Below are 144,179 nucleotides of genomic sequence, written 5' to 3'. Positions count from 1 at the left end.
GGTGGAGGGAGTTAGGTGTATGTAAATATCTTGCGCCCGCTGTGAACTTCAAAGATATATTACATGTAATTTGGATTTGGAATGTGGTTTCTACATGTTGGTTAATCAACCAGTTCTTAAATATTTAAATATGTAAAAGTTCACTTGCTTTACCCTTTATGTGATAAAAGTGTAATCCGACACTTTCCCTGTACTATGTACTACATTGCTTTCGGACACATGTTTCCAGGGAATTTCCCGTAATATAAAGTATAGGGTTACTAACTTTTTTCCCTTGGTATCACAACTAGTACAGCCTACCATGTACCCTGGCATAACGTACAACATAACATGTTTTTTTTTTCCCGCCCGCGTCTGTAAATAAAGCTACCGCATCTCTGGCTCATCCATCATTATTGAATAAATGAAGTGTAATGGAATTTATTCAATGGAACGACAGTGTAGTGAAGACATTTAGTTTACCACAGGGTTTACCACTATTTCACATAGTTTGCGTCGCAGCTCTTGGTGGCGCTCCGGTCTCGTACTTTCTCGCGTATTATAAAACACAATCGCGAGATGTTTGTTTTATCCGCCATGTTTTATGCGACGTTGTAGATTATGAGAAAACGTAACTGTTGAAAAAAGGAAAAAGACGGTGTTTTTGCGTCGACTGTTGATCGACGTGTAACACCACTTGTCAAACAGGACACCGGGAATCCATTGATCGATAAAATATGACCGACGAAAAGACTGACGGCAAAGGTTTGTATCTTTAAAAACGTCATTGTCTCGAGGTTATAGAGCCTTCACTGAAAAAATATCCCGCGTGCCAGTGATTTCGCTAAAAAAAGAGAATACGATTTGCAAAATGTTACACTGTGTGTGTCGTAGTTTTATACATTTTTCACTCCTCTGAATTTAGATTACCAGAAATGTGTTTCTTATATTCTCACGCGGATTTTACAATGGTGCGCTCTTCCCGGCTTTGTTTTCGATGCTTGAGTCGATATGGGGTCATGGAGATACATTGACTGGATAAGGTCATAAGATACCCGTGGGGTATTCACAATGTGTGAAGTATTACCCGTTGATTTTGTTAATTAATCTTCGAAAGGCTAATGTAATTAAAAATGTCGTTCACATGGCAATACTACATTGCGCACGCTTTATTTTACTACACCAATGTTTGTTTTTGTCTGATAAAAAATTGACCCAAATGACGAATCATATCGATAATCATTATTTACACAGGGGCTCCTGATGGTGTTGTTAGTGTATTGGATGACATTTTAGTCATAGACAACGAGTTTGAAGATGAAATCAACGATAATGTTGCAGCTGAAAGCAAATCAAGTAGGTGTACAATGTATTACCATGTATAATTTTAATTTTCTCCAATGATCATGCAGTACTTGATGTTGCAAAGGGAAGTTTTTCTGGATTCATATAGCTACATACTATACTAGTTGAACAAATATTCATTTTTTCTCATAAATTTAGAATATTAGTTCTCTAAGAAGTGTTCTGTCAGAGAAATAAATCAAAGTTTGAGTCAAGTATATACAAGGATTGAAGACATTCAGTGATGGTCAATATTGGTCTATATTGATTTTAGAAAATTATTAACAAATAGACAAATGTTTGAAAAAAAAGGAAAATTGTAATCTCTTTTGTATTGTATTTTTTCCTTGCCTGTATAAAAAAAGTACAAGCTGTGCTGAAACATTTGACTGTAAACTTGTTTGCAATTTTTAGGTAAGAAAGCAGTAACAAAGAAGGTGACTAGATCTACCACGTCTAAGAGTACAAGTGTTAATAAAAACACCAAAACTAAGAAAACTGCGAAGGCAAGTAGTGAAAAATCATCAACCAGTAAGTCAACGACAAACAAGACTGCCACTGCGAGTAAAACTGTTTCAAGCTCGGGAAAAAATGATAAAAACAAAGGTGCTAAAAGGCCTATTGCTTCAAGGGCCAGAACTGAGAAGAAAAAAGAACCTGAAAAATCTAGACCGATTGAAAAAAAGAAATTAGAATCTGAAAAGTTTGAGCATGAGAAGAATTTGGTAAAAGTAAGTACAGACAAAAAAGAAGTGAAGAAACCGAGTGCTAGTAGTGCAAGTTCTAATCAATCTACTGAACAGAAGGATAAAAAGACTGTTACCAAAAGTAAACATGTCAACGAGGACGACAAATCTAAGCCTGAGACTTCTAAAAAGTCTCGGAAAGTGGTCTCGACGAAGAAAACTGGAAAAGTTGATGAGAAAGTGAAAGAAAACCAGGTAAAACAATTAATTAAACCCTTTTCACTGAAAGAAACTAAACCAACAGTTTTCCTTATTTATTTTTTCAACAGTTCTTAGTTAAAGCACTACAGTTGTCGCATCGTTTAATGTTCGAACTATAGCAATGTATATAACGTAAAATACATTGTTTGTTTACACAAAATTCAAATACACACAAAAAGACGAGCGCTTTAAGTACATAAAGCTTTTTAGCAGAGGAAATGGCTGCATTCAGAATGTAGTGTTTACTGGTCACTGTGCATTGAATTGATTATGATTTCTTTTGCTATAAATTGTCAGATAAAATTTAATTATTGCATGGTATTATGATAAACCAGATGTTGAATTACGTGTTTTTTTTAGGAGATGATGGAAGTTGATTCCATTGTTGCTGAGCAAAACCAGGAAACAAAAGGTAAGGTTTCACTTGTGTAAATATTTTTCAGTGGGAAAGCTAAGTAAGGTTTCTAAGTCCATGTGTTTGAGTGATTGGAGTAGTATTACTGGTACATGGTACAGAGATTATATTTAAACAATTTGATTTTGATATTAAATGAATTATGATCATACATTTCCATTATTTATCACTAAAGATACAGAACTCAACACCAGTAAAGAGGATGTTGGTCATGACGATAAATTGAATTTGACAATAGAAGATGAAACTATCGGCAATGAAGAGTGTGCATTAAATCCTGATTTGGAAGAGTTTGATACCCGTAGTGAAGCTGGATCAAGCAGTAGCGGACAGTCAAAATCTAGTTATAGGTCACTATCACGTTCTCGGTCAAACTTAGGATCCAAGTCACGGTCACGCACCAGGTCTTTCAGCAGTAGCAGTTCATCCAGTAAGCTTGTTGTTCATTGTTGCTTTTGGAGTTCCCGCTAGAATGTTGAAATGTACAAGTTACAATGCAGAATCCGTGTCACGTAACTACTAGTATGTGGTTATCATGAGAATCTCGCAAGCTGTAAACAAATATAGTTGGTCATTGTCTCTGCCAATGCATAGCAAAAGTCTGTGAGACTGTACTGTTCATATTTATACAATAATGAATCTTCTAATGCTCCTTATTGGATGAGAAGAGTCTATGGCAAGATAATGTGTCAGGCAAAGCCGAACACATTGCATCTAGACCAATTATTGTTATAAATCACTACCATCAGAATCAGGCAAATTAAGTTAAATTTTGGAGGTTTTTTGTTGAAATTAATTCACTTGCAAATAGAGGTTTACTTTATCATTTGCTAACGTAAATCTGTCATAAAAACCTCTATCCTTCAAATCTAAGAAAGAACCTGACACGAATGTACATTTAAACTAATGATATGGCTGCATTTGTCATGAACCTCATTGTTTTTCACTCTTCTCTACGAAGTCTTATACTACACATTTATCATTAGGTGTTCAGCAGTTGTGTTGTAACTTCTAATGAAACTCTGGAAAATAAGAATACTGAGTTGATGTAGTGATGTTCTGCTCTTCTGTTTCTTGTGTGTGCGAGTGTGTAATCTTGTACACAAGTCTAGCTATTTTGTCTATAATGGGATTATTAAATTACTTTCACTCTCCTTTCCAGATAGTGGCAGTGAACACAGAAGACGCAGAGAAAGAAGAAGAGGCAGCCACAAGAAAAGAAAGCGAGGCATTTCTCCAATTGTTTATGATAGAAGCTCTAAGGCTGAATCTGGTTCTGAAGGTACTCACCAGAAATCTACAGTGTCTTCCTCTGTTTCTCAGAAAGGTATTCAGTGTGACCGAAAGATGGATGCAATGCCCTTGCTGCATGTTACCTATTGTACAGCTGTCAAGTACCAATGCATGGTGTTCTTGCGGTGCAGTCCCTGATGATAAATAGTTTCCCACCTATTAGTCTTTCCACATGCAGCTAGCCCTGGATCCCACAGCATTGTTTGAGTGGGTGTTATTTACGTTCAGTCACTGGCTGTCAACTCAAGCACTGTTATGGATTCTGATATAGTAAAATGAGATGGATGCACACTTTTATCAAGCAGATGGGCAGAACATGAACAAGTAACCTTGATTTATCTCTAAAAAGCCCAATTGCACTTAGAATTTGATGCAATTCGCTTAAATTGTTGGGTATCGACAATCAAAGTTAGTTTGTTGCTGGTGTGTGCATGCAAATTCTTTGATTTCTGTCTTCTGTCATTTTGCTATATCAGGATCCATGGCAGTGTTTGAGTGAATGTAAATAATGCCCACTCTGTGTATCCAGGGATAACATACGGCATGCATACCCCCCTCCCTCTATGCATGTGGACCAACCACCGATACTCTGCCTATGTGTGTATTTGACTTCCAATAAATTTGTTATTTCCAGATCAAAGTTCAAAGCAGAAGTACTTATTGAGAGATGCCAGGTATTTTCTTGTCAAGAGTAACAATCATGAGAATGTTGCACTGGCCAAGGCCAAGGTCAGTGTATATTCCATATTTAATGAGTTTGTTTATGTTGATTTTTTTTTAAGTTAATTGTTTGTACAGTGTTTGATTATTTAGATATTGTTAGTAATTTTCTGTATAAACTTTAGAATAGAATTACTGTAAAACATGTCTTTTTAGCGAGCATGTTAATTTAGCTAATCTGTAATTTAGCTAATTCAAGATGTTGCTAATTTAAAATATAGTATATTTTCGGAATGAGATTGTTTACATTTTAGCTAAATTAAGATTTTGTTAATTCATGTATTGAGTCAAATTCACTAAAATGGCATGTAGCTATTTCTATGTGTTTTACAGTAGTTCATATTAGTGTAGTTTAACTTATTACCTTTTACATCATGTAAATTCATGATTCTCAATTACTGGTATTGTAGTTTAGTTGGCTACCATGAGTTGTAAATGACAAAGCATTGATTGTATTATTTTACAGGGTGTCTGGTCCACGCCACCTAACAATGAACAGAGACTTAATAAAGCCTTTAAAGAGTCTTGTAATGTGTTACTCATATTCTCAGTCAAGGAAAGTGGGAAATTCCAAGGTATGTGCAAAATAGTTATTTATCTGTGACTTCATTGAAGTCTGTGGTGAAAACTGTGGTTTCATTGAAGTCCTTGCTAAATGTGTTCTTTTTTTATTCCAGGGTATGCACGTTTGAGTAGTGAATCAAGACGAGATGGTCCAACTGTTAACTGGGTTTTACCAGTAGGCTTGAGTAAAGCAGCTTTAGGAGGCGTGTTCAAGATAGATTGGATTACTAGGTTAGTTTGGAACAAAAGTCTGTTTGGATGATGGTACAACAGTTAGTGTGTTCACCTCACACCTGGGATGTTATGGATTAGTTTCCCAGAATCAATAAATCTGAGTACAGTTTGCCCTGCTTTCCAAACATACAGTATTAGATTTCGGAGAAAAATTTGCACACATACAAGGAAAAGTCAGGAGAGACAACTGTGACTTCAATGTCGGAAACTCTCACCTGGCACTAAAAAAAATTTTTTTTTTAAGTCCGTTTGATCTATTTGAGCTGTTTGTGATTTACCTTAATTGATTCGTTTGTACTACGGCAAGGATACCTAATCTAACCGAAAATATAGTATTGTGATTATTTTCAGTACGCTGGCCTATTAATTGTTTTCTTTCATCATTCCAGGCAAGATCTGCCTTTCTCCAAGACTGCTCAACTGTACAACTTTTGGAATGACAACAAACAAGTGAAGATTGGAAGAGACGGCCAGGTGAGTCCTTGTAATTCATCTTTTAAGTGTGGTCACATTTTCTCTGATTATTCTGGAAAAGATTTTCATACAATCTAATGATAATGAACAAGTAATACATAGCAATGTCAAAGATGACACTAAATACTAACAATGTGACCTGTTATAAGCACACTTCTCTATGTGTTATTGAATCCCTTTTTTCAGAGTTGTTGAGATGTTAATAGAATTAAATGTTGTGGTCATGACAATTTTGCTTTCTCGTATAGATTTAGTATTAAATCCTCATTTTCCACTACAGGAAATTGAACCAAGATGTGGAGCTGAATTGTGCAAAATGTTTCCTGTGGATGTTAACATAGACCTGTCCCCTATTGTGAGCAAAGCAAGAAGACGTTATCACCGAGAAAACCATGATACTTCTTCCAGGTTAGAGAACTGTCGGTGGCTGTTAGGACTAAGTAGAGACTATGTGATGTATTTAGCGTGTACATGATCTCTGCAAGTCTCGATGTAAGAAGACCATCAGGACAGGATAGCATCACATTTGTTGGACTTGGTCTTGAAAACCTGTCCCGCTGTGAAAAAAAAGGACTTCCAACATCGATACGGAGGTTTGGGTAGGGCTTAGTGAGGAGGGGCAACTTAATTTTTTTTTCTCCCTTAAAAAACAGGTTTTGATATTCGTTCATCATTTAATCATGCCATTTGTGTACAGATATAATATGGGTAAAAGTTTGATGTTTTCCTGTTAGGGATGGAGTTGATTTTCAATTCCGCGTGCAGCATTCTCCCCTTGTGAAGATAACTACAACTGTGGACGGAGAAAAAGGATTGTTGTATCCTGCCATGATTAAACTACAATATACGCCATGTGGAGCCTGAAGTTAACATCAGAGCTTCGTTTAGCTGGGATTTCCTGTCGCAGGGTTCGCGTTGTGTTACTGACATACACGTCATGCGTTTCCATCATGGAAACCAATGGAAGTGCTTCAACATTTTGTTTGTCCACGGCAATGATATGTGATATACTGGTGACTGAGTACCAGTGTAGGTGATAGCTGTCTGACTGCTGTTAAATTTGCCAACATGATTGCAGCTGTGTCTCCTGGAAGCAGTATTCTGCAAAAAACACTAAAAACTAGCAAAGGGTGTAAAAATGTGAAGGACTAGCTTTTTTTTTTTGCCTCGCAAAACGTGAACACTGAAAACCATGCCAGTTTGGGGAAAAAATACAAGAACTGTTCTTGCGTTATTCCAATATAGTGATGTTTTACACCTTTGCTAGGACAGTTAGTTGTGCATGCAAGTATTATGTCAAAACCTAAGCCTGAACAGCATATGGTTTTACTATACAAAGGGGAACTAGTAGACGATGACCTACTCTGAGCTAGGACTTTAATCCCCTCTGGTGAAATGAATGATTGTTCCCTTTCTTAATCAATTACCAAGCACTGAACAATGTTAAAAAAAATCACACGGCCAAGGAAACAAACGCCAATTGGGACTGATACTAAACTGTGTCATCAATGTAATGAACAACCCATCAACCCCCTCATGGACAAATGCCCCTCTCAGAGACGAATAGAGACTTTGCTCCTCATCAGACTTTGTATAGGTTGCTGTTGGATAGTGGTATGTGTCTTCACTTTGAGTTGTCTCTGTGCCGTGATTTAGACCAGGCCCACATCTGGTCAGTATCTCAAAGTCAAGGGCATTTTTCTTTTTTTCAACATACAGTTTCTCTTTTTAAGTCAAGAACAATTTCTCTATTAGAGAAACAAATTTTAAGAACGGATACTGGGATTGTCATGAGTGATACACACTAAAATAGTCCCCATCAAAGCAAGTTGCAGAAAACACTGAGAATGCTAGCCACAAGTTGACTTTTGTGAAATTATTTGGCAAATAGAACATGATACACATAAAATATATACACAAAATACAGTCACTAAATCAGTGCCCTCTCCCCAAATCAATATAATAATGGTTAATAAACTATTAACTATAAAATAAATTAGTTTAGTTTAATTTGATATTTTTGATCAATAAGGTTCCTAGGATCAACGACACTGCCAAAATTACCAAAAAATTGACCAAACACAATGTACAAACAATGATATTGCAATAATCAGGAGTCCTTTCAGTTGTGAAAATGTATCGAAATTACCCTCCTATAGCTCTAGCATGTGTAGTTAAATTTCCATAATCCTTGAGAGCCATTTCAGCCAATTTGATTAGAAGTTGCTGACTGGAGGCCATTTTGTTTTTCAAAATTGGTGTTCCAGAGCCATATCTTAGACATGCCATCACAGATCATGTGTACATTTTTCACCTACATAATACACACATGTTTTCAATATTTAATAACCTATAGATTTTGGTGGCCATTATAACTATGCACACCAAATTAAGTGCTTTTAATCATTCCAGAATGAAATCTGGGGCATTCATGGATATACGTAGTGTAAATTCACCAAAGACCAGCATTTACACTCTTCAAAATATCTATCTTGCTACCTCGGATATATTTTGTTCAAACTTGGTACTTAGACAGAGTGCCTTAACCAAGGTTAAATACTTACATGTACTCCTGTATAATCTTGCTATGAAAACTTCCCATTAATAAGGCTTCATACTGTACATTTTCCCTGTGGTTTTAATTATGCACATTTTGAAATTGATATGCAATGAATAATTAAGCATTTGAAGTAAAACCAGTCGCCTATTTTAGAGCTGAACTGAAGAGCCTACATTGTTCACCCACATTAAAATAACACTACCTATGTATGCTCTGCCACCAATGTATAGTGGTCTCAGTGATTCTGAATGTTTCAAATCAGATTCATTTCCTCCACACACACACTCTTGCATTGGCACATTGAATCTGAGATTTTAAGTAGGAGAACCTTTAATGGAAAACTAGATAGCATGCAAACAAAATAAAAATATATAACAATTAAAATGTTGATTTGTGCCACTTAAGGTCCCATTATTAGCAGTGATTAAAAGCAGTTGCATCGTTGATGATTACTTCAATCGATAATTTTGTATGCATATGAACGTTTTGCAGAAATTTAGCATTAATACATTAAATTGTTAGTAGTGTTGTATAGGGGCAATATTTGAATAGTCTGAACTTGTTTTGTCATTACATTGTTAACATTCTCCTGCTCTCCTAAACAAAATCTATTTTTTGTTGAACGTTGTCCTACATTAACTGGTACCTCACTAATATAGCCATGAACGATAAAAACAAAATATTGATAAACATCAAAAGACAATAGTAATCCCAGTATCCGTTCTTTGTAGTATATAAAAAGAATGATTATTTCACCAAAAATGTATGAAATTTGTATCATTACTTTTAGATGATGCACAAATTAGTATGCTTTCCTGGTTAAACAAATTACCATATTTGCTCAATTAGAAGTGCATCTAATTATTGAAACACAACACCCCACTGATTGGTCATAACATAGTCTGGTTACAGCAGCACATGCAGTTCTAATAGTGTAAATAGAATTTGTCTGATGTACTGTATATATGGGTAAGTGTGCTATAGAATGGTTTTGACTTAATGTTTTCTAACTTTCAGCATGGCATCAAGGATTGCAGTAGATAGTATCAGACGATCTAGACATGATGATTATGATGAACCACGAGCCAAACGTCGAAGAGATGAATACGGCAGAGAAGGTTAAAAAGCTTAGAAATACTGTTTGTGGTTTGCTAAGGTCGGGGCAATAGTTTGATGGAGGGGGACTCGTAATTGCCCATAACTGATATAGTGATATTTAGAGGCTCCAAGCATCAGTCGTCATGCAGCGAGTGTTCAAATTTTAATGAATTTAACATGTGTTGCATTTGGCCCATAACAAACACTACACTATGTGACACTTGTGTTGCAATAAAGCAATTATGAAGGGATATTCCATGTTTGTTGGGGGTGGAATTGGGAGGGGTTGTATGGTGAAGGTGACTACATGCAGATGTAAATGTTTTTTTTTTTTGAGCAGCAGTACAATGTTTTCCAATAATTTTAATTATACTGCTTGTTAAAAAGTAATGGTAAATCATAGAAGGTAAATTAACTAAAAGTAACGCATGGAATTGTTAAAAAAAAATAGTCAATTAGAAATAATAATTAAATGAAATGACAATTACATCTAACTTGAGCATGAAATTTTAGAAACTTGTACTATTCTTGTGAAGTGTATCAGTATGGGAAATCTTTTTTACAATTAAAACGCTTTCAACCTGCTGCAGTATGACAACCCCAAATACAATGTATTTACCTTATGACTGATACAATTGTAGCACTTTCTTTCGACCTGTCTTGGAGTGTTGGTTTTGATAACACAGTGGCCAATTTTATTAAAAATTTGGTTCCCTCGTAGCTATTTCTATAGAATTAATTTGTGTACAGTTGTGAAAGTATTTGGTATACACCTGGAGAAAAGGTGTTTAAACAATCAGACAATGCACAACAATTATTTCATTCAGCATGTCCACTTTTACTAACATAACTGATGCAACTCTATTTAAAAGACATGCGGTTGAACATTTTGTTGTAATGAGAAGATTGTGTAATAGAGAATAATACTTTGTAGCAGTTTGACCCACTGAAATCAGTTCCTTCTGATACAAGACTATAGGGACTAGTCAAAAACAAGCTGCTACAGTTGTATCTGTCATAACATACGGTAAATGCATTGTTACTGCCGGCTTTCATTTATTGCTAGTTGACCGGTTTTAATTTTATCAGGGTCAAATTGGTTTGTCGAAAACGTATAAAACATAGTTAGAATTTAAATCTTATTATCAATTAAATTTAGTGTATTGAAACTTGTGAAAATGCTAGTAGTAGACTGGTTTCAGTTGGGTGTTTTATGTTAAAATAATACTGTGAAATACTTTATTTTAGCTAGAATTAATTTTCGCTGAAAAAACTTTTTGGGTGTTCTCTATGGAATTTATTTTGATTTTGATTTGATTGATTTTGAGTTGTATGTAAAATAGAGATAACAGGTATATTCGCTGGATTTTATTTTCACTGATTAATTCCTTCAGCGAAAATTAATTCCAAGTGAAAAAGTATTTTACAGTAGGTATTTTATGAAATTTAGCAAGTTGATTGTCAAATAAGTCATCAATGCCAAATCATCCCGACTGGAGCTTCTTGAGGACATAAAGCGTTAAATGGGGTGAAACTTGGTTCTGAGAACTTTTTTTTGTGTGCTATCACCATGGTAGTGACAAACAAGCTTCGTTTTATTCACATAATGTAGTTTATGTATTTAGTAGCTGTGATTACTCTTTCAATGTTAGTGGTTTTTGCAAGTGTCTGAAGTGTATTAACTATCATTGATATCTCTTCACAGGGTACAGGCATGCAGTCGGTGACAGGTAAGTCTTTGCCTCCTGATAATTGGTTAAGTGCACTATGAGTTGTAAACCCTGTTAAAACTGATAATACCATTGTAATAAGTCTTCTACTTTCTGTATAGCTTCTGTACTTAGTAATGTGGTAGCATGTCTTTGATTGGCCTGTTAAAGTGGAATTGTGGTCATCATAAATGTCCGTAAATGCAAACTTTGTTCGGTACTAGTCATCTTCACTTATTATGGGTAACTGTTGACACTAGTGATCCACTCGCTCCTAAAAACCAATATTCAATGAACATGTCAACAGTTTCTCTAGCATGCCAAATCACTAAAATTAAAGTCACTCATGGCAGGTTACTGATGTGGTTTGATTCAAAATGGCTGGCTGCTATGTTGGTGGTACATTTTTGTGTCCTTAACCATTTCTCAGATATGCCTTGACCAATTTTGTTGAAAGTAAATACAAAGATGGTAACTTTAACATGTTAATGTGTTTTTTGTTTAATTTGAACTGATCGCAATATATTGTGAAAGGTTAGTTTGAAGTACAAGGGCGTTGTATAACAACACCTGTCTATGTATCACCTCGTTCAATAATTAAAACCTTGGTTAATGCTTATGAAGTGTTCAAATCCTTCCATGCATTGCTGGTAAAAGAGTGGCTTTAGTTTTATTGACGTGGCACCAATTATATTTGATTTTTGACATTTGCTGCATTTCTTCTACAGACCACCTTCCCCACCCCAGGTACAGGTGGCGAGACATTGTCAGTATTAATCAATCAGACACTGGTTCATTAATGCTGTTTTTGTTGTGATTCAACTTCACTATAAGTAACTTTTCCAGCACCTTTAAAAATTCATCGTTCATTTCTTATAAGCTTTGTGCCGTTCTTGTAAATTTTCAATGTAAAGATCCTTTCTCTTTTGCAGGAGAGTGTATTCTGTTGGACGGAGAGAGATCATGATGAATGGGGTAAGATATCCTTCTGCAAGTGTTGGTCAGTTTCAATACGTGAGTTAGAGTTTTATGATGCACTTAGGTTTTCCTAACTTCTAATTCCTAGTTAGTTCCATGCTTGCTGCAGATGAGAGGAACCGCATGACCTCTCCATCCTGTTAAGAGACAGATACTGAAAACACAGTACTATGTAAATAGATTTCATCAGAATGGTCCCAATTACATTTCTGTTGGCTGTCTTTCATTATCAATTTACTGTACGAGCGACAGGAGTGGAGATCAGAATTTATGTGTAATGAAATATACAGTACACCATGAGAATTTTATTTGTTTTCTTTCCCCTCAATCATTGGTTGTTCATGTCTAGCTTTTGGAAATCGAAAATGTCACTTACTGCAGTACATAATATCAACCCAAAAAAGGGGTAGCCCAGTATGTGGCATTGTTCTCTACTCAATTAAATTATATGTTGTGTGAATATATTTGTATACCGCACCCAACCACTGATGTATTGTACTTTCTATGTTTGTTCCATGGCCCCACTCTAGTCTTATTCGGATTATATGAGAGATTTTCATGGCAGTCGGCATGCTCCACCAATGCCTCCAATGCCACCATATCAAGATATGGTAAGTAATATTTCTAAATAGAAATTTTTAAAGAAATTCTGCTATATATATTGAAAATACCCTCTTGGTTGGTAAGTCTCAGGACTGGTCAGTGAATGTGAAGCCATTAATCAGTTGCAATTGAATATGTCATGCCATTTCCACCATCAATGACTGTTTATTTTGGCAATTTATTTTTTTCAATATCCAGCTTAATTTGTGAAAGTTCGTCTGTCATGTCTTGACTGCCACACTATATCAGTGTATCAGTGTATAAGAGGACACAAATTCTTGGTACCAGTCATTGTCTTTAATGAGTTGTCTCTGGGTATGTGATTCTGTTTCAACAAACAGGTCTAGTCTCTATTCTTAGCCAGATAATAATAATTTATTTCATTCGTTTCTTGAGCATGCTTTCATCCGTCCACCATCTTTAATCACAGCAAGCTGTTCTGGAGCATGATTAGTTTTATTTTTAAATACAGAGGTCTGTGGTATTGAAAATCTATAGAAATAGACAAAATTATATCAATCGTTATGTGCATTATATTTCTGATTGTTGTACTTGTATTTTACTAGCGTTCATATGCTATGGACCCTCCACCTCCTCCTCACTACTTGGCACCAGGTCTACCTCCACCACCTACTATGACACATCGTCACCCTGAAAGTTATGCGACTCAACCGTCTGTGCCGATGCCAAGAAGCAGAGATAGAGATCGTGATAGAGACAGAGATCGGGACCGGGATCGTGATAGAGGCAGAGATAGGGATCGGGACAGAGATAGAGATAGGAGAATGGTAGGTTAATATGTCGTTCTTGTCAAGATGAGAGGATTTCTAAAAAAAAAGCCTTGGTTTGGTATGAGGTTTAAATTTGTTTAATTATTAATTGCAGCGTGAGTGAGTTAGTGAGTGAGTGGCTTCTATTATCTGTACAAATGTTCTCAACACATTCAAGGACTTGTTAGACCATGAATAGTTACAAAATCTGTATTTGTTCATGATTCTTCAAAATTGAAATTTTTTTCAAGCAACATTGTGTTATTGTGTGTTGATGTGAAAGTAATGTTTCCTTCTTTTCTCAACAGAGTTACGATTCCAGATCACATGCTGTTGCCTGCGATGACTTTGTTCGGCGTACACAAAGTGGAGAAAGTCGCCGTAGTAATAGCAGCAGTAGCAATAGTCGGTATAGCAGAAGATGAGGGTGTTTCAACATCCAATAACATTATTAAAATATTTTTAAACTGTTTAAAAACAAAATTACAGTTTATTAGTTAGAATATACACATTTAGAAATCATGCAAATTAGAGGGGAAAAAATGCTTGAAAAGTGTATCATATCAGTTTTCCACATTTGTCATTTGGTGTGTAAAATCAACAGATTACATAGGTTGGTTCATACATGGAGAGGGGAGGGGAGGGGGTGCGTATGTGCTCATCCTTGAGTTGGAGTGCACTTTATTTTGTAAAATAATTGAATCAGAAAAATGTATTTTTGTCAAGGTTTGTGATTTTTATTTGCATTTTTTTTTCACCAATTTCATAAAAAAAAAGAAAAATCCCTCCATATTTCGTGACTGAAACCCCTCAATATTACAAGTACATTGTATACCCGCTTAGGTTCATAGTACTGGTATTTATATATTAAATATGTCCATTTTATCAGTAACCAAATTTTTAAGTAAGTCTTTGTTGGTGGTGTTTTATGGTTTGTATTCTTCAATTTATATCAAGGGCATAGTACTCTACTAGCAGGAATAAGGCCATATTAGCTTGATATGCTGTTGTGGTGATCAGCCTTATGCAAAAATTTTAAGATTTATTAATTTCAAGCAACACTTTTCTGCCTGCCTTTTTGATTGATATCCACAGTAGTGGAGTTTAATGCATGCTACCTGGACTACTATATTGAAAACAAGACAGCTAACTGCTACAGGTTTTTTTTTTATTTAACTGCTTGCAGAATATGGTTGTGCAAAAAAAAACTTATTTTACATAAGCAGTACCACTATGCATTAATAATTACAGTATTTAGTTTGAAAAAGCCAAGATGTTTACTTGTACAGTACGATATTGACAATCCACCATGCTTGTAAGATATTAATAAGCTATAAATAAGTTCTGTCTGGTTTTCAAATTTAATACATTCCGTCAATTCATAAAGATCTGCATACTTTTTACTACTGCCTAAACAAAAGATTATGTGTATAGATTTTGATAAATTGGGAGGGGGGGGGGGGTTATGGTTATTAATCCTGTTTCATATACATTGTATTGATGTTTCCACTCAATATAATGGATTTGGTCAATACAACTGATATAGTATTTTGTGGATTTTATTTGTCTTTTTTTCAAAGTATAGTATTCAGTGGTGAAATAAAGAATGCTTATTGTGAAATTAAATGGATTGACTGTTTCTATTCTGTTTAAAACTAATATACTACTAATGGCTCATCACTCATTGTTCTTATACTCCACTCACTTTCATTCAGCATTTACTAGAAAAGTATTCTTTGTTATCAACAATGCTCATTTGCTGGGAAAGTACTGTTTTTGTTCTCCACAATGGCCACCTCAGTAAAAAAAAAAAACACTATCTACTGGTATATGCAACACACCACAATGAAGAATAGAGAAAGTAGTGGCTCCATCTAATATGACAGTTGATACAGAATTGGCTTGTGAGACTAATTTCCACTGATCCTTTCACTTATGGTAGCTAAGCTAATGACACGGATACGCTTATTGAACAACACATCAATATGGATGTAAAACTATAGGCAGCTCTCCATGAGCAGCACTGTTCCAAATGTACATTTGTAGGCTCTCCAGCAGTTGGTAACTAATAGGGGATTTTCTAGCTTAGTATACAAGCCATTTTAGTCTCTACTAAATCTGAGCGAACACATACTACCACAATCACATTTCACAGAAGCAAATCAGTGGTATTGGTAACTAGAATTATAAATATTTATTTATAAACTCAACAAATTAATTGGAAACTTAAACAAAAAGTGATACCATTATTCAAGGCTCAAAATATTAGAAATACATTTGGGTGATTTTTGATTCAAGGTGTGTCCCAGCTGAAATTTCTCTGTAGAGGGCGCTCTCATCAGTCAGGTGATCAACAGCCAATTGGTTTTTATTGGATATAGTTTCTTGATCTACTTGTATTTGATATTTTTGTGATTTAAAGCTTTATATAGGTTACCATAGCATCATTCCTCAGCTGTCTGCACCTGTACGGTAAAAGAATAACAATTTATTGTAAAGATAAATATTAAGGGTGGAGATGCCATCATAGATTCTATTTTACATAATATGACAACATAGCATAGCTCCCATCTATTGACTGATTTCATGACAAGGACACTTTTCAAAAACTAGGACGTGTAATGAACAAGAATGTGGCAGGGATTCAACACATTTTCAGTGTCGTACTGTCCATGGTGTTTTTTGCAATGAAAAACAAATCTTGGCAACACATTTTCCTGCTGACTTTATGAATACAAATTTATTTATAATCGCAATTTTTACTAATTGTTGGACATGAAATCACCATTTTGAGGAAATATGGAGCAACACATACATGTATGTACATGTATTACCGCTATAACAGCTACAATTTAATGTTTCAGAAGCTTTGTTTTATAAATTATTTTATTTTTTAATATGTAAATTTGAAGAAAAGTTGAATTAAACTTTGATTGACACCACAACAGCATCACCCTGAAAATGTGTGAAATCTTCCCGCCTCACTGGCCCTGTTAGCTGGATGTCATGTCTATAAAAGGGTGCCAAGTAATTTTTAATTTACCAAGTAATTTTTCTCTCTCCATATGCTTTTTCTGAATTTTCTGAATTTCTTCACATTGCAAAGGATCCTGCAAATTATGTAAAATAAACAATTACATATATAACCTATTTTATTTTTGTACATCTAAGTGAAATATATTCATAAAGCTGGGTCCAAGCATGGAACTATAAACCCCAGGAAGAACAACCACTTCGTTTCCTTTGAACTATGATAGTTGCCGCGATGTCGAATGTTTATTTTGACTGTTTATTTTGTCGCATTAAAAAATAAGCCGATTTACGCAAATGAACGTTTATCTCCGACTATCGGTCATTTTCGGAGTCAATCGGACGACTCCGGGAGATCACGTGACCGAGTTGTTCCGGTTATAGCATAAAAAAACAATGGCGCCAAGACAAAAACACTGATAAATGATCGACATTCAACGGGAAAAAAAACACATTGCCACTTCTGGCGATCGAAGGGAAACACGGAATTAGTCGGGATATCTCAACAACAAACAGCTCACCAAACCCCATGTTTCGCAAACTTTTGCAACCTTATTTTTTCGAGGGTTGAAAAAAACAAGAAGTAATCTAAAAACGACATTAAAAATTATGAAAACTCGCTAAAACTCCGACCCGTTGCATGATTTCCGGTACACTGAATGTCACCCTGCAGACCGACTTGTTTGCGCATGCGTAGTGAACGAAATATTTTACTGCGCAGATATGAAAATTTTTTTTCAAGTTTTCCGTTTCCAGCAAAGCGGTTGAAACGGGCGTATCGGCGGCAACTAACATGGAGTATGACTAATGTCGTGGAAACAAAAGCGAAAGCACTGTAAGATAAACTAAGACAAAGGTTTTTTTAATCCTCTTAGTTTCGTTGTTCTTCCTGGGGTTTATAGTTCCATGGTCCAAGTCAGTATAACGAATAACAGAACAGTTTATTGCACATTGTCTAATCTTGTTCCAAGCAAAAAACAAACACTATCATCAACCGTTGATTTATACTATATAGAGATCCTAATTTAAAATGTCTATTGGAAATTGTCTTTCCTGTGCTTTCAGTTACTGTTACTTGTTACTATATTTCTGACATCACCTGGAAATTTCACTTTATACACTTTGAAGAGACACTTTAATTTGTGATATAAAAAAATATATATATTTTGGGAATCAATTATCTTTCATTAAATGCTCAAGAAATAGATATACTGTAGAATACTTTATTTTCACTTGGAATTAATTTACGCTATTTTTGCTGAAGGAATGTTTCAGTGAAAATAAAATCCAGCGAATATACCTTTTTTCCTATATTTTACATTCAACTTGTGAAAAACCAGTGAAAATTAATTCCAGCTAAAATAAAGTATTTTACAGTATATGACTGTTTTTTAACATGATTAAAATACTCTAACTATAGCTCCCAATTTGCATAACATTGTAAGAAATAACAATTGAGCCAGTGGAATTATTTATTTTTTTGAAAATTTAACCAGCAAAATAATTTAATGCATAAATAAAATGCATATGTTGTATACAAAACATGGGACTCATACGATGCAATGTATGATCACCACCATTTAATACTGTGTCTGGCATGTAATGTGGTATAAACATTTACCAAATCTGCTCATACATGTAAGCACATTACAAGTGAGAATAATTTATAATTTAGTATGTGTTTTATATAAAGGCAATAAAATCTAAATTTATTTCGAAACTACTTGTGGAAATTCTTGATGTTTGTTTGTATGCCACATGCAACTTACCGATCCAGTTAACTTCTTTAGTTTAGCTTGTAACAAGAGAAACCGAGCCCGAAGACTTTCAAAACTGTAAAGAGAAATGAAATGAAAGTGGTGTTTTTTTAAAAGTGCTTTATTTAAATGATAAGAATCATGCTCAAAATAGCCATGTGTTCTAGGAAGTATGGCCTATTTTGAACTCCAAAATTCAAGTTGATTGAAGCATTACTGATTGAGCACATTGTAGACTAGCAAACAAAAAGACAGGTGTTCAATGTGCTTGCACTTGTGTGCAAAAGTTGCTTAGCAACAAGAAACAACCTGTACATGCTGATTTCCATTTTGATTAGAGTCATTTAACCAGAAAAATTGATTGTTATTCATGCTATATTAGACAACATGGCATTTAAATTCAAACATATGAACAGTCATGCTTCATTTCCCTGATCTAATACTGTAAAATACTTTATTTTAGCTGGAATGAATTATTGCTGTAATGACGTTTTGGGTCTTTTGTATGGAATCTAATTTTCACTGATTTTTGACGAGTTGAATGTAAAATATAGGAAAAAGGTATATTTGCTGGATTTTATTTTCACTGACTAATTCCTTCAGCGAAAATTAATTCCAAGTGAAAATAAAGTATTTTAGAGTAGTAGTAAAGGAGAAAACACAGTGTTTAGGTATTTACACAACATAGCCATAGAACTGAAAATTGCCAAGGGTAAAATAAACTGATATGGAAAAGATTTCGTTTAAACTGATTTTCAGCATTCAGATTTCATTTAGAATGTCTGACAGTTTGCACATTTTTTCTGCTCAGGTAATTTGACCAACTGGCTACTGTATTTTAGTTCTTAGAATAACCTAATACGGTCAAACCTGTGATCACCTCTATATGAAAACCACCTGCCTGTAGTGACCACTTTTATGCAATTTCAGGGCATAACCTGTGTATAAAGACCAACCGTCTTATGTGACTACAAAATGTCACCAATATTTTTTCAGAATTCAAAACCAAAATACTAATTTTTAATTTCCTTAAGTCAGATTTATTTGAATTTTGATCAGCTCAAATAAGTATGTTTTTTGTTGTAACAGTGCCACCTCATCATTGCCAGGAAAAATATTATGTAAGATTTACGAGTTTGTGATAAAAAAAATAATAATCTAACATTTATACCAAGATGAATATATAGATATTATAGGTGCATATGCTGCATCTATTAGATTGTTTTATTTTGCCTTAAAAGGTTCGTGCCAGATTGAAGAGTATTTATCATGTTAATGATACTTTCATCATTATTTATTTTTTTCTAAGAGGCTGCTGAAGATTTCGCAATTCATGTAAATGCAGATAAAGCCCATAGTTGAAACAAAGCTTGAACTGAAATTTATATGGTAGTTGGTAGAGGCACACCAATTTATATGGCGGTTGGTAGAGGCACACCAATTTATATGGTGGTTGGTAGAGGCACACCAATTTATATGGTGGTTGGTAGAGGCACACCAATTTATATGGTGGTTGGTAGAGGCACATCAATTTATATGGTGGTTGGTAGAGGCACACCAATTTATATGGTGGTTGGTAGAGGCACACCAATTTATATGGTGGTTGGTAGAGGCACACCAATTTATATGGCGGTTGGTAGAGGCACATCAATTTATATGGCGGTTGGTAGAGGCACACCAATTTATATGGTGGTTGGTAGAGGCACACCAATTTATATGGTGGTTGGTAGAGGCACACCAATTTATAAGGTGGTTGGTAGAGGCACATCAATTTATATGGTGGTTGGTAGAGGCACACCAATTTATATGGTGGTTGGTAGAGGCACACCAATTTATATGGTGGTTGGTAGAGGCACACCAATTTATATGGTGGTTGGTAGAGGCACACCAATTTATATGGTGGTTGGTAGAGGCACACCAATTTATATGGCGGTTGGTAGAGGCACACCAATTTATATGGTGGTTGGTAGAGGCACACCAATTTATATGGCAGTTGGTAGAGGCACACCAATTTATATGGTGGTTGGTAGAGCCACACCAATTTATATGGTGGTTGGTAGAGGCACACCAATTTATATGGTGGTTGGTAGAGGCACATCAATTTATATGGTGGTTGGTAGAGGCACACCAATTTATATGGTGGTTGGTAGAGGCACACCAATTTATAAGGTGGTTGGTAGAGGCACACCAATTTATATGGCGGTTGGTAGAGGCACACCAATTTATATGGCGGTTGATAGAGGCACACCAATTTATATGGTGGTTGGTAGAGGCACACCTATTTATATGGTGGTTGGTAGAGGCACATCAATTTATATGGGGGTTGGTAGAGGCACACCTATTTATATGGTGGTTGGTAGAGGCACACCAATTTATATGGGGGTTGGTAGAGGCACACCAATTTATATGGTGGTTGGTAGAGGCACATCAATTTATACGGTGGTTGGTAGAGGCACACCAATTTATATGGGGGTTGGTAGAGGCACATCAATTTATACGGTGGTTGGTAGAGGCACACCAATTTATATGGGGGTTGGTAGAGGCACACCAATTTATATGGTGGTTGGTAGAGGCACACCAATTTATACGGTGGTTGGTAGAGGCACACCAATTTATATGGTGGTTGGTAGAGGCACACCAATTTATATGGTGGCTGGTAGAGGAACACCAATTTAAATGGGGGTGGGTAGAGGCACACCAATTTATATGGTGGTTGGTAGAGGCACACCAATTTATACGGTGGTTGGTAGAGGCACACCAATTTATATGGTGGTTGGTAGAGGCACACCAATTTAAATGGGGGTGGGTAGAGGCACACCAATTTATATGGTGGTTGGTAGAGGCACACCAATTTATATGGTGGTTGGTAGAGGCACACCAATTTATATGGTGGTTGGTAGAGGCACACCAATTTATACGGTGGTTGGTAGAGGCACACCAATTTATATGGTGGTTGGTAGAGGCACACCAATTTATATGGTGGTTGGTAGAGGCACACCAATTTATATGGTGGTTGGTAGAGGCACACCTCTCACAATTGGGTTTAATAAGTCATGCACTGGGCCGATTTATTGTGGCTGCATCATAAGCAACAATTGCCCATGGTGTGTATAAGAATTGACTAATTATTTTAGTACTGTATTTACTCATGGCAATGCTGGATATTTTTTGTTCCTACTTACAGCGAGAAATTTCAAAATTGCAGTGGACATAGTAAATTTAATGTGTACGTTAAAAACATGGCGTTAGATGAAGATAATTTATGTTAATGTCTCAATCGATATGTCAAGGGTTACTATCAATATGATTGATTATGATTTTCGCAACCAAGGCAATTACATCGCCACTAGTGCGACCACGTTTCACCATTCTTGTCGGTCTGCAGCAAGGGGCAGATGTCACCAGAAACTCCAGCTGGCCTCGCATCCCTCTCAACTGCCTCTTTCCATCTTGTCGGGTGCCTTCCTCTCTTTCGCCAGACACCTACGTCCTCTGGATTCCAATCCATCAGGGCCCTAGGTAGTCTCTCTGGCCTCATACGACATACATGTCCGAACCATCAGAGTCGCCTTTGCCGCAATAGTAGGGAGACTGGTTGCTGTTGAGTTCTCTCCCTGATGGCTGAATTTTGTACTCGATGGAACCATCGCACTCCCAGGATCCTAAGTTCTGAGGCACTGATTGTCGAAGGCATCCAGCTTGTGTTCTTCCGTGAGGGTGGTAGCCCACATCTCTGCTCCGTACAGTAGTGTGGTGATTATCACAGCATTGTATATGCGAAGTTTAGCCTTCAGGCTGGTTTTACTTCTCCACACTTTACTCAGCTGTGCAAAGGCTGCTGATGCTCTACCCTTCCTCACCTGGATCTCTGTGTCCAGTTTATTGGTCAGTGTGACATAAGAACCCAGGTACTTAAAACTGTCCACAGCCTCAACAGGAGTATCAATATGACAAGATTCAAATAAACTTCCATAAGGAATTCCCCTTTATCTATTATTTATTCAAATATTTTATTATTCTTGTTCACATCGGATGTTGACTTGGGTCATCAATAACACATTATGTAGGATATATCATAAATTAAAGAGTATTGTTGAACGTTCTTGTAATTAAAAGCAAATATGTATATTATGCAAGTATCAATTGCTACAACAAATCCCACAATGCAATGCGGCCCATGAAATCAACATGCTTATTTCATGATATAGCTTAATTGTTTACTGGATCATTTATGTCATTAAAGAGAAAATATGGTATTACTGCATTAAAAGTAGATTAAACTAATCTGCTGAGGGTTTACCTGGCTTGTCTTAGAGCTTTCACCCACAATTCACAATGCTGATCAGATGCACCCACAAAATAATGTTTACCGTCTTGATATGCTGTGAATACGATAAATAATGCTGTAATGATGGATAAATGTTTGGCAGACTTTTCCACTGATGCTTTCAAGTAATCAAGATTTGTATTAAACATTAGTATTTAAATGAAAGCTGAGGGTTTGTAAATAAACTAAGGGACAGCTTTGTGTCAATCACTGTACATAATTACGGTACAAGAAAAAAAAGTTCAAACTAATATATTGTACACAAATTAACAGTTTTCCAATAAATGTAATTCATTGTCACTGCAAGTATACATACCAACTGAGAATACAAATGGTTTATCAGCTCTCGGCTCATGCTGTACTCTACAACGCTCCATTAGCAATGCACCAATTGGCTGTAAGTGATTCCACAAGAAAGTAATTAAAGATTCAGAGTGGAGAATTGTTGATATTTTTAGCATGTTTAAATAATTCTGTTTTAATATTCTAAGCTGAAATCAGCAGAGAATGTTTGTTTTATGAATATACTTATAAAAATTCATAAATTTTTTCTAGAAATTCGTCTCACTGGAATAAAAACTGAATTGGTAATCACTATATTCAGCAGAGCACCCCCTGCATCAATCAGATAGAATAGCCTAAACGTTACTGCACAAGCTCAGAAAATGTGGAATTGAGTTTATTTACTAGTTACATCGAATTAGGAGATTTCAACCAATCAGATTGTTGCTGTGAATAGTTTAATTTGTAGTTAATTCTGTACTTTGATTGCATAAACCATAACCAGGTTACGAAATATAACCACAAAAACCCGTTTTGTAATCGAAGAATTTTGAAGGTCATTAGGTGACATCCATGTCTAGGAGGTGTTGCTGTCTAATTTCAAAACAGATTTGCCAATATAAATATAGCATTTATATCATAATGTAGTGATAGAGTAAGAAATCTCACATGAGTAGATATGCACTGTTCACTAAAACACCAAAGCAGCTCACTGTGAATCACTGTGCTCTTGGGTAATTTTACATTCAATGTGTGCAACCCCTGTATCCATGGTGATGTCAGAGTGAACATTACATTTGGTTGTTGGTTGCTGACAAAATTAGATAGACACAATACCGAATATATTGCAACAGCAATGTCCAAACTTTGATTTTAACCAAGATTTTAACACAAGATTTTAACCGAATTGCATCAAAATTAGAAGCATACCGTAATTCACATAATTTTACTTTAGTAGGATCTAACAAAAGTAAATTGGATCCAGATTGCAAAAACTGCAAATGTGCACAATATGTCATAGAGGATGACTAACCAATTATTGAGACTATTATTTTTTACTCTGAATCAATGTTTCAATAAATTGTCCAAAACATATCGTTTTATTTCTAAGAACAACATTCTTACCTCAAGTCTGTTGCATTTACCAAGTTCATTTGTTTTGAAATAAAACAAAAAGTTTCCTCGAAGTCGACACCATCTTTCGCGGTAACCTAAATAAAAAGACGTAGAAGGTGATGTGAACTTCATGAAAATGTGATATTTCTATTCGCCCTACCCAAATTATTGTAATTTTTCTAGTTATCTTTCAATTTAAACTAAAAACGAACAGTTATGCCTACTGTACCTTCCCTAAGTTTGCTACCTGGCTGTTTGTGTAGCAGTCGGCCTTCGATTTCTGGGGGCTGGTAAGCTAAACGAATAAGTTCTTTTTCGTTGTATCGCATTTTGTACTAAAACGAAGATAAACTAAAACAGTTCTACCAATATAAAAAGAGTATGCGCTAGAGCATGTACAACAGGCGAAAACATGAAAGATGAAGAACTGAAGGAGTAAATGAAAATATACTTTCACTTCTTGCGCTGGGGAAATTTGATGAAACAGATGATCACGCCGTTAACGCAAACTTGTGACAGCTTCATCTTTCCAAAGGATAGCATGTATTTCCGGGTTGTCACCCTTTTGCGAAACTTGTCTATGTCGTAAAACCATATATTTCGTAAAACCATATATTTAGGGAGCACTCAAATTTTATATTCCGTGTGCTAAATCTTACAATCCGTAAACTACACCCACAATTTCATTGCGGTATTTAAAGTTGGCAAAAAGCATTAGTAACGCGTTTCATATATGGAAAATATACGTGGATTAATATTTCGATAGGCTGCAGTATAATTATACAATACATGTACTGTTGTACATGTATAATTATGTAATTACGATTGGCTATCAGAAGTTATGTTGTTGATAAATTGTTGGCGACCCCCAGTAAATTATTAAATGAATATATCCTTAATTTTTCAAACGTGATGATCCGCGATTATTTGTATAAAACATACAAATACAAAACAAAGAAAACATTAAGAGGCAATCAACATACAAGTGTGTAAAAACTATCTGTTCTAAACTAGATGTAAATAATACAAATTAAAATGTGCGTTTCAAAGCTGAGGAAAGAGTACTCAAACAGACAAATTTACAAAATGGCGGACTACGACGAAGAGTCTGTCTCGGAGCTGGAAAGTTATGATTCTGACGATGAGGTGAGCGTTTTTGCCGTAAATAGTGATCAAACGTGTTATTGCAAAGCTTTTTTGTTGTTTGACCAAATGTCTTGTATTTGTTTTATCTTATCAGTTACAAAGTGCTTTCAATAAAGGCGAACTAAAACCAGGTTTAAATTACCAAACACGTGCTCCGAAACAGTACACCAATAACACGGTAAGTAAACTATGGGTAACGAATTTACTTATCGTTCAAGTTCCAGCATTCTCTAAAACCGCCGATTTTTACTGTACAAGTACGATCGGATCCCTCAATCAACCAATGAATGACGATCTATTCGTGTGATATTCCATTCTAAAAGTTACCTAGCGAAGCATGTTTCTCAGTGCCCTAAACATTGTCTCCTTGAAAATCAAGCATGCACTCTCAAGCATGTCATCTTGAATCATTTCTTGTAATCCCCTCAAAATAGCTTGGTAATCTTTTCAGCTTTGCCATGACATTCTGTTCCAAGCTCAGATGGTTGCTCATGTGCCTTATGGTCTAAGTTTTCTCCTTGCCAAACTGTTGCATAACAGTAAATAAGACCACTTTGTTTTAAACAACTGGATTTTTGAATAACTGGTTCACTTATTTCTGATCTTAAAACACTGTATTTCTGTAAAATCACTGTTAATAAAAAAAGAAAAGGTACACAAACACGGACCACAATTTTTATTTTTCCCAGTAAAATGTTGTGTGTGTCGTAAGAGAAAACACGTTTATTGAGCTGAGTTGATTTATTTTTCATAGGTTGCAATTGATGAGAAATTAAACAGCATACAGAGCAATTTGGACTGGATAGAGAGAGTGGATATCACATTGGAATCCAAAAATACCAATAATGAAACAGATGCAGTCACTGACGATGACAACGATGATTTGATGCACAATGATTTTAAAAGAGAACTCAAATTGTAAGTAAGATGATATAGGATTCAAAGTGCCACACAATATTATGCTGCCCATGTGTTACTACTCTGTTTTTCATATAGGTGTATAAATGTTTCTAATCTGCTTACCACAGAAAGTGAAAATTAAAAAAAATACCTACTTGTCCTGACTCCAGTTGTCCACATAAAAAAAGTTGTCCAATAAACTTGCGTTTTTTAAACCGGTAAAAACACCAGTCAACTTTTGTCACGTTTCACAAAATACACCTGAATAAATTTGTTTGCGGTAACAATCAATCAGTCAAATTCATGTCACGTTGCTTTTCATACAACTGCTCAAAACATAGAAATTGCAGAGATTTTCTGTGAAAACGTCAAGTATTACAATTGTTAAAATGGTGATTTGTGTATTTATTTTCATGGTTGTCTCAAATAGACAACCAGTTTTCAGATTTGCTTGTCCTATGAGAAAAGTAGCTGTCCAAAACAATTGGACAGCAGACAAATTTTAACCTGGTATACGCATTACCAGGCTATTTGTTTTTAACCACATTATCTTGAATACGTATTACTGGTTATCAGTGACTGTTTATTTGACATACTGGAATAAATAAATAACTTGCTTGTACTGTCATTAAGAAGACTTGATAGTTTGTTATTTGTTGTCTCCAATACATCTTTCAAAACTTTTGACATATTATAATATTTTATGTAATTTTAAGATGTCTGCATGGCATTTAGGCTTCTAATACATGAACTTGAGCTGTATGTATGATTGTAATTAGAATGTTTTGTTTTTCATAGTTACCAACAAGCACAGTCAGCGGTTTTAGTAGCACTACCTCGGATACGAAAACTAGGTATTCTTACGAAACGACCAGATGATTATTTTGCTGAGATGGCTAAATCTGATGAACACATGAGAAAAGTAAGTGACTAGTGTTGAACATAGTGCCAGGCTACTTATCCCTGGTATATTTCCAGAGTTATTTGTCGTCTGTGAACTTCTAAGTAACTGACTGACAGCCATAAAATTATCAACAGCATGCATTGGCAGTGGCCTTCACTGTCACATGATCTGAAAACTACATAAATAATAATAACTTTATTACACTACTAAAAACCTTCAGAGGGTTTTTGTATGGTAAGGAACATAAATACAAAGAAATAAAAAACATACAATACATAAGAGATAAAAATAAAATGTTAGTAAAATAAAAGAAAAAATAAATTAATTACTTTCTGTGGTTTTAAAAATTGTGCTCTTTAAGTATAATACAATCTTGTATTCACAAGATGCATCGCAATCAGCCACAATGTACCAACTGCTATACGCTAACGCACTGAAAAATGTACATGCTATATGTGTAATGATATGAAACTAATTTGTTTCGCAGGTCAGACAAAAACTTTTGGGTAAACAGTTAGCAATGGAGAGATCAGAGAAAGCCAAGAAACTTCGAGAACTTAGGAAGTACGGCAAACAGGTAACGTGATTCTGTGATAGTCCTGATGCTCGTCACCTGTTATTATGCACAATGAAATGTGTCTCACTTTTTTCCTACATGAGGTTATATGCAGTGTGTAGGAGGGCCCGCTGTGGTGAGCAGCATATCGCCGGGCACGAGCCCGCATAGAGCCGCTGCAAGTGTAGGTCTTGGTTTTAGTAGCAGAAATTCAAGTGAGAACCTTAAAGACCGAAGAGGATTCCATATGAACATCAAATCAAATGTATATGGTTGTGATGACTACCACTCTTCAACATTACAAAATATTTTTCATTTATTTCTCTCATTTAGGTTCAAAGAGAGGTTCTTCAAAAAAGACAGAAAGAAAAAAAAGAACTTCTTGATTCAGTGAAGAAATTTCGAAAAGGTAACAAGCCATGTGTCCAATGATCAATTAGATATGTAAATAAAATTTGTAAACTCAGTAATTATTGAGTGAATTTTTTGTTCAGCTATTTCCACTGTTAAGTCAAATCCAACTTAATTAAATTCATTTGAACATGTACACTTAAACTTTCTGTTTCATTGAAAATTAATGACTAGGTCTCTGTGAATATAATCCAATTTAATACGAGAGAAAATCGTTGCTTTTGCAGTAAATTTCTACTGTTCTGCCAAATATACATAACTTTGTTTTCTTGCCATTGACAGGTCAAAAAGACAAATTAGAATTTGCTAACAGAAATATTGAAGCACCAAGTAATTTTAAAGGCAAACCAAAGAAAATATCACAGCCACAAGGCAAGCCTAAGTAAGTATTAAAGACATTGAATTGAAATAGTATGTACAAGGTTCTGGTCTCTGGCACCCCTAGCTGCTGTTAGGAGAGCAAATACCACCTAGACTACTAGTTTTACAGCAACCTGTGGTATTATTTTTCTGAATTTCACTCAACCTAAGGCATGATGCTAGTAATATAAAATTACCCAATCAAATTTATGTAAATGTTGCACACTAGAAGATGTTATAAAGGTTCTCGGGGGGGGGGGGGGGCAATGCTTTGGTAATTGGCCAGTTGGAAAGCTACACATGAACAAGAAATGTTGTTGAACCAATCAAATTTCTGCTTAGTAGCTGACAAAAATTTATAATTGTAGTAGCATTGCATGGAGCGCTGTTTAAAAAATGCATCACTCTGACAATTCACTCATTCTGTGTAATGTGACCATTTGTTTTTCTCATAGATGGACAAACTGAAATCTTTTCTCAACAGTACCTTTTCTAGATTGCCTCAGCATCATGGAATTTTAGATTATACCATAGAATTTTTTTTTTTGTAGACCAAATCCCAAAAGAGTATACAAAGATCAGAAGTTTGGTCTTGGTGGTTCAAAGAAGAGATCAAAGTCTAATACAGCTGATAGTGCAGCTAATGTGTCAGATTTCAAATCATCCAAACATAGCTATGGTACAGGACCTAAGGTAAAGGTTTCAATGCTGTCTTGTATTTACATTATAAGGTTGATTTGAGGGTTTGACTGCAGTGCTTTTCATGACTTCGTAAGCTGTCTCAGTTAAATTATTCTCCTCAAATTTGTGCTTGAAAGTGTTCCTTTCAGTTATTGTATACATATATGTACATTGTCAAAAAAGTCATGTATTATTGTCTGTCTAAACCAGGAATCCATTTAATGCTTGTTGTATGACATGTTCATTGCAAAGCTGACGTCAAGATGATACTCTGAGCAAAGCAGGTTTACATAATATAGGTTTTGATTGATTGTTGTATTAAACATGAACAATTTAGAGTACCGGTAAGTGTCCAAATCACATTAAATAAATCGATTATTTAATTGTTTGTTTTTTTTACTCTGTAGTTTAACAGAAGAAACACAAATAAAAAGAAAAATAGGAGACATGGTAAAATTAGACGAGAGAAAACAAGAGTCAAAGCAAGAAGATAAAATAATCATAGGGCTATGCCAGCATTTCCAAGTAAAGTCTGGGAGATAAATTCTGAAGGAACTTGTCCAAAAAGCACATTACTCGTAATACTGGTACATGTATTAAATTATGCATATGTATCTGCAGAAATACATTGGCAAGTACTATGTGTAGATATGTGACATTGTCAATGGACAAGCTTGACAACTCCTACGAAAACAACTATATTCACAGAACAATGACGAAGTTGCAAATGCTTGTAAAAATTCAATATTATTTATTTTTGTTTCCACCTGATGAGACTTTTAAATAAAAATACGTATTGATGACTACATGTAGTATTACTAGTGGGTGTGTACATTGTTAATACAAATATAAATGTACACCAGCATATGGTAGATTGTGTCTTATTGTGTAACAGTGGCTGATCTAAATCTACTCAATAAATTAGCAGTTTATTGATTTTAATCTCAGTTGATTATGATTATAAATAATCATGGGATACTGTAAAATACTTTCGCTGAAGGAATGATTCAGTGACAATAAAGTCTAGCTAAAATAAAGTATTTTACAGTAATATATTTCCCAATTCAGTTTTACATCATATATTTGAAGCGTATAGCAGGTATGTTTACTATTGTCTAAGGGTTGGCCTCGGTCACAGAAGTTCAAATGTAACAACTTACTTTTTTTGATGAATTAAATTTGATAAATTAAAAAAAATGTGCTTGGAATTGTCTAACAGATAACGTCTAAATGCAGAAACATGCCTCGAGCTGGGGGGGGGGGGGGGGGGGGTTAAATGGTAACAAAAACTTGATTAGGTAAGAGAATCTTTGTGAAACATGGTAAATGTAAACACGCATATACAAAGCTAAATTTGATACAGTGAAAAAAGCCTATCTGATCCGACTGTTGGGGTTGCGTATTCAATCGACACAATCTTGTAAGTACCTTTGAACATTCAAGGACTTATTTTGCAATATACTACTGTAGAATACTTTATTTTCGCTGAAGGGATGATTCCGTGAAAATAAAATCCAGCGAATTTATTTTTTTTCCTATATTTCACATTAAACTCATCAAAAATCAGTGAAAATAAATTCTAAGCAAAACGCCCAAAAAGCCTTGTCAGCGAAAATTAATTCCAGCGAAAATAAAGTATTCCACAGTATATAATAATGACCAATCTCTAGCTTTGGACAAGCTTGGATGTTTAAAATGGCCATGTATCATTTGAAAATGCATCCATATTTAAATTTTGTGCATCTGTTTGTTCATGTGTAACAATTCGAGATCATTATCGCCATTATCATGGAAGGGTATATACAATCACCTAAATCCTATTCTAGATTTTACTATTAATCCAGCCATGCATTATAAATAAAGAACTTCCAGAGGGGAGAACATTTATGTTTCAAGAGGCAGATTAATTTTTCCCAAAAAAGACCCGTCCACCATAGGTTTAAAACTAATAACATGAAAAAGAAATGGCAGTTTCAAAATGAACGAAACTATGGATGGACTAAAATAACATCAGAAAATTATTACATTTATAACTGTATTTCAATAATCAATTTTACAAGATATTAGATAAACATCGTTCGCCAAAGTGCCATTTTTTCTCTATTGGACTACAACATTCGAGCATTCTTTTTATTGCAGGTTTTCCTGTTGCTCTTTCATTCTCCATGCAGCATCCATGTATTTTGTTATTTCTGAGTTCTGACGAGGGAAATGCAATCGTCTGTCTTCACGGTCTTGTGGAATCTGAGGAATGGAATAGCAAAATTAGTTATTGATATTCATGAGAGTAATTTTGAAGTTACCGCCGTCAAAACTTAAAAAGAGCGTATATCAGCAAAATGAATAGATTGTCTTTGATACAAAAAACTTGACAATCGTAACAATTTAGACATAAATAACTGTTTACAAATTACCATTTACTTGAATCTATCCAAACCTTGGTACATTTAAAAAGGTGCTTACTTGGTTTTGTAATATTTATTACTAGAATACACACAGGTCTGATTACTGTGTGAAAGTTCAGAACATTACATGATGGTAAAAAATACTGTCCTTTCATCAAATGTAATATACTAAACGAGTTGTCTATGATTCCCATATATGTTGAGGACATTATCAGAAAGAACACGTAAACCATGATGCTCAAGTCACAATTCGTGTATTGAGATCTATTCAGCTATCTGGGTTAAATGCTGTATTGTTGACAAAAATCACAGCCAAAAATAAAACGAATTCCTTTCAATGGTTAGATTGATGTGATTCTGAATGCGTGTTGCTGTGGAGGTATAACATCGGTCATTTCCCCCATGGCAACTATTCAACCATATTGTCACTCCATTAAATGTTGTTTTTGTACAGTGGTTTTTACAACTTGTTTGGAATGACAATTGCATGGCAGTGTTAAATACAGCAAACTCTAGGGTTAATAAGATCAAATGGTGGTAATAAAGCCGTGTCACAGTTTGTTGTGAAGACTTGCATGTTAATAATATCAATGTTGTGTATCAGCAATGTACAGTAGGATATGACAGTGATAAGTTGTAAAAATACTGGCTGTACTTTACCAATCTAATGATAGATGCAGGATTGCCCTTAGAGACCCATGTCTATAGACTATAAAAGTATTTTGGTAATGCCTTTATTGAGTAAACTACTCTGGTTAAATCTTTTTCTTCAACCTCAAATTTTGTTTGAAGGCTTTAATTATTGGCATGAGAAGTAATATAGTAAGGTCTAATAGAGATGCGGTATTCATAAGTTGCCTCATTTGGAAGTTTTTTTGCCAACACTAAAATATCATTGAGCAGTTGTGTTAATTTGGTTGTGATTAAGTTTAAGCATCTTAGGGTGTAACTGATTGCACACAAGATTCCCTGGTCAACATAGCAGTGCTTCTCCTTTTGAATTTACAGATACTTGTGTCACCACTGAGTTTAAGCAAACATCATGTACTTCCTAGGTTAGTTGTGTTTAGCACGCATCTGAAGCAAAATTTGAACACCAATGCATGACAGGATTTATTGTACCGGTAGTGAAGACAACTTTGTTAATAAACAGCCAAATACTGTAAACACATTAATTATTTGTTTGGTGTTTAATTTCGCTATTTTCCTCGATACTGTTAGGTGAAATTCACTAAATACGTGTTTACTTGTAGAATAGTTTTCCTGCTAACCTAAATCTAAGTGAATATTCTCAAAATAGTGAAATTAAATATACTCAGTTACAGTACCCTGTTACATCATGTTCATTTTTTGGCCGGATTATAACCCAAACTTGGGAGGGCTTTCAACTGAGTCTTTCCAACAATACAAATCTCTGCACAGTTATGACATATGGACAACACCTCCAATAAACAAAGGTAAAGGTGGATTGTGAACAAAGACAGTTCACTTGGCAGTAGCCTAGATTCACAGACTATCCACTCGTGTATGAAAAAGCTGCTATGATTTTGCACATTAAACCATGTAAACTTACTGAAACTATAATAGGATGACCACACTTTTGTTGCAGTTATTTGTTATCAGTTATATGATAAATAGTTATGGAGTTAAAACAGGGGAGTCATCACCTTCACACATGGCCATAGCGCATAGTTTGCGTATGGTAGAAACCATACATGCAGAAGCCTAATACTGGTATCTATTCCACTTTCCAGGGAAAGCCAATGATTGCAGTAATGGTCAGTTATTGAAAATGTGATAATAAACAATCTTCATCGTGACATTGAAATTATTTATACTTACCAATGGTTTTGACATCCATCCAATCTCTTGAGCTTCTGTTTGTGGAAAAGTGTATTTTTTGACTGGTTCTTGATGTGCTCTGTGTATAATTTTAAGGAAATTGTCTGCAAGAGAGAAGATTTAACAAAACATATAAAACATTTCCTGCATCTCTTTGGAATATTTATATGACTTGAAACATAACAGATGCAGGGTTCTCCCCACGCTGGACGGCGTCGTCCGGCACTCAGAATTGTAATTACTCTCTGAAATGACTTCCCAATGTGAATATAAAGTGTGAAAGAAATTTGGCAATAGAGCATGCCTAACCTATTTTCAGTTCATATACATGTATTTTATTCATTGTTCAGTGATCTTTTGAACCAATTTTGATCTGACATGTTCGCATTGATCTGATTCATTTTGTTCTGAACAACATAAACTGCCAATGACTGCAGATCAAAACAATGATTTACAATTGATGCTGTAAATGTCATCCATGGTACAGTGATTCATCTAGAATTCTTGGGAAAGTGTATTAGTTTTATATGGGGTTATTTAACCCTAATTTGACAGCAATTATCACATGATACAAAGTTTATACTGTAAAACCATTTAATTTCACTGTTTTGAGTTTATACACTGTGTTCTAATTTCATGAATTTGTCAGGGAGTTTTATTGTTATTTTACATGTTCGCGTAGATTGTATTTACTGTATTTCACTTATCCGCGAAAATAGCGAAATTAAAACCCACTGAATAATTAATACATCAATAATATGCGACCATAAACTACAGACGTCCCTGGCTTCGGAACATCAATATAATAGAATCAAAACAAACTTTATTTTTTCACTGACAGTTGAACCATATGATTGAACCATGGAGCTCCATGATTGAACTGACATCAATGAGAAAATACCAAACCATTATTATTATAGATTTAATTGTTGGAATATGTTTTGTTTAGTGTAGTACTGTACTATAGGTGGTGGTGATTGTTTTTTTTCTAGTATGTTAACGGGGGTATATTAGAGGTGTAAATACGTACCATCTTCCTCGCCGTCAGCGGAATCATGCGTTGAATTTGGTTTTCCGGTCAATGTGTACACTGGAAAATAAGATAAACAAATTATCGATGAAAAGGTGTTATTTGTTGACCTAAAACGTAACGAAGCCATTTCAGTGATTTCGGTCAAAGTAAAAATATGCCCCGGAAATATCCACTCTTCCTTCGAATTGTGACGTTCAAATATAAGTATTTATGTGTTATTTAAGTCAATAAATGGATAATGAACTGAAATAAAACAAATATCGAACATTCTGATCGACTCTGACAGTGCCACCTACTTTTTCTGAATGGATTGACGCTGTACGTTGTGTATAGTTTTTGATGCCTCTGTTCCTTTTTGATAGTCTCTTCTAGAATGGCACTTTGGTGAACGATGTTTATAGGATCCTTGGCTGCTGTTGCCCCTTTCGACATTGTGGACGGATTTTTTCGCGGGAGAAACAGAGAACAGAAACGATATGTAAGCAAAGGATGCCTTGGCTGCTGACCTATTTATTTACTGCGAGTGACGTCACCCATAGTAACAGTTGCCTGGAAAGTGCGACCTCGTTTGACCAATCACAGACGACCATAGAGGGCGGCGTGGATTAACCGCGTTCTTTCCCATGATGCAGTTTTAATTAGACGCCATGTTGCTGAGTTTGGAACACTGCAGAGAGAACGACGAGAACTCATAATTTCGGCAATTTCTTCTCATAATACCACTCGACGAAGCAAAAATAACAGCAGTGCTGGATACAGAAGATTAGAGTATATATCAAGGATACAGTTGCACCGGTGAGTATTGATTAAACGAGTTTATTATTCTCCTCATTCAATAAGCTGCGTTTTTATTTTGATATTTGGATTTTGTGACTAGATTCTAGTTCTGTTTTTCAATCGGCGATATATCAAACCATTGGGTTAAAACTCATCGTCAAAGTATTCGTTAATTGTTGGTTGTGGGCGAAAAGAAAACATAACATATAATCTAATAATTAATTTATAATTAATAACCGATAAAATTTATGCATTACTACTTTTGTTTTGAAGACACAAATGAATTTGTCATGCTAATACATTTAATACTATTCCTGTTTGTAGGTTCTGGTAACAGTACATAGCGATATCCAGTAACTAGAGTTCTTAGCAACACGATGTCAACGGTCTTGCCACAACATACAACAATAATAAACCAATATTATTGGTAGACATCCAATCTATACATTATATTACCAAGTTCTGCGCTGAAGTTCCACGGATCTGCAGCATAATTTAGTGCAATATATATTACTAATTTTACAAAGACATTTACTACAGAGATGGATCTCGAGTATGAAAATCGTTTATTGAGACAACAAAATGGTAGAACTTCAGTTGGTTCACCAATAATATCGGTAAGTATCCATGAGTGAAAAATAACAGGAAGTAAAAACAATAGAGTTAGAGTTGTTAAACAATAGACAAAAGTCATTTCGTTTTCCATTCAATACACACCAGCTGTGGGTTTAAACAGACAAAGCATTTGGACGAGATCCAGATTTTGTAGTTCTTTGTTGTTAGACACCAGTATTGGTAACATTCATTTTATTGTCATATTAAAAATGATAGAACTAACATTTGAAAACTCATTCAATTTATAATTTCAATTTTGTTATCATCATTTATAGTTTTCTCTTTTTTTCCCCAAACAAATTCCTAGTGTGAATTTAACAACACAACTACTGGACTTGTGCCAATAACTACCCACAATATTTCAACATGTGTTTTATGGAAAGTGTTCATAACTTTTACTTAAATAAATATTTGCAGTTTATCATTTATCTGTTAGTGTTGATCATCCAGTCTCTGGGTGTGCATGTAATATGCAGTTAACAGTCATTGAATTGGAACAACCTGTTTTTCCTTTACAATATAGCCTGAAAACATTTTGGTTAAATTGTAGAAACAAATTCAGTTTCATAGAATTTTTACTTAAATAAATATTTGCAGTTTATCGTTTATCTGTTAGTGTTTATCATCCAGTCCCTAGGTGTGCATGTAATATGCAGTTAACAGTCATTGAATTGGAACAACCTGTTTTTCCTTTACAATATAACCTGAAAACATTTTGGTTAAATTGTAGAAACAAATTCAGTTTCATAGAATTTTTACTTAAATAAATATTTGCAGTTTATCATTTATCTGTTAGTGTTTATCATCCAGTCCCTGGGTGTGCATGTAATATGCAGTTAACAGTCATTGAATTGGAACAACCTGTTTTTCCTTTACAATATAACCTGAAAACATTTTGGTTAAATTGTAGAAACAAATTCAGTTTCATAGAATTTTTTAGTTCAGTATGCATTGCAAATCCTAGTGTATGACAAGATGAAATACTCAGACTACATGTCTAGCAGGAAGATTCCCAGCCGATCATTACACTATATTGTCCCCCTAGTTTTCACACTAAATTCAACACAATTAAAACATTAACACAAAACTTGATTGAAAATTGACACAATAGACCAGCTAAAGCATTTCCCTCTGTTTTATAGTTGTACTATCTGATATTTAATTTTTATTCACTTGATTCATCTACTGAGAGTTCCAATTAGACACTAAGTTCTGTTTAATTTTCCATTTAATTTTGTGGATTTCAATTGTCAAGAAAATTAAATTCTAAGTAAATAATGCACTATGCACATTTCATCAACATAAATAATTACCGGTAACTGATTAAATTATCTACACGCATTTACAACTGAAATTGCTTCTCACAAATGCACTGTTCATGACTAAACTGTCTCTTCTTTTTTTTGCAGCCACTAAAGTCTCCAAATTCACTTATTTCTCCAACCAGAGAAAAATACAGTGACAGGTATGAATTATCTTTAGTTCTGAAAATGCATTTCAGGCCACAATATTTGTAGTTGCTTATTTCTAATGTTACTGTAATAAAAAAAAACTATTGTGGTGGTACTGTCACATCCTGTATATGCTAATGCACTTATTTTTGTCAACAGGTTCATACCAAGCAGAGCTGGTAAAAATTGGCATGTAGGGTTTAATTTAATACAAGAGCCTACAAAGGAGTCCCCCACAACAACTAGGAAAGCTAGAGAAGCACATTCAGAATCTGCTAAAGGTATCAATAATCGCTGTGTCATAGTCGTATTAATGCCTGAAAATATTTCTTGTCATATCTTTGTATGCTAGATATTAAAAAACCTTCTAATCACTAAAGTCTATTGATGTCTTATTACCTTTCTAGATGGGCTAGCATATAACTGTCTTTTAAAAAATGAACTTTTGGGTGCCAACATTGAGAAGATACGAGATCCACAAACGGAAGACAGAAGACTGTCACTTAGTAGTCCTGAAAGTAGGAATCTCTTCAAGTTTAAAAGTCAAGCAAAAAGACCGTGTTCTGAGGCTGATGAAGATTCATCACCATATTCGTTATCACCTGTTGGGCATAAAAGGTAAGCTGGGTGAAAGTTTTATATAGTTGTGTCCAGATCGTGCTTCTTTTTTAGTAATTTGTCAGGAATTTTTTTTAACATTTTGCTGTTAAAACGATCAGTTTGGCCAAGAAATCGTATTTAAAATACTAAGACTCACAACATCAATAAAAATTTGTTTTTGTCATTTCAAGATCGACTCCACTAAAACTTTGATTTAATTTATATATTTTTGTTTTTATTTTTGCAGTCAACGTCTTTTGAGGTCTCCGCGTAAACAGACAAGAAAGATTTCCAAGATACCTTTTAAAGTCTTAGATGCACCAGAATTACAAGATGATTTTTATTTAAATTTGGTTGATTGGTCATCCACCAATATACTCAGTGTTGGGTTGGGTACTTGTGTTTATCTATGGAGTGCATGTACAAGTCAGGTAAGCAATCTCAATGTTATCTCAGATGTCCTTTGATCTTGAAATGCCTATGAAAACAGTCAGCAACTTGGCTGGCAATGTTGCCGTTTTGGTGTAGGAAACAATATGGTGGTCACAGTAAATCACTTTCTTCATATATTCATTTTATTACAGGTAACAAGGTTATGTGATTTGTCTTGTGATGGCGACTCTGTGACTTCAGTGTCCTGGAATGAAAGGGTGAGTCTTTTAATCACATACTGCTTTATATTAGCTTTAATTAGGAAATTGTTTGCTTGTATTTTGTGTCTGTTGCATGGAAAACTTGGGGAGAAGATGATTACTAAATTCCTGCTTTAATAAACATTATGTACATGTAATAGAGGTTGTTCTGCTAGTTTTGAAGAAACAATAACAATGAATACAATAGATGATATACTGTTTAACTGGGGTGAATGCTAATTACATAGTAGTAATTATGTACTGTTAAAAATATGTATATTATTGTTTTCCGTCTATTTAACAACCCTCTGTTTTCTTAGGGTAACTTTGTTGCTGTTGGAACTCATAAAGGTCTTGTTCAAGTATGGGATGCCAGTGCACAGAAGAGAATATCTACACTGGAAGGCCATTCTGCAAGAGTTGGTATGTACAATATTGCATTTGCTGCTTTACCAATAATACCGTACTCGACCGCGTTAGCGCCCATGCTCGGTCAAGCGCCCACCCCCCACTTTTGCACAATTTTTATACTCTGGGTCACATTCGGCAAAGCGCCCACCCCTTCAAAATGCCAATAATTTATCGTTTTTATATGATACAACGTGGATATTGACAGCCGTGAATATGTTGTGAATGCGTAGACCACGGTAACCATGCGTAAACTACACTTCGACAATGACCTGTTAATAAAAGTAAAATGCGGTAAATATTTCATGCCGTATTCAGTTTACCGATAAAAATTGATATTTACCATTTAAAAAACGAAAACATGTCGTTTATTGGCCGAAATCAACTCCAACAGATCGTACTTCACATCGACAATTCACTTCCACATTGCGTTACCTGAGGGTCTTCGGGAATTTCCGAAGAATTGCGTCAGTACCACACAGCATTTTGATTGGATAATAACAGACTTGACCCGTTAGGTCAAAGGACGTTGATGCAGGACAAATGCAAATACATCATGGCGGAAAGAATTTGCGTACGATCGGACACATTCGCCAGTGGCGATAATGAAGATTTTGACTTTGAATGTGTTCCAACAGACTCAAATATTTTTAATCTCATAAATTCGGGTGGTACGTAATTAATATTGTAATAAAATGTGCATATTTGATCACTTCTGTTTCTTCATTGTAGGAGTCAATGACGACTCACCTAATTTCGTAATTTTATTTTCCCTCAAACTTTTAAAGACGTAATATCCCCCTAAATCTGTTACATAGTGAATTAACATTGTCAGTTCCACTCTTTTCCAAGGGGGGTGCTCGAGTAAGCGCCCACCCCTAAAAAATCTTTATTTTATGAGTTGAGGACACTGGGCGCTAACATGGTCGAGTACGATAATGTATTAATAATGCAGCTTTGTAAATGAGTGCAATGATGAATATTGTTTGATTTAGTGATTGGTATCTCGTCACGCTGGTCGGTGGTGGTCGGCCAGACCGGCACTCCCCTTGGGCTGGCGAGATCCCTGGTATCACCAAAACTTCCAGTGCTGGCTAACTTCAGTTCTCCGTAATGTCAGAATTTGTAATCATCATTTCTCATGGTAATCACAATCACAATAGGAATGTGCAAAATGTCACCCCAAACATCTTTATTTCATCTATTTAAGAATGTTTCTAGTGTTTTTAGTAAACTAAGAAGCAACCCAACCAGCAGTATTGCACACAAATAAAACAGCAATGTGAGCTTGTATTGCAATACTGCTGGTTGTTTTTTTGTTTGCAGTAAAGCCAACTTCAATGTTGAAAATTGCTACCACAGTTCATAGTCTAATATCTGGATTGTTTATACCAAATTACGCTTAGCTTATTATTTAAAAAAATCACCAACTGCACACTACAATTGTACCCTGTTAATGAAAGCATTGTTTGTCTCTTTGTATAGGTGCGTTGGCGTGGAACGCTGATATTCTATCATCTGGTAGTAGAGATAGATTGATTTTACAGAGAGATGTTAGAACACCATGTATTGTGCCTGAAAGGAAACTACAAGGACATAAACAAGAAGTCTGTGGTTTGAAATGGTCACCTGATCACCAGCACTTGGCGTCTGGTGGAAATGATAATAAAGTGAGTGTATAATGTTGTATATGTACCTGTAAACCATGCACTACATAATCAAGTTCGTACAAGTGACTTGATCATAATACTGCGAGACAATTATATTTAGTGCTATCATTTCTCAGAATTTGACGGTAGGAAATTCCATGATAATAGTCACTGTCACTCACTTCCTTGACAACCCAAATAACTGTCAATGCTACAAAATGTCAGTTTACCTTGAGGTAATTACTATGTTAATCAAGTAAACATTTACTGTGTGATTAAATCAAACCACCACTTGTGTACAGCACTAAAGTGCCTAGCTATACAAAGTGCCCCTTATCTTGCATCCTCAAAAAAAGATACTTAATAACCAAGCTTATTGCACTTGGAGACAGTGAAACCTATTCACACTGAACTTGCACAGTGTAGTCTTTATAATTTATGCATAAAATTGTTTTCATTCACTTACAACATATATTGATTCTATTACAGTTATTCGTATGGAACACATCAAGTTTATCTCCAGTGCAGCAATACACAGAGCACCTAGCTGCTGTAAAGGCAATCGCCTGGTCTCCACATCAACATGGTTTGTTGGCGTCTGGCGGTGGTACAGCTGATAGATGTATTAGGTTCTGGAATACATTAACGTGTCAGCCACTACAGTGTGTTGATACTGGATCACAAGTCTGTAATCTAGCCTGGTCGAAACATGCAAATGAGCTGGTGAGTAACATGTATTGCTGATTTTTCTATCATATTGTGCCTATATGTTTAGCACTGTGAAGTGGAGACCAATAAATCATACGAATTAATTTTGTGTGTAGTTTCTTAGGGCTCCAATAAGGAAACGGTGGAAATACTGTCATTTGTTAGCATGCTATAACGAACCATTCTTGTGCAGCTCAGCTAATGTTTCATTTCAAAATTATCTTTGAAACTTGCTGTTATTAATATTTACTGGGCAACGCATTGTATTTAATGTTGTATTTCCTTCATAGAAATCAGCTGTCCTTTGCACATTATTGTGAGTGACAATTTGTTGCTAATTCTGCTTTGCGTCATTTGTCGACAGGTCAGTACACATGGTTACAGTCAGAATCAGATTTTAGTTTGGAAGTATCCATCACTTGTACAAGTTGCTAAACTTACTGGCCATTCATACAGGGTTCTTTATTTGGTAAGTATGTTCTTCAGCTCCTGGCATACTTGGCCAATATTTGCTTATGCACATTCTAACCTTTTACCCACATGTGTCTATTTAGTACCAGAAAGCTCATTTTGTAAATAAATGAAGCTTATTTTTCACATTTGGTAGTAATTATCACTGTAGAATATTATGGCCTTGTAGGGGTTAATTTGGTTTAAGATAAATATTATTATCAAATACTAGTATATTATTCATACTTCTGCTCGAACAGATGGGTAAACGTATGTATGCATAATAATTAAATTGTATACTGTAAAATACTTTATTTTAATTTTAGTGATTAAGACATTTTGAGTGTGAAGTTTATTTTCGTTGATTTTTGATGAGTTGAATGTAGAATATAGAAAGAAAGGTGTATTCACTGGATTTTATTTTCATTGAATCATTCCTTCAGTAAAAATAAAGATAATTTCCCCCCCAAAATTTAGAAATTTTACAGTAGTTGATTGCACTGTGTTCATGCTGGTATTTATTATTGGTTCATGTAGGCAATGTCTCCAGATGGGGAAGCTATCGTAACCGGTGCTGGTGATGAAACTTTACGATTTTGGAATGTATTCAGTAAAACAAGATCTACCAAGGTGAGTGGTTTTGTTTTGTTTCTGTAGGTGTATTCAAACATTCTGGTCATTAATTTGTGTTGTGCGAAATGAAAACCCAATGAAAACCCTATTGCCTTGCTCGTTATTGTTCAAAACCAAAGCACTAAGGGACGATGTCAAAAGATCGATGTCGGATAAAAAACTTAATTCTTTTAGTTTTGTCCCAAAACCCCCCACCCCCCACTGAAACTTAATTGATAAATATTGATCATGGCGTCAGACTACATTCACCATTAAATACAAATTGATAATCGGACAGTAGTATGGCATAGCAGTTGGTTGTAAAAATGAAGCAAAATATACGCATGCGCAAACTACTTTCTGGGTTCTGCGGATGCTCTAGGTCCGCCCTGAAATTGACCTCATTTGACGCACATATTTACACTCGGGCCAAACCATTTTCTCGTCTTGGGTGTTTCTTTTTCACTTTCTGTTATTTTTGTCTATGATTGGATAGAAAAAAACGAACTATAAATACTAATAAGTTTTTTTTGACTTCATTAAAAAATAAAATCGTTTTTGTGGGATGGAAACTTTTTGAGGCCAAACCCACCCCCAAACTAAAGCAAATAAGTTTTTTATCCGACATCGATCTTTTGACGTCGTCCCTAATTGTAGGCAGTATCTTTTCTAACATTTTATTCTTGTTCTTTTTTTCAGGAATCCAAATCTGTGCTGAATCTCTTCAATCATATACGATAATGCAACCTGACTGTATATTCAAGAATCATCACTGAAATTCATATATATCATATGTGTATATATATTTTACTGAGCTGTACAATGTTGTCATGATTTTGGTTTTTAGTTTCACGATTACATTCAGAATTTGATGTCGTGATCTAAACATATAACTCAAGATGTACTGATTTTTTTTTTTTATTTCTAAAATAACCAACTCTTGCGAGTTATTATTTTTATGTTTCTTGTGATTGCTACCTGGTCACTGCCGTATTTGCTATACAACTTTTCCGTCAGTGTTTAAAGCAGCAAAAGACAATACAACGATAGTGTCGTTTTTAATTTTTTTTTATATATTCAGTGTAACACAGTGCAAGTTGCTGAGTGATAGTACAGCTAGATGTAAAAAGTTTCAAAGTATTTAAAAGTATAATAAATATTAAAACTACAATACAACATCATGTGCAAATTTGTTATTTTTAAAGGGAAGGGTTTGGGGCCATGAATTATTAGTGGAACCCAATAGCCTGTAATGTTCATTACTCTATGCAGTGTTCAACTTACTATATACATCACTTTCTTGAAAGATGACCAGTGGTCATCCTTAGGATTCCTACTGACTGTAAAGTTGATTAAAATGTGCAGTGCGTGTGAATATGGTGAATGTTTTGAGATGAAGTATCTTTTTCTTGACACGACATGGAATACCACATACCGGTAGATTTTCTGACAGTTATTGTAACCTTATTAGTATATTAACGGCGACTATTGAGGCATTTCACAGACTTACCGGTAGTACCTCGTTGGGCTTTGAAAGTGGTCATTAATTTATGGAAAAGGTTCCAATAACACATTTGACTACTGGTACTTTTGGTGCGATTTGTGTTGTCTGTGCACATGTTGCTTAACTAGTTTTTTTTAAAGGACAATGACCCTGCCAAAATGATCAGTGCACTTGTGCGGTATGTCAATTTGGATGAACCTCTGTGTACTGTAAGTGGTAGAGTTTGTATATGAATATTGATGTAGAACATTATTCTGAGTACACTTCCTACGGAATGCATCAAAGTTAAATTGCATGTTACAAAGTACGACATGGTAGGGGTGTGTACAAATCGTTTTTCTGAGCATGCTGGGCTGGTGTATATATCTGGTGGCGACAGTGGTGGGCTTTGAATACAAATGCAATGTTCAGCACCATCAATGAGGTTTGTCAAACCTGGTTGACGGTACTGAACATCACATACATAAAATGATGATGCATTGGTTGTGGAATACACAATATGCTAATGACCTTTATCGAGGTTATGACGTAGACATGTCTCATGAATATTATTTGAAAGTGCAATTATTAATAGAAAGCATTTACATTATTATGAAATGCTGGAATTGTGTATATTCGGTCTTGACTCTCTGTCTATTGTGGTAATTTGAAGACTACATGTTTTCTATCATACTAAACTGGTCACCAAATGGCCTTTACACACAGATCTGAATGAGTGTAGACAAGCCTCAATAGGTGAGAAGGTTTTGATAGTATACAGCGCCACCAGTGGCTGGGTAATTGGGCAGCCAATCGGCGAACTCGCTAATGAATCAGCTAACTGCTTGGGTTTTTACTGAATCTCACTGGTGCCGAATTTTGGCCAGGCCAATCCTGGATACATATGTATTACAGTAGGAAACATACAATTTTTTATGTAGTCTGGCACATTTCAAAGGTGATTTGCTGAATTATGCGCGACATGATAATGTAAAAATAGTTTACATTTACCAAATTAGCTAAAAAAAGTCTGCTCACCCCATTTTTTTCAAAAAAATACTATCCTATAAAACAATGGGATATTGTTAAAATCGCACCTGTCCCTTGTCAGTCTCCACAGTCCGCTGGCGTACACATGATAATAAAATAAATGCAAATAATTCACAAGTTGAGGTTTTTAGGTTCTACAAGTGAGGGAAGGGCAGAAAACAAACTTTCAATTAAGCCAATCGCCTATAAAATTCGATCGCATTGGAAGTGGAAAATTTCTTGCATACGACCACCTTAAGGTAGCAGGATAGTTTTTTTGCATGAAAAATGTAAACACCTATAATCGGAATAAATTTTACAAGAAACCATACAATCTATATATGTTTAGAAAGCTCTTGACTTGTATTTTCCTACTATTAATATTTTGTGAACATTTTATTTGTTTTAGCGTCACGTGATTCTGAAAATCAGCGGGGCTGATAATTTAACTAACGTGAATAAAATTTTAATTGTCATCTCTACAGTCATTCATGCGATCAAAAACTTTACACTGTTTTGAAGCAAAGGTCATGAAGTTTAAATCCGTATTTCTATTTTTTGCATTAAGTTTTTTTTTTCTTTCCGAAAATCACAAATTTCAAGCACGTTTGTTGGTGTTAAAGTTAGAGTATACCGGTGGTTTGCACGAGGTTTATGAAAAAACGCAATAGAATTTTGCAAATATGCAAATACGGATATGAAGCCAACATATCCAAGAGTAAGAAAAGTTAAACGGCGACATCGTAGCGCTATTCACTGAAACGCCATTTAAAATTAGGTCAACGGTAATTGGCAAAAACCGAACACCGAGAAATCGGCACTTTTATGATTTCAAACTTCAATCAACGTTAACTCCCGTTTTAGCAGCAAAATTTACATGGGCTAATTGTAAATGAAATGCTTTGAAAGTTGTTTTCGAGAAAAATCATGAACCGACATTTATATCTGTGAAAAACTTTGTTTTTTTGGCCGTTTTCTTTCACGCTATGGAGTTTTGTGACGGTCTGTGCTGATAACGAACGGTGACGTCATTCATTAAAGCTTGGATTATGCAAAGTGGGCGGTTCTGTTTGCGAGTAACAAACAATACAGACACTGCACTTGGCAGTTGAAGTGTTTGCAAATACTGTGTATTTATTTTTGGGCCGTTGTGTTTGTAAACTTATTAGTTCAAGCATGCCACGAGTTTCGGAGTCTCCTGGAGGCAGCTCGTACATACTGGCGATAGGGTGGACCCGTTACTGGTTGAGGTAACCCCCGAGGTAACCCCTAATAGCTTGACAGTTTCACCAGAGCGCGCCGTCCCTTTCCAATCGCTCGCATTCCAATGGCAGCTTTTCTATTTATTTCGAAAACTGCTCCCTTTTTTCGGGATGACGGGAAGCTAGGCTGGCTCAGTTTTGATCGAATACAATCAATCTCCTTGCGTGCAAAGAAATTCAAACTGACTGCCTAGACCGTGACGCCTGCGCTCCACTATTGAGATAATGCCTACTTTGCAAAATTGACAAATCTCTTTTTCTAGGGCGCCATTCAACAGTGACATGTCAACGAGTCGAATCTCGCCGTTTTCAAACGATCGGCCGTGACATTCACTCTCACTTTCTTCTTCTACGTCGGAAGGTAACAATATTTTCCTGCGAGATACAGACATCTCTCGAACGTTTTGAACCGGAGTATCACCCACTATATCGAAGTCTGATTCATCGGACTCTCAGTGTCACGGTAACACTTTCTTCGCCCACTTCATGGCTGACACTGGTTTCGACGGGGAAATCCGTTCTGTACGAACCCAGCATCGTCTCTTTCAACATCTTTTTTGACAAGAGTGATCATTCTTTTGACGTTTTTCTTCTTTCTTCCTCGCTTTCTTTTTCTTGAAAATTTTCGCGTGCTTACTATCTCGTCCATAATTAGTGAATGACAACTAAACTAAAGAATTACTGATAACCCTCTCCTTCTTTGCATATTTTGCACAATAATGAAGGAAGCTGCCCTGTTTTTTAATTGGTGTGAATAGAATAATTGTAAAATGTGACCCAGTGATATATGCCGGCATGTAGCATTTCCTGTGCTTTAAAATCAAATCCCGCAAAACAGAGTTTTACCGTCACTTGACAGTAACCTCGGGTCTTATACTTGTAGATGAATCTCTTCAACATTTAATTGTAACCGGACTCATTGTTATCATCTATAAAAACTACCTAGATTTTAGATGATACTTTTATTTTTTACCGAAGTCGTACGAAAAAGTCAACCCTTGCCTTGCGTGAAACACTGTCCCACTATCCGATGTCAAGACGTCGGCTCGGGGGGGGGGGGGGGGGGCACGCTACTATTTCGTTGCCGTGCATTTTGTTCGCATGAGCACATTAAATAAAAAAACCAAGTATTTATCAGACAGATTTATTACATGTAACATAATTTACGAATTTAGAAAAACCTAAACATGCAAATATGCCTACTTGGTGAAAACTTCTCTGAAAAATGGATTATATAAACCAGGTCCAAGCATATTCTTATCATTGATCAACCTTTACATGTAGTTTGTGGCCTGTTACCAGAATGTTCATGCAATGCATAGCCACCACAGATGACCGTATTTTATTGTTTGCAACCATATTTTGTAAAAGGAAGCCCCCTCCTCCAATGTGACTGCATTACTTCTGGACTAGGAAAGTATCCCCGTGGTTAGACACCTTTCAATGACAAAGCCAAGAAAAAATATTACAGAAATTTATTGCAAGTTTTTATTCTGTTAACATATAATTACATTGAAGTGGTACATTCATGTACTTTTTTGTTTATTCAAAATTTGTTGTTCAAAAGCGATTGTTTTGTCTTTGCTGTACTTCCTGTCTAGAAAGGCAGCAGTGCACACATCTTATCAGCTGTGTGTAAACTACAAACAGATATCTTATCAGTTGTTTGTAAATAGCAAATAAAGAAAGTGGCTCAACTTAAAACTATTTACCCTCAGTTCAGTTATGTTTGTAAACCATAATGAGATGCACTAGTTTGGTGTACACTGGATAAACAAAAACTTGGCCATTTGTTTGCACACAAGAAAAAAATCAGTTTACTTGTACAAGATATATTTTTTTCAATAAAATAAAAACAACAATGTATGTAGCATGCCTTAGGGAGCTATTCGTGTGATTTTCAAAAAAAATGTGAAAAGTGCCCAAAAAACTATTCTGCTACCTTAATTAAGGTAGCGAGACTATTATTTGTGTTGAAAATTACGATTTTCACATTTATTTATTAATTGATGAAATGCACTAAAAACTTTCATGTGATAAAGTCAACATAACATAGAATGTCATGTAAGTTGGTTAAAATGTAGATTTTCTGAAGGGAAGCAAGGCAGCCTCAGTAGTGTTTTCCAAAATCAACAACACATGTTTAATCTGTGTGCCTATAAGTTTCAAAGATAAACTCAAGACAAAGCAATGTTAGGATGTGTTATCAGTAGCTATCTGACACACAATGAGTGTTTCCAAACATTTGAGTGGTTTGTCTCCGCCCCTGTTTGTTTCACAGATTAGTCATTTGCATATGAATGTTTCAGACACAAGGTCACACAGCCACTGAAAAAACATCATTGATTTTGGTGTTTTCATATGCCGAATTTGTCCAATTATAGCTATCCCATTCCTTTATTTTTTTGGTTTCCAATAGCCTTACACATTTGGATGTCCCTACACATGTTAAAAAAGACCTTGATGGGAAAACAAATTGATTGTGCCGATAAACAAACTTGAAAATCTTTGCTGTTACTTCATGGACGTTTTCTAGGAGTTTATGTTTTTCAAAATACAAGGTCTTTAACAAAAAATAACGTATACTTATTGTCGTCGGATTAACACCAAATTTTCACAGCTTTGAGGTGACAGTGAGAGTAACTTGAATGTGTCCAGACAAACTATTTCATCGATTATTTACTAACGAGTTGTGGTTTGAGTTGGGGGCGATGCGACTAAAACAGTAATTGAAATTCAGCACACTGTTTTTTTAAAACGCGTTGCTTGCATAAAACTGACCAGACACATTCAATTTACCAGACAATTGAACAACTAGAAAAAGTGAAAAAAATACTTCTTATCGCCAGCATAAATGCGTAATTATTTTTTTTACAGAAAAAGTAATTTTTCACCTTTGATTAAGTAACGGGTCATAGAATGCAGATACAGGCATGGCAAACACACCTTTTTAAAGCTTGAAGTTTGGCGATTCTAAAAATATATACTTTCCTGGGTCTATTTGTAGTCATGTGGTCACAATTAGAAGATGAAAACAAGTATGCAAATAATAGTCCCGCTACCATATAACACTTTCCCCGTTGCTCTGATTTTTTTTAGATTTTGCTTACAAGTAAATCAATCTCTTGCCGCCGTTGTGTGCTTCGCAAATCAGAGCTGGCTTATTTTAAAGGGCGGTGGATGGCGTCATACACAACGCCTGTAAAATACATTGTTTGTTTACATCAAAAACGAACACCGCCCGGGCCATTAAATTGGTATGATTACGCGAAAACATCGGTGTTTATAGTGCACCTGGCTCGATTGAGATCCATGTGTTTTATTTTTTTTAAATTCATTGAATTCATAGCCACTATGATTTAATGCATTAAATTATGTCCGCGAATGAACAGGATTTGTGTGCACAGCACGATCGCTGACCATATTTTACGCATATAAACTATGCGATGTTTACTTTTTTTTTAAATTATGCGTTTGAATGACATACATGGAGGGTATTATTGTTCAGTTACCTTTTAGTAAGAAGTATATGAACAAGTGTTACTACATGCAAGAAGCACAAAGCGTAATATACACGTGGACATGATATTTACATATGATATAACAATGACACTTTTATTTAAATAAATGTAGTTTTCAAGATATGAAATTTGAATACGTGAGTTATTAAATCATGTAATACACACGGAGTGCATGTTTCCTGTTATATAACGAATAATACGTCAGAGTCAGATTTTTGTCACATTTCCTTGAAATTGAAAAGTGCAGAAATCGTGACGAGGACTGACTATGAATAAATGATATACTAGTAATAAACACCCACATGAATGATACTTGTATGTCACGCCCTCTGACGATGAGATGGTCTCTGTGACGTCAAACGACCAACTGTTGTAAGGTTGTATAGTTTGGTGTAGAATATAGTAAATCTCGCAAAAAACTATTTCACTTTCACGGACTACATACCACAACAATATCGACACTGAACCCATTTACGTCAAAATATTCGTCGCTAGAGGGCGCTGTTTGTATAAATTATGTAACCATCAAAAATACAAAACAGCAGCATTTTGACCGTACAGTAAGCATATGATCATGTGAGAAGAAAAACTGATTTGCTTTGAAAGAACTCGCTTACAAAAAATTAAACAACAATTATATGAAGGGCTTGAGATTATTCCCGACCATGCGTAGCACGGACGGGAGCTATAATTTCCATGGCAACCGACAGCACAACGTCCAATATGATTATTAAATTAAATCAGATTTTAATATCTGATAATCAATACTTTATTGCATCCGTATAAAATATATGATAAATAATGAACTTTTCACAGTTTTCGTTTCTCGGGGTATTCCAAAAACTGTATTTGTTCAACTTCGCATGGTTTAAGATAACACATAATGCTGTTATGCCGAGTAACCGGATAGAATCATCGCTATAGAGGTCTGGATTACGAACACACATGACATATGTACAACAGTTTTGGTAGCACTCGATGTCTCAGTCTCTGCAAAAAAAATGTAGACATGTATACATATTATAACAGTTCCAAAAGATAAAATTGAATATTCATAAATCAAATTAATAAATTCTAATACATTCGCTAGTATACACAATGGTAATCATTGGGCTTCATTATCTTTCAACTTGCATGAATCTAGTTCCGTGAATTAAACAAGAGGATTTTGTCCAGAGATATGGCAGGATCAACCTGTCAATGAAGAAACGAACGTTTTGTGTGACGTATTTCTCCCAACATACTCTGCTGAACTTACTGACTGTGCACTTTTTTACTATATTGTCCGAGAGTCACGTTTGTTGCAGGTGGATACTTTACTCACCTTTACAAGTAGGTGGTGACGGAACAAATGTTCCGTTCTGACACTGTACCATCTCACCACCTTCAAATACCGCGAGATCTGTACATCTAAATCTGATATATTCACCATGAGTGTACTCATCCTTGCTCGGCACCCATTCTAGACGAGGAGTTTCATCGTTTTTCGCACAGTTACCTAGGAAACAAAAGTCATGAAAGTTAGATTCATCAAGGTTCAGACAAAACTGGGAAGTTTGTTTGCACTGGACTCGGCAACTGCGATTTTTGCCCCACAGACAAAAATAACCAATGGCATTGTAGCAACCAGTGGTGGCGCCGTTAACTTGACAGTATAATGTTTGCATAAAGTCCTACCATAGCAAACTGGCACTTCTTTATCCCATGTCCCATCTTCTTGACACTGTAAGGCAGCTGAAGACGACGCCGTATAACCCTCAATGCAAGCATATCTTATAGTCTGTCCTGATGTTGACGGAAGGGTGCCCTCAACTAGCTGTCCGTTATCGGGAGTGCCCGGAGCCTGACATGACTCTGTGAAAGAACCAACTTGTACTGTTAGTTTGATCCTATTGTGCAGTGCTCGAGCTAGTTTCGTTATTTCGAAGTAACTAAGTGGTCACTTACGTAGGCAGCTTGGGACACCTGTAGTAAAATTGAGGGTCGGTGACCACTTCACGGAGAAATCAGAATTATTCAGCATACATGTAAACGTCGGAGTACCATGAAGAAGGAAACCATCATCACAAGATATCGTGATCTGCGTCAACGGCGCGTAGCATTGCTCGGGATCCTGGCATGTCACACTGCCATTCGTCAATTCACCAGGGTTTGGACAGTTTTCTGTAAAAAAAAAAAAAAAGAAGGTAATAATGGATGTTGTGTATTAGACGAGTAAAGCAGACCTTATGAAATATATAATTTTACAGAAAAGTCACTACCATGACGAGAATAGCTTTCTGATACACTATCGTAAATATTAATTCAGACGCAATTACTAATGGTCTTTTTAGGAAATAAACAACAAACTTATTTAATTGCCTGCTATATTTTTATAAAATTCAGAACTAAAAGAAAATGCCTATCATCTCACTAACTCGCGTCGAGTAACCAAGATAGATTTTTAATATTATTATATTGCTAGAATATAAATACAAATGGTCGGGACTTACCAGAACAATGCAGGGCATACGGGTCTTCTGACCACATTCCGTCTTCACATTGCAATGTAGGGCCGCCAAATAAGCTGTAACCATCGCTACCATCACATGACATTGTTAACGTGTCACCAGAATAGAATGGAGATGCGTCGGCCGTTTGAACTCCTCTCTGCAGACTGGCTGAATTCGGCGTGAAGCATGCTGGGAATATATGTATTACATTACTAATGCCAATAACAAACTGTTATACTATTTGAACTATCAATATTATTATTTTACTTCATATTAATTGTAACTACTAATGGCACTCACCACATGTCACTGAGGAACATCCAATCAATTTACTATCATCGCCATCAAATCCATTCAGCGTAAACTCCGTGTTCGGGCCTTGTTGTAATTCAACGCAAGCGTACGTCGCTACAGCGCAGGACGATGCTGTCACAGCATAATCAATATTGAATTTGATAGCGCCACCTGCGGCAAGATCCTGGTCTTTATCTGCCTGCGTCAACATCACCGTCGATTCATTATATTGTTTTGCCCCTGAACTTGAGTCACTGAGGAAGACGTTAAGACTCCAGAGGTCAGTCCCACTGACGCCGGCTCCTATGCTGCTACTAGTAGCATCAACGAGTAAAGACAGAACACTCTCCTCTCCCGGCACTACAGGCTGGCCATTACTGATCGTGGTAATCACTTGGGTAATTATAACACCTGAAAGTGTAATAATGATAAGATTAGGTGCTAAGTAACTATCAACTATAGACATGTTTGGATCGTCTGGCAATAAATCTCGTTATGTTTTTTGTGATATGGGCACAAACTCTCAAGTATGCCGGTGAGGGCACAATGACTCACCGGGTTGATGGAGTAGAAACATGTTATACATCTTTCTAAAATATAACCTAAAACTGCTTACTGTATAATGTGAACAGCGAAGTAAAACCAAATGCTAGATTTACATATTTTGTAGATAATATTTTATCGACTTTCTGTAAACTGGTAATTAAAGTTATTTTTTTTTACTTTTTATCGAGCTTTGATACAATTTTTCAATTATCAATCAATACTTACTTCCACATAGTGGTACCGAATTGTCCCAAGTTCCGTTGTAACACGTGAGAGTTGAACTGCCTGCCATTGTTATCCCGCTATCACACTCGTACTCAACAGATCCAGCATGAACGTAACTTGCACCGTCCACTTCAATGCCATTTATTGGAGGTTCGGGTTTTTGACAATTTACTGATTATGGAAATAAATATTGGGTGTTAATATTTCTATAAACTCCAATCTGATTAAAATAAGATCCTTGTGGGGATATGTTAATATAGTTTTTTTTTTGGGGGGGGGGTCGCGAAATTCCCACTATGTACGGCGGAATTAAAAAAAAATCACAAAATCAAAATCAAAGTAAAAAAATAAAATAAAAAGGCATTAATAACAAAAGTAATAAAAAATAAATCTCAAGCCCGTACACTACATCAGATTTTAATCAGATTGTATAGACTCGTATATAGCAATTACTCATTTATGAGATAACGGGAATTCACTGTTGAATTCACGACCAGGGTCAATGGTCCCACTGAGGAAAATCACTGTATCAGGAAAATGACATTCCGATCATTTGAACGAAACAAACTCGCCATCCACCTATTCTATATTCAGCACAGGAAGGCCGATCATGGTACGACACGGGAATTTAGTATTTAATTTGAGTTGGATTTATATACTAGTATTATGATAAAACATCCTATTATGTGATGAGAGTTCTATTTTGTGAAGTTTACTGCAAATTCGAATTTGAATTCGCATTACTCCAACTAGATTTTATGCTTTGCTATGTTTATTTAAATGATTCAAATGATTTGAATACGTCAATGTCATCGGTGAGTGTTTAGCCTGACGAGTCGCGTGAGTTGCGCCCTCCGCGGTGCTCCAAGGTCTGATGCCGTTCGGTCGGCGAGGGCCTACTCACGGCTACAGTTCTCGCTCGTTACTTACGGAAACACAATTCTGGTGGGAGGCGTGTCTGTATATTTGCGCCGACATACCAGTCTCCGTTGTCACACGTAAACGTATCTACACCGTACGTAGTGGCATTGACATCACATATGAACGTGACTTGGTCACCTTGTTCGTAGTATGTACCATCTAATGTTGGCTCCGAACCACGTGACCCCAGCGTTGGATTTCCAGGATCAGGACAAAGTCCTGAAAAATGATGGTTTTAAAAAAATTAGATATGAGCGAATCAGATAAACACTGCTAAAATAAATTAACTAACGCATTCGTATTTTGCACACTTTAGTCGTTCGTTCTTTAGAATTTAACAACTGCCTAAATTAAGATCAGAGTGACGGCCGAGAACATCCGGTTTAGTGCACTTCGTCACAAGAGTGCATCTTATAAGAACGATGTTGAAACACGTGTCAATGAAGTATCTCACCGAGTCCAAACCTTTCAGACACTGAATATGAAGACAGTGTTGTACAATTATATCAAAATCCAAACAATAACAATGTTACTTACGTGCGCACGCAGAATCACCAAGTGTTGGCGCTAGACTTGATGTACCCAGTATCGTGAAACAGCTATACCCCATTATTGTTGGCGTAAAACCAGTATTACATTGTACATATACCACACTGCCAATGACCAGCACACCACCAGGTGACGTCACTGCTGCAGAGTCGCCACACAACCCGTCTGATGTTGTAGTATAGCAGTCAACGTTAGCGGGATGAGCTGGTAGAACACAGTCTCCTGAAAAACCAAATAATGTGCGTAGTGTAGTGCAGTCACGACATTGCTGATAAACTCCGTAGAGACAGTCCTCGCAGGATCTTCTTGGCACTGAACAACGTGTGTATTTCATCAGTGAACAACGGGAATACTCTACCAGTCTACCATTATAAACATTACCTGAATGACTGTTTTTTAGGTGACTTTAGCCTAGCATAATTGTCTATGTATTTACAGGCATGCATACATTTAGTGTATACTCATTATCACGTGATATACTGATGAAACCAATTACCATTTCAGCTAAACTAGTTGTGAAATATAGGTTGTCACGAATGGACTACTGCTGTACACAACTTGAATTTAGATAATACATGTAAGAATATAAATATCAGTGTATTGTATGACAACATAATAAGGAAAAAACAAATATTAGTTGACAAACGAATTATACTTAAATATCAATTAATATATTTTCCACATTTTGATACCTGAACAGCGCAAACCATATTTGTACTATTTTCATACCAGGCTGTACAGTCTGGTTGCTTGTCAGAAATTATTTAAAACAGCGCCGCAAGTCCATGACCAATGAACTCCATCTTATAATATAATATAATGAACATGTCAGCCGACAAGATGGAATTATCACAAACCATCGACATTCCGAAGTACTGTCATCATTACAAATAATATTAGCACTCGGCAGTTTCACTTGAATTATCACAAACCATCGACATTCCGAAGTACTATCATCATTGCAAATAATATAAGCACTCGGCAGTTTCACTTGGTCTGTGCATATCCCTACGATTTAACCTCTTTATGAACTGTACATCTAATCTCTGTTATTTATTTGTCAAATTGAAGTCTTGCGTTGCGTGATTTAAATATCAAGCACAATACAGGAAAATAGCAATTGGGTTAGATTTGATGAAGTGTTACGAATCAGTGAAATCTTTACACATAACAAATTTGGACTCTGTATAGTGGGTCTACATGGGTGACTGTAAGTTTTGTTATCCAATTGACTCGAGTAGTAAATCATAGATGGGGACTGTAGTCAACGTAGGTAAATTATACACACACATGTTTTATGAGATATTTCATATCATTCGCAAAGTCGCGAGGTCTCAAGATGATCAAATCGATCAAGATGAGACACTATGACAGATGCATATATTTAGGTTAATCTCACGTTTACATAAAATTCAAAGTAATACAATATTTCCAAGAAAAATAGATATATACATTTCTCAATCAAATTTGCCGAATTTTCAAGTTCGTATTGTCGTTCTAAAGCCATAGAAGCCTGATTAAGCACAGAAGACCACCTGTTGTCATAAGGATTGAATTCCAATTAATTTATTTAATTAATGTAATTGTCATGAATTTGTTTTCGCGTATCTGTTGACCGACTTAATTAGTTGATTACGATCGAATTGCTGTGTTATGTCTGTCATCGTTCAGGCCTATTTGAAGTTTTGGACGGAACTTGGCTCAGTGATTTGGAACTAATTACCAGATAACCGACGCTATTCTATCGATTCTGACAGTTGGTATCCATAGTTATTAATGTAGTGAACGATTAATCAAAAGATATGACGTATTCAGTACTTAGTGTGATTGGCTGTATGATTGAAGGTTACGCCCTAGAGTCTTTTTACTGTTTTGTAATTGGTTAGAGTTTTGAAAATGAATAAAGAGAGTTTGAGTCGGTCTTGGCAAGTACTCTACAATAGACGAGTCTAGAGCAGTCCTGGAGAGACTTGGGGCGAGTGTTGACACAGTCTAGAGCAGTCCTGGAGAGACTTGGAGCGAGCCTTGACGCAGTCTTGGGCGAGTCTTGGGCCAGACTTGCGATAGTCTTGGGGATTTTTCCCCAGGGCTTTGTGTCTTATAGAGTGCTCGATTGACCGACTAAGACGAGAGCTGAAACGTATTTCGTTGTGTGTGTCTTATTTGACTGTAAAGTATAAGTGACTTTCCCGATCCCGTACCTCAAGGGGACGAGATATAGAGACGAGAAGAGATTCCCCCCTGACAAGTGTGGAGACCCCGAGAGAGAGAATTTACCCGTGATATAATGATGAGTACTTGCATCATTGTAACCCAGCGACGGTCGTTAATACAGCATCGTATTCTGATTCGAATATATGAATGTTGTTTTCTCTGTTCATTTATCTATGACGTCAGTGATAAGCAGGTAACAATGTTAAAAATTGCAAATAACTTACGATCACATCCAAATGTCCAAAGCGCCCTGCTCTGTAACGTTCGTTCTAAATTAAACTAACAGTGTTTGATACACGCAGTGTTATACATTCCCCACAAATAACGTGGTAGACACCAGGCCTGCCAGCTATGGCAGTTAGTGGCCCTGATAAAAAGCAAGCGACAAACATTTTTTTATAATAACAAATACAATGGAATAACAAGCAAAACAGATTTTAAATTAATAGATTACTGACTGACGTTCGTCATATATTCCAATGCTCACAAAAAGAGGTGGACGTTACAAATCGTTGTGGCCCGGCAGAAAACTAGACCGGACGACCGGTAATTTAAAACACTGGTTACACGCGTTGTATATTACGCATGGGACCCACGTCATTATAAAATATAGGTATATAGGATAACATTGTCAATCGTGTAAAAGACGCGCATATCATTAAGTCTATAAAATGAACACCGTTTATGATTTTATTTCTAACGTGGGTGACATATGTAATTAATTGTTCTATTTTCAGAGCATTAAGAAATGGGAAATTGAAATCAAACTTTGAATAAAATCAATGCAGTGTGTATGTCGTTTATAAACGTGTCATTGACTCGTAAATCATTGAATAATACATAAAAGTCAATACAGTGTGAAAGTTTGAAAAATCATTACCAATTACATTGTACATTCATTCAATATATACTAGAAGGAATGAATGTAGTTACAAACGACACAATCTCGTATGCTTGAATTCATTTACTGATGATTATATTGATAACAGCTTTGTTATAAACTTTTTTTCTCTCAAATTATATAGACTTAACATATACGTAAAATAAAGTCGTGACCGTCATATTTCATTGTAAATTCCACCAATGAAGTGTTAGCGTAAGCACACTCATAATAATAACCTTATATCTATGTTATGCGAATATATAACCACTATAATGACAAACTATTTACATTATGTATAATGTAAAATTCTAGTCTCAAGAGGTGTAACATGTCTATGCTACAAATTGTAGGTGTAAAAATGGACGTAGTACTAACACTAACACTAGTACGTCCATCATGGAGTAACTTGTCGTACTGGACGACCATTGACAATGACTACGCTAATAAAATTCCAAGCACCGACAATGGACTTTATTTACTGAATGCAACTTGACATACTAGTACTGTGTTGATCGACCACCTTGGGGACAACAATGCTGGTTATGGGCACTCATTGTCTTACTGTACTTACGTAAACGACATACTTTCTACTGGATTAATGCAGTAAATATTCTTACCAAACCACGGTGCATGGTGGGGACGTGTCGATCTAATCAGTAAACAACTATGCCCACATACGTTAGTTCACAGCGCTGAACTGGACACTGTACTCCCCATAAGGTTAACACTATAGGCAATACAAACAGTGAACTCACCTAAGACGCTGGATATGAGTAAAAACTGCAGGACTACACATATTATGGAAAATCCTCCAGTCGACATTTCTGTGACTGAAAAAAGGCTGCTCGTCGACGATGATAGCTCACACGGAACAGTAGCCTTAGAATGTGTGTAACTAATGTCAATTAATTCACACAGTTTGACTCAACTGTACTCAAATCTGGCCTTTGTTGCTGATATCGACGAAGGTTTCGTACTCGCACCAATAATCCTTTTATGTTAAACGTTACGGTTCGCTTATCACCTTCTTTCTTATACGCCTGCTATTCATATGCAAATCAGTACTAAAACACTGAGTCGGGAGTCATTCCAACAACAGGAGAAACTTTGTTGCACCTTTTGTCGATTTTCGTCGGTGTTGAACTGAATATGTCATTTAAATTGCCATTATACGTAAATATGTGCAAACTGTTCACTCAAACAGGTCGCTGTCTTGTATTTTTCACTTGAGGTGGTTTAAGCGAGCAAGTTACCGATACTTGTCTGCATAATAATGCGTCTTTTGAAACACGAATCCTACCCGTGAAATATGACCTGTCAAGTCTGCAAGGAAGCAATACTTCGCATATATCTCCAGGGACGTGTTGTGCATGGGTGTGGTGGGTGTAACGTTTAGTTCCAATGTGTGACGTCATATGGCAACATATATACCAGCTAGATAACAATTTTAGACTAAACCTGAGGTATTTGACCTCTACTTTGAATCTGTTCGATTAATTACGTCCATTGCTTGTACCATGGCAACTCAATTGAGTGACAGCGCAATATTTTCGTCCGATTAACTTGTTCGTCGTTTTTTTTTACATTGTCCTAACTCCTAGCTTTTCTGTGATGATGTAAGAATTTCCAGACGGGTGTCTAATTTCGTGCGATTTGGAACCATGTTAAACAACACTGAAATAATGTAAAACTCGTAGATTCTGCCAATCTATGAAATTGACATGATTGGACATACAATAGTGTGCCATTTTGATCCTGTGAAGGCGTGCTTCTCAAAATGTCACGTAATTAAATTGACACATAAGTAAATTGTGTTATTATCGCATTCAGTTTACTACAACGCATTATATTACGTATTTGTTCACAAGACAGCAGATAACAATAGTTAGATTTTGTAAAATATTTCTGTTAACTGTCGTGCTAGTTAAATCATTTACATAGAATACTGTTTGCCTCATTACTCTACGTACCCTATAATAGTGACCAGTTTCTATAAAGAATAAACATAAACAAATTAGTATATTATCTAAATTATTAGTATGTACTATCAATTTATGCGCATTTGTGAAATTTGTTATCCAGTGAACGAATCCAGTATAATTGGCATGTTTACCTATACCTCAGACTAGTAATACAACAGACTCGCAACGCCTATTGTTTAAGGTGCTAATCGGCTTAATTGTATATGCTATGCGTGCCACGCTCTGTAGCATTGGCATAGACACCGTCGAAGTTTACCGAACACTGGATATTCTGCACACTTCGCGCTTCTTCGGAAATTGCGTATTTCTTCGTAAAACGGATCCGGATATTTTTTAAAAAACGGGAGATGCGTTCTGGACATTTTAACCTTTGCAGCTGTGTAAGAATTGTAAGAATCGACCAAGAATCAGGGGAGTTACAAGTAACTGAATGTCTTAGTGTTTACCTCAAATAGTTTTTGAATATATAATGAGCAACTTTGAAACGATATTTCTCGCTGTTGCGGATTTTGCGGAAGGTTTCCAATATTTTTTCGGAGAGAGCATATCGCTGCGTTTTGAACGATCATACTTCTTTGTGTGTTACCCGTTTTGTTTTCGTGTTCCGGAATGCCGAAACATCAGATAGCTAGTGTTATGTACATACTAATTCTCTCAGCGTATCAGTGTGATCCGGTAACGGTAAAAACTGGAGGTGTGTTATTTTTGTCGCGTTCGACTTCATAGTACGCGATTTACGCGTTGTTCAGTGACTGTTTCAATTTTCTATTGTATGTCAGTATTGTTGCTATTTCGAGTTTCACTGATTTTGTTTGACTTCCGTCATAGTTCTGTATAAAAATAGCCCAGTATATTTCTTCTTATTCTTAATTTCAGGAAATGAAAAACACAAGATCGATCAGGGGTTGCAAAGTTCTACAGAGAAATTGTCATTATCTTCGTCAAAATGTTCTCCTAAAATAGCTTTCCACTCGTAATTATCGTCCTCAGATTCGCCAAATTTTTCCGTAAATGCCATTTTCGAAGTTCACTGTCAACTACTGTTGTCTATGCCACTTCCTGTCTTTATGTCTCGCGATAGTTGATTGTAATATGAATAGATCTCGCGTTATTTTGTGAAATATAATGAAAATGTTGTTGCTCAGCAACGTTTACTCGGTACGATAAGAACTGATAACCTAAACAAACGTGGTACGCATTACTTCAAAAGAAAACGCCGCGTTGCGAGTCTGTTGTATTACTAGTCTGAGCCTATACCAACATACAGTATTGACCATCATTATTAAAACGGGGGATTCATCACCTGCGCATGCGTCAGATGGCCATAGCGTGTCATTGTTTACAAACAAGCGTCTACCCATGAGCCTTTGCGTTTTTAGCATGTGTTGTTATCGTTGCTTGGGACTCAATTCACGCGCGTGCGCAGGTGACGACCCTCCTGCTTTGAAACAACTTCAATCCATAACATTCTAAACTCTAGCTACTAGTATATACGCTTATCGTATTCCAGAATCAAATCGCCTTGTTCTCGTCTAACATCACTACTACTGCATACTTCTGATTATATATTTTACTTTATTTGCTAAACATAACATCAGCCTAGAAAACGACATGCAACTGATATGGAAAGTGACAACCCATGTGTGTTCACATTTTTAAATTTATAACTCTCTCATATATTTACTTATTCATCTAGTACCAGTACTGTAAAACATGCATTTTTAGCTAGCATGATGTAATCTGCAATTTATGTAATTAAGGTGTAGCTAATATTCTCACAATTAGATTGTTGTCACTTTAGCTAAATTAATATTCTGTTAATTGAGTAAAATCTGCTTAAATGGAATATAGTTGTTTATAATATATTTTACCGTATACAACACGTTCAGATTAATATGGCAGAGTGTTGGATTATTACCCAGAGTACAGTTCGACTAATCTCCAGACAGTCACAGGCCATTGATTCTGAACTCAGACAACTAATATTACCGGTAGTTGAGTTCTAAACTATGATAGCGTATACACACTACTCTAACAGTATATCAATCTGGTTAAAATAAGATCCTGGTTGGCTTAATTTTTTAAATTTTATTTTAATATATATTTTTTGTATTATTATTATTAATTTTTATTATAATTATTATTAAATTTATTTATTATTCATTTTAATATTTGCCTCTACAATTAATTCGCCGCACCGGTGGCTTTCATAAACAAACCAATTTTTGCAGTAAAATAATTGTAACGTCAAAAAATTATTAAAATAAATAAAAATTATATATAAAAAAATTAAGCCAAACAGAATCTTATTTTAGGATCTTAGTGTATGTAGTGCAATGTATAACCCCAATTCTCCGTAGTATACTTGTACCGTAACCATGTAATTATTTTCAATTCAAGTGTCCGTGGCTGGATTTGGATCAACACATTTCTGACTTGTTCAAACAATATTAGAGATGATTTTACATTTTTTTTTGTATACGAGTTATATCAATGACTGTAAATGTCATTCATACCAGCAAGCATCAAAGATCATTAGTAAAACCTGAATTCCACATATGCTAAGTCTTCGTACAAATAGCAACATATAAAGTGTATTTTATTCAAATAATAATTTTATGATCCCAGTGCGTGCAAATCGTTGTAGGTGTTTTCTGAATGAAACTGCAAAATGAATATTTAATGCGACAACAAAAACAAACAAAAAAACAAAACAAACGAACACAAATGTAAATATCATGATGTTTTTAGGTCATTATAACATCAGAAGTCAAAATACATATTTTCAGAGGTGCAATAAATAAATGTATTCATTAATATTGTTATCATGGATTCAATTAATCTAGTGGATTACTCCAATGACTCTCACCAAATTATTATTTAATAGAAGGCTCTTTTATGTGCTTTTTAATTCGATTATACATAAATAATTATTTATTATGTATTTAGCGAAATAAAAAAAAATATTTCAAGAGTACTATAATTGTCTATGACGGTATAACGAATGTGCACTCACTGTAAAATTGGTGAAATACAAAGCTATGAAAACGTTACATGGCTATGAATGCTTTACATTTTAAAAAGTTATACATATATGTATAGTACACGTATCCGTATTGATGCATTATTCATGAACAAAATGATAGTTCATTAAAAACGTGCTTATAAAAACTAATACATTCGAACCAATTGCGACCATGGGAGGAGCACCACTGATTGGCTGAGCTTCTGCAAAAATAAAATAAACATACGGTATGTAATTTAATGGTCTACAATGCAAGTAAATAAAATAATAGCGATACGTGAAAGAAATACTTACCGCATTTATTAACACACACGCGTTGTGAACTGACCACCGGGGTATGTGCGTGTTTACTGATTGTGTTAGTTACTGAGTCGAACCCTCCACCATTTACAACATAGAAGAAATAAGCACAATCGTCTCCCGTACCGTCCAATGCAACATCCTGTAACACAAAAATGTTAAGCCAAAAGTTGGTAAATTACTGTAAAACCTCAGTAATTTATCTAACCCATATTTTTGCTAAATAATGTTATAGTCAATTAGCATACAATAAGTTACCGAAATTAGATTGCTCGCACATTTTTTTTTATCTTACTTTTATTTTACGTAAATAAATGAATGCACGACGTCACATGTGCATGGCATTGTTTAGTTTTGAATATATTGGCCAAAGCTAACATACATATTTTTAAAATACCTGTTCGTCACCAGTATTTCGTTTCCTCTTGAACGCGACGGTTGTCATCCCATCCACCACAATGCCAGTTTTCAATGTGACGTGTTCGCTATCATCCACAACAGCGCCACCACTGTATGAGTCGATCCAACCATCGTATATATAAACTGATGTTGTATTTCCGCTGCCGTCATCGCCAACCCAGCCAATCACAACGTCACTCTTAGGCTAGGTAAAAACAACATCAGATGCGAAATCGGATCAATGTATGTTTTTTAATACATTATCGTAATTTTACAATAAAGACAAACAGCCCAGGTTATCTGTACTTTCCGAGGTCCAATAGACCTAAACTGTTGAAGAAGTCCGGTCTCGGAGCGCTTCATCGGAATGATTTGAACTAATTAAGCAAAAGCATTACCATGTGTTTGTCCAACGAGAATCCAATTCCGGTCCATTTATTATTACCACCATTGCTTGTTATTATCTCAAACGTTACGTCATCACTGACGTCATCGTATGACCAAGTCACACTGTATTCACATGCATCTCCTGCACAATCGGTTGGTGTTTTCCATTCACCTTGGCAGAGACCCGACAATAAGTCATCAGGATCAACTGTAAATTACACAAATCATAATTTGTCAAAACATGGTAACAAAAGTAATGTCAGTTCATCAGTTGTATTAAATGCTGCTACAAGAAAATTGACATCAATATATATCAACTTTTATCAAGGCGAACGAAATATCGTAGAAGTCACACTACATGGAAGATATTTAAAAAAAATGCTCATTTGCAACACACACAGTTTGTACACATTTAATAATATTGTAATCCTCGGGGGCGGAGCTACGTCACAAGACGTTCGACGTTGCTAAGACGCGCATCACTGTACATGCATTTCTATGGGCTCTGTGCGTGCTGCTGTGGAACGCCGGTCGAGCCGGTGAAAATTCGAGAAAACAACACAAACTCAACTTTGATGTAATCCTGAACAACCAAATTTATATATGTTACACACGTAAGGCTAATCTTGTTACACTGTTCAGGGAAGTGTCATGAATTTGTTTTCGCGTATCTGTTGACCGACTTACTTAGCTGATTATTAGCTGAATTGCTGTGTTATGTCTGTCATCGTTTAGGCCTATTTGAAGTTTTGGACGGAACTTGGCTCAGTGATTTGGAACTAATTACGAGATAATCGTCGCCATTCTGACAGTTTATATTCATAGTTATTAATGTAGTGAACGATTAATCAAAAGATATGACGTACTTAGTGTACTCAGTGAGTATTCAGTACTTAGTGTGATTGGCTTTATGATTGAAGGTTACGCCCTAGAGTCTTTTTACTGCTTTGTAATTGGTTAGAGTTGTGAAAATGAATAAAGAGAGTTTGAGTTGGTCCTGAGGAGCACAGCACGATAGACGCAGTCGAGAGTCCAGTCCAGACTCGCCTTGAGGCAGTCCAGTCTTGGGCGAGTCTTGGTTCAGCCTTGTGAGAGTCTTGGGGACTTTTCCCCAGGGCGCTGTGTCTTATAGAGTGCTCCAAAAGATCGACTAAGACGAGAGTTGAAACGTATTTCGTTGTGTGTGCCTTATTTGACTGTAAAGTTAAAGTGACTTTCCAGATCCCGTACCTCAAGGGGACGAGATAGAGAGACGAGACGAGTTTTCCCCCTGACACGTGTGGAGAACCCTGTGGAGAAGAATTTCCCCCTGATAGAAGTCTCAACCATCCCAAAGTACCGTTTTCTGCGAGTTTTTGACCTTTGTTTTCACCGCGAGGGTTGTCAAGCGGTGAAAATGCCCGGATGACCGCCCCGAGGATAGATAATACGAAGGGCTTATACCAATTTCAGCTAAGACGGTGATGTTATTCTTGCGACCGACTGGCAATTTGCATATATGTTCGTTTGCACCATAATTACGTGGACATGAAAATTCCAAAGTTTACGAAGCTTCGATATCATGTAGTACGTAATTTTTTTCCTTACCATAGAAATTCATCACAACAGCGCCTCTCTGCGACGTATCATGGCCATGCCATCGTAGTTCATCTATTTTGTAGAATTCCTTATTGGGTTCGTGATTGGCTGGTGGAGGATGATAACTTCCGACTTCCTGGCCACGCGACCAAATAACTGCCATGTCCTCGTTCACAATGCTGTGGTCATAGACTTCATTTGCTATGGTACAATATAAACAAGTTTATGTGTAACAGAATAATTCAGCCGTTGAAATTAAAGCGGGGGAGTCGTCACCTGCGCATGCGTCAGATGGCCATAGCGTGTCATTGTTTACAAAGAAGCGTCTACCCATGAGCCTTTGCATCTTTAGCGCTTGGGACTCAATTATCGCGCGTGCGCAGGTGACGACCCTCCCGCTTTAAGATATTAACCACTGTCAGTGAAAGACAAAGTTTGAACAGAATACATGTATACTAGTATTCGCTTTTGACATTTTCTAGGAATTTGTGACATACAGACACGAATGTAGCATATAGGTTCAACAAAATATACCTTGGAGAGGCTTTCTAAATTTAACAGTTGTGATGTAATTTTCTTGTTTGGCTATCGCGGCCGTGAGTTCATAGGTGCCGCCGAACCATTGGTCGGTATTTGGCGTAGCAAGGTCACGTGAATAGAAATCACCAATCCGATGATGGGTTCCTTCCACCGCCATGCCGATTACCATGTCTGCGCACTCCATTCCTTTCAATGGTCGTTCTTCTTCGCGTCTCTGTTTGTAAAAAATATAAACTCATGAACGAAGGAAAACTGTAACAATCCAATGAATTAATATTTAGGTACTTTCTTCAAAATTTGAACCAATCCTGCAATATAACTAAAGACCAGATCGTAAAGTCTCAGATCGTTTTAATGTCGGCATACATCGCCTATGGAAATTGCGTTCTGACAGATCATGGTTTGGTAACCAATTAGAGTACGCCGGACGAGACAGATGCAATAAATCAATAACAGTTGTCATAGTTTCCATAAGATGAATTAAGCTTCAGACGAACACTCTACCCACTTTTCGCTTTCCCTCGGCGTCTCTGTCTTCGTACCCATCGTAACCCAAGGGAATATTCATACATTCGTGTGTCAGATCTGCAAGTAAATGCTATAGGAATAAGTTAAATTGGTATATTCAGCAGACTATCGCCGGAGTTGGTCAGTTTTAAGCACAGAGGGCTTTGGTTCGCTGTTGGGCGCAGAGGGCTTGGTTCGGTGTTAGGCACATAGGGCTTGGTTTCGAGTTGGTACGGGTTCAGTCCCCCCGGAATCCTGTCTGCTTAACTACCATGAAATACACAGTTTTAAGCATTTTACTGTCCCAGCTTCAGTTTTGTACCGAACATGTTGATCATTGTAGTTATCCACGTTGCATGAACTTTTCACGAAATATAGAAAACGTTTTGCACTTCTACACTTAAAATGTATATATCACTATGATACCCATATGCGTCTTTGTATAATATTTCTGGGGGACAAAATACGAGCATGTACATTTAACTTGTGAAAAAAATTCAAACAGACGACCAAATCGACCCCTTAAGTTCTGATGCGAGCCTGAGCGCCTTCAGTAACATGGCAGCCGTGAAACCAGGGACGCGAAATTCTCCTATTCCCCATGGGTATCTTCTCTGAATACACAATACATTTGTATTAGGGATATAAATTCAAGACACCCAAACACATATAAATATTTACTTAATAAATTCAGTAGGACCTGAAATTGACATCGATTTTCAACTTGGAAGATTTGGCACCCACTAGTACCAAGGGCGGTGGCTCCAACCAAACGCTGCACACATAAATTGGAAGGTAAACCACCAGAGTATACCATATTAGCATACGGAGCAGTTTATAATATTTGTCAGGATTTGTACCTGTTGGTTTCCATCCCAATGCAATCCAACTTTGTCCTTGTACCTTTAGAGCCACTTCAATTTCAGAAGAATCCTGCAATGTCGGACAGAGTTGATTGGTTACATTATATGTGATATGCATTTCCAGTAACTCACATGGTAGTGTGGCGATGTGTAAGTGATTGTGTAGGTGCCTATTCATTGTTTCTTTTAACTGTTCAAGTTAAAACGTTAAACAAATATCACCAAATAATAACTACAAAGCCTATATACAAATAACAATTTCCATACAAATGTGTTTGTTTTTTGAAAGTTTAAAAATAAATGAATATTCTTTACCTCAATTATTTTCCAGTATAAGTCGGCAAGTTCACTCAGTTGAAGGTGGTAGTATTCACTGTCATCGATTTCCGCAGAAAAACCAGCGGGATTTTCTAAAGTTAAAGATTAAATATTTGTTAAAATCATTTTCTCTCAGCATTCCCCAATCACGAACATACAATTTGACTGTAGGAGCTTCCGATCAATGGAAATGTATTGCTTTCTCACCTTGTGTACACTTGTCGCCATGGTATCCTGGCTCACAGAAACACTGTTTCCTAAAGATAGGCGATGATTGCACATTCCAACACCTGCCGTTGTTGCAATCGTCATCGCTATCACATTCATCTATAATAATAACAAAACAGCAACGTTATCAGTAATATCGTATCTCGACATCGAACATGTTTAAAAATATACAACGTTACAGTTTATTCTCTGAATTTTACCGTCCCCTTTATCACGAATCGCCGACAATACATTTCAAATAAAAAAATGCCAAGCAGAGCCCTTCATGATTAATTTATATTGACATCAAACCGTATGCAGGATGTCGTACCCTGGTATTGGCAATCATCCCCATAATACAATCCATCACATGTACACGTGTCTTCTGAGCATGCGCCATGACCCGAGCAATCACACTGAGCATTGTCTGCAAAACGAAAAAAGACAAAACAATAATATAATAATATTCTTCCACCATCTTAGTTTTACACAAGACAACTATGATTTGAGCATGATTTGAGATGGAATGACCAAATTGATCCTAATCAATGGTATCAGCATATTAATATAATTAATATAAATAATTAATACGAAGTTAAATAATGAAATGTATCAAAATGGTATATGGAGGTCAATCCATATTAAAAGTTATAACCCAGTGTTTTTAACCGTTTATTCTTTATATGACTAGCAGATATTAGAATTTTTGGAGCTTCGTGCTGTATTTATTTTTCATAGGCAAATCCCTTTTTTATTGTTAGGTCGTCCACGATAAATACCGGCTACCTTCAAGGCAATACACGCGTATGTCACCATTATATTGTATTTCCGTGTCATAACAGCTTGACTAATATATGAGATGATCTATCCCTTGGCCCCATGGTCAAATTTAATTTATCACGTAATAAACCTCCCGCGTCATTCAGGCAAGCTAAAACACAACTATTCGAAAAAATGTGTCTACAGAACCATTCCTGGATGTTTAACATATACTTCTTGCGATTCATCTGAGCTTGCATTTTTCTTATCTGCACACACAACTCGTAGTCGTTAAGTCGGCAGAGTGGAAATTTCGACCAGTTACGATCTGTGGCATTTCCGATTACAAACTGTCAAGAACGACAGAGTTACGCACGCAGAACGATGTATTTTGCATGTCCATACCTTGGATTGATATGTCAGCACACGTCCAGAAGTTTTTACCAATGCCATTTTTGTACTCTAAAGCTTGTCTAATTATACGTATGGTGCATTTGTCACAAGTAACGTCATCTGGGAGAGTGACCTCATAGTATTCCCGACTGTGCCATTACAGTGAACCGAGGAAAAAAAAACAAAAGAAATCCTAGGTTAAAAACAAAGAATCTTCATGTACTGCACACAGTTGGCGCTATATTATAATATACCCACGACCAAATAGGTTTCCGTACAAACGTCGAATGCGGACAAAGTTCCATCAATAATGAATACGGACTAGTCTTAACAATGTTGAGTGGTATTAATGTTAAGCTCTTTATCCAGACGTCGGATACAAAGCATAAATTGAAAAGTTTGTCTCTTGGCAAATTGCCAAAATTGCCAAGTCCATGGAACAACGTAAGCACAGTAGAACTGTAGTGATATGGTGTCGAGATTTGATTTCCGTCACTCTATCGTGACCACGACAAAAGTGTTGCATGTCACATAAATGACCTGATTGAATAATATACCCGTATGGGTTCACTGATAAATTAAATAACATAGTTAAACTCTGGTGACCTTGCACTTTGTTATGTAATATTATTTCCTTTATCATAGTTTGTTTCAATGTGAATATGCATTGTCATAATTAATTTTGAATACAGACAGGTTTTCGAACTGAAACAGGGATAATACTTGTATGTGATATATATATATATGACTATGAACTGACTAAGGGCTCAGTTGAACACTGTTAGTAAGTATTCTGAAAATACACAGAAAAAAAAAACGCTGCAAAGATTTCTAATGTCTTTGGTTTAACGATGTAGATTCTCAACAGTACTGTTTATTTCTCTCTCAACTGGACACCAACTTCATGGTACATACTTCAAAGCTGAAGTTGATTTGCATACAAAGCAGAACTTGCAACATGATAGTTATCCCTAGTGGGCGCTTTTTACTTTTCAAATAATACAGTCATCACACAATTTATATAATGAAGCAGATCCTATTTGTCTCAATAAATCATTAATTTTTGACAGAGATACTTGTACAAAATACTTGTTTTACAATTCCGTTCACGTCTAAATGCAGCACTTTTTTCTGAGGTGAAGCATTTGTTTTTATACTAAAATATTTGAATTACTTTGAATAATATTAATACAGAAGTACAACTGATGTTCAATTATTACTGATTTGATTTAACCAAAACACATTTAAAACAAACAAAAGAAGCATACTGAATTATGGGTAAAACTATTGCTTAACAACAACATAATTCTCATGCACAGTTCGTCACTGATTTCACATTGTTGTAGTCACTGTAGAATGAATAAAATAAAATAGAACGAGCTAGCTAGCTAGCTGAAAAGTGAATCATAAAATTATCAAACAAATTGATGGTAGTTTAATAAATATGAATTCAGAATGTTCTATTTCAAGAAGAAGTAAAAGTGTACAATTTTCCCCTCAAAGTGTGGATGCAAGGTTTTGCCTGTTATGTATTTTTGCATTATTTTTCTTTTGATATATTTGTACTAAACAGACATAATTTTTATTTGGCTTCAGATCTTGACGCAATGATCCCGGGACCCGCCGTAGGCGGCAGGATTTCCATTCGAGGTCAATTTTGGATCACCAGGTCATTCCTAAACGCGTAATTAGGACTGAGTCGAGAATCAATTTTGGGTGCCAGAAATCATCCAAAGACGTTTATTTGGGTATAATTTGCGCTGTCAAGACAAAGTTCAGGCTAATAAAATAAGATTGACGACGTTTTCCCATGAGAAAAAAGTGAATTATTTGTTGAAAAAGGCGGAGAAAAATTGATACGCAGAAATCGTGACGTTGACTCTACGCATACAATGCAGCGTCATGGAAATTGTCTACAGTACACGTACGCGCATCTTTCGATGACGTGATTATTTTGCCAGCCAGCCCAGGACGCCGTACAGACATTGTACTAAGGTAAGAGCCTTTGCCCTTTTCCACAAATTTTAATATATTCTTAACAATTGCTTTACCTCTAAAACTCTGCACACCATGCTATGATCATTCAGTGTTTTGTACTAAACGACTCATCGCTTAGCAAAGCCAATTTTCAGGATTTATTGGCACATGATGTCATGAATCAGAGAAACTAATGACCAAAAATAAATATTGCATCGTATATAAATGATGACAGCGATTTACTAGGCCTATGGCCTGTGAACTCATATGATGTGTGTGCACGGTGCGACTAGTAACAATTACCACGGCCACAGTTGTCGCGATGCATCTCAATAAAATAGCATCTAAAACCAATTAAGGCCGATATGTGTAAATACTTGTACATTAATAGTCTAGTCTATGCAACCAGCAATAATGACATGCAAGAATGACATTGGCAAAATGATGACCTCGGATGTAGCCATGTCTAGGGGCATGGATATGATTTATAGTCTTTGCCCATTAATGTAATGTTATAATGTATATGAAGTATGTGATCATGATTAATCTTCATGATCATTTGTGACCACACCATTGATTATTCGGCATAGGCTACCACACACTATAATATTGAGCAGAAAGTCATGCAAGAAATTGCATTTGATTCACCACATTGGCATGGCTGGCTGTATTCATTCTTACTTTTTCATGATCATTGTTTGGCTCACTACAAGTTTCTTGTGATTTAGGCGGATTTTTGTCACATGCAAGAAACAGCAAGAGCTGCAATGTGTACATCAGGGGGCTTTTATCATGCTTGTGATGTTGCTACTGTAGGTAAATGGCCACAGCAGGAATGTACATAACTGTCATTTATTAGGCAGAAACTGATAGGGGCCAATTCCTTGTGCTCACTACATACACATGTACATCAGTGAAGGTTTTTCTGTTGCCAGCTGCCATTTTTGAAATGGTGCCACCGATCAACAGTTCATGCCACTCACCTCAACCTTAAACAATGACATGTGTTGTCATTTGTTATTAATTCTATTTTTATGGAAATGAGTTACCTTTTTCTAAAATAAACAAAATTTGATAGTAATATCATCATGTAAAAAAAAGAAATTTTTTAAAATGATTGTATTTGATATAGAATGAACATGTTGGGGGAAAAAATAAATCTAAAATAATAAAATCCCTGCCTAACTACCCAATAGTTTTTACTCTAATACTGGAAACACCAAATTTGTTTTTCATTGGCCTCATAATGGTTTGAGATCTTTTTAACATGATCCACATAAATAATGAGGGATGAACTGGGATTCTGTACAAACAGGTCCATGCATTTACATTCTATGTTTCTTGTTTGATGTTGACTCATTTACAGCCTTGTCATTGGTGATACAAGAAGTTTACTCCTTATAGCATGTGTGTGGGCTATCTTATGCAAACCAACAATGCTGTTTTTGCACATGGTCAATTCACTCCGGTTATATGTCAGATGACACATTACCATTGCCATGCGATAAATTCATTACTTTTACCGGTTCTATCAGTCTGATGGAATTGATATCATCATTGATAACTCTATGAAGTACAATTACATTCCATATAGTCTCTTTGCACCTACTTTATTTCTTATTCATTCTGAATGGACAGTTGGATGAACATACAATAGCCTAAAAGTTAGGGGGTATATTTGTACAACACCCTGTAACTTTGCATGATATGGGTCTATAATACTGTCTTGTAAACAGTTAACTACTGGTTTTGTACAGTTTATTGTTGCTGCACATATACTTATTGAAAACAACAAGATATAGTATTTTCGGCAATATGACTACTACCAAATTGGTCGGTGGTGATACCTATCATTTGGGTCTTCCGTCGACACTTATCTGCTTTTGCACCATGAGTCGTTCCATGCACATCATACCAGATTTAATCATGACACTCCGTTTACAACACTAATTTACCTCATTATAATGTGCATAACCTGTGTTTTCATTGAGAGGATGCTTGAATGCACGGTAGTGCTTTCAGCATCCTCTCACTAGTTATTTACAATGTGCCTCAAGATTTAATTTATGGAAAGTCCAATCATTTCCAAAGCATCTCAACAATGTTCTTCCTATTGAACATTCCTCTACTCAACACCTTACTCAAATCATTCATTACAATTATATAATCCTTACCACTTGTTTTTTTTATTTTCTTCCAGGCAAGATAATTCAACCATCACCTGTATCTCCTATTGGTTCAACTTTTTACTTTATTCTTACTCGAATTTTTTTGTAAACTTGTTGTATATTGATGGTTAAGATAAAAAATAAAAACTTTATTTTTTCCTTGTTCATTACAGACGTTTATTCTATTCACACTATTTTTACATGGTTGTCTTCCAACTAGTCATGCTGAGTGATGTCTAATAGCAGCTGGCCAAATTACAATCGAGTGGTGGGTGGGTCACAGTCAAGTACAAATAAGCCATTCACTGCCAAAGAACACATATAATCATTCTTTCCGATCAAGTACTTTAACCCTCTTGATTCAAATGACATAACCAAAAGACTTAAGACATCACCTACTTCCTATAACACACAACACCATATTCACATAATTGTTCATACTTGTATACATTGTCACAGCAAAAACAATTACATAAATTTACCAACAGCTCCAGCAAATCATCTGCCCATATTAACTATAGCCTCTTTTGTAATCCCTCTAATACTTATATTTTGTGTTTCAATTACATAATGTTAGTCCAAAAATGTCAGCTTCTATTATTTGAACACAATCCCATTATCAAGGTCACGTTTGTATTGCGCTGGTCCCGCTAACTCTGGATCACAGTTTTGGCAACCGAAGGGTTATTCATAGGAGTGCTTATATCGATTATCTAACATCCTGTTTTCTGTTAAGACAGTTTATGTATTGTATTGATATGTTTGCAAATGTGTATTAGACTGTGCAACACGAGTTGACATTGAAACTCAGTCCTAGTATTCCCATGGGATTTGGGAGATACATTACCAAAGATATTGATTACAAGATAAATGATTTACTTCATTGAACACATACAACAATGCATATTCTCTGTGGGACCAGTGACCTTTTAATGTGTATCACCAGAAATCAGTGAAGTAGATGGAGAGTCTAGACTACTACTTTCTCAATTGTTACATGGTATTTTCACACAGGACATCTGACGTTCTTACTAATGTGAGCAAGTTTGATAAAAGTTGGAATAGAATTAATAATGTTAATCTATACACATTAACAATTATTAACAACAACAACAACAACCACGACGACAGACATTTTCCCCTAAACTTTTTCACCACCAGTTCCCTCTTTTCATCCCTAATTCACAAAATAGTCCTGATTATAGTCTGCACTTCACGTCAGAAGATTGGGACAAAAATAGCCACATAGTAAAAATAGTAAAAATTGACTCAAAAAATTAGGGTTGGCTCCAAAATTAGGGCTCATTTCCAGAAATATTTAAAAATATAAGAAGAAAGTGCAACAAAATTGTGATTGTGAAATGGTTAATATACCTTTTACTTTCATCTTTGATTATACTAGCCTGACATGTAGGCGTGAGTGGCGCCCTCGCAGGCCGAACGGCATCAGCCCTTGTGTTGGGTTTGAAGTACCGCGGAGAGCGCAATTTACGCGACTTTGTCAGGCTATGATGATACGGGCAGGGTAAAAAATACAATAGTAGGATTTTAATGATTATAAATTGTCGTAAATGTAATCATAAAAATACATCTATAATTATTGGACGTTGCACTCTGATATCATTCCTAAAGAGAATTATGTACCAAACAGTTTTAGGAATGATCTCAGGGGGCTATCTTAATCACACTTACGTAGAATCTTCACTCAGTATAAAGGCATCAACAGGTGACAACGCGTGGATGGTATCTCCGTCAAGAAGTTCAATCTTGTACCCACCCTGTAACATGAGGAAATATGTTTATTTATTTATTTTGCTTTTAGTATTTATGGATTTTTTATGGAGTTTGAAGGTTGATCAATGCAGTTTCCTCACAGTTTTATGATCCTGATTCCGGAGTCAATACACCGGACTCTATGAGATGGGTGAACTGTCCATCTTAGTTTCTTAGTTGAGATGGGTCACTGTCCATTATGAAAAATGTTGATATAATAAACAATGTGCCGGAACTATATTAAAAATGGTAAATGTACAATATATGAATAAATTCTACATAGTTTCAATACTCCCGTCCCTAATCTAACGGAGAACCAGCAGATGTACTAGTAAAACACCTTACCTCGTGTGCATAGGCCACGGATAGGAACCATGTAACGTTAATTACTTGGCCTTTTTCAAATGTAGTCACTGGGCTTTCTGCATCTGTAACAAGATTTTATAAATGAAATGCCCATTATCACGTATGCAAATGCTAATTAACATTAATCGTTTTACCGGGGGGGGGGTATACACAGTGGCTGAAATGCGGAATAGAAATTGTGACCTTTTGTAATTTAGTACGGTGACTGGTATCCCGGAAGTATGAGTACTAACAACTATCGGTATCTGACCCATGTCAGACGAAACAATTATAATATCTTGTATATTGGAACTACCACTACATCTCTTTGATGTCAGAGCTAGGTTTTGTAGGAAGTCACGGTTCCGGCCCACCAAGGTGTTTTGTAAACAATGCGAAAACGCCAGCGAATGATGTATGTTACAAACCCACTCACCTGACCGCATTCCGCAGGGCGGCAAGGTGGAAACATCGTCCAGAAAATCGAATTCATAATGTCTTGCAGGTGGATATGTAAGCTTGACGTGGCTTTCGACAAAAGTGTCAATCAGTACAGCGAAGTACAACACCAACGCGACAAGATTCATTTCGAATTCCTTACGCCAAACAAGTTGCGTCAGGGTCGTATAGAACAGTGCAGAACTTTCCCCTGGACAACCTTCATGGACACAATGCCCATTCTTTAAATCGGTCACGTGAACATGTCAGTGAGCAATACGAGAATACAAATAGCTGTGTATTTTCACTAATTGTCGAATGTTATGTACGACGCCCCCGTTGTCTAAACGTATACATATTTAAGATATTCTTAACACGCGAATGATAGATAGAATTTTTTTTATGATCTATGCACAGACTCTGGGCTCGTGTAACGCTGCAGTGAAACGGATCAAACAAAACCATATACCAATGTTATATTACAATTATTCATTTATCTCTTATTGTGAGATTTGTATTTATTTCATTCATTTACAGTATTTTTAGTATTTCCTTTTATTTTCATTTTTTTTATTATTATTACATGTTTTTGACTTTATTGTATTTTATGTCAAGATCTCAAATGGGATACGATAGCAATAAAGAATTACTTACTTACTTACCTTTTAAAGGAATCACATTTCACATCAAACGTTACTATGGCACCCCTGTATGTGACGCGATACAGTACGTCACAGCACAGTAAGTCATCTTATGATTTAGAATTCTTATGTCTGTACAGTTCACGCCCCCAAAACACAACTCATGCCAAACACGGCCACCGTGTCTACATTTTCTATGACCTTAGTATGCTTTGATAACAATGTTTGTATTTTAAATGAATGAAAAGCGAGGTGTCACGCTGTCAGCACATCCAGACCAGAGTCAGAGACAAAGCATCCATGTAAACAGAAATATCAACAGTGCTGCTGAATTTCTGTTTTCTGTGAGAAGTTATTTAAAGCAATATAAATCAGTCACAGACTTATCAAATGACATCCGAGAATATCAGGAATGCAGAACGTTGTGTGTATAGCGCCACCAGTGTTTAATCCTAAAACTATTTCGGATAATATGCAAAGTCAACAGTTGATGTTGTAATGTAGAAACAAAAGATAAAGAACCTCCTACCGAAAAACAAATATTGTATTGTGGAGGCATATTAAAAATACATTGATAAATATTGATTTTCCCACAATCTAAGTGCGATCTTCTAATGGAAATCACAAGTATGAGGTTTGACCTGGGAGCGACTTGAATTAATTACAGCCGGTCATACCTTTGATACGTTCCAATCATCTAAAAAAAATACCTAATTAAGGTAGAAGCCTAGTCATATTTTTTGACAAAATTGGTCATAAACCGCATGACAATGTTCATTAGTTTATTATGTACAATCATGAAGCTAATGTCTCATGGTACAATGAAATAGCATTATTTTGTGTGTTACAGTAATGCTTTTTGAGAAACGTGTCCTAATATTTCTTGAAAATTACTATTTTTACAACAATTCCATAAAATACAATGTTTAAACCCAAAACTAATTAGTTCATCACATTGTCTTACATGTCACAGTATTTATGTACTAAGATTCATTCAAATAAGATATCGAGATATTGATGGAAAAGCTGAAAACTGACTATTATGCAAATCAGATCATTATTATGTAGATTTTAATGTAAAATTGATAAGGTCTGCAGATTCCATGTACTAAGTTTCATTGAAATGTGATTTGAACACAAGTTATTGGTGGAAATGCAGAAAAAGGATGAATTATACAAATTAGGTAATTAATATGAACAGATTTTAACTCTGAACTGATCAGAGATGTGTACATGGAGCTTCTATGTACTAAGATTCATTGAAATAAGATTGGTACTTATCAATGGAAAAACCTGAAATTGACTAATTGTGCCAATTACGAGTAATTAATATCTATAGATTTTTATCCAAATCTAATCAGGTCTGCACATTGTTTCAAAGCACCTACTAAGTTTCATTGAAATGTGACCAGCAGTTCGAGATAATGGTGGAACAGAGATACGATATGGTAACCACAAAACAAAATGGTTTTCCAGTCTACAGCATTTCACAGGTCATTTATGTTAAAACTAGTCTGCATGGTCAAAAATGATGAAGTGAAATTGGCATTCAGGTATTCCCTTAGATAAACATTGGTTCGGCACATGCACTATCGTATTCACCTATATCTATAAGCTTTCACAGATTTTTAAAACTCTTCCTTCCTTTGTTGGGTAATTTTAGTTCATCAATTCACTGTGCAGTAACCTGCATGGTATTTGCAATCTGCAAATTTTGCGATTTGTCAGAAAGAACAAAGACATTTGCATTTTGGTGAAGTGGATACATGGACAAAAGTAAGGGCAGTTGCTACAAGTTTGCCTTCAAAAACTACAATTCTGATACAATGATGGTCACAAGTATAAGTGAGCAACAGTCTTGCATTGACAATTGCTTGGATGTTATTGAATTTAAAACCTACTTTGTAACTAATACCAAATCACAGCCTAGATAATAAACCAAAGGTGGATACAGAGCACAAAATCTAAAGGTTCTTTCAGTGTCTGCATTCATGGAAGATACAGCTACTTTTTAGCTTGTGTACATTCCTGAATAATTACATCTTCTATGTATATCAACATGGGCGTTCTGTGATGCTATTGCTCAGAACAACTTCACATGACCTTTGACCTATGATGTTATACAATTAATACACGATTTCATCTCCCTAACCCATCGTTTTTATTTCATAATAAACAAAATGAATTATACAATCTTTTAAGCTAAATATCCCATGGTTCTGTTTTACTATTTTTTTTATAAATAACAAGAGGTTGTAATTGGCTATGGTACTGCATTATGTACTGCACTCTATCTACAAGGCAAATATTACATACAATCAAACAAAACTGATTGATCTCTGATACCCGGTAATAGCTTCATGAATGTCCACCCAAACCAGTGACAGTCTTTGTAAACTACATCTACATGTATAACATTACTAAATTAAATGTGGTACCAAGCCATGAAGAGTGAGAGTTTGGTTACAGTCAGAGAAAACAAATCATTTTGCTGAAACATCTAGGTGGAATACAATAAAGTAGATACAAGTAAATAATCCAAAATAAATTTTCTTTTCAACAGAGGAATTTATACATAGGAACCAAGAGATCCCACACATGTAAATGAAACATTTATAAGGACTTTTATCTTCTTTCTTAATTACATATTTTGTTATTAATCATTATATTTTTTATTTAATGAACTAGGTTTTATATACAAATAATTTTAGTTGAAATAGCAAGCGGTTATTACATTTCATTGGCAGGTTGTAGAAATGAACCCATTATAATTTGCATTGAAGTATGTATTCTTGGGTATAGACTTAGATTCTTGTTACCACTATGCTGAGTATACTTGTTACCATGACAACTACCATTGCAGGGAAAATACTTGTAGCACCACCAACACCAATTACCGCTGAAATACAACATGCACAATGTCAGGACATATATCAAGTTTTTTAATAAGCAACAGTCAGTCCATGTTTAATTGCCATGAGAATAAATTGGACATCTTGGGAGCAATGGATTATGGGAAAATATATAGCCTGCACCTTGAGTGTATGGTAAATGAAGCTGTTATGTTCTTGTTGCCTTACATTTTAAATATTTGCAACAAATTAGCCGTGTCACTTATGAAAGATACATATTAGCTAAATTACAAAGGATAAGAAGGTAAATTAGCTGTAACTATTCTTAGAAAGGATACAAATTATATTATATTAGCTGTATCACTTAAAAGAGAAAAATACAGGTTAGTTAAATTAGGAAGGACATAGATTAGCTAAATGTAGCAATCTTTCTTTAGGAAGGATAATTGTTAGCTGAACTAGATGCATCATTTATTGTATAAGCTAAATTAGCTGTATCTCATCTAAGGAAAGACACGATTAAAATAGCTTAAATGACATTTTATAGTATGTCTGTTAGAAATAAACTAGTTTCACTTACAGCATGCTTTGATACATATTCTCTGACCGGATACAACAGGTGTTGTGCTATGAATTCCAATAGCTATGTTGTTATGATTGGTCACGCTACCGCCGCTTACAGGAAAGAACATATAACGACAAACATCATCACTGAAAGAAACATCCTATAAAGACAAATGCAAAAATTAAAAATTTTTGAGATATTGACGAGAATGCAGAACACAAGTTTTTCTATGTTTGTAACTATGGAAACTATCTTGGACAATTTAATAACACTTGAAATGCCACCAAATGTGGACTAAACCATTGTGCGGTGAAAGTGATCTTTTCATTTGTATTTTCTTACCGCTGCATTGTCATGCGTGTTTCGTTTTCTTGTGAATTTCATGGTGGTGATGCCATTGACATCAGACATAGCTTTATTCATCAAATTTTCTTTCGAATCTATCTGTGGTTGGTTATGTCCAGTTGCCCAACGATCTGTAATCTCAAACTGACCGTCGTCCATTATCCAACCAACAACCATATCACTTTTAGCCTACAGATACAGTGACAGGTGTACACATAAACAAGTTTATACAATAGATGTATAAGTAAACAAAGTAATCTGACAGAACAGTAGTAAAGTAAGCAATTTGGAACCCACTGACAAACCGTATTATCAACCTCATCTATCTATTGTGATGTAGTTTGTAAATACACCCACCATTAACTTATCATCAGAGAATCCGATGCCAAGCCAATTCACGTCTCCATTACTGTCACGACCATTCTTGGACTGAATTTCAAACACAATAGTATCATCCTCAATTTGATAAAGCCATGTGGCTCTATAATCACATTCTCCACCTTGACAACCTGTTGGGGTTGCCCACTCTCCTCTGCAGGGGCCACTAACTGATGTTGCATCTGGGTCATCTGTATTCATGAAAAGAAATTTTGTTGATATTGTAAATTCATAGTTAGCCTGATACTGCATTTTCTCTAGCAGCAATGTTAACTGATTTTATTCAAGTCCATCTTAGGTTATGTAGTTTATTTCCAATGCTTCTATATGTAACTCAAAATTTCCACAATGCTAGGATTATTTTATAATGTTCTATGATTTGCATTTTACTGCATCATTTACATATTATGTCATAATTTGCCATAAATGTACCATTTACACATCACTGCGTAATTTGCATAATATACCATTTACATATTGCTACACATTTGCATAATGCTACACATTTGCATAATTGTGCATCATTTGCATATAACACATTTACACATTGCTGCATAATTTGACATGCTTTCTATAGTTTAATGGGTATTGATATATTTTTGGTAGATAAAATAAAACTGACCATAGAAATTCATTGTAGTGACTCCTCTCTGATCTGCTCTTGTACCGTGGTATTTCAGTTCATCCACCCGGTAAAACATGTAATCCTCTGCCATACAGCTTTCTATACCAGATGCAGGGGCATGCCAGTAATCACCAGGAGTCTGACCACGTGCCCATATCACACTCATTAAACTGTTACTTATTGAATGATCCGACATCTCAGATGCTGAAAAATATACAACAACTCTTATTTTGCAGCAAAGAAAATGTATATTTAATGTAGAAATCAATAGTTGCGTATGCTCTCTATTTGTAGCTTATGTAACTAACAGATGTGTCTGTGTTCATAAAAAGGTACATTTTAAAGGATCTAGTATGCCATTGTTGGTTTAGATGCGATTCTATTGAAGATACACTTTCACATTACATTACAAAAAAAAAAAAAAATAAGCAGCCTGTTGGCTGAGATAGCTCCACTGTTAGCAAAGCACATTTTAATTAAATAATTGAAGATATCATCATGAAATGAACAAATTTAAAAGAAGTCTATCTGAGGTACCTATATGTATAACATCAAAGTAATCAGATTTGCGGTCAAAAATATCACTTTTCACCAAAAATATTCATCAAAATTAGAGAATTAAAGATATCATCACGAAATGAACAAATCTGAGAGAGGTCTGCCCAAGGTACAAATACACCAAGTAACAAAGCAATAACAATTTTAGTTGTCAAGAATAATCACTCATATGTTAAGCTCTGATCGACAAAGTCAACAGTGGAGCTAAAAAAAAAATTGAACACTAGGTGGCACTCTTCACAAATTTTAAACACAAGCTCACTGTGTATTGAACAGTGATTTAAAAAAAGCAATGTGAACAATGTGGATGAAAACAGATTTATAATATTGTTATACTCCATATTTCAGACCAGAAATATGATTCAACATAAACTAAAAATGATGAGTTTTCAGAACACACAAAGTGAATGCATTATTGACTGTTATTGTATGTACCAAAAACAACCAATGCATATTAGAGAATTTTTCTGTTTCAGTGAACAAATACTGATATGTGTGCTACAAAAATAGAGTCCACATATTTAAACAACAGTTTAAAGTGGGAGGGTCGTCACTCGCGGGAATTGTGTCCCAAGCGATGATAACAACACACACTAAAAACGCAAAGGATCATGGGTAGACAATTGTTTATAAACAATGACATGCTATGACCACCTGACTTATGAGCAGGTGACGAATAATTATGTTCATGGACTACAATTGATAATGAAGCAAGCAAAGCTCTATTATAAAAAAAAAATCATCCAGAAATTGCAGTGCTTCATAAAAATGGGTTCATTAATGTTGAATAGAATTTGAGAAATGGTTGTGGGACAGAAATTTATGAATAGAAACCAAAATATTAATATCTATAAATTTCTCACCTAAAAGTTTCTTTCTAAATACAATAGTTGTTTTTCCATCAACTTCTTTGCCATCCGCTGCCAATATACCATCAGTACCCATGTTATAAAACTCATCATATCGAGGTGTTGACCTATCTCTGGTGTAGAAGTCACTGATATGACTCAGTGAACCCATTTTAACAGAACCAATCACAAGGTCAGTACAGTCCATGGGATGCAAGTCTGAAAATCAAAAAAAGTAAATAACCAAAAAAAAAAATTAAATTAAAGTGTACTATAGAATTTACAATAGAAATAATTATACAAGCATACTGATTATCAACATTTGCATATTGAAATCTGGGCGCCATTTTTGCTTTTTCAACTAAAGCAGTGGTTTAAAGTAGCCAAGGCGAGTAAATAAATAATTTAAAAAAAAAATCATATTGTAAAACATTTAATCAAACAAACAAATGAATAAAATGTTCTCAACCACTCACTTGCAGCCGGACCTGGTTCTGGTTCACCAGATGGTTCTGGTTCCCCCTCTGGCTCACTAGATGGTTCTGGTTCTCCCTCTGGCTCACTAGATGGTTCTGGTTCTCCCTCTGGTTCACCTGAAGGTTCTGGTTCTCCCTCTGGTTCACCTGAAGGTTCTGGTTCTCCCTCTGGTTCACCTGAAGGTTCTGGTTCCCCCTCTGGTTCAGGAGCTACAGCAGTTTCACAGGTATACATGACATCTCTTCGAAATCGATCCAAGAGTTGTACTTGTATATCTGGTTTATCTTGGATATCTGGCAAGTTGAAACTTCTACGAGTCTGAACCAAACAGTTATAATTATATATATATATAAATATATATATATATATATTTGTTACTATCAAGTGACAGATACAACACATGTAAGATACAATAGAATACATCAAATTCACATTTTGCAGTTCATTTTTGTAAGGCTTCAAATAGATAAGCTATGGTACTGAGTGCGGTCACTTACCCTACGTATGCTGCCAGAAGAAACACGCCCACTTCTGTAATCTACAGGGAAGTCTTTGCAGGCACTTGTCAATCCTATAACGAAAAGAACACTATTATGAGATTGTGTTTCTTAAATTGGTACAAAAGTTTAGATTTTCGAGCATATATTATCTCAAGTATTGAATCACAAAATATACAAATATGAGAGAAGAATAGCATACTGTAAAAGGATTAATTATTCACAGACTTTCAATTTTGCTTATTTCGCTGACTGGAAAATGTGCTAAATTAAAACCCAGTGAATATGTAAAATTTAGCATAGAACACATTATCTAAATGATAAAACGGTGAATTTAAATTAAAACCCATTGAATATGCCTGAAATTGTAAATCAGCAAAATTTAAACCAGTGAATATTAGTCATTTCACAGTGGAGCACAAGTTGAGATTGGATTTTCAAGAAAACTAACAGTCTTAAGGCATGTATGAATCACTGTGTCATCATGCCATAAGTTTTGTCTATTTCATATTACCTAAACCTTCAATGTTAACTCACAAATACAGCCGAAACAAAAACAACTTGAATTACCTGTAGGTTTCCATCCAAGTCCAATCCATGTTGTGGAATCCACTTCTAAAGCAATTTCAACCTCATTTCTATTCTGGAAAATATAATATAAATATTTCAAAAAAACTGCCAGATACATCTGTCTTCTTTCTAGATGATTTCTAGTCCTTTCAACTTAAAAGATGCACCCTTGCCTTTTTCCTAGACATGCAGTTATATGTGGGCTTTTGCTAACAATAAAAATACTTCAAGCATTTAACTATTTAATAATAATATTTATTTATTCAACACTAAAACAAACTACAGTGAGTTGTGTTTTGGTTGAATAAAATAAAATAAAGTTACCGATAATCAACTATTAAAAACAGAATGCTTAATAAAGCTAAATAATATTACAAACAAACATGTAAAGAATCACAATAAACTTGTTCAGTAAAGTACAATACACTAAATACTATTGCTAATGAGTTGAAAATCACATTAAAATCATAACTATGGTGGAAAGAATATTTTTAATTTTGGTGGAGCTGCTCATATCTCATTTGCATACATTTTTGTATGTATTGTGCAGTTCTGATTCCTGCACCATATTTTATCATTTTTCTAGTTCATTCACTTTGCTAAAATTTTGCATAATTTCCTTACAGTAGCTGAATAATTCAATTCAATTTTGTGTGTAAGTAAAAACTTACCTGCAGAATCTTCCAATATAGATCAAATCCAGAAACTAACTCTCGGTGATAATAATCACGTTTCTTGAAATTAACGCTGAAGTCACTTGGATTCTCTGAGACAAAACAAAACAAAATCAACATATGATGTGAATATATCCACAAAAAATAAAATATTTTATTGCTATTAAAATGCCACACACCTATCACATGTTCAAAATAATAAAACACACTATATCCAGAAAATGATTTGTACTTCTAAAATTACACAATTTCTCATATGTGATGCGTTTTTTCACAATTATACCATTCTTGGTCATGTGACCATTGCTCTTGCTGTATATTTACTCCAGTAATTCTGCCCTTTGGCTTGACTGTCTCTATTGTTCAAATAGTCAGCTAACCTTTGATAGCAGACAGCATTTACTGGGAAAGTATTTTTTCTTGATTTTCAAACAGTACACATTTACTAGTTTCTTTGTTTTAAATAATACCCATTCACTAGGAGAGGACTGTTTTCCAAAACTTGGTTGTTCTCACACGGCTCAAGTGAAGAGAATAACACTATTTGATAATTATCTATTTTTCAAGCAACACCCTGGATTCAAACTTATAATTCCCAGATTGCCAAGCTGTGTTAATGCATGGTCACTCAATGGATTGAGCTAAGCACTTTGGTTATGGTTCAAAGTAGCATGTAGTTTAATATGGATGCACGCTTCGTGCTTGTGTCATAAACAGAAAGAATGAGATATTATCTTAGCCAGTTTTTAAATCAGTACGTCCCTTTCATTTGTAACTGCTAGAGTTTCATACTCACGTTTACTGCAGTCATTTCCAAACCATCCTTGCTCACAATAACATACTTTCAGTGGGGAAGTTGTTGCCATGGTATCCAGACATTGGCCATGATTGGAGCAGTCTGCACTTGATACGCATTCATCTGAAAATAAGTGTAATATCATGGTATCACCAATTTATTTTTAATATGGTGAATTTCCAAAAGTACTTAAAATAGAAAAGTAGATGGTATTATTGTACCATAAAAATTTAACGATCTAATAATTAATAGTTCTCTAAAATTGTCTCAGATTTTACTTTTGAGCCTAATATAATAATTCAACACTAATTTAGGCTTTAATTAATGAAAAATGTAATTTAAAAAATCTTTTCAAAACTAATTATTTAAAAGTCTTTAAGGTAAAACATTTACAGATAAAATTTTAATAAGTTCAAATGTTTCAGTAGAATATAATTTAAAAGAATTATCACTGAAAACATAAATAATAATACTGTTCTTACCAGAGTATTGACAATAATCACCATAGTAACCAGCATCACACATACAGGTTCCATCCGTACAATTTCCTGATTCAAAACACTCTGTATTTGTATCTGGTTCGTTACCACACTCTGCATTATCTGTAAAGAACAAAACACAGTTACACACATATGTCTCAGTTTGATGAATGAATAATAATTTACACTTATTGATAAGTGAGTAAAAATAAATGTCTAGTAACGCAGAAAATCTGTACAAAGTACTGTAGAATACTTTATTTCGCTATTTTCGCTGAAGGGATGCTTCAGTGAAAATAAAATCCAGCGAATATATATTTTTTCCTATGTCTCACATTCAACTCATCAAAAATCAGTGAAAATAAATTCCATACAAAACACCCAAAAAGCTTTTTCAGCGAAAATTAATTTCAGCTAAAATAAAGTATTTCACAGTAATCATTATATGCCAGAGTGAGTTAGAAATATCATGTGTATAATATACAATGCAAATCAACTGATCTGTTTGAAAAGACTGTTTGCAACTGTTATTTTATTTATACATAGCTAGAATCCATAAGTACCGGTACATTGTATCAATTTTACAGCATCTTGCCAACTGACTTGGACATTTATTATGCAATGAACACAAACTGTCTTGTTTCTTACTAGTTTCAGTTCAATGAGCACATTATTGATATTGAAGGCTATCAAGAACACATTTTCTTCATCATTTTGAAAATTTATCTACCCTACTACCATACACAGCAGGATGCAAACCAATTTAATCGGCCACTGAGTCTACATGTCTACATACGTTGTTTTTAGTATCTTTTCAAGTTGGTTGTATTTGATCTGTACAGTGTGTTTTTCAAGAGTTCATCAGATTGACTTGTCGGGTTGATCGACTGAACGTACACAATGAATTCAATGTCATAAACATTTGGTTTAACTGGTGATATTTGATATGAAACTATACAACTATCAGTGCTCAAGAAGTGTATGATGGGCCAGGAGATGCAGAGCTGTGTAGAATGGATATTATTTGAGCATTGAGTGCTCTATCAGGTTGCGTACAAGTGGTAATAAAATAAATGCAAATATTTCACCAGTACTTATTATATGGGGAGTCCACTCCGAAAAAAAGACAATTGAGAGACACGTTTTCAAATTCCTATAAATCAGAGAAAAATCACAAACTTTCACAACATTCACTTTGGTAACATTAAAAAGAGGAATAAGGAAAGAGGAGAGACTAAATAACTTTAAAACAATTATGCAATTGTAGTATTTCATTGGCCAACTCTTTAAAAAATTCAATACACAAAATTAAATAAGAACAAGGTTTATATTTTTGTAATGGGTATTTCTCATTATGTATTGTTTATTTTTGTCGATGCAATGTATTTTATGTTTTGTCTTTACCATAAAGCACCCTCAGATGGTACCTTCAAATAATACATGTAGAGTTCTAAAGTTATTATTAAGCCAGGCGCTAACACAAATGTGACAACATTCAGCATTATTATTACATACACACACAGTCTGTCTGCAGCTGTTTATCAAAAAGCAAAGCCGTTATAAAGTTACTCTGAATGCACAGCTGAATGCATGGCTGGATGGCCAGACCTGGTTATTATGTCTAGTAGTACTGGTAGTTACATTGCATGACACAATGTTTTGAAACATTGACACAGTTGAAATGTTTAGATGGAATGTTTTAATAACTACTGTTGGAAGTAGTTTCAAACAGTTCAAATGATTTAGATTGTATATTACCACAGTTGTCTCACAATGTTTAAATAATTTGAATTAAAAAAACACCCATATGTTACCCTAAGTATGCTAGTAATTTTGGGGAAATTTTTACAACAAATTAATTAAGGCTTTAGTCACTGTAAAATACTTTATTTTTGCTTGGAATTAATTTTTGCTATTTTTGCTGAAGAAATGATTCAGTGAAAATAAAATCCAGCTAATATACGTTTTTTCGTATATTTTACATTCATCAAAAATCAGGGAAAAAAAATTCCATACAAAACACCCAAAAAGTCTTTTCAGCGAAAATTAATTCCAGCTAAAATAAAGTATTTTACAGTAATAGTTCACTCACACATAAACATAAATACTTACCAGTTATTATGACATCAGCACAACTCCAGAATATATATCCCTCATCTCTACTTGTAGTCCACTCCCCTGCCTGTCTTAATAATCGTATTGTACAGTTATTACATCCGAACTCTGGCAATGTGACTTCCACTTGCTGTGAACTGTAAACAGAGTATATAAACTGAAAACATTTACATGGCGATAACAAATTGTACATATCAGGGGGGAAACAAATAGACAGTGTGTTTGTACACCATGGAAACGCAGATAGGTACTGTATAAAATAATTTTACTTAGCTGAAAAGAAAATTTTGCCTGTTTATTTATTAAAGTTTATTTTCACTGATGCATTATGTAAAATATTAGAAAAAGGGTATTTTCACTGGATTTTACTTTCATTGATTCATCAAATCAGTGAGAATTCCAAATGAAAATCAGGAACTTTAACAGTATACCTTTTTGTTATACTACTGTCGAATACTTTATTTTCACTTGCAATTAATTTTCGCTACTTTGCTGAAGGAATGAATAAGTGAAATAAAATCCAGCAAGTATACCTTTATTCCTATCTTTTACATTTAACTCGCCAAAAATCAGTGAAAATAAATTCCATACAAAACACCTAAAAAGTCTTTTCAGCGAAAATTTATTCCAGTGAAAATATAATATTTTACCAGTAATCACATTGTTGTCTTCATTAATGTAAAGTTTGTTTAAATTATTAGATTATGAGAAAAACAAGAAAGCCACTGTGCATGCTATGCTGTTGATTTGCACTGCACATAAATGAGAACATTTTTATATTAAATGTTGTGACTTGGGTTACAATTGTTCAAATTAATTAGAAGAAAAAACATTTCTTGTATAAATGTGATATAATGTTTAATATCACTTATGATTGTATAATTCAATTTACTTAAACTAGTCAACTGTCTCAGTAATACCATGCTTGATTTTGCAAAATATTGAACATAATTAAAGCGCGGTGGTCGTCATGTAAATAAACAATGTATTTTACACACGTTGTATACGTCGCTATGAGTCCCATATCAAACAGGACGCGTCGCGACGACTGCTACCCTTTAAGAAATATTTTAGTCCCTATCAAAAAAAATATTTGGAATTGAATTGAATTGAAAGAAAAAAAATACACCAGAATCAAAAGTTTTAATCGAATTCAACAAAATTATTATTTAACATTGAATATTAAATAAATAAAGTTATTAAATATGTAAATTGTAAGTATACTCCATCAGCTGTGAATAGTAAACACATTCCATAATATGTATTATTTACATAGCAGTCTCACATTGCTATGACTACTGACTAAACACAGTATATTTTCTTTATTTGTTTTTTTCCTGGTGTAATCAAAAAGAATTGAGGAATGATCAATAGGGATGCATACTGGGCAATAAAAAAAATCTTCAATCTTAAAAAAAATGTATATATAAAAATTTGTCTGAACAAGATTAAAACTAAGTGACATATGAATAAATAAATAATTTGTTTACCATCTCACATTTCTAATAGTAAGTCCCTAACTTATGAAACATTGGTATACTAAACTTTATTTATTTATTTATTTATTTATTTATTTATTTATTTATTTATTTATTTATTTATTTATTTATTTATTTATTTATTGGTGCACTTACGTGGTATCATCTTGATTAAGAAAACCATTAGTGAGATTGTAAATAACATCACCATTGTAATCTAGCATATCTATTTTCACACCACCCTGTAAAAACAATTGTTTATTGTGATATTATTTCATATTAGAGCTGGAATAACATTTGTTATATAGTTATTATAATCTTTGCAGACTGGCTCTGTACTGTGTAGTGCTAATGTAGGAGTAGAAAAATACTACAGTCAAACCTGTGTATAGCGACCACCTAAGGGACAGTCAAACCTGTGTATAGTGACCACCCAAGCTACAATCAAACCTGTGTATAGTGACCACCCAAGGTACACCCAAACCTGTGTAAAGTGACCACCCAAGGTACAGTCAAACCTGTGTATAGTGACCACCCAAGGTACAGTCAAACCTGTGTATAGCGACCACCTAAGGGACAGTCAAACCTGTGTATAGCGACCACCTAAGGGAATTCATTGAAATGGTCTTTACAGACAGGTTCTAAAAATAATGGAATAGTACTGTTGTAACAAACATTCATTTGAATTGATCAAAATCAAATTACCTGTAAAAGTTTGACTTGAGGAAATTAAAATAGAGCGGTGAATATTATTCAAGAGGCAGAAATGTTGCTGAAAGGGTGGTCACTATAGGCAGGTGGTCTTTATACACAGGTTGCTCATACGTTATGCCTTGGGACTGCATAAAAGTGGTCACTATAGGCAGGTGGTCTTTATACACAGGTTGCTCGTACGTTATGCTTTAGGACAACCTAAAAGTGGTCACTATAGGCAGGTGGTCTTTATACACAGGTTGCTCGTACGTTATGCTTTAGGACAACCTAAAAGTGGTCACTATAGGCAGGTGGTCTTTATACACAGGTTGCTCATGCGTTATGTCTTGGGACTGCCTAAAATTGGTCACTATAGGCAGGTGGTCTTTATACACAGGTTGCTCATACGTTATGTCTTGGGACTGCCTAAAAGTGGTCACTATAGGCAGGTGGTCTTTATACACAGGTTGCTCATACGTTATGACTTGGGACTGCCTAAAAGTGGTCACTATAGGCAGGTGGTCTTTATACACAGGTTGCTCATACGTTATGTCTTGGGACTGCCTAAAAGTGGTCACTATAGGCAGGTGGTCTTTATACACAGGTTGCTCATACGTTATGCCTTGGGACTGCCTAAAAGTGGTCACTATAGGCAGGTGGTCTTCATACACAGGTTGCTCATATGTTATGCCTTGGGACTGCCTAAAAGTGGTCTCTATAGGCAGGTGGTCTTTATACACAAGTTGCTCACACTTATGCCTTGGGACTGCCTAAAAGTGGTCTCAATAGTCAGGTGGTCTTCATACACAGGTTGCTCATACGTTATGCCTTGGGACTATAGGCAGGTGGTCTTTATACACAGGTTGCTCATACGTTATGCCTTGGGACTATAGGCAGGTGGTCTTCATACACAGGTTGCTCATACGTTATGTCTTGGGACTGCCTAAAAGTGGTCTCCATAGGCAAGTGGTCTTTATACACAGGTTGCTCGTACGTTATGCCTTGGGACTGCCTAAAAGTGGTCTCTATAGTCAGGTGGTCTTCATACACAGATTGCTCATACGTTATGCCTTGGGACTATAGGCAGGTGGTCTTTATACACAGGTTGCTCATACGTTATGCCTTGGGACTATAGGCAGGTGGTCTTCATACACAGGTTGCTCATACGTTATGTCTTGGGACTGCCTAAAAGTGGTCACTATAGGCAGGTGGTCTTTATACACAGGTTGCTCATACGTTATGCCTTGGGACTGCCTAAAAGTGGTCACTATAGGCAGGTGGTCTTTATACACAGGTTGCTCATATGTTATGCCTTGGGACTATAGGCAGGTGGTCTTTATACACAGGTTGCTCATACGTTATGCCTTGGGACTGCCTAAAAGTGGTCACTATAGGCAGTTGGTCTTTATACACAGGTTGCTCGTACGTTATGCTTTAGGACAACCTAAAAGTGGTCACTATAGGCAGGTGGTCTTTATACACAGGTTGCTCATACGTTATGCCTTGGGGCTGCCTAAAATGGTCACTATAGGCAGGTGGTCTTTATACACAGGTTGCTCATACGTTATGTCTTGGGACTGCCTAAAAGTGGTCACTATAGGCAGGTGGTCTTTATACACAGGTTGCTCATACGTTATGCCTTGGGACTGCCTAAAAGTGGCCTCTATAGGCAGGTGGTCTTTATACACAGGTTGCTCATATGTTATGTCTTGAGACTGCCTAAAAGTGGTCACTATAGGCAGGTGGTCTTCATACACAGGTTGCTCATATGTTATGCCTTGGGACTGCCTAAAAGTGGTCTCTATAGGCAGGTGGTCTTTATACACAGGTTGCTCACACTTATGCCTTGGGAGTGCCTAAAAGTGGTCTCTATAGTCAGGTGGTCTTCATACACAGGTTGCTCATACGTTATGCCTTGGGACTATAGGCAGGTGGTCTTTATACACAGGTTGCTCATACGTTATGCCTTGGGACTATAGGCAGGTGGTCTTCATACACAGGTTGCTCATACGTTATGCCTTGGGACTGCTTAAAAGTGGTCTCTATAGGAAGGTTGTCTTTATACACAGATTGCTCACACTTATGCCTTGGGACTGCCTAAAAGTGGTCTCTATAGTCAAGTGGTCTTCATACACAGGTTGCTCATACGTTATGCCTTGGGACTATAGGCAGGTGGTCTTTATACACAGGTTGCTCATACGTTATGCCTTGGGACTATAGGCAGGTGGTCTTCATACACAGGTTGCTCGTACGTTATGTCTTGGGACTGCCTAAAAGTGGTCTCCATAGGCAGGTGGTCTTTATACACAGGTTGCTCGTACGTTATGCCTTGGGACTGCCTAAAAGTGGTCTCTATAGTCAGGTGGTCTTCATACACAGATTGCTCATACGTTATGCCTTGGGACTATAGGCAGGTGGTCTTTATACACAGGTTGCTCATACGTTATGCCTTGGGACTATAGGCAGGTGGTCTTCATACACAGGTTGCTCATACGTTATGTCTTGGGACTGCCTAAAAGTGGTCACTATAGGCAGGTGGTCTTTATACACAGGTTGCTCATACGTTATGCCTTGGGACTGCCTAAAAGTGGTCACTATAGGCAGGTGGTCTTTATACACAGGTTGCTCATATGTTATGCCTTGGGACTATAGGCAGGTGGTCTTTATACACAGGTTGCTCATACGTTATGCCTTGGGACTGCCTAAAAGTGGTCACTATAGGCAGTTGGTCTTTATACACAGGTTGCTCGTACGTTATGCTTTAGGACAACCTAAAAGTGGTCACTATAGGCAGGTGGTCTTTATACACAGGTTGCTCATACGTTATGCCTTGGGGCTGCCTAAAATGGTCACTATAGGCAGGTGGTCTTTATACACAGGTTGCTCATACGTTATGTCTTGGGACTGCCTAAAAGTGGTCACTATAGGCAGGTGGTCTTTATACACAGGTTGCTCATACGTTATGCCTTGGGACTGCCTAAAAGTGGCCTCTATAGGCAGGTGGTCTTTATACACAGGTTGCTCATATGTTATGTTTTGGGACTGCCTAAAAGTGGTCACTATAGGCAGGTGGTCTTTATACACAGGTTGCTCATACGTTATGCCTTGGGACTGCCTAAAAGTGGTCACTATAGGCAGGTGGTCTTTATACACAGGTTGCTCATACGTTATGCCTTGGGACTGCCTAAAAGTGGTCACTATAGGCAGGTGGTCTTTATACACAGGTTGCTCATATGTTATGCCTTGGGATAAGAGGCAGGTGGTCTTTATACACAGATTGCTCACACTTATGCCTTGGGACTGCCTAAAAGTGGTCTCTATAGTCAGGTGGTCTTCATACACAGGTTGCTCATACGTTATGCCTTGGGACTATAGGCAGGTGGTCTTTATACACAGGTTGCTCATACGTTATGCCTTGGGACTATAGGCAGGTGGTCTTCATACACAGGTTGCTCGTACGTTATGTCTTGGGACTGCCTAAAAGTGGTCTCCATAGGCAGGTGGTCTTTATACACAGGTTGCTCGTACGTTATGCCTTGGGACTGCCTAAAAGTGGTCTCTATAGTCAGGTGGTCTTCATACACAGATTGCTCATACGTTATGCCTTGGGACTATAGGCAGGTGGTCTTTATACACAGGTTGCTCATACGTTATGCCTTGGGACTGTAGGCAGGTGGTCTTCATACACAGGTTGCTCATACGTTATGTCTTGGGACTGCCTAAAAGTGGTCACTATAGGCAGGTGGTCTTTATACACAGGTTGCTCATACGTTATGCCTTGGGACTGCCTAAAAGTGGTCACTATAGGCAGGTGGTTTTTATACACAGGTTGCTCATATGTTATGCCTTGGGACTATAGGCAGGTGGTCTTTATACACAGGTTGCTCATACATTATGCCTTGGGACTGCCTAAAAGTGGTCACTATAGGCAGTTGGTCTTTATACACAGGTTGCTCGTACGTTATGCTTTAGGACAACCTAAAAGTGGTCACTATAGGCAGGTGGTCTTTATACACAGGTTGCTCATACGTTATGCCTTGGGGCTGCCTAAAATGGTCACTATAGGCAGGTGGTCTTCATACACAGATTGCTCATACGTTATGCCTTGGGACTATAGGCAGGTGGTCTTTATACACAGGTTGCTCATACGTTATGCCTTGGGACTATAGGCAGGTGGTCTTCATACACAGGTTGCTCATACGTTATGTCTTGGGACTGCCTAAAAGTGGTCACTATAGGCAGGTGGTCTTTATACACAGGTTGCTCATACGTTATGCCTTGGGACTGCCTAAAAGTGGTCACTATAGGCAGGTGGTCTTTATACACAGGTTGCTCATATGTTATGCCTTGGGACTATAGGCAGGTGGTCTTTATACACAGGTTGCTCATACGTTATGCCTTGGGACTGCCTAAAAGTGGTCACTATAGGCAGTTGGTCTTTATACACAGGTTGCTCGTACGTTATGCTTTAGGACAACCTAAAAGTGGTCACTATAGGCAGGTGGTCTTTATACACAGGTTGCTCATACGTTATGCCTTGGGGCTGCCTAAAATGGTCACTATAGGCAGGTGGTCTTTATACACAGGTTGCTCATACGTTATGTCTTGGGACTGCCTAAAAGTGGTCACTATAGGCAGGTGGTCTTTATACACAGGTTGCTCATACGTTATGCCTTGGGACTGCCTAAAAGTGGCCTCTATAGGCAGGTGGTCTTTATACACAGGTTGCTCATATGTTATGTTTTGGGACTGCCTAAAAGTGGTCACTATAGGCAGGTGGTCTTTATACACAGGTTGCTCATACGTTATGCCTTGGGACTGCCTAAAAGTGGTCACTATAGGCAGGTGGTCTTTATACACAGGTTGCTCATACGTTATGCCTTGGGACTGCCTAAAAGTGGTCACTATAGGCAGGTGGTCTTTATACACAGGTTGCTCATATGTTATGCCTTGGGATAAGAGGCAGGTGGTCTTTATACACAGATTGCTCACACTTATGCCTTGGGACTGCCTAAAAGTGGTCTCTATAGTCAGGTGGTCTTCATACACAGGTTGCTCATACGTTATGCCTTGGGACTATAGGCAGGTGGTCTTTATACACAGGTTGCTCATACGTTATGCCTTGGGACTATAGGCAGGTGGTCTTCATACACAGGTTGCTCGTACGTTATGTCTTGGGACTGCCTAAAAGTGGTCTCCATAGGCAGGTGGTCTTTATACACAGGTTGCTCGTACGTTATGCCTTGGGACTGCCTAAAAGTGGTCTCTATAGTCAGGTGGTCTTCATACACAGATTGCTCATACGTTATGCCTTGGGACTATAGGCAGGTGGTCTTTATACACAGGTTGCTCATACGTTATGCCTTGGGACTATAGGCAGGTGGTCTTCATACACAGGTTGCTCATACGTTATGTCTTGGGACTGCCTAAAAGTGGTCACTATAGGCAGGTGGTCTTTATACACAGGTTGCTCATACGTTATGCCTTGGGACTGCCTAAAAGTGGTCACTATAGGCAGGTGGTTTTTATACACAGGTTGCTCATATGTTATGCCTTGGGACTATAGGCAGGTGGTCTTTATACACAGGTTGCTCATACATTATGCCTTGGGACTGCCTAAAAGTGGTCACTATAGGCAGTTGGTCTTTATACACAGGTTGCTCGTACGTTATGCTTTAGGACAACCTAAAAGTGGTCACTATAGGCAGGTGGTCTTTATACACAGGTTGCTCATACGTTATGCCTTGGGGCTGCCTAAAATGGTCACTATAGGCAGGTGGTCTGTATACACAGGTTGCTCATACGTTATGTCTTGGGACTGCCTAAAAGTGGTCACTATAGGCAGGTGGTCTTTATACACAGGTTGCTCATACGTTATGCATTGGGACTGCCTAAAAGTGGCCTCTATAGGCAGGTGGTCTTTATACACAGGTTGCTCATATGTTATGTTTTGGGACTGCCTAAAAGTGGTCACTATAGGCAGGTGGTCTTTATACACAGGTTGCTTATACGTTATGCCTTGGGACTGCCTAAAAGTGGTCACTATAGGCAGGTGGTCTTTATACACAGGTTGCTCATACGTTATGTCTTGGGACTGCCTAAAAGTGGTCACTATATGCAGGTGGTCTTTATACACAGGTTGCTCATACGTTATGTCTTGGGACTGCCTAAAAGTGGTCACTATAGGCAGGTGGTCTTTATACACAGGTTGCTCATACGTTATGCCTTGGGACTGCCTAAAAGTGGTCACTATAGGCAGGTGGTCTTTATACACAGGTTGCTCATACGTTATGCCTTGGGACTGCCTAAAAGTGGTCACTATAGGCAGGTGGTCTTTATACACAGGTTGCTCATATGTTATGCCTTGGGACAAGAGGCAGGTGGTCTTTATACACAGGTTGCTCATACGTTATGCCTTGGGACTGCCTAAAAGTGGTCACTATAGGCAGTTGGTCTTTATACACAGGTTGCTCGTACGTTATGCTTTAGGACAACCTAAAAGTGGTCACTATAGGCAGGTGGTCTTTATACACAGGTTGCTCGTACGTTATGCTTTAGGACAACCTAAAAGTGGTCACTATAGGCAGGTGGTCTTTATACACAGGTTGCTCATACGTTATGTCTTGGGACTGCCTAAAAGTGGTCACTATAGGCAGGTGGTCTTTATACACAGGTTGCTAATACGTTATGTCTTGGGACTGCCTAAAATTGGTCACTATAGGCAGGTGGTCTTTATACACAGGTTGCTCATACGTTATGTCTTGGGACTGCCTAAAAGTGGTCACTATAGGCAGGTGGTCTTTATACACAGGTTGCTCATACGTTATGTCTTGGGACTGCCTAAAAGTGGTCACTATAGGCAGGTGGTCTTTATACACAGGTTGCTCATACGTTATGTCTTGGGACTGCCTAAAAGTGGTCACTATAGGCAGGTGGTCTTTATACACAGGTTGCTCATACGTTATGCCTTGGGACTGCCTAAAAGTGGTCACTATAGGCAGGTGGTCTTCATACACAGGTTGCTCATATGTTATGCCTTGGGACTGCCTAAAAGTGGTCTCTATAGGCAGGTGGTCTTTATACACAGGTTGCTCACACTTATGCCTTGGGACTGCCTAAAAGTGGTCTCTATAGTCAGGTGGTCTTCATACACAGGTTGCTCATACGTTATGCCTTGGGACTATAGGCAGGTGGTCTTTATACACAGGTTGCTCATACGTTATGCCTTGGGACTATAGGCAGGTGGTCTTCATACACAGGTTGCTCATACGTTATGCCTTGGGACTGCCTAAAAGTGGTCTCTATAGGAAGGTTGTCTATATACACAGGTTGCTCACACTTATGCCTTGGGACTGCCTAAAAGTGGTCTCTATAGTCAGGTGGTCTTCATACACAGGTTGCTCATACGTTATGCCTTGGGACTATAGGCAGGTGGTCTTTATACACAGGTTGCTCATACGTTATGCCTTGGGACTATAGGCAGGTGGTCTTCATACACAGGTTGCTCGTACGTTATGTCTTGGGACTGCCTAAGAGTGGTCTCCATAGGCAGGTGGTCTTTATACACAGGTTGCTCGTACGTTATGCCTTGGGACTGCCTAAAAGTGGTCTCCATAGTCAGGTGGTCTTCATACACAGATTGCTCATATGTTATGCCTTGGGACTATAGGCAGGTGGTCTTTATACACAGGTTGCTCATACGTTATGCCTTGGGACTATAGGCAGGTGGTCTTCATACACAGGTTGCTCATACGTTATGTCTTGGGACTGCCTAAAAGTGGTCACTATAGGCAGGTGGTCTTTATACACAGGTTGCTCATACGTTATGTCTTGGGACTGCCTAAAAGTGGTCTCTATAGGCAGGTGGTCTTTATACACAGGTTGCTCACACTTATGCCTTGGGACTGCCTAAAAGTGGTCTCTATAGTCAGGTGGTCTTCATACATAGGTTGCTCATATGTTATGCCTTGGGACTATAGGCAGGTGGTCTTTATACACAGGTTGCTCATACGTTATGCCTTGGGACTATAGGCAGGTGGTCTTCATACACAGGTTGCTCATACGTTATGCCTTGGGACTGCCTAAAAGTGATCACTATAGCCAGGTGGTCTTTATACACAGGTTGCTCATACGTTATGTCTTGGGACTGCCTAAAAGTGGTCACTATAGGCAGGTGGTCTTTATACACAGGTTGCTCACACTTATGCCTTGGGACTGCCTAAAAGTGGTCTCTATAGTCAGGTGGTCTTCATACACAGGTTGCTCATCCGTTATGCCTTGAGTCTATAGGCAGGTGGTCTTTATACAAAGGTTGCTCATACGTTATGCTTTGGGACTATAGGCAGGTGGTCTTCATACACAGGTTGGTCATGCGTTATGCCTTGGGACTGCCTAAAAGTGGTCACTATAGCCAGGTGGTCTTTATACACAGGTTGCTCGTACGTTATGTCTTGGGACTGCCTAAAAGTGGTCTCTATAGGCAGGTGGTATTTATACACAGGTTGCTCATACGTTATGCCTTGGGACTATAGGCAGGTGGTCTTCATACACAGGTTGCTCATACGTTATGCCTTGGGACTGCCTAAAAGTGGTCCCTATAGCCAGGTGGTCTTTATACACAGGTTGATCATACATTATGCCTTGGGACTGCCTAAAAGTGTTCACTATAGGCAGGTGGTCTTTATACACAGGTTGCTCATACGTTATGCCTTGGGACTGCCTAAAAGTGGTCACTATAGGCAGGTGGTCTTTATACACAGGTTGCTCATACGTTATGCCTTGGCACTGCCTAAAAGTGGTCACTATAGGCAGGTGGTCTTTATACACAGGTTGCTCATACGTTATGTCTTGGGACTGCCTAAAAGTGGTCACTATAGGCAGGTGGTCTTTATACACAGGTTGCTCATACGTTATGTCTTGGGACTGCCTAAAAGGGGTCACTATAAGCAGGTGGTCTTTATACACAGGTTGCTGACACTTATGCTATGGCACTGCCTAAAAGTGGGTTACAGGGGTTTGACTGTACTTGAAGAACCAATTAAATGAGGAAGGAATTTCTCAACCCGGAAGTTGTAGCATACAATACAAACACACTTAAATAGCAGGTGTTAAATCACAACCTTTCAAACTGAAAAGGAGCAATGGCAATATGTCTAACTTAACTCAAGGGCAGGTCATCTGAAATAATGTTGTGGTTTTTGTGGACGACTCTCGGGGTAGGATATAATATTACACAAGTAACAACCATCAAAGCAATTTGTTTTCCCTTTAAAATCAGATTCATTAAAAACTCAAGAGTTTTTTAACAAATTACAAATACCCGGTATCTTAAAATGACTGCCCCCCTAACTCCTTCACTGAAAGGATATGAATTGCCAACCCGGAAAAAGCTAATTTAATATCCGCCTCCAGTGTGACAAATACCAGGTACTGACCAGCACTGCTTGACACGCCTTTAAATTCCAATGCATGAAAAGAAACAATCTCAATTAACTTTTCAGTTTTGTGGAGTCATCGTGATACCGGGGTACTATCATTTCAAGGTGTCACGTGTGCTTGGACTATTTATAGTATTGTCTATTGTACTCTGATAAACTTTCAACACACCTCCCATATATTATGTCTTTGTCATTTCCATTTAGAGTAGCCTGACATACATGAACAACACTTCAAAAAAGGTCAAGTAAAAACGAAAAAAAAAATTCTAGCCCATTTGTTTTTTTTGAAATTGCCAAAGTTTTTATTTTAACTTTAAACTAATTTTTTTTTCATTTTATTTCTAAAATTTTAATAAAAAATACACACATTTTTAAATGAAACATTAATTGAAACACTGGACGTAATATATGAACTCTTTAAGGTTTTCACCACTATCTGAGCCCCCAGATTTTTCTGAGCAGAAAATACTTTACAATACAGTAATTTACTGATGTATATAGCCTGAAGACACTCAATGGAGAGCACGACACGTTCCATTAATAGCAGTGTGCGTATACCACAACGTATTATTGTTTGTTCGTTGCTGAGCGTGTGAAAACAGCACAAATGCATACTAAGCTATGCTATGCTTAACCAGGGGAAAGGTTTAACAAACTGTTCTCAGTTTTTAGGCCTGTTTTCAGGATTATTTTCTGGATTGATCATTAGTACTATATATATTTTTTCTCAACAGTTATATGTTATTCTCTTCTATCCCGAGTTTAGGCTGGTCTGCGCTTATTTACAAAATGGTGTAATTCTATTAAGCGTTGATTTGTCCTGTACTCGCATGTAGTCACGGATAGCTGGTTAACTCAACACGGAAGCATTTTTAATTTTTGGATGAATGCCAATCTTAAAGTAAAAGTGAACCAAATTAACCAGGAAATAATAAAATGTATTAAGTACCCCGTAAATAGTTTACCAAATTGTATTTCAAGTAGATATCGTAAAAGTAACAAGCAAATATCTTGGTTGTTGGACATTTTAAAATTAATTTCAAAATAATTTCATAAAGCAAACAAAAACACAATAAATGGCACCCGTACAATTATTTGGATATGCAGCATATTTATTTAGAGGTCTTTCACCTAAGCCTTGTTGCTAAGATATCTGCTATTGTGGCATTCAAGTGTGTAATTCCCATAAAAACTAAGGTGTGGAACATCTAGTGATGGAAGGCTTGTAACATGGAATATTGCTATAGGCACAGTAATCACAACAAACATTGAACGAAATCAAGTATTATATATAACTATTTCCAAAATTGTATAACTGTATAGACTATGTATACGATAAATAAATAAATAAATATTGATAATGTCATGTGTATTTAATTTCAATAAAAGAAAATCAACATTGTAATGTCTACAAGTAACTTATTACGAGTACTCACCCTGTGTGCATATGCCAAATGCCATGTTACGTTGATAGATTGGCCGCTACGAAGACTTGTCACAGGACCACCATCTGTAGTTACAAATAACACATTATTAATCTGTGTGCATAATTTCAAACTGAATGTGGTAGGTAGTACGGTTGCCAAACAAGGTTTATTTAGTGGCCGTTGTTGCAATTATCTTTATTCGAAACGTTTCACTCAGCTCGGAGCTTCGCTAGTGTACCCGGGCCTACTACCCGCACGGCAAAATTGAGTTTTTAAGTATATTCCCCATCAATTTCGCTACGAGTTGTCACAAGTTATACTGAATGCACAGGTGATAATCAGTATAAAAAAGTTGCAATCTCTGCGTATATTACCTGATCGCATCACGCCGCATGGTCCCTGTGTCCGGATGTTGTCAAGAAAATCGAAGTCAGGCTGCCTGGCTACAGGAAAAGTTATTCGGACATGAGCCCTTGAAAGAGCAACGACAACAGCGAGAAATAGTAGCGAAATTTCATTCGTGCGTCTCATTTTTAACAGACTGGTGAACTTAAAAACAAATCAAAGTTGGCCCAGGAGACACACCCAGTTAACGTATTGATGCAAACAACTTTTTAAGCTGTAAGCGTCTGTGCAGAGAATTTCAAACTCCAGACCAAGAACAATATAATGTATGCAAATCAGTGGAAGATTTCATTATTGGCGAAGAGGGACTTTCACTGAAACGACCGCGTGGGATAATAGCGTGATGAGTGCAAAAGCCTAATTAGCCAATATCTCTAAGGATTAAAATTAATTAATATATTCATCAAGTGATAAACAGACTCAGTCATTGCTGAAAACTTTTCATGGTCAGATCAAATAGATACTTGTACATAATTATGCTCGTCTTTATAACAAATAAAACGGCAAGGGGAATTTTCGTAAGCTGTAATCAATTGTTTTTATTTTCGTAATAATGTAATTTAAATAAATAAAAAAACGTACAAATTCGTAGACACGGTGTAAAATGTAATCAGCTACTTTATTAGTCCGTAAATTTGTACAAAGATCTTAATTTTTGTAAGCGTTTAAAGCATTTTCTACATTAAATGTCGCAATTCGCACGCAATTTCCAATTTTGAATCTTAAACACAAATTATCAAATATATTTTGAAAAATGTAAAATGTAATTGGGAATTTGTTTCATCTGTAAATGGAACTTTATTTTATTTCCAGTAAAAACGTAACATATCTTTCTTATTTCCTGTAACCTGTACCAGCTATCTCCTCTTGCCCTCCAAAAAACAAATACAGAAAATCATAGTCTTATGAGTCCAAGTAAATACATTTTCAAATGCTTCACTTTAAGAAGTTAAACTAATAGCCTTAAAACAAACTTACCATCTGCCTAAATTCTCACCGTCATCTCTTCAATTATCCTTTTAAGGCTCAAATTTAATTGCATTTTATCAAGATTCCATATGTGGATGTGTTTTTCAATAAAGTATTTTATTATTAATATAGCACTTCCACTCACTTCATTCATTCCTGACATCCTTCATAATGTATGTCACGTGATTAGTCGATCCACGATCTACAGTGTTTGTCAGTGGCGGCGGCACGGGGGGGGGGGGCGTCGCCCCTCCAAAATCAAGCCGAAACCTTTTTGTGTCAGCAAATTTTGCTCTGAAAATCCAGGAAATGGCGTTTCAGAGGGTTTAGATTTCCAAATTTTTAAGACGGAGGGAGCATGCCGCCGGAACCCCTGGTATAATGGTCAAGTCATCGGCGCAAGGATGGTGAGCAGATGCCAAATTTCGTGCGGTGTCTGTATGTTACTGCAAAAAACAGTTAGCTATAAACAAGAGTTACACATGTAATTCACGAGACCCCTTCTTAGATATTTTGCGAATTGACAATTTTTGTTGACCCAGGGAAGATTTTCTATAAACAGAAAGTAAGTCAGCTGCATTTAAGGATTATTAACGCCAATTAAGACTTAATTAGCATTAATTAGCTTAATTAGTAAGTTATAACCAATTTGCGTCAAAGGTAATACAAAGTTTCATATCCATCTTCTCGTGGGTATGTGATGATTAACAACGAGATAATGCGAAGCTTGTATAAGGTTACGATCTAAGTAGCATCTCGGTTATTGTACTCAAGACAAGGAAGTACAAGAGAACTGGTGAACCATAACTGCCTCAGCATAAAGACTGTTGTGTAATAGAAAGGAATGTAAAAGAAAATGTTGTAGTGTTACTTCTGTGTAATTTACAGAGGCGGTGGCACGAAATTTTACATGAAGGGGGGGGGGCGAAATCTGCTCACCAATCCCGCGCCGAAGACGGCATGCTCCCCCTTAAAAAATTGAAATCTAGACCCTCTGAAATGCCATTTTCTGCATTTTGAGGGACAAATTTTGCTGACATAAAGGGTTTCAGCTTGATTTAGGAGGCCCCCCAACATTTTTTCGAGCCCCTCCCCCCTCTGCCGCCGCCACTGATTTACAATATATCTGCATTAAGTTAGAAGTCTATTTATATGTAAAATCGTGAAGCTATTGCTCCATGGCATCATTGTTGCGTGTGTTAGTAGCGTACTTTTGAGGCACAGTGACGATCATCAACATAAATACAAAGAAACCTCGCGTGATACATATAATCGTGGTTCTTCGCTCTTATATTTATCATGTAACATTTTTATCGAGGTATTTTTGAAAATTTAATCGCTAACGCATAATTTGTGAACAAATGCAACGCATAACAACGTTATTCGTATCAGCGGTTTGTAGTCATTAACCCCGTTTAAATCCTTCGGTTCGGTCATTCGTTTTAGTGATTACACGCTCTCGGGAGCTGAGGAGTGACATGCATGACAATGAAAACATAACACGTAGAACAATACTATTACAACCGACTCAAGTCAATTTACTCAGTGAGTAAGGCTTGCACGGATTTAATATCCCTAAGCGAGATCGACAATGAAAAAGAGAGAAATTACACAAACAAATTGTAACTCAAATCACAGTCCCTCTGTTAGGGGGACTGTGCTCAAATATGCGTTTTATTTGATTGGTTGGTATTGCTGTTTCATATCACGGGAATATTACATTTTAATTTCTCTTTTTCTTCACTACACATAGTAAACTGACGGAAACACCTTCATATTAAGGTTTTGAATGAAATCAACTCTGTGACCTTTGACACCATTAACACATTTGCTCAACCATGACGTAAAATGAAACAGAAACGATGTCCTCTATGAAAGCAGCTTTAATAGATTGTCCAGCGTTCATTATATCTACACGTCACTGAAGCTATTATTCTACCATTGTATCGCGTTGTAGGATATACAACATCTATGTCACAGGTTGTTCTTTACTGACTATGTTAGCTTTGAATGCAGCGCAATGTATTTCAGATGACCTCGCACTTATGCTTGGAGTCAACTAAAACAAAAGGAAAACAAAACTTCACCGTTTTCGAAAAGGTAAAATAAAACCAAAAAAATAATTACTCAACCGTCCATAGAGGGCGCGACACACACTCTACGCTGCTGTAAATCTGATAAAAGTTTGTTGAATTACTACAACGAAGGTGCATCTCCAAATATGATTACTTCCTTAGTAAATAATTCTCAAAACTGTCCGCTATCAAAAGTAAGCATCGCACATATAACAGCAGACACCATACAACAGCGGCATAACAGTGTATATCGACTTCACTATGATCACCTGTAAAGTCAATTTTATGCTGCCGATAATCGCCTGTTCACCTCAACACAAATGCCAAGAATCTTCTATCTGTATTTTGCGAGATCCTCTAAACGAGAATTCCATCTCGCTGTTACCTCCAAAAATATCATTATAAGTTTCAAGGTAAAGTTAGATTACAGTCAAACGCTTCGACCAAAAAAATACCGACACTACAAGGCTGTACTCGAAATAATACCACTATACGCCATCTACCCAGATTAAAACTGCGATAATTACGAGTCTGTATATTACGGTCAATACGTGTTGAGTATAAGCGTGAAACAGCCTATTAGTATATGTATGCTTCAAATAAAAAAATACAAGACGTAATTCTCGGTAAAAACTGCTTTTAGTACATTCAAACGTTTCAAAATTGGTTGTATTAATGTGGAATTTGCAAATTTGCTTTACGGCAACAATATAAGTAGCCAATTACTTTAAATCTTCATAACAATGCGAAGAAAGAAACTAGGCTCTGAATTACTGTAGATACACGACATCAACATTGCTATTCTTACATACATACTCTATGAAAAGACAGAGTATAGTAATGTAGAGGATAAGGGTGCACCAATCGCAATAAATTAAAGTCGGTAGTAATTTGGGAACAGTCACAATAGTTAATGACACAGATTACTATACCCAGCACTTTTCTTAAAAGGTTTATTGCACAACACATCATCCCGGCAGCGACGATAGCATATTAACGGTATCACATTGAATACACGACTCATTGGGTGCGTCTCTCTATTGAATGGTACAATGTGTATATAAACATAGTATATTACAGTATTGGAACAATCCTGCAGCAGTACAACATTACCAATGTGACAGCACTACAGTACACATGTATCAACGGATAGTTCACAAGTAAGTTCAATTTCACACTATTCAATGGGTAGATCTTATTATTGTGTACAAATCATTCGTACTTACGACATTGCAATGTGATTTACAGACTATCAAAGGATGACGAAGAGACACACTCGAAAGCTGTTTACGCTCATCGCTGTGATTGTAATGGTTCTTGGTATAGGATGGATTTACAGCATAAATAAAAATGGTCGTATATTCCCTGGAAAACTCAATGGATTGGCACGCAATCGGCGATATGATGACGAGGCAAAAGGCATAGTATATTAACCATGTTTTTTCACACATGTATTGTTAAATTTATTACACACAAGACGTGCAACGATTGCTGAATAATCAGTATCGGCAATTTTCATAACATCTATAACACTTGGGGAGAGGGAGGTGTATCCGAATGAACTCATATCGGTTACCCTGATTCTATCTCTCAGTTAGAATAATACTAACACATGTGTCATTCTTTGAGATGTCACGTTGCTTGTATGACATTACAGATGACTTGAATCAGTGCGAAGATTGCGTACGCCAGTGGACGGGGCATAGTGATGATACTTACATATGTACGCTATTTGAGGGAAGTGGAACAAGTACCTGTCACAGTGGTCAGTAATCAATGCTTAGAATATGCATGTGTACGCGTGACGTGTGTGATATGCGTGTGTGTGTGTGTGTGGGGTGTGTGTGAATCGAAACCACTAACCAACCTACTTCCGTGGTTTCATTCATATCAGCGGTAAATTGGACAGTGTTTTCCCTGAAATTTGTCTTTTTTGAGATGTATTTAGGCCAATGAATGTTAAACGGGTTGTTTGTGATATAGTTGCAAGTGACCATTACCCTAACATAATATCGTTTTCAACAAGCAAATGTACAAAAGTTCACTTACAGGAATTTGATGGATTAATTATGAATATTTGGAAATTATATTAGCGATCTGGTGCCGAGTAGATGTCGAGAACATGCTCAGATTACACAATATTACCTTCACATACGTTGCCGTATGCCACGATATTCCATCTAAAGTGATGGCATATAGAGTGTAACTACCGAATATACTTATTTCACAATTATATATATTAAGCATGAAAACATTACGGATGGAATACACATCCGTATTGAAATTCAATCTATGAGCAATCGCGGCCATCGCATAATGATCGAGAATAACCGATATTACTTATCACATAACACGCCCTTTAACTTTTTGAGTGTTCTGGGTTTCATCAATGTATACACGAATACGCCTTTTTTCGGGAAGAATTGACAAATAGCGACCACCAAATATGAACCACGTAAAATCGATATTACGTATCACGTGACATCCTTTACCCCTTTGATCATCGCAGCGCATATATGCGACGATATTTACTCCATCAAAAATTGATCATTAAAACTCGGGAGGGTAGATTTTTGCAAAAATAACGCAGGAAACATTTCACACATTTCATTAAAGAAAAGCAATATCATCATGAAAATATATACAGCACAAAGCTGAAGAACAAAGTAATTTACATTGTTTAACATCTTGCCGCCAAACTTTCTGTTGACGAAAGCCATATTTTATAAGTTCAGCGTTCTTCACATAACTATTTTGTTGCGAGCATTGCTTGGTACTTATTTCCCACAACGTCATATCAACCACATGTTACTGTGACCAATTTATATTTACTACAAGATTGGTATTTCAATTCAAATGTTCAGTAATTTCGATTGAAACAGCTGACTTCCACGTCTTACGTTTTTGGAAAGTGTCATTTTGAACTGTAAAACAACCATCTTAAAATGTTATTCCTGTAAAATCCAATGGTCGTCTCATCGTAGGTTTTTACAATGTGTCTTCTTTTGCGAAATATTGTCAGACTTGTTGTTCACAATCTTCTCTGTATTATGAACTGTGAAAGAAACAGACTTTGTGACTCCACACCGTGGTTCAGCCATACATGGCCGAATCCAAAAAAAAACAAAAAAAAAACAATTTTTAAATTGTCGCTCAATTTACCGACGTTGTAACACGTTGATCGGATAATTTAGGGATATAGGGATATCTATTATAATCCCTTTGTAATAATCTCAGCTAATGTATCTTTTAAAGTAATGAACATAGAAAGGAAATTGACCACATTCGCCATCAGCTGGTAAAACGCTTGATTGAATCTTAACTTGTTCAGTTTGAGGAGCGTTCTCATATCCCCAGATTTCACTACCATACCATAAGATTGGCATAATGGTGGAGTCAAATAATTTAATTTAATTGAATCAGCTATAATCATACCATTCATTTTTTGAATCAATATATTAAGTTGAAACGTTGCTTTCATACTCTGTGTGTATTGGTTTACACCGAAATACTTACACTGAGGGACAAGCTCGTTTCATGCTTGCTATGAAACCTGAGATAACCGTCTCTGTGAAAAAACCCCAAGTATTTGTGTTTTGTTTAGGTGTAGTGTGAATGCTGAATTTTATTTATTTGTCGTTAAGTGTCTTGGCATATCAAAGTCCGTCTTATCCCCACATTCGTGCACATCGTTAATAGACGATGGACTTCATGTTCGTATAGCAGATAAAAGCTGATTATTTGCAATATTCTAATTAGAAGCGGCATCTGTAGAGGTAAACGGGCGCGTATTGATTTGTTTTTAATGATATTCAAAACGCGAAAATGGTGGATAATGCTATATTTGATATTAATTATTTTCTACCCACATGCGATGACCGCGATTCGTCACGGATTAAACTTCCTAACACATCATAATATGAAACAAATTGATACGATTACAGAAGTTCCTCCATGTAAGATTGACAACGGTGGATGTGATCAAAACTGCACAATTATGAATGAGATTTACTCTAACTGCTCCTGTTTGGAAGAATTTTATCTGAAAGAAGATGGACGAACATGTGAGCCGATATGTAAAATAGAATGTAAGCATAATTTGGGATTTTAATCTCGGTAGAAAGTGACAAAGAGAAACAAAATACACGACTGCAGCTAGAAATCGCGATTGTTTACTAGTTGATTAATTTCAGATAAATATATTTAGTTTTGCAGTTGCAAAATACATTAATCCAACAATATAAACAAACAAGTAAATTAATTACTACTAGTAATTTTAACAGGGAAATTGAATGAAAATAACACACCAATTTGTCATTTTAAACAAAATCTAAAAAGCATGCATCTTTAGTTAAAAACTTTGTTTTCACTTTGGGATAAATCATACCATAATATTTTTATCACGATGAAGTGTCAAATAGAAATATTTAAACATGCTGAAACAAATTACTCGGCTGGCTGTTAGTTAGTTTGTCTACCACTTTACCACAGCTCTGACTACATTTACCGTACACTGTCACACCTACGAATATTTTGCACCTGAACATGGCCTAAGCTTCGAGAGTGCAAGAATCGGGTGCATAGATTGGGGTGGACAGCTATGGAAACTACGAGATGAAGATGTATATGTATGTTTTCGAAACTGGCTGGAAAGTCTTGAAGTAATACCAACCCGTAGCATATGGCTTGGTCTTAAAGACTCAACCTCTGTGAGTGAAGGAATTGCAAGTAATTATAATTGGACTGTAGATGGTACGTTTTTATCTGAAAGTCAATATCAGAACTGGGCTCCAGGGGAACCAAGCAACGGTTACCAAAAATGCGGACAAATTTGGTGAGAAAAAACAACAATTATTAATAATCACGCATTAGTGTATTACTGTAAATGCAATAATTATTCACTGGGTGGATTCTCCTAAATATCTTTAAAATGGAAAACCAGTGAAATTAAATACCAGTGACAATTACTAGTAATGCGTTTACATACATCGTTCGTATAATTCGCGGTCTCTGTACAATATACAAATTCTTGAGGTGTTGCAATGCAACATTCACTTCTCATAAGGTGATGTGATACATATTGGGAGGACAATTGTCATTATTATTGTAAGACTTATTAGATTATAAAACTTACTCGTACAGCTATATCATGTAATCCTAAATTCAGCAACCGTCAATTCACATTGTCCAATCTCTTTCTATGCAGGATAAACAACTTACAATGGGATAACGATGATTGTAATGACATGAATAACTACGTATGTGAATATCCAGTAGAAGGTTAGTACTGACTCATAAGTCTTTCTTTGTGTGTATATCAGAGTGATTTTAAAGTGTGATTGAATTGTGCGTGCATGGAGTTTAACGCTGTTTATTAACATTGTTTGTCTTATATATGGACTGTGCAAATGCTGTTGAAAAATAAGAATTGAGACTTGTATATCTTTCCATTGATTTGATCACTTATCACCAATGTCTGTGTCGATCACAATATAGCAGTACAATCACTGTAATACCACGCCGGTATATTCAACACGCCATTATCTCTCAGTGTATCGCTCACAATGATGATGAATTCAAATTGAAAATGCTTGCATACACCAAGGCCTAAAACGCGGAACGTCCTCAATAAGGTACGATGATTACTAGAATACAGTACAAATGTTTGGGAGCAAACATTTGTTTTCATGATCATGGTCTAAATAATTCCATTTTTGATGTAAATCAATTTTCCCGCGAAATTCTAAAATATGATACACACATTAAATGCCACGATTGTTATGACACCGTGAATCAGGGGACAGGCCAGCATCGATTAGGGCATCCTATAACCATAGGAATCAGATGACCAGCCCAGCATGGATTAGGGTACCCTAGTACCATGGAAATAAGGTGACCAGCCCAGCATGGATTAGGGTACCCTAGAACTATAGAAATCAGGTGACCAGCCCAGCATCGATTAGGGTACCCTAGAACCATAAGAATCAGGCGACCAGCCCAGCATCAATTAGGGTACCCTGGAACCATAGAAATCAGGCGACCAGTCCAGCATCGATTAGGGTACCCTAGAACCATAGGAATCAGGTGACCAGCCCAGCATGGATTAGGGTTCCCTAGAACCATAGAAATCAGGTGACCAGCCCAGCATCGATTAGGGTACCCTAAAACCATAGGAATCAGGTGACAAGCCCAGTATGGAGTAGGGTATGATAGAACCATAAAAATCAGGTGACCAGCCCAGCATGGATTAGGGTACCCTAGAACCATAGGAATCAGGGGACAAGCCAGCATCGATTAGGGCACCCTAGAACCATAGGAATTGGGTGGCTAGCCAAGCATCGATTAGGGTACCCTAGAACCATATGAATCAAGGGACAGGCCAGCATTGATTAGGGTACCCTAGAACCATAGGAATCAGGTGACCAGCCCAGCATCGCTAAGGATACCCTAGAACCATAGGCATCAAGGGACAGGCCAGCATCGATTAGGGTACCCTAGAACCATAGGAATCAGGTGACCAGCCCAGCATTGATTGGGGTACCCTAGAACCATAAGAAGCAGGCGACCAGCCCAGCATCAATTAGGGTACCCTGGAACCATAGAAATCAGGCAACCAGTCCGGCATCGATTAAGGTACCCTAGAACCATAGGAATCAGGTGACCAGCCCAGCATGGATTAGGGTTCCCTTGAACTATAGAAATCTGGTGACCAGCCCAGCATAGATTAGGGTACCCTAGAACTATAGGAATCAGGTGACTAGCCCAGCATGGATTAGGGTACCTTAGAACCAAAGGAATCAGGTGACCAGCCCAACATCGATTAGAGTACCTTAGAACTATAGGAATCAGGCGACCAGCCAAGCATGGATTAGGGTACCCTAGAACCATAGGAATCAGGTGACTAGCCCAGCATGGATTAGGGTACCCTAGAATCATGGGAATCTGGTGACCAGCCCAGCATGGATTAGGGTACCTTAGAACCAAAGGAATCAGGTGACCAGCCCAGCATGGATTAGGGTACCTTAGAACCAAAGGAATCAGGTGACCAGCCCAGCATCGATTAGAGTACCCTAGAACTATAGGAATCAGGCGACCAGCCAAGCATGGATTAGGGTACGCTAGAACCATAGGATTCAGGTGACCAGCCCAGCATAGATTATGGTTCCCGATAACTACAGCAATCAGAAGACCAGCCCAGCATGGATCAGGGTACCCTAGAACCATAGGAATCAGGTGACCAGCCCAGCATCGATTGGGGTACCCTAGAACCATAAGAAGCAGGCGATCAGCCCAGCATCAATTAGGGTACCCTGGAACTATAGAAATCAGGCGACCAGTCCAGCATCGATTAGGGTACCCTAGAACCATATGAATCAGGTGACCAGCCCAGCATGGATTAGGGTTCCCTTGAACTAAAGAAATCTGGTGACCAGCCCAGCATAGATTAGGGTACCCTAGAACCATAGGAATCAGGTGACTAGCCCAGCATGGATTAGGGTACCTTAGAACCAAAGGAATCAGGTGACTAGTCCAGCATCGATTAGAGTACCCTAGAACTATAGGAATCAGGCGACCAGCCAAGCATGGATTAGGGTACGCTAGAACCATAGGATTCAGGTGACTAGCCCAGCATGGATTAGGGTACCCTAGAACCATAGGAATCAGGTGACTAGCCCAGCATGGATTAGGGTATCTTAGAACCAAAGGAATCAGGTGACCAGCCCAGCATCGATTAGAGTACACTAGAACTATAGGAATCAGGCGACCAGCCAAGCATGGATTAGGGTACGCTAGAACCATAGGATTCAGGTGACCAGCCCAGCATCGATAAGGGTTCCCGAGAACTACAGAAATCAGGAGACCAGCCCAGCATGGATCAGGGTACCCTAGAATCATAGGAATCAGGTGACCAGCCCAGCATTGATTAGGGTTACCTAGAACCATAGAAATCAAGAGACAGGCCAGCATTGATTAGGGTACCCTAGAACCATAAGAATCAAGGGACAGGCCAGCATTGATTAGGGTACCCTAGAACCTTAGTAATCAGGGGACAGGCCAGCATTGATTAGGGTACCCTAGACCCATATGAATCAAGGGACAGGCCAGCGTTGATTAGGATACCCTCGAACCATATGAATCAGGTGACCAACCCAGCATGGATTAAGGTACCTAGAATCATGGGAATCAGGGGACAGGTCAGCATCGATTAGGGTACCCTAGAACCATAGGCATCAGGTGACCAGCCCAGCATGGATTAGGGTACCCTAGAACCATACGAATTAGGTGACCAGCCAAACATTGATTAGGGTACCCTAGAGCCATAGGAAACCATTGACTAGCCCAAAATGGATTAGGATACCCTAGTACCATGGGAATCAGGTGACCAGCCCAGCATCGATTAGGATACCCTGGTACCATGGGAATCAGGCGACCAGCACTGCATCGATTAGGGAATCCTAGAACCATAGGAATCAGGTGACAGCCCAGCATCGATTAGGGAATCAGGGGACCAACCCAGCATGGATTAGGGTACCCCAGTACCATGGAAATAAGGTGACCAACCCAGCATGGATTAGGGTACCCTAGTACCATGGAAATAAGGCGACCAGCCCAGCATCGATTAGGTTACCCTAGAACCATAGGAATCAGGTGACCAGCCCAGCATGGATTAGGGTTCCCTTGAACCATAGAAATCTGGTGACCAGCCCAGCATGGATTAGGGTACCCTAGAACCATATTAATCAGGTGACTAGCCCAGCATGGATTAGGGTACCTTAGAACAAAGGAATCAGGTGACCAGCCCAGCATCGATTAGAGTACCCTAGAACTATAGGAATCAGGCGACCAGCCAAGCATGGATTAGGGTACGCTAGAACCATAGGATTCAGGTGACCATCCCAGCATCGATAAGGGTTCCCGAGAACTACAGAAATCTGGAGACCAGCCCAGCATGGATCAGGGTACCCTAGAACCATAGGAATCAGGTGACCAGCCCAGCATTGATTAGGGTTACCTAGAACCATAGGAATCAAGGGACAGGCCAGCATTGATTAGGGTACGCTAGAACCATAGGAATCAGGTGACCAGCTCAGCATGGATTAGGTTACCCTAGAACCATGGGAATTAGGTGACTAGCCATGCACCTATTAGGGTACCCTAGAACCATATGAATCAAGGGACAGGCCAGCATTGATTAGGATACCCTAGAACCACAGGGATCAAGGGACAGGCCAGCATTGATTAGGGTACCGTAGAACCATATGAATCAAAGGACAGGTCAGCATTGATTAGGATACCCTAGAACCATAGGGACCAAGGGACAGGCCAGCATCGATTAGGGTACCCTAAAACCATAGGAATCAAGGGACAGGCCAGCATTGATTAGGGTACCCTAGAACCATAGGAATCAGGGGACATGCCAGCATCGATTAGGGTACCCTAGAATCATGGGAATCTGGTGACCAGCCCAGCATGGATTAGGGTACCCTAGAACCATAGGAATCAAGTGACCAGCCCAGCATGGATTTGAGTACCATAGAACCATGAGAATTAGATGACCAGCCAAGCATCGATTAGGGTACCCTAGGACCATAGGAATTAGAGGACCAGTCAAGTATCGATTAGGGTATCCAAGAACCATAGGAATCAGGTGACCAGCCCAGCATAGATTAGGGTACCCTAGTACCATGGGAATTAGGTGACCAGCCCAGCATGGATTAGGGTACGCTAGAACCATAGGAATCAGATGACCAGCCCAGAATGGATTAGGGTACCCTAGTACCATGGGAATCAGGTGACCAGCCCAGCATCGATTAGGGAATCCTAGAACCATAGGAATCAGGTGACCAGCCCAGCATCGATTAGGCATACTAGAACTATAGGAATCAGGGGACCAACCCAGCATGGATTAGGGTACCTCAGTACAATGGAAATAAGGTGACCAGCCCAGCATAGATTAGGGTACTCTAGTACCATGGAAATAAGATGACCAGCCCAGCATGGATTAGGGTAGCCTAGTACCATAGAAATAAGGTGACCCGCCCAGCATGGATTAAGGTACCCTAGAACCATGGAAATAAGGTGACCAGCCCAGCATGGATTAGGGTAGCCTAGTACCATGGACATAAGGTGACCAGCCCAGCATGGATTAGAGTACCCTAGAACTATAGGAATCAGGCGACCAGCCAAGCATGGATTAGGGTACGCTAGAAACATAGGATTCAGGTGACCAGCCCAGCATAGATTATGGTTCCCGATAACTACAGCAATCAGAAGACCAGCCCAGCATGGATCAGGGTACCCTAGAACCATAGGAATCAGGTGACCAGCCCAGCATCGATTGGGGTACCCTAGAACCATAAGAAGCAGGCGACCAGCCCAGCATCAATTAGGGTACCCTGGAACTATAGAAATCAGGCGACCAGTCCAGCATCGATTAGGGTACCCTAGAACCATATGAATCAGGTGACCAGCCCAGCATGGATTAGGGTTCCCTTGAACTAAAGAAATCTGGTGACCAGCCCAGCATAGATTAGGGTACCCTAGAACCATAGGAATCAGGTGACTAGCCCAGCATGGATTAGGGTACCTTAGAACCAAAGGAATCAGGTGACTAGTCCAGCATCGATTAGAGTACCCTAGAACTATAGGAATCAGGCGACCAGCCAAGCATGGATTAGGGTATGCTAGAACCATAGGATTCAGGTGACTAGCCCAGCATGGATTAGGGTACCCTAGAACCATAGGAATCAGGTGACTAGCCCAGCATGGATTAGGGTATCTTAGAACCAAAGGAATCAGGTGACCAGCCCAGCATCGATTAGAGTACCCTAGAACTATAGGAATCAGGCGACCAGCCAAGCATGGATTAGGGTACGCTAGAACCATAGGATTCAGGTGACCAGCCCAGCATCGATAAGGGTTCCCGAGAACTACAGAAATCAGGAGACCAGCCCAGCATGGATCAGGGTACCCTAGAATCATAGGAATCAGGTGACCAGCCCAGCATTGATTAGGGTTACCTAGAACCATAGAAATCAAGAGACAGGCCAGCATTGATTAGGGTACCCTAGAACCATAAGAATCAAGGGACAGGCCAGCATTGATTAGGGTACCCTAGAACCTTAGTAATCAGGGGACAGGCCAGCATTGATTAGGGTACCCTAGACCCATATGAATCAAGGGACAGGCCAGCATTGATTAGGATACCCTAGAACCATATGAATCAGGTGACCAACCCAGCATGGATTAAGGTACCTAGAATCATGGGAATCAGGGGACAGGTCAGCATCGATTAGGGTACCCTAGAACCATAGGCATCAGGTGACCAGCCCAGCATGGATTAGGGTACCCTAGAACCATACGAATTAGGTGACCAGCCAAACATTGATTAGGGTACCCTAGAGCCATAGGAAACCATTGACTAGCCCAAAATGGATTAGGATACCCTAGTACCATGGGAATCAGGTGACCAGCCCAGCATCGATTAGGATACCCTGGTACCATGGGAATCAGGCGACCAGCACTGCATCGATTAGGGAATCCTAGAACCATAGGAATCAGGTGACCAGCCCAGCATCGATTAGGGAATCAGGGGACCAACCCAGCATGGATTAGGGTACCCCAGTACCATGGAAATAAGGTGACCAACCCAGCATGGATTAGGGTACCCTAGTACCATGGAAATAAGGCGACCAGCCCAGCATCGATTAGGTTACCCTAGAACCATAGGAATCAGGTGACCAGCCCAGCATGGATTAGGGTTCCCTTGAACCATAGAAATCTGGTGACCAGCCCAGCATGGATTAGGGTACCCTAGAACCATATTAATCAGGTGACTAGCCCAGCATGGATTAGGGTACCTTAGAACAAAGGAATCAGGTGACCAGCCCAGCATCGATTAGAGTACCCTAGAACTATAGGAATCAGGCGACCAGCCAAGCATGGATTAGGGTACGCTAGAACCATAGGATTCAGGTGACCATCCCAGCATCGATAAGGGTTCCCGAGAACTACAGAAATCTGGAGACCAGCCCAGCATGGATCAGGGTACCCTAGAACCATAGGAATCAGGTGACCAGCCCAGCATTGATTAGGGTTACCTAGAACCATAGGAATCAAGGGACAGGCCAGCATTGATTAGGGTACGCTAGAACCATAGGAATCAGGTGACCAGCTCAGCATGGATTAGGTTACCCTAGAACCATGGGAATTAGGTGACTAGCCATGCACCTATTAGGGTACCCTAGAACCATATGAATCAAGGGACAGGCCAGCATTGATTAGGATACCCTAGAACCACAGGGATCAAGGGACAGGCCAGCATTGATTAGGGTACCGTAGAACCATATGAATCAAAGGACAGGTCAGCATTGATTAGGATACCCTAGAACCATAGGGACCAAGGGACAGGCCAGCATCGATTAGGGTACCCTAAAACCATAGGAATCAAGGGACAGGCCAGCATTGATTAGGGTACCCTAGAACCATAGGAATCAGGGGACATGCCAGCATCGATTAGGGTACCCTAGAATCATGGGAATCTGGTGACCAGCCCAGCATGGATTAGGGTACCCTAGAACCATAGGAATCAAGTGACCAGCCCAGCATGGATTTGAGTACCATAGAACCATGAGAATTAGATGACCAGCCAAGCATCGATTAGGGTACCCTAGGACCATAGGAATTAGAGGACCAGTCAAGTATCGATTAGGGTATCCAAGAACCATAGGAATCAGGTGACCAGCCCAGCATAGATTAGGGTACCCTAGTACCATGGGAATTAGGTGACCAGCCCAGCATGGATTAGGGTACGCTAGAACCATAGGAATCAGATGACCAGCCCAGAATGGATTAGGGTACCCTAGTACCATGGGAATCAGGTGACCAGCCCAGCATCGATTAGGGAATCCTAGAACCATAGGAATCAGGTGACCAGCCCAGCATCGATTAGGCATACTAGAACTATAGGAATCAGGGGACCAACCCAGCATGGATTAGGGTACCTCAGTACAATGGAAATAAGGTGACCAGCCCAGCATAGATTAGGGTACTCTAGTACCATGGAAATAAGATGACCAGCCCAGCATGGATTAGGGTAGCCTAGTACCATAGAAATAAGGTGACCCGCCCAGCATGGATTAAGGTACCCTAGAACCATGGAAATAAGGTGACCAGCCCAGCATGGATTAGGGTAGCCTAGTACCATGGACATAAGGTGACCAGCCCAGCATGGATTAGAGTACCCTAGAACTATAGGAATCAGGCGACCAGCCAAGCATGGATTAGGGTACGCTAGAAACATAGGATTCAGGTGACCAGCCCAGCATAGATTATGGTTCCCGATAACTACAGCAATCAGAAGACCAGCCCAGCATGGATCAGGGTACCCTAGAACCATAGGAATCAGGTGACCAGCCCAGCATCGATTGGGGTACCCTAGAACCATAAGAAGCAGGCGACCAGCCCAGCATCAATTAGGGTACCCTGGAACTATAGAAATCAGGCGACCAGTCCAGCATCGATTAGGGTACCCTAGAACCATATGAATCAGGTGACCAGCCCAGCATGGATTAGGGTTCCCTTGAACTAAAGAAATCTGGTGACCAGCCCAGCATAGATTAGGGTACCCTAGAACCATAGGAATCAGGTGACTAGCCCAGCATGGATTAGGGTACCTTAGAACCAAAGGAATCAGGTGACTAGTCCAGCATCGATTAGAGTACCCTAGAACTATAGGAATCAGGCGACCAGCCAAGCATGGATTAGGGTATGCTAGAACCATAGGATTCAGGTGACTAGCCCAGCATGGATTAGGGTACCCTAGAACCATAGGAATCAGGTGACTAGCCCAGCATGGATTAGGGTATCTTAGAACCAAAGGAATCAGGTGACCAGCCCAGCATCGATTAGAGTACCCTAGAACTATAGGAATCAGGCGACCAGCCAAGCATGGATTAGGGTACGCTAGAACCATAGGATTCAGGTGACCAGCCCAGCATCGATAAGGGTTCCCGAGAACTACAGAAATCAGGAGACCAGCCCAGCATGGATCAGGGTACCCTAGAATCATAGGAATCAGGTGACCAGCCCAGCATTGATTAGGGTTACCTAGAACCATAGAAATCAAGAGACAGGCCAGCATTGATTAGGGTACCCTAGAACCATAAGAATCAAGGGACAGGCCAGCATTGATTAGGGTACCCTAGAACCTTAGTAATCAGGGGACAGGCCAGCATTGATTAGGGTACCCTAGACCCATATGAATCAAGGGACAGGCCAGCATTGATTAGGATACCCTAGAACCATATGAATCAGGTGACCAACCCAGCATGGATTAAGGTACCTAGAATCATGGGAATCAGGGGACAGGTCAGCATCGATTAGGGTACCCTAGAACCATAGGCATCAGGTGACCAGCCCAGCATGGATTAGGGTACCCTAGAACCATACGAATTAGGTGACCAGCCAAACATTGATTAGGGTACCCTAGAGCCATAGGAAACCATTGACTAGCCCAAAATGGATTAGGATACCCTAGTACCATGGGAATCAGGTGACCAGCCCAGCATCGATTAGGATACCCTGGTACCATGGGAATCAGGCGACCAGCACTGCATCGATTAGGGAATCCTAGAACCATAGGAATCAGGTGACCAGCCCAGCATCGATTAGGGAATCAGGGGACCAACCCAGCATGGATTAGGGTACCCCAGTACCATGGAAATAAGGTGACCAACCCAGCATGGATTAGGGTACCCTAGTACCATGGAAATAAGGTGACCAGCCCAGCATCGATTAGGTTACCCTAGAACCATAGGAATCAGGTGACCAGCCCAGCATGGATTAGGGTTCCCTTGAACCATAGAAATCTGGTGACCAGCCCAGCATGGATTAGGGTACCCTAGAACCATATTAATCAGGTGACTAGCCCAGCATGGATTAGGGTACCTTAGAACAAAGGAATCAGGTGACCAGCCCAGCATCGATTAGAGTACCCTAGAACTATAGGAATCAGGCGACCAGCCAAGCATGGATTAGGGTACGCTAGAACCATAGGATTCAGGTGACCATCCCAGCATCGATAAGGGTTCCCGAGAACTACAGAAATCAGGAGACCAGCCCAGCATGGATCAGGGTACCCTAGAACCATAGGAATCAGGTGACCAGCCCAGCATTGATTAGGGTTACCTAGAACCATAGGAATCAAGGGACAGGCCAGCATTGATTAGGGTACGCTAGAACCATAGGAATCAGGTGACCAGCTCAGCATGGATTAGGTTACCCTAGAACCATGGGAATTAGGTGACTAGCCATGCACCTATTAGGGTACCCTAGAACCATATGAATCAAGGGACAGGCCAGCATTGATTAGGATACCCTAGAACCACAGGGATCAAGGGACAGGCCAGCATTGATTAGGGTACCGTAGAATCATATGAATCAAAGGACAGGTCAGCATTGATTAGAATACCCTAGAACCATAGGGACCAAGGGACAGGCCAGCATCGATTAGGGTACCCTAAAACCATAGGAATCAAGGGACAGGCCAGCATTGATTAGGGTACCCTAGAACCATAGTAATCAGGGGACATGCCAGCATCGATTAGGGTACCCTAGAATCATGGGAATCTGGTGACCAGCCCAGCATGGATTAGGGTACCCTAGAACCATAGGAATCAAGTGACCAGCCCAGCATGGATTTGAGTACCATAGAACCATAGGAATTAGATGACCAGCCAAGCATCGATTAGGGTACCCTAGGACCATAGGAATTAGAGGACCAGTCAAGTATCGATTAGGGTATCCAAGAACCATAGGAATCAGGTGACCAGCCCAGCATAGATTAGGGTACCCTAGTACCATGGGAATTAGGTGACCAGCCCAGCATGGATTAGGGTACGCTAGAACCATAGGAATCAGATGACCAGCCCAGAATGGATTAGGGTACCCTAGTACCATGGGAATCAGGTGACCAGCCCAGCATCGATTAGGGAATCCTAGAACCATAGGAATCAGGTGACCAGCCCAGCATCGATTAGGCATACTAGAACTATAGGAATCAGGGGACCAACCCAGCATGGATTAGGGTACCTCAGTACAATGGAAATAAGGTGACCAGCCCAGCATAGATTAGGGTACTCTAGTACCATGGAAATAAGATGACCAGCCCAGAATGGATTAGGGTAGCCTAGTACCATAGAAATAAGGTGACCCGCCCAGCATGGATTAAGGTACCCTAGAACCATGGAAATAAGGTGACCAGCCCAGCATGGATTAGGGTAGCCTAGTACCATGGACATAAGGTGACCAGCCCAGCATGGATTAGGGTACCATAGAACCATAGAATCTCTATCAGGGCGATGTTCTTTAAGCTGAATAGGTTCGTTATGTTATTGGCAATTTCCTCTGACTGATAAAGCTTCTAATTCGAAGGCAGTGATTAAGGCTGTGTGTCACGTGTGTCTCAACAGATGACTTAAGGTAGAACGTGGTATCAAGATCTGTATTTATAAATGAGTATAATTTGTGATTGGAGGGGACCGAGTTGGTTTTGTCCGCTGTTGGTCAGACAACCTATTACTTTGAAAGCTTTGACTGAGCCTTCACATATAACGTTTGTTGAAATCAGGCACTTAACTGCCAGTATAATGTTATAGATAGATCAACACGGTGAGCTGATGACAGCTTAATATGAGCAGAGGTCGATTCATTGACACTCTCAGTAGACTATAGTGACCTTGCTGAAAAATCCAGTAATCCTGAGTGTGATCCTACAGGAGGTGGAGACTTACTTGCAAGGGGTGCAAGTACAGTAGTGTCCGACTCTCTTCCTTTTTTATTGCTCTCATATTTCCGAGGGTGCATGTGGGTGGGTTTGTGTCCGATCATATATCAAAGCTGATGGAATCGTTACATTTCGAAAGAACGAGTATGTCGCAATCAGGGATACATGGCTAGCCTGGCAACTGGTGTTCATGCACACACTGGTGTAGAACTGTCACTGTTCATTTTTTATTCAACAGTAACCAACGACCCACACACTCCCTTGAGGAGCCAGTAGGAGCTGTAAGAACTACTAAAGACAGCAATGCTTGAATATTTTGATTTACAGTACATTTGTTCAGCTCACTCTAGTCTTGTAGCCGTGGGTAGTAGACTACTCACTTTTTCTGGTCGCTGCACTTTGTGGCGGCAGTCAAGACTTTTTTTCTGAGACCAGGTATGATTTCTTGGCAAAATCAAAAAGCGGGATTTTAAACAATTTTATCCTACTTCTCTTACTCTTGCAAATCGCAGGTAGTAAGAACCAAGAAAATTCAGAGGCTAGTGCGGGTAAAAGAAACATTGGAGGGCCTATTATACACGTATTCTGTTTTGTTATGAAATCTCTCATTTGGGAGTCATTTCACAGTTGCATCAAGCCCCAAGAGTCATCAGTGCTAGGACTCAGCCATAATGCTTTGAAAAAACTATTTCCCTCAGCTTATCCAATCACGATTCCCATGATTCACAATTTCAATTCTCTAAAGAGATGTGAAAGTTTTCTGCACATCGTATAGTCTATGTCAGGTATACTAATATAATTCCTGACAGCCCCTAGTTACTATTATAAGAATTTAGGACAACCATTTTTGTTTTAGAACTGAGGCAGGTCATCCGCTTCCTGGGTATACCTTTGTTTCTTTCAATACTTGGAAAAGTATGCATTAACATAGACAAATTCACTCTTGAAATAATTTGAAATTGTTCATAGGAAAGTTATACTTACCTTACCCATTTTCCGTCACTGCAATCCTCCGTACACTCGTTAAAAATGGCGCTGGTTTAGAGGGCGCTGTTGATTTATTTGAATGAATAGTGTAAGGTTATCAGCTTTTCTAATAAGAGTATTATTTCCATGCGCAATGCACCATTAGAACAGGTCTATGATATTAAAGACTTTGTCTATGTCATTAAGCAATAATAGTTATATCATCATATCATCATAGTACCTTTTGTAGTCTTTGTAAAGTCTGTTGGTCGTACAATGGAAGGTAATAGGAGGAGAGAGATGAAGATATTGTTCACGTCTGTTCCATGATCGCTTCAATTTATTTACTTGGTAAACCCACAATGCGATTTCATGAATAATTAGCACCCAGGTCAGCTCAGAAACAGTCACAGATTGATACCAGAATTCTACTACATATCTAAATCAGGGATAGTTACTCATGTTATGATTTATATCCCAATAACAAGTTTCCATCACCCTAGGCCCTAACCTTATATTTCACACACGGAACGTATTTTCAACATTGCACCAGCAGTATACTGCCAACTTTTTTACTCATGTGCAAGGCAAGTTCCTAAAATCATGAATTTAACCATGATTATGCTTAAAACAAAAGGCTTCAAACAGAAGAATAAAAAAATACAAATCCGTATTAACTCCCTCTTCTCATAATACCTTCCATGGCCATGCTGTTTTGTTTCTGTATGTCTTAGTGGGTATGATCTGTGTATTGAATAAAATAGAAATAAAACAAAATACTAATTTAAATTTATTCGATTTTCTACCATCTAGATTGTGCAGTATAATTGCAAAGACAAGTGAATGAACTCAAAGTACTCTAAGGATGTTCAATCAGAATTGTTAATCACATGGAGTATCTACATATGTACTCATCAAAGTGAATATTTGAAGAAAATGTGTAAAACACGCAATTCTAAAACTAACCGTGTAACTTTGTAATACTCACGATTCAGTAGTTGGCTGTAATGTGTTGCTTCTGCAGTAGTGTCATGAAGTGTCTGAATTGAATTATGTTACATGAGAGATTGGTTTATGTATTTATGTTTTATAACCGTATAAACTGAACAGGCAATACTAAGAGATCGAATAGTCCAGATTTAACCACATTTAACAAATGTCTGAAAGTAGGTTGTGCTACATCACCCAGTAGTCATCCTAATGACATACTGGACTCCTGGACAGGGGCTTAAAGCACAGTGGTCGTTGCGCAGCGTGTGCTCGAATTTCATGTAAATAAACAATGTATTTTACACGCGTTGTGTACGTCGCTATGAGTCCCATATCAAACAGGATGCGGCACAATGACTGTCGCCCTTTAAGGTTCAACCGTTCATTTCCTGAGTTTCTGCTATGAGTGATTAGATATGGCCAAGTTAACTGGGCGAAATCGGGTGATTGGACGCACTTTCTACCAAAGTTGAATTCAATATCAAAGCCTGAAGTTCTATCAGGGGTAAATTCTTCCCCTCTGAGGTTCTCCTCACGTGTCAGGGGGAATCCCCTCGAGGTACGGGATCGGGGAAGTCACTTATACTTTACAGTCAAATAAGACACACACAACGAAATACGTTTCAACTCTCGTCATATACGCTTATAAACTTCAACTGAACTCACAAGTCATTAATCTAAACAAAAGTAATACGGCGTGGAAACAGAATGCAAAGACAAAGCTATCATAACACATTACTCCTCTGGCAATTAAGACGGGAAAGGCTATATACACTACTAAGTCACATATAGTCCTGTCAATCATGAACAAAAGCTTGCATTATTAAACAATACGTATATAAGCGCACCAAACTCTCATCTCAAAAAGACATTAAAAAACGTTACAAAGGTGCTCCCAACTCAAAAAGCGTCAGAAGTATTCCGGAAAGAACACGTAAACAAAAACAACTCTTAACACGTCGATATCTCTGTACATCGACAAATCTCAAAACTCTGAAAAACTCATTGGGGCATTACTCCTCCCATCATAATCCTTACTCATAAACTCATTAAAACTCTATAAAACTCAAAACACTGTGTTGCAAATACTTGTCCACTGAGGCGCGCTTAAATCGTTATAAAGGAGCTCGAACGTCACTAAATATCAGTTCAAAAAAAGATCTGGGCGCTTAAATAACATACAATTCGATATCACAAAAAAAAACGGTAAAAACGATAGGAAAAGCAAGCAATACATTACATACTGAACAATAGGGTTAGGATTCTAGAAAAGAGTCTTGAGTTACACAGTGTCCGTTACAGTGTCCAGTGAGCGATACTCTAAGCAATACACAGATAGCTAAAGTTCTAATTCAAAGTCTATATAGCGTCTCTTCTCTTTTCGTTGCGTTAGTCCGGGTCGTTCTTTGTCATCTTTTTGTCTTTAATGTCGTTGAATTCTTGATTATTCAGTCCTATTCGATACTCGTCCTTCCGAAGGGGTTCTGAAATCTTCATCTCTTCAGCGTTGTACATCGGTGTCGTTCGGGTAAAGTCGTTAGTCGTCAAGCGCAGTTTTGTCTCTGCCATCGAGCCAGTTAGTTCGGTTCACAAGAAAGACACCTCTTCGTCATTTCACTTTTCTTCACAGGATCTCAATGTGTGTAATAAACACCTGCCCGGGATCTCCACTCACCTATCAGGGGTAAATTCTTCTCCTCTGAGGTTCTCCTCACGTGTCAGGGGGAATCTTGTCTCATCTCTCTCTCGCGTCCCCTAGAGGTACGGGATCGGGGAAGTCACTTATACTTTACAGTCAAATAAGACACACACAACGAAATACGTTTCAACTCTCGTCTTAGTCGGACAGTCGAGTACTCTATAAGACACAGCGCCCTGGGGAAAAAGTTCCCAAGACTATCGCAAGGCTGACCCAAGACTCTGTCCAAGACTGTGTCAAGACTCGCCCCAAGACTCTCCTGGACTGGACTGCGTCTGTCCTCGTGTACTCGCCAAGACCAACTCAAAACAACTTTATTCATTTTCAAAACCTTAACCAATTACAATGCAGTAAAAAGACTTTAAGGCGTAACCTTCAATCATACAGCCAATCAAACTAAGTACTGAATATGTCATATCTTTTGATTAATCGTTCACTACATTAATAACTACGAATACTAACTGTCAGAAATAGTAGTCCGAATAGCGACGGTTATCTCGTAATTAGTTCCAAATCACTGAGCCAAGTTCCGTCCCAAACTTCACATGGCCTAAACGGTGCCAGACATAACACAGCAATTCGCTAGTAATCAACTAATTAAGTCGATCAACAGATACGCAAAACAATTTCATCATACATCCCTTCACTCAAACTGAGCCATGCCTCCCGGCATAACACGTTCATAAATCAAAGATACTGTCAGCTACTCATCACTCGTCATACGGGTTAAATACAATACTAATAAAAGGTATAAATCAAAAGAGTAAAACACACTGATTAATAAACTGATTATAAGTCTAAATACAATGGTCATAAAGTCACAAATATCAACGGTTATAAATCAAAAACAAGGGAAAGGCTACCAATCGACTCACTTTTCTCAAACAGTTCGCTGAGGTAACCCTTTGCTGCACTGTCTCTTGTTACTAAGGTTACAATCTTTATATCAAGAGGTAAAAAAAAAAAAACTAAGGCGTGGCAGTGTAACCAAGCGATCAGCCAATCGCGGCCGTCGACAGCATGATCACGTAATTACCAGGGATGCGTCTCTCGTTTAAAGCATTGCAAAGCGGTAACTAATCAATAATGAATAAACAAACTATTAATCAAACTCCTGTCATATACGCTTATAAACTTCAACTGAACTCACAAGTCATTAATCTAAACAAAAGTAATACGGCGTGGAAACAGAATGCAAAGACAAAGCTACCATAACACATTACTCCTCTGGCAATTAAGACGGGAAAGGCTATATACACTACTAAGTCACATATAGTCCTGTCAATCATGAACAAAAGCTTGCATTATTAAACAATACGTATATAAGCGCACCAAACTCTCATCTCAAAAAGACATTAAAAAACGTTACAAAGGTGCTCCCAACTCAAAAAGCGTCAGAAGTATTCCGGAAAGAACACGTAAACAAAAACAACTCTTAACACGTCGATATCTCTGTACATCGACAAATCTCAAAACTCTGAAAAACTCATTGGGGCATTACTCCTCCCATCATAATCCTTACTCATAAACTCATTAAAACTCTATAAAACTCAAAACACTGTGTTGCAAATACTTGTCCACTGAGGCGCGCTTAAATCGTTATAAAGGAGCTCGAACGTCACTAAATATCAGTTCAAAAAAAGATCTGGGCGCTTAAATAACATACAATTCGATATCACAAAAAAAAACGGTAAAAACGATAGGAAAAGCAAGCAATACATTACATACTGAACAATAGGGTTAGGATTCTAGAAAAGAGTCTTGAGTTACACAGTGTCCGTTACAGTGTCCAGTGAGCGATACTCTAAGCAATACACAGATAGCTAAAGTTCTAATTCAAAGTCTATATAGCGTCTCTTCTCTTTTCGTTGCGTTAGTCCGGGTCGTTCTTTGTCATCTTTTTGTCTTTAATGTCGTTGAATTCTTGATTATTCAGTCCTATTCGATACTCGTCCTTCCGAAGGGGTTCTGAAATCTTCATCTCTTCAGCGTTGTACATCGGTGTCGTTCGGGTAAAGTCGTTAGTCGTCAAGCGCAGTTTTGTCTCTGCCATCGAGCCAGTTAGTTCGGTTCACAAGAAAGACACCTCTTCGTCATTTCACTTTTCTTCACAGGATCTCAATGTGTGTAATAAACACCTGCCCGGGATCTCCACTCACCTATCAGGGGTAAATTCTTCTCCTCTGAGGTTCTCCTCACGTGTCAGGGGGAATCTTGTCTCATCTCTCTCTCGCGTCCCCTAGAGGTACGGGATCGGGGAAGTCACTTATACTTTACAGTCAAATAAGACACACACAACGAAATACGTTTCAACTCTCGTCTTAGTCGGACAGTCGAGTACTCTATAAGACACAGCGCCCTGGGGAAAAAGTTCCCAAGACTATCGCAAGGCTGACCCAAGACTCTGTCCAAGACTGTGTCAAGACTCGCCCCAAGACTCTCCTGGACTGGACTGCGTCTGTCCTCGTGTACTCGCCAAGACCAACTCAAAACAACTTTATTCATTTTCAAAACCTTAACCAATTACAATGCAGTACAAAGACTTTAAGGCGTAACCTTCAATCATACAGCCAATCAAACTAAGTACTGGGTACGTCATATCTTTTGATTAATCGTTCACTACATTAATAACTACGAATGCTAACTGTCAGAATGAGTAGTCTGAATAGCGACGGTTATCTCGTAATTAGTTCCAAATCACTGAGCCAAGTTCCGTCCAAAACTTCACATGGCCTAAACGGTGTCAGACATAACACAACAATTCGCTAGTAATCAACTAATTAAGTCGATCAACAGATACGCAAAACAATTTCGTCATAGTTCAACGAATAAGAGAAACTATTTCCAATACCATACATTCATACACTCATACTAGTTAGTCCTGGGGTTTTGTATTTATGAGTAGGCTTCGACCTTAAAAAGGTTATTCGAGAAATAGATTGGTTCAGATCTTCAAACAGATTGGTAGACAAAAAAGATAATTACCAAATGTGACTTGTATGTATAAAAAATTATTCGAGACATATTACGACTCTATATAGATCACTTAGCACCTGTTAAGATTAGATCTATTTTATTTGACATGTATTACAATACGAGATTAATCATGATGGATGCGACTAGCCAGCAAGATATTTTTATTTTTATTTAACAAGGGTAAAGTATCGTAGCATGATAATCATGGTCTTTTATTGTTTTAGTTGCCGTAATATTCTGCGATGTTTGATCCACACCAAATTGTATTTTGGTGTGTCTTATTTGTTGAGCTAGGTGTTAATTTTTGACCAGGGGTCTTTCCAAAGGTTCATACCGTGATAGACTTATATCCCGTATATCATGGAATTTTCTATATTCCAATACTGTGTAACACAAATCTGATTGGTCAATGCAAGCAAATTGAACTTTTGATATTATGACCGAGTGTCATAAAATACGTCAATATCTCAAGATATTACACAATATTTCCCGAATTATTATTAACATTTTTGTTTAATTCAAATATTTCAAGTCTATAAAATTAACATGACAAATTAGACCAAAGAAGGGGAAATTGAAAGCTGTTCATAACTAGCCCCAGCAATGACATTTCTCAACTCCCCTGCGGATTTGTTTGTCACTGTAGCCATGTCCTTCGAAAATTGCAAATTTTCTATCTGTTCTCAAGAAATAGAAGATTTTCCCTGTCCTTAAACATTTTCACAAAACCGGGTTTTCGATGGAACAGCGCTTTCGATGGAACAGCTCCATTGACTGCACCTGCTATGTTTGCGATTTCATTTCAAATTTTCCCAACCTCAACTTCTCCGAGCATACAACCTTGTTCACCAGTGACAATTTTTAACGGATTGTGAAACGGTCACTATTTGAGTTGACTCCAAATTATGTGTTACCAATGCATCCCTGAAACCGCAAATATACCAATGAATCTAAAAATACTCATAATTCGCAATAGGATAAACGAAATGGTAATTGGGGTTTAATCGGCGACCATTTATGCAAATAAACAGAACGAAATCTGTATTCTTGAAAACGCGCTCTCACTGTCCATCGATTTGATTCGCTAAATCTCATTGCAATCGCCACCAGGATTAGTTCTGCATCAGGCATATTTGGCACGATTTCCGACTCGACCCTTTCGTTACTAGCTCAGGTTTTCCTAAAATGCATTTTTAGACACGCTATAATTTAAACTACTCAGGCCAGCAAAATGAAAACTATCCAAATCGCAAGGTCTCCCCTTTTACGGGGGGTTGCCGTATTTTACGACTAGCACTGCCAGACGACCTATGGACCACTCATAAAGATGGAAGCAACACACGGACAGTGGCTAACTACAGGCCAATACAACGCACGCGCATTACATCACACCCGGCCTGCAGTACGCCACATGGCTACAAATGGGACACTATAACAGTAATTAAAGACTACATAACGGGACCGCATAACATAAGAACGTGAATACTTAATATAAAGATAGGACTGCATAGCATAACGACAGGACTACATGACATAACTTCGTTACTGCATAACAACAAGATGGGACTGCATAACATAGAGATGCAACTACATAACATAAAGACAGAACTGCATCACAAAATAAGAACACATAACTTAATAACAAAACATCTCATAAGACACAGTCCATCTATAGAGGTCTATAGAGGGACTGTGAATATGACAATTACGGCGTTCCATACATTTTGGCGAATTGTCGGTATATAGCGAGAAAATTCGGATTGATTCAAAAATAATTGTATTGCCACGAAACGATATTTTCGTGCATCTTTACCCGATGTGATGCGCGTGTAGATCACACATGAGTAACCGACTTGGTCGGTGTATCCAAGATGGCTTTTAACAGCTGATATGGGAGGAGATTAATTCCTAATATTTACTAGTTTCTCCATTCATTCATTCATTCATTCATTAATCCATTTATTTATTTATTTATTTATTTATTTATTTATTTATTTATTTATTTATTTATTTATTTATTTATTTATTTATTTATTTATTTACATTTATAACATTATCGTCTTATAAAGTCACATGATCTGCTGTCCGATTGTATATAATGGTATAATATTATAATATTAGTCTAATTTATTATATTTACATGGGTTATATTGCCCCACAATTGTTCGTACGTATGTCATTCATGTTCTGTCATAAACATGTACAGTTCAACGCATTTGTCATTCATCATTAGAGCCAGCATATTGGTGGAAACACTGCTTTAATCTGTCCTAGTCTTTCTGGACCATTCATTCATAAATATAACGTAGTTGAAAAATAACAATTTCCCAAATATTTGCCGTTTGTGTACAAAATTAAATATGTGTTGTTTGTATAATTTTATGGAAAGTATAACTGTAATAACACTAGTGATATTACATACAGTAGCACACTTCACCACCACCCCCGTTTAGCAATGGATTGTCCCATACGTCAGAAGTAATACGATTTCATGTGATTTTATTTTTGATACAATCACCACATACACTTATATTTCCCAGGTTGATGCAGAGGTGAGTTCATATGAATGTTTCAATTTAATTTTGATTTTCAAATTCTTGTTCTCAATTGAGCATAAACGATCTTGCGATGAGTTTTCAACGCATATTCAAATATTTGCGAGTTTTTACACAATCGTGCTAAAATAATAAACATATAGTATAGTAATAGTATAGAATCGCGATTTGTGGTACCATTGTTAATTGCAAATTATACCATTATTCCGTGAATATGCATATTAATTATTTGTGCAGCATCGTTACACATTCTCGATAAAAACAAGATATCTTCAAATCATGCTATCAATATTACCTCAAAAATTTCCTAAAATTTAAATGCCCTTCCTTTTATTTGTTTACGACGGATCTCGTCGATCTTGGCAATGTCAACTGTACATTAATACAATGCTCTCATACATGGGTACATATTTTCTGATTTGTTGTAAATGATGGGTTACTTTTCGTCATGCATTGACAGAGAATGAATGAGTATGCTACGAAAACAGACCATAGCATTGTTCATCTAAATTGAAATAAACTATACATACCAGTACATTTAACGTAGTGATTAAATAAAATTATAGCTTTATTAGACTCATAGACAACATTATTTCAGAATGTAACGCATCATTAACCATATTTGGACAATGCTTGACGTCATGGACGAACATTATCATATAATAGTGTAAAATCTTAATTTAATTGCCCATTACCTGCGTACTATTTTGTTATATTCATAAATGATTATGAAACATGTCAGACGTTGTAAAAGTATAAACAAATATAGAAGAATTTAAAATGATGTTTAAAAACAAACCGTTGTAATTCCTAAGGTGTGTACATATTTTAGGGGTGTTCACGCTGGATTCCGTTGAGGTTTAGATCATGCAATCCAACATTTGGTGGAAACCTTTGTGTTTGGTACCTCTATTATTATATCGGTATTGTTTCGCCATAGCAGTATTATTGGTGGGGGGGGGACTACGGGTTCTGTATTATACTATTATTTGACTAAATATTATATTATCATTTCATATCGTTATTCCATCCGAATGCATGAAATAGTTGTCGGAAATGGAACGCGTAATTGATACGGTGGAAAATATTACTGACAAGATTAAAGATGTCGCCACAAAGCTGCCTAGCCTGGACAAAGACAGCGACGGTGAACAAAACAAGGCTCCATCCGAAGTTGACAATGACAGTGGTACCATAAGACTGCAAATCAGAACAGAGCTGGCTGAGCATGAAGTACATGCGCCGACTCAATCCCAGAACGGTGCGTCAAAAGAAGAAAATAACTCATCAAAAAATGGCGGTAAAATCTTGGCAGGCATTGCACTGTCACTGAAGGTCCCAACAAAACAAGAGGATGACAAAACTGTAGAAGAAAAACAACCGTTGTTATTTGAGGATAAGTAAGAAACTCATTACAATCTATAGTATTAGGAACTATGAATTATGGAATTATGAAAATTTATACTAGGAATGTCAGCGGGAATACTACTCGTGAATAAAATAATATAACAGTCCCATGCGAAATAACATCACTATATTGACTGACATACTAATTTTGAAGTTGAAATGATTATTTGATTATAAATATCATACACAAGTGCGCACTTCTAAATTCTATCCTGGGAACATGTACTTTTCAACCAGTATATTTTCTATATTCGGCTGTATTTGCTTAAACATTTCATGCACAAATACTGAGATAATCATAATATCCAGGAGCTTTACTTTTAAGAAAACTTTGGATTTCTATGATACGGCAGTCTCTTTTACCCATATTTCATCGGAAAATAATTTCCAGACAATAAATCACCGGTATCTTTGATGTGATGTTGCTATAGAAGATGCATGCTATAGGCCATGTGTGTTTATATTTTATGGTCATTGTACCATTTCTGTCTGTTTTGTCCTCAATCTGTCTGATAATATTTATAATACTTGAGTAGGTAATGAACTGAATTGAGTGGTTTTGACATATATGAATAAATAACATGCTGCGTCCAGTTATTTATTTCAGACATCTAGAATAGACTTATACGTTTTTGTATATATAGACTAAAATTTACTCGATTAATTGTGATAAAATACCAATTTCTTTTCTGGAAAATATCGGTTAAAGTACAAATATCAACAGCAAGTATATCAACAATTTAATCTTCTTTTATATTTTATATTGTTTAAGTATTGGAGCAGCTAAGAATAAAGCTGAAATTGCTAAAGCAAGTGGTCTGCTGGTAAGTATGACAGATGATTTATTGTTTGACTGAATGACAAATTAATTGATTATTAATTGATTGATTGATTGATTGATTAATTGATCGAATATCAACCACACCTGGTGTTTAGGTCAAGATTACTCATTGCTGCATGTTGATCTCTCATCATAGTGTTGTTTTATTTCTTTATATCTCTAGGTATTGCTAAAAACTCGCAAGTGTCTAACTTTATTGATTGCTATTAACGTTGTTGCCATTACTGTCGTGCCAACTGCCGTATCACTGACTCGTCGAATTGCCGGCAATACAGGTATGTTACATAGTTATCATAACAGCTGTATTGTTTCCAGCATGGCCGTTAATACAAGTAAACTTATTGTACGCAATTGTTTTTTTCAGATACTAAATCAAACTGTACCACTGGAGAAACTACAGGTATGGGTACATGTTAAAGCGGGAGGGTCGTCACCTGCGCACGCGCGGGAATAGAGTCCCAAGTGACGATAACAACAGACGCTAAAAACGCAAAGGCTCATGAGCAGACGCTTGTTTGTAAACAATGACACGCTATGGCCATCTGACGCATGCGCAGTTGACGACTCCCCGCTTTAAACTCTACAATTGTTGCTATATTTGGCTATTATGTTGCATTTCATCGGGCACTAATTTTGTGATATAGTTTAGTCAATTTAACTTTTTACACTGTTTATATCTTAAAATAGCCGTCAAATGCTTTAAACTATGAAACAATAAAATTTTAAATATGTCAAAATACGCGTAAACAATTACACTTTTACCTAAATAAAATTACATAAAAAATTCTCTTTGAAATGGATAATCAGTTATTGGACTCCACGACAAGTTACTATTACAATCCACCGCTATGTATTTTACATCTTGGCGTGGAATTAGGCGTATTAACACATTAATATACAATTACATAATTCAACTCCAGAAATAAAACAAAAACAAAAACGGATTCTACTCCTCGCTGGCGAGAACAATGTTTTTAATTACAACTGTTTCCCATGCAAAAATAATGGCCGCAATAATTTGTCCATCTAATAATTTTCTTTGTGTTGAAAACAATGTTTGATTATAATAATTTTTTTGTTGGCATTACAATTGTTTACAACATCCACAACTACCTTTAATTCTCGGATTGTTGTTGAAGTGCATAATTGACCCACCAATTCTAACTGCTTCTGGTCTTATTTGTGTAACACGAATAATGTGCTCATAAAACAGTTTCTGATTTCCAATGTTATTGAAATTTGTTTCCACCTTACTGAACAGTTTATAATTCTTTCATTTAAATTGGCAATAATATTTTAAATTATTCAAAATTTTCTTTCACTACAAATGCGTTTAAGATTATATTGTTAACATCTTTCAGTCTATCTTCCATGTGACATTGAGAATGGTGGCTGTGAACAAAACTGTACCAATATAGATTCAGATTTGGCCCATTGTTCCTGCTACGATGGATATATTCTAAATAGAGATGGCAAAACCTGCGAAATTTGCAGAAAATACAGTAAGTGTTAAATACAATAGATAATCACGTAGCTGTGCCCAATATACAATCCACCTGCTATATGCTATATGAGATCCAAATACCGCAAATTAGAACTTCGTCGAGAACCGTTTAAAAGATTTCACGGTAGTAACTTTTCCATGTTAAACAAAGTTTTTCAGTATCGTTAGCCTCGTCCCCACGTCACGTTAAATACCTTATTTAGTTCATTTTATTCAAAGACTATGCTCAAATGAATAAATTTATGTAGGTTTACTGTTTTGACCTCAACAATTACAGAACATAATTTATGATGTCACGTCCATGAAACACACTCCTAACTGTACTAAATGTTTTAATGTGGAAACGAGGCTGGATATGCTATAGTCACCAACGCTCCCAATTTTACAAAACGACGACACTTCAGTTTTTTTTTTCTCCCAGTGGTTCCCCAATCTCGAGTAAATTATTTGTTGATGGAGGCACGCCCTAAAACATAACTATGCTATGCTACACCACACTGAACTATACTACACTATAATATATACTGCTGAAATATGTATATAATTATTTTAGTAGCTGGACAGCTGACTGGCATTGTCGCGGGCGATATCACTTTTGAAATTCATAATGAGAGTTCCAACTGGTTCGATGCACATACAAAATGCCATGAGCGAGGTGCAACGTTATGGGTGATACCAAATCAACACACGGAGGACTGTATACTACAACAGAGGTTAACAACACCGCTGTCTGAGAATAGTGATTTGTGGTTAGGATTGAAGGATTGGACTATTTCAGACTACGACTACAATACCGAATCCAACTGCAGTGACATCACTAAGTACACATGGGAGGGCAACTCATTGACTCACAACGACTTTCAACATTGGGCAGCAGGAGAACCAAGTGCTACATGGGAACCATGTGTACTAATTCAGTAAGTATATTTCACTCTGATTTATATTACGACTAGCATTGTCATTGGTTCGATGTTTTCAAATAAAGTCCAGTGACAACATTCAAATATATTGTACAGCATCAAAATCTGTCCTATGACTTGTTTTAAAACCCAGTTACGTAGTGGCTTATACTATGATATTGTTCTGGGAAGGGCCAAATATGTGTTTTGGCTACAAATATGCACCATTGTGTATGAACAAGTGGTTTTATTGTTCCTGGTTTTGAGTATACGTTGTATTCACGTTGTCTATAAGATACACATGAACGGTATATCAGTACGTTTATTGCTAGGTTATTAAATAATGATAGCAGGACTAATGATTAGACTTCTGTATATTGTGTCACATCATCGCATCGTTTCTTGACACATTTTTATGTAAATGTGTAGAAAAGATTTGTGTACTGTGTTTAAAGCGGGGGAGTCGTCATCAGTGCATGCGTCGTATGGTCATAGCGTGTCGTTGTTCACAGACAAGCCTCTACCCTTGAGCCTTTAAGTTTTTATCGTGCGTTGTTATCGTCGTCTGGGACTCAATTCCCGCGCGTGCGCAGGTGACGACCCCCCGCTTTAACCCCTTTGGCGAAAAAAAAAATATATTAAATAACTCAACTAATTTCACAATATACTATAGTTATCACATTGTACAAAACAAATGCAATAATACACAGGGGAAGTTGTGAGGATATGAAAATTAGATCCCTTCATGGAGATTTCATTTTAACAGTTATTAGTAATACAATTAATCGAGGCAAATTCCACTGTATTCTCACATGTATACGATTTGTTTTCACATTTGTGCAGAACCGATACACTGGAGTGGGAAAACGTTTACTGTGATGAGCAACACAACTTTGTGTGTCAAGCCCAAGTGAGAAAATAATCAATAAATAAAAAACCAAGAATAGAAATTGCACAACTCTACGGGTAAAGTATTAAGCATAAAAAATAATATCAATTCATGAATATGGGAATGTAACAATGCACATCTAAGAACATCTATATATCCTGGGGATTAATATACGTGTATGTTTTCACAGGTAGAATAACAAGACTTTAGTGGACTGGTTACACTGACGATAATTATTGAACGAGAACGTAAAAAAGGCGCTGGTGATGACTAGTTTAAGATTACCTTAGTTTAATTTTACGCGATGGGAAATGATATAACCAATAACAGCACATTGCATATGATTTCACCCTTTAGACGTGTTTAGAATATAATCTCGACTATAAGTGTTCGATCACGATTGAATTTATGTCGTGTACCGACATTTGCATTTATTATGTTTGCAAATATTTGCGACTTGTTATAACTAATATCCAAACTATGACAATGAAATCACACCACAGTTGGCAACGCTTATCTTTTGTTCAACCATTGTTATTGCTTGTGTTGTGTATTGTGCGTATTAAGTATATATGCAGGAAACTTAATTTGTGTTATAAATTTGCATAAGTAACATGCTGCTAGTAATGTACATAAAGTAATCATGTTCTATGTAGTTTTATAGACATCATTGTAGCAATGTATAATACATGTGTTTATTTAATACAACTATAATTATAAATGCAGTTCTACCAAATTATGGTAATACTTCCTTGTCAAATATGTTATAATGGCAATTACCTTCGAACATGTATTTTTACTCGGGTTTTTATTTTTATGGACAACGAGGAAAACGTCTTGCCTAATTCATCAAATCCATAATGTGTCGCCCTCACACAAATAGATTTGAGCTTGGAAGTTGTATTGATATCAACTCTAAATTGCGCCAGTACGTAACCCAATAAAAAATCTTTCATTCTCTGACCATGTAGTCTACTGTTAAAACCACGTATCCAATCTTCAAATAGAGCAGAGATCACCCAGGCTGTTTTGTTCCCATATTAACTGACTGGTAACGTCTTTGGATTATTGTTTTTAAAGCATCGTGAATTTAGAGCTATGATGTCAATAATCAGTGACTCTTCTTTTTCCATATCAAACTGCATCATAAAATAAAGGTTGCAGGCTATGAATTGAATTGCGTGATTTGTACTCTAGCCTTCACATATACTTGGCAATATCTGCTTCCAGTCTTCTACAAAATCATTATAAACATCACCTTGCTATCCATGTTGGAAATGATTTAATCATGTCAATTCCATGTCTTGAGCTGCAAAATTCAGCTCTCTTTCTGGGATTATCATATCCCTTACATGTAGATGGCTTGATGTTGCATCTTGAATCAATCTCAACAAAAACCATTGAATTGCTGGGATGTAAATATGTATAAAGTTTGTAAAGAGTTTTTTTCTGCCGTCAGGAACATTACTTTGATATTCATTCAACACCTCTTTTCTCTTTAAACACCGTTAATTCGTTAACACACATAATCTCTACTAGATTACTATAACCATCTTTTCTAAACTTAGTGTTTTTAAATTCAATTGCTATGGTTTGGACTAGCTTCAAAATTTTAATTCAGTAATGTTATCTCTAGGGATACTAGAACGAAAGTGATCGACTGGGGTATATCGAGTGGTGAACCGATCTTTAATCATTAATGAGTACAGAATAATTGTAATTTGTTTATTGCTATTACGTGGTGTGCTGACTGTTGTAAGACAAAGCTGTCGAAGCTACGAACACATGCTAACAATGCTGTCAGCCACTAACCACATTAGACAGGTGTGTGCTTTTATACAGGATATTTCACATATTTTGCGTTAATTTTATTTGAATCACGGCATGACCGTGTACACGTTCCCCCAGTGTGCTGATTGCCGATATCAAACCCTCTGGGTTTACTTTCTCGTTGTTAGTCCGCTGTCATCGTCCGAATCACATGGTTTGCTGGTGCCGACTCATTGCCGACTCCACCAACCCGTGCAAGTTCACTATGGGTAAACACGTATTTTATGTTAAACAAATGGCCAAGTTTGATTGGATGCGCCTGTTGGAACAATTCTTCTAGTAACCGTGCGTGTAGAGCGTTGAGTGGAAACCCCGGAAAACACTAAACCAGTTGAAAAACACTAAACCTATTGAAAAAGACTAAACCTGTTGAAAAAGACTAAACCTGTTGAAAAAACACTAAACCCTTCGTAAAGGGCGAATTATGGATATACCATGATCGTTCAGTTGAGTATTTATGAAAAGAAAGCTAAAGAAAAATCCCTTTATGATCGAGGCCAGGGCCGCAGCTGATTTGGCAGCAGGACGCCCTCTATGTTAGATACTAGTATATCGCGCCCCAAACCAAACATTTTATTTTATTTATTTATATATTTACAAATTATGAACACAGCAATTGGCATATTTTTAGATTTGAAATTCCTAAAACTACATCATGTCAAAAAGCCGCCTCGAAAATGACCCTGACCATGCTGGAAATTTTTTAAAAATTCCTCGGAAAACAGCACATAACTAAATGTATTTAACCCAGATTTAATACATATAATAAACTTAATAGTTTAGATTACATTGAGGGCGCCCTTGTGAAATCAACTGCCGTCGTGGGTTCTGTTTCATGTTTTCGCTTTCTTTTAATCAAATATTCACTGGACGATTATGGTACACCCATAATACACCCTTTACCTCGGGTTTAGTGTTTTTATTGTCAGGTTTAGTGTTTTTCGACAGGTTTAGTGTTTTTCGACAGGTTTAGTGTTTTTCGACAGGTTTAGTGTTTTCCGGGGTTTCCACTCAACGCGTGTAGAGTGTGTTTGGGTTGTTTGCCAAACCCCCCAAAACGGCGCTGCATTTGTTCACCCAGTTTTTCACAATTGTTTATGCCAACGTTGCAGGCTGTTTGTGGCGTACTTCGTCAGCAAAGTGACAACTATTTACGTCATGTTTTAACAAAGTAATGAAACTGTCAACTCTGAAAGATAATATCAGAAACTCGACTGATTATTCAAACATTTTCGTGATTTGCCACTTCCTGTCCTTGTTGCAGAAAACTCGTCTTTTTTCAGCTAGTAATGCCTCAATTGCATGGTTTTGGGTGATCGGTGATGCTTTTAACTTGAAAAACTGCGAGATCTGTTCTGCTTGGGCCGCCATTTAAAAAAAACCGGCTCTATTTTATTTTGATACAAGATTGCTGATTGGCTGTTTATTTTTGTAGCATCTCCCCCTCCATGTCGTTAAGGGTGCATATTAAATACACACTGTAGTGGTTCAATCTGCCAAAGGTTAGTTTGCAGGGGTGACCCGAAACAAACATTCCTTGGCTAGCGAAGATGGTCCGCTGTATGATCGCATTACTTGGAAACGTGTCCACACTACATACGCTGTCGTTCACACAAAGCCCCGTTTGAATTTCTTTCAAGTTTATTCATTTTGTTTTCTGGCACAATTCTGTGTGACATGAATCGACTTTAGACACTTCAGAACCTCTTGTCTTTCTTTGTCGACTTTGTAACAAGACGCTTGTTCGTAGACAATGACACGCTATGGCCATCTGACGCATGCGCAGGTGACGACACCCACATTTGTGGGTAGTACAACCCACAGTCAGCTGGCGCACACGTGATAATAATATAAATACGATATTTACTGTATGGGGGCCGCCATCTTGAATGACGCATAAAACTAAATAAGAGACAAGTTGTGAAACGCGTTTTTCGGATTCCTACAAATCAGGACAAAAATACCAATCTTTCACAAAAATACGGTCCGTTGGGGTTATATTAAGCCAACCGATAACAAAATTCGGCCGAATCCGTCCGGGGTATTTGAAACTAAAAATTGGCATTCCAGCACAGCAGCCAATCAGCGACGGCCTAACGCTTAGATGACAATTCACAAAAGCACAAAAAGTGACATACTTTCAGGGACAACCATGTGATTAAATGTCATGACCCGAGACTCTACAAGCATTTATTCAGTAAAAAATAAATACAAAGATGTACATTTGATCACAAGTTGAATCAGAATTCTTCTTCATTTCGTCACATAGCGCCAAACACAAAAAGTGGTTTATTCTACTTTAAGGGACAGTCACGTGACAACCAAACAAGATATCAAATTTTGCAACAATGCATTTGATAGATATTCTGATGATCTATATATGGTGCAAGTTTCAAGCCAAAAAACATATCAAAGCTGTACTTATATATAGCGTTACAAAGTTGGGCCAAAAATCTTTTTGAAGCTTGAAACATCTAATTGCTTTCAGGCTGCCCAAGAACTAAAATGTACGTCTTTGGAAATTTCACAACAATTTTGAAAAAGCCAAAATATTGGTCTATTCAAATCTTGTTTTGATTTTATAATAGGTTTAAAGATGTTGCCGAGACAGTGCCATATCATATGTTGATTTCCGTGTTTTTGAGATGCGAAGATTGGGGAAAATGGCCAGAAAACGTAGTTTGCCCTTTACTATGGCAACAAGAAGTTTTGATCTAAAAGAAAGTTATTTTGAGGGGTTGTGGACCAAGTAATATCACTGTGCAAAATATGAGCCAAATCTATTTGTTTTACCCCTGCCACCATTGTTTGATCCTTACAGACATTTGCTCTTAATGGATGAGCCAGAGATGCGGCAGCTTAATTTACAGACGTAAAAACCCTATAATTTAAATTGCGGGAAATTCTCTGGAAACCTGTGTCCTTAATATTGAATATTTGACAGTTTGCTTCCAGAAGAGATTGTTTACGTCTAGAAATGTTGATTATTAAAAGTTTTGTGTGACGTATGAGGATGATATGCGTACTTACCATGGTTACAGACAATTGAACGGCGCACAATTGCAATTACAGACAATGACACCATGCTGACACAGTTGAAAAACCAACCAGAAAATCCAGTCAACGAGCATCCAATGGAGCCAAAATACCACTTGAAAACCACAAAAAGAAACATTGTCATAATGCGTTTGCCGCTAACGACACAAAATGCGTACAATAGACGAATTTATAAACGTTTAATGAAATTATCAATATATTAACAACGAATTAATGAGGTAAAAACAATTATCTTAAATAATTGATTAATATCGTTGACATAATCATGTGATTCATCGCTGAAAGCTCCGATCTAGAATGCCATCACAGTAAATAGGAACTTTTGATTAAGTACTGCTCTGGATGAAACGTATCAGTCCGATCACATATAGTACGTGTACCAAGGCTCAGTTACATTCGTTCCCAATCTATAATCATACTTGCTTGCATGGCAATCAAATGAAATCCCATTTTGTTACTTATAGTAACTAAAATATTAATGTAACGAAGTAGTGGACACCACTTGTCGCACTTAAAACATAATTTACATTGGCAGCTCAACAAAAATGATACCTAATGTTACAATATAGATGCAAACAGCAATGATCGGTTCGGGTTTTTTGTAAGTGGTCAACAGGGAAAAACGTTTTTAACAATACTCATTGTGGTGGCAACTCATGTTTCGATTCACCAAAATGCTGTGTTTCGTAGGTTTCTATGGCCGTCGACTTTGTTGTTTGGGAAATTCCCACCATACAATAAAATAAACATACATTGTCAATGTAAACTATATATATATGTATATATATATATATTGTTGTGAAATAAACAGATCTGATAAAGGCCAACCTAAGACACTACCTTCATAAAACACCATCCCATCTCATCTAGTTTGTTTGTAGGATAATCATCATATTTAACCAATGAATATTATCATCTAGTTTGTCTGCCATCAAAGGAAGGCTCCAAAAATATATATGGGATGTCATCTATTCTATAAGTGGTATAAATTAAATATGGATATTAAAACATTCAGCAATATGACTTTCAATTTCAAATGATCCTTAACAACTTATTTTACATACCTTGTGATTGTAGACTGAAAATGTTGTAAGCAGATAACCAGAAGTAACGGCTCAGATGTCAGCAATGGCGATGTTACAAATGAGATAGTCATGCGTCTGTAGTTTTGTTCTGTTCTTTACTTTCACAGCTAAAACAGTTATATTACCAAACAGTGATAGCAAACCTGAAGGTAGATTGATTCAACAGTATATGAACTAGTTCTAATCACGAACCACCATGTACATTGATACATTCACAATGCTCACAGACTTAAATTTAAAAAAATCAAACATGAAAAAAAATGTAGCTCATACGTTTTTATAATATATGGTTCTAGCTTACATACAAAATGTGGTCATACACGTATATCAACCAAACTAAATATATGTGTAGGCTGGTTGTTACATTGAACAGAACTTATAGAAAAAACAACACATTCTGTACTTTCACATTACAAGCATGAAAGTGCCTATCACTATTTCGCCATTATAGCTCAGAACTGATGTTTGATTCCACGTCCCTGTTCCCAGTGTTGACATTGTATAACTGTTCCGGCTTGTGTGACTCAGTGCATCATATATACGATTACAGGAATATTCCATGTCACCTAGGGGGTGTTCGCGTATAACGTCGCGTGCATTTTGATTACCATTACCCGATACATTCAAATAGTTTCCCCTTTACTACATAGCCTTTATATTAATCCAGGGTTGCAAGTGTTTAATACCATCTGAGCCAATTGCACTCTAGTTTAGTGTCATGGGGGAAATGTTGTGTCTCTATACACGTCTGCTTGGGGTAGGGGATCGGAAAAGTCACTTAACTTTACAGTCAAATAGACACACACAAGTACGTTTAACTCACATCTTTAGTCGGCCAGTCGAGTACTCTATAAGACACAACGCCCTGGGGAAAAGTCCCCAAGACTATCTCAAGGCTGACCCAAGACTGCGTCTCTCGTGGTGTTCTCGCCAAGACCAACTAAACTCCTTTATTCACTTTCAAAACCCTAACCAATTACAGGGGAGTATAAAGTCTATAAGGCGCAGCCTTCACATATTGGACTCGCACACAGCCAATCACACTAAGTACTGGACCCGCTATATTAATAAACTACGCATACCAAACGTCAGAAATAGTAGTGCGGATGGCGACGGTTATATCGTAATTAGTATCACGGGGTAAATCTTCTCCACGGGGTTCTCCACACGTGTCAGGGGGAAATCTCGTCTCGTCTCTATATCTTGTCCCCTTGAGGTACGGGATCGGGGAAGTCACTTAAGCTTTACAGTCAAATAAGACACACACAACGAAATACGTTTCAGCTCTCGTCTTAGTCGGTCAATCGAGCACTCTATAAGACACAGCGCCCTGGGGAAAAATCCCCAAGACTATCGCAAGGCTGACCCAAGACTCTCTTAGACTGCGTCAACACTCGCCCCAAGGCTCTCCAGGACTGCCTCTCTTCTCGTTTCTCGTGGTGAACTCGTCAAGACCACCTCAAACTCTCTTTATTCATTTTCAAAACTCTAACCAATTACAAAGCAGTAAAAAGACTCTAAGGCGTAACCTTCAATCATACAGCCAATCACACTAAGTACTGAATACGTCATATCTTTTGATTAATCGTTCACTACATTAATAACTACGAATACCAACTGTCAGAATGAGTAGTCTAAATAGTGGCGGTTATCTCGTAATTAGTTCCAAATCACTGAGCCAAGTTCCGTCCAAAACTTCAAATAGGCCTAAACGATGACAGACATAACACAGCAATTCATTTAAGTCGGTCAACAGATACGCGAAAACTATTTCATGACATTAGTTTCAAATCACTGAGTCAAGTTCCGTCCAGGATCTCGCATGAGCCTAAATGATGACAGATATAACACAGCCATTCACTAGCAACCAGCTAACCAACCAGCTAACCAACTAACAGATACGCGAAAACTAATTCGTGACATTAGCCACACTGCCCGCGTGCACAAATACACTTGTGCTCACAAGTACACATACTTGTTCTAATTTATTCAAATTACTTTCTAAAAGAGAAGGAACGATCTTGTAATCCTTCTTACGTGAGTTATACAATAGATTGATGCTTTAAAATAATG

At 37.2% G+C, this 144,179-nt stretch overlaps 8 protein-coding genes and 1 long non-coding RNA gene across 13 annotated transcripts; 5 read left to right on the top strand and 4 right to left on the bottom strand.

The window, feature by feature from the left end:
* The first annotated feature begins 529 nt into the window (after nucleotides 1-529).
* Nucleotides 530-15,314, top strand: LOC100366562 (uncharacterized). 3 transcript variants are annotated; one of them, XM_085503388.1, is made up of 17 exons: nucleotides 530-744; nucleotides 1,234-1,335; nucleotides 1,738-2,264; nucleotides 2,631-2,682; nucleotides 2,861-3,115; nucleotides 3,848-3,967; nucleotides 4,613-4,707; nucleotides 5,165-5,273; nucleotides 5,376-5,493; nucleotides 5,886-5,970; nucleotides 6,251-6,378; nucleotides 9,548-9,648; nucleotides 11,334-11,358; nucleotides 12,270-12,351; nucleotides 12,846-12,926; nucleotides 13,485-13,706; nucleotides 13,997-15,314. In XM_085503388.1, exons 1-17 carry the CDS (start codon nucleotides 717-719, stop codon nucleotides 14,111-14,113), a joined length of 2,247 nt encoding a protein of 748 aa, XP_085359514.1. In that variant the 5' UTR covers nucleotides 530-716; the 3' UTR covers nucleotides 14,114-15,314. The 3 variants fall into 3 exon arrangements, with proteins under 3 accessions (XP_085359514.1, XP_077867394.1, XP_085359513.1); XM_078011268.2 differs by having other exon boundaries at nucleotides 3,848-4,012; nucleotides 12,270-12,312; XM_085503387.1 differs by having other exon boundaries at nucleotides 3,848-4,012.
* A 543-nt stretch (nucleotides 15,315-15,857) lies between these two features.
* Nucleotides 15,858-24,779, bottom strand: LOC100378919 (pleckstrin homology domain-containing family J member 1-like). Of its 2 annotated transcripts, XM_078011266.2 has the most exons (8): nucleotides 24,652-24,779; nucleotides 24,430-24,535; nucleotides 24,210-24,295; nucleotides 23,119-23,197; nucleotides 22,776-22,857; nucleotides 18,488-18,551; nucleotides 16,732-16,798; nucleotides 15,858-16,153 (listed from the first exon to the last, which is right to left on the bottom strand). In XM_078011266.2, the coding sequence occupies exons 2-8, from the start codon at nucleotides 24,527-24,529 to the stop codon at nucleotides 16,140-16,142; spliced, it is 492 nt and encodes a 163-aa protein (XP_077867392.1). In that variant the 5' UTR covers nucleotides 24,530-24,535; nucleotides 24,652-24,779; the 3' UTR covers nucleotides 15,858-16,139. The 2 variants fall into 2 exon arrangements, with proteins under 2 accessions (XP_077867392.1, XP_085359515.1); XM_085503389.1 differs by having other exon boundaries at nucleotides 24,430-24,771.
* Nucleotides 24,780-25,269: 490 nt separating this feature from the next.
* LOC100366715 (putative rRNA-processing protein EBP2) lies at nucleotides 25,270-29,657 on the top strand. The gene is made up of 9 exons (XM_002737131.4): nucleotides 25,270-25,346; nucleotides 25,441-25,524; nucleotides 26,101-26,264; nucleotides 27,045-27,168; nucleotides 27,638-27,727; nucleotides 28,040-28,115; nucleotides 28,400-28,499; nucleotides 29,029-29,170; nucleotides 29,566-29,657. The coding sequence occupies exons 1-9, from the start codon at nucleotides 25,287-25,289 to the stop codon at nucleotides 29,650-29,652; spliced, it is 927 nt and encodes a 308-aa protein (XP_002737177.1). The 5' UTR covers nucleotides 25,270-25,286; the 3' UTR covers nucleotides 29,653-29,657.
* A 1,506-nt stretch (nucleotides 29,658-31,163) lies between these two features.
* LOC100379066 (cilia- and flagella-associated protein 144-like) lies at nucleotides 31,164-34,961 on the bottom strand. Its single transcript, XM_002737128.4, has 4 exons — nucleotides 34,735-34,961; nucleotides 34,436-34,495; nucleotides 33,406-33,509; nucleotides 31,164-31,402 (listed from the first exon to the last, which is right to left on the bottom strand). Exons 1-4 carry the CDS (start codon nucleotides 34,868-34,870, stop codon nucleotides 31,289-31,291), a joined length of 414 nt encoding a protein of 137 aa, XP_002737174.1. The 5' UTR covers nucleotides 34,871-34,961; the 3' UTR covers nucleotides 31,164-31,288.
* Nucleotides 34,962-35,160: 199 nt separating this feature from the next.
* On the top strand, nucleotides 35,161-43,499 carry LOC100313603 (fizzy-like protein; the record flags this gene model as incomplete). The annotated part of the gene is given in 13 exon segments (NM_001168068.1): nucleotides 35,161-35,233; nucleotides 35,540-35,832; nucleotides 37,240-37,295; nucleotides 37,441-37,562; nucleotides 37,689-37,899; nucleotides 38,129-38,312; nucleotides 38,466-38,531; nucleotides 38,834-38,936; nucleotides 40,407-40,591; nucleotides 41,060-41,293; nucleotides 41,643-41,747; nucleotides 42,266-42,358; nucleotides 43,040-43,499. Coding segments are annotated over 12 exon segments (1,476 nt in total). The 5' UTR covers nucleotides 35,161-35,233; nucleotides 35,540-35,757.
* Nucleotides 43,500-50,380: 6,881 nt separating this feature from the next.
* On the bottom strand, nucleotides 50,381-58,709 carry LOC100366517 (sushi, von Willebrand factor type A, EGF and pentraxin domain-containing protein 1-like). Its single transcript, XM_002736829.4, has 10 exons — nucleotides 58,515-58,709; nucleotides 54,651-54,884; nucleotides 54,123-54,332; nucleotides 53,193-53,363; nucleotides 52,428-52,832; nucleotides 52,128-52,316; nucleotides 51,583-51,798; nucleotides 51,313-51,489; nucleotides 50,960-51,133; nucleotides 50,381-50,625 (listed from the first exon to the last, which is right to left on the bottom strand). Exons 1-10 carry the CDS (start codon nucleotides 58,579-58,581, stop codon nucleotides 50,525-50,527), a joined length of 1,944 nt encoding a protein of 647 aa, XP_002736875.1. The 5' UTR covers nucleotides 58,582-58,709; the 3' UTR covers nucleotides 50,381-50,524.
* Nucleotides 58,710-62,309: 3,600 nt separating this feature from the next.
* On the bottom strand, nucleotides 62,310-101,797 carry LOC100329094 (Nahoda-like protein). Of its 2 annotated transcripts, XM_085503020.1 has the most exons (31): nucleotides 101,548-101,797; nucleotides 101,183-101,256; nucleotides 89,773-89,858; nucleotides 88,136-88,275; nucleotides 86,027-86,146; nucleotides 85,545-85,667; nucleotides 84,746-84,840; nucleotides 84,075-84,147; nucleotides 83,505-83,578; nucleotides 83,007-83,325; nucleotides 82,546-82,749; nucleotides 81,122-81,328; nucleotides 80,479-80,690; nucleotides 80,119-80,310; nucleotides 79,792-79,936; nucleotides 79,179-79,258; nucleotides 75,717-75,960; nucleotides 75,281-75,363; nucleotides 74,855-74,940; nucleotides 69,030-69,166; nucleotides 68,197-68,292; nucleotides 67,866-67,985; nucleotides 67,656-67,750; nucleotides 67,338-67,410; nucleotides 66,479-66,555; nucleotides 65,965-66,184; nucleotides 65,440-65,631; nucleotides 63,864-64,060; nucleotides 63,464-63,670; nucleotides 63,061-63,208; nucleotides 62,310-62,969 (listed from the first exon to the last, which is right to left on the bottom strand). In XM_085503020.1, exons 1-31 carry the CDS (start codon nucleotides 101,702-101,704, stop codon nucleotides 62,866-62,868), a joined length of 4,380 nt encoding a protein of 1,459 aa, XP_085359146.1. In that variant the 5' UTR covers nucleotides 101,705-101,797; the 3' UTR covers nucleotides 62,310-62,865.
* On the top strand, nucleotides 70,951-73,329 carry LOC146739132 (uncharacterized). The gene is made up of 2 exons (XR_014930429.1): nucleotides 70,951-71,012; nucleotides 73,195-73,329. It is a non-coding gene; the product is annotated as an uncharacterized LOC146739132 (long non-coding RNA).
* Nucleotides 101,798-130,573: 28,776 nt separating the features above from the next.
* On the top strand, nucleotides 130,574-137,306 carry LOC144356075 (uncharacterized). Its single transcript, XM_078011000.2, has 9 exons — nucleotides 130,574-130,591; nucleotides 131,642-131,994; nucleotides 132,774-132,825; nucleotides 133,006-133,117; nucleotides 133,207-133,242; nucleotides 134,204-134,344; nucleotides 134,900-135,263; nucleotides 136,089-136,211; nucleotides 136,325-137,306. Exons 2-8 carry the CDS (start codon nucleotides 131,651-131,653, stop codon nucleotides 136,165-136,167), a joined length of 1,128 nt encoding a protein of 375 aa, XP_077867126.2. The 5' UTR covers nucleotides 130,574-130,591; nucleotides 131,642-131,650; the 3' UTR covers nucleotides 136,168-136,211; nucleotides 136,325-137,306.
* The last annotated feature ends 6,873 nt before the right edge of the window (nucleotides 137,307-144,179 follow it).

The sequence above is a fragment of the Saccoglossus kowalevskii genome, chromosome 9 (genome assembly GCF_978046115.1).
Source record: "Saccoglossus kowalevskii chromosome 9, keSacKowa6.1, whole genome shotgun sequence".
Lineage (NCBI taxonomy): Eukaryota > Metazoa > Hemichordata > Enteropneusta > Harrimaniidae > Saccoglossus > Saccoglossus kowalevskii.
The sequence above is the reverse complement of the archived record's forward strand: the minus strand, read 5'-3'. Positions and strand labels throughout refer to the sequence as shown.

Coding starts and splice junctions, on each gene's coding strand:
- LOC100378919 (XM_078011266.2), bottom strand. CDS start 24,529: ATGCGATACAACGAAAAAGAACTTATTCGTTTAGCTTACCAGCCCCCA. Junction 18,552..22,775: donor AAAGCTCTAAGACAAGCCAG/GTAAACCCTCAG, acceptor TTCTCTTTACAG/TTTTGAAAGTCTTCGGGCTC. Junction 16,799..18,487: donor TAAAGAAGTTAACTGGATCG/GTAAGTTGCATG, acceptor CATAATTTGCAG/GATCCTTTGCAATGTGAAGA.
- LOC100329094 (XM_085503020.1), bottom strand. CDS start 101,704: ATGAGACGCACGAATGAAATTTCGCTACTATTTCTCGCTGTTGTCGTT. Junction 84,841..85,544: donor TGGAAATGACTGCAGTAAAC/GTGAGTATGAAA, acceptor GTTTTGTCTCAG/AGAATCCAAGTGACTTCAGC. Junction 66,556..67,337: donor ATTGGGATGGAAACCAACAG/GTACAAATCCTG, acceptor ATTTACTTGCAG/ATCTGACACACGAATGTATG.
- LOC100366562 (XM_085503387.1), top strand. CDS start 717: ATGACCGACGAAAAGACTGACGGCAAAG. Junction 6,379..9,547: donor AACCATGATACTTCTTCCAG/GTTAGAGAACTG, acceptor TCTAACTTTCAG/CATGGCATCAAGGATTGCAG. Junction 11,359..12,269: donor AGGCATGCAGTCGGTGACAG/GTAAGTCTTTGC, acceptor TCTCTTTTGCAG/GAGAGTGTATTCTGTTGGAC.
- LOC100366715 (XM_002737131.4), top strand. CDS start 25,287: ATGGCGGACTACGACGAAGAGTCTGTCTCGGAGCTGGAAAGTTATGAT. Junction 26,265..27,044: donor TTTAAAAGAGAACTCAAATT/GTAAGTAAGATG, acceptor TGTTTTTCATAG/TTACCAACAAGCACAGTCAG. Junction 28,500..29,028: donor CAGCCACAAGGCAAGCCTAA/GTAAGTATTAAA, acceptor TTTTTTTTGTAG/ACCAAATCCCAAAAGAGTAT.
- LOC144356075 (XM_078011000.2), top strand. CDS start 131,651: ATGGAACGCGTAATTGATACGGTGGAAAATATTACTGACAAGATTAAA. Junction 133,243..134,203: donor TACCACTGGAGAAACTACAG/GTATGGGTACAT, acceptor AACATCTTTCAG/TCTATCTTCCATGTGACATT. Junction 134,345..134,899: donor CGAAATTTGCAGAAAATACA/GTAAGTGTTAAA, acceptor TAATTATTTTAG/TAGCTGGACAGCTGACTGGC.
- LOC100379066 (XM_002737128.4), bottom strand. CDS start 34,870: ATGTCGAAAGGGGCAACAGCAGCCAAGGATCCTATAAACATCGTTCAC. Junction 34,496..34,734: donor CGTCAATCCATTCAGAAAAA/GTAGGTGGCACT, acceptor CTTATTTTCCAG/TGTACACATTGACCGGAAAA. Junction 31,403..33,405: donor GATGGATGTCAAAACCATTG/GTAAGTATAAAT, acceptor TCCATTCCTCAG/ATTCCACAAGACCGTGAAGA.
- LOC100366517 (XM_002736829.4), bottom strand. CDS start 58,581: ATGTCGACTGGAGGATTTTCCATAATATGTGTAGTCCTGCAGTTTTTA. Junction 51,490..51,582: donor AGGTGTCCCAAGCTGCCTAC/GTAAGTGACCAC, acceptor GTTCTTTCACAG/AGTCATGTCAGGCTCCGGGC. Junction 51,134..51,312: donor AGAAGTGCCAGTTTGCTATG/GTAGGACTTTAT, acceptor TTTGTTTCCTAG/GTAACTGTGCGAAAAACGAT.